Here is a 128,849-nt window from a genome sequence, read left to right as displayed (position 1 = left end):
CCCATGTGATGGTGATTCGGGAATGCGGTGTTCTCATGAATATCTAATTGTACTAGCATTTAAATTCCAAGTTAAAATGGTAATAATAAAATTATTATAGTTTACAGTTAAATAAAATTACCAATTACTTATATTTATGCAATTGAATGACACTTTTACACTTCACAACAATGCCTTAAATCCTTTTTTTCATATGGGAGGAAATACTGTTACATATGTAACCAAATGTATTTTTTGAAGTTGTGTTTAGGGTAATTGATGAGATTTTACACGCATCTTAAAGCTTGTGACTATAACCTGCAGCAGATCAGGCTGGGTTGAGGTTCAGACACATATAGACCACACAAGTAAGCACCCGTGCATGTACACGCACACACACACTACTAGAATCAGCAAGATGAGAGTCATTCATCACCCCAGATTTTAGGTCAAGCCTCTACCTGCATCACTGAAGTAGAGCAATGGAGGAGAGGTAGATGAGGGAGAGCTGTGTCGCGGGAGAATGTGTGAACAGGGGGCTCGTGGGAGTGGTGGTGGTGGTGTCAAGGACAGCAATCAGTCAGTCCCCTCTTGGTTTAGGAGTCCACCAGAGATAGATGTGTTGTTGCAGTCAGTATAGGGGAAGTGGTACTTTAACATTTTTACCACTAAGTGTTATATTTAACCACAGCGAGTGGGACATGATGGCCAGACACCATGGGCTCAAACCCAGTGAACTCTACAACAGACCCAATTTACACTAAAAACTGTTTGGTTAATGGCTAAAGCAGGCAACAGTGATTTATGAAACACAAACAAGCATAATCTCCCCAAATTATGATGTTTGTCACTTTGTGATTGAACCATAAGTCATGACAGTAGTGCAGTGTGCTAACGTTAAAGTATTATCTTATACCAGAGGGAAGGAGAAGAGGACGAGAACATAAGAAATTCACCTATCACATTTTATGATGTTGTTTGAGTGTTAGGTAAAAGAACCAGTTGATCCCGTGTAAAAAAGAAATGTATTTTTACCTCCTGGCTGAATCCGAGGCCACAAAATCACTTGAACTGGATATGACACGGGATATAAAAATCTATAAAAACAGGCACAACTGTTGCCTGGAAGTTATGAGCTCAGTACTTACCATGCTGGGTTTGAAAAGCATTACCTGGCAGAAAAGCTCTGACAAGTTTAAAAGGTGCAAAGTCGTGAACGGTTCAGACAAAGGTTTGCTCGCTGAGAATTAACTTGAAACTGTTAGGAAAATGATACTGGTGGCTACTGGGCAGCATATATGTGGACACAAATATGTGGGTTATAAACCACTATTGACCAACCAAAGTCCAACTCTACTGTAACCATATTCTAGGTGTTTGTGAGTGAATTCATTTAGCCTTGATTCTGCTGCATGAACACTTGCCTCAGCCTAACAATTACACAGCTTTAACCAAGAGCAGATGGTTTGGGTGTGACACTTTTGGTGGGACTCACCACCATGGTGGAGACCACTGCGAGATTTACGTCATTGCCACACACGTTCATAAATGTAATATCTCAGTCAAATACTGACACCCACGTACGCACAGACACATACTCCTACATGCAAACATGCATCGTGACCATGGAATATCGTGAAAGGATTTATTTGGCTCCTGTGTCTATCCTGTCTGTCATTTCCTCCCTCTAACCACAAAATCGACATCCTGACTATGATAACCCCAATCAGCTGGAGTTCATCAATTTGGGGGTTATTAATTTATAGAACGTCAACACTTAGATAAGCTTTGTATTCATTCCAAGTCTGTACATCCATAGCAAAACAGATTAAACCAGCATCCACAGAAAGGAATAAATTCATATTTCTGGTATGTCTACTAATTTTCATTATCTGGGAATAAAAAACCCCAATCTATAAACACACTACAGAAATACATATAATGTGGTGGTTAGCTTATAACTACTTACTAGCTGTGAGGTCTTGCATCGTTAGGAGCTAATGGAGGGGCCTGTCTATATTGGCTGTACCACTGGGCTCATTGGCAGGGTACCTCTATCCTATACAAACACTCATGCACAGTTGACTGCAGCTCACTTAGTTTCTTTGAAACTTACTGGAACAAGCTGATGCTATCAGTAAGTAAGGGATAACATAAATGTAACAACTTCAACACTATAAAAAAAAAATTTTTCCCTTTGTTTTGAGGTATGAGGTAAATGTGTCTGTTTCCATTTTATGTTATTCCCACTTTCACACGCATCAAAATGTTTTCATTGCAGTCCTTATGTTGGTACCTAATATCTTCTGTGCACAAGTTCACAAGTTCTTGTTTTTTGTCACTTCTCTCTGTGAGTCTCTCAGTCACACACACTGTGTCTCTGCAGGTGCCGACCCTGGCTATCTGATCCACCTTTCCTGTGCAACAGGATGGGATGAGGTCACCGCGTCACTCTGTGACTCTGTGCCAAAAGAGGAAAGAGCAGTGCTTTACTCAGACCTTCCTTTCCCATGGCCAAAACACCACTGATTCCCTTAATGGGGGACTTCTGTTATTCAAAAAGTTCACTTAGAGTATTTTTGATTTCTTTTAAAAAGGCATAAAAATCTTATAGACTTTCTCGACAAAGTCTATGACTTTGTCGAGAAAGTCTATAAGATTAAAAAAAATCATATGTTTCTTTTATTTTAAATAGATTCAGGGATTTCAACTGATTGTCTGTTTCTGCTCCTAATTTGTCTGGACATCGCATATGACTAGGAATTTAAGGGAAACTACTTTTTGATTCAATTTCACAATAAAAATACTTCGAATCTTTTTTTTTCTAATGACATACATAGCGGAGATGACAAAGTTTACTTTGACTTTGACTATATGGCTTTGTTTGGGCCAGTTTATGTATTTTAGATGTATTTTAGATATCAGTGCCTAGACATCATAAAACGTCTTGCAGCGGTTAAACAAATGTACCACTTACTCCCATCAGTTAAAGTCTGGTACCCGGTTGTTTTCAAAAATGACTCTCAATTCCTCTTACAGATGAATGAAAGTTCTATGACAAGGCTCAAAATAAATCAGATTGGAATCAGCGCTACAGATAACGCTGAGAAGTAGTGAATCATTGAGAAACGGCCAGTCTTTTCTTCATTTTGGGCTTTGTATTTGTCGAAAATTGGAAAAGAAATACAGACTAATGCTAGTGTTATCCTTTAAAATTTTTAATTAGCTTCCAAGCAAAATGTAGCCAGACTTTTAAAATCCTGGACATTACAAAATTTTACAGAATAAGTGCCCTTTCTTTTAACTCCAGCAAGACTTTCACTAATACTGTCTTTCTTCTGTTTTCCAAAGTACACCGTCTAAAGTTGTCTTTGTCCACATCTGTGCCTCTAGGGTATTCTTAGAGAGATTTTTATAGCTTACTTTGCTTTGAGGCCATTCTCCAAACCATGCAACCACACACCAGGCCGGTGGATTTCACTCTTCTTTCAAAACTTCTACATTGTCCATTTGTGCTGATCCCACTTAAAAGGAAGTAAAAGTTGAATTGAATATAAATTTAGTGGAGATGCTTTGTTTTTGAAGTTTTGCCATTTTGCTGGGTGTTGGCATCACACTTCCTGTTGGTTATGTGTGGTTTCCACTTGCCTTTTTTTTTAGGTTCAGTGATTTTTACTGGTGCATTGTTTAGGTGAGTTTTCCGCATGGACATGTGCAGCTTCAGGACTATTTTTAGGGAAAGACTGCGACGATAAATAGAATGATAAATGACAGAGCAGGAAAAGGGCATTGTTACTAGGAGATGTGAGAGATGGAGCTCCGCAGAACCAAATCACATATAATGTCTTCCATCCAAAAGGAAATGATGTCTGAAATGAAATGTTTTGACTTGAGATATCACCGTGGCAGCTACTTACCCCTGAAATATCTCCTATATTTAATTCAGTGCTTTCCAAAATCCCTCACTAAATCCTCTTTTCATTTAGTGAAGATTTCCGCTAATTCTAAGCTTCATATTTTAGCCCTTATCTCGAACTACGTCACCACCATAACATGCTTACAGTTGAAGAAATGTTAAAAACTTTATCATCTGTGTCTGAACTGTTATAAGTCTGGAGACTCGATTTCACAGCCTGGCCTTTTTCCACTTGGCAGGCCTCACCTCAACAAGACCTCCCAGCATTAACTAAACATTAACTTACACATTCACACATGATGATTGCATTTTTTTTATTGGTATTTTTTTTTATTCCTGACATAAAGAGTCCAAACAGGAAAGTGGCAGTTTAACTTTTGAACAGCTACAATGCCCCTGACACTTTGCATATCTTTACATGGAGGCTGATATCAGAGCAGTTCCTCTGACGAGCTTCCAGATTTTGTTTAGCGAATAAAATGAATTGGGTGCAATCTATCTGAGGCTGTTGCATGCTGTTGGGAAGATCACCAGAATCACTTCTCTTATATCTCTCGAGGACTTCTCCCTTTTCCCTTATTATCTCCTGCTCCAGCCATTATCTCAATCGACCTTCTTTGCACGACTTGGACATCACATCAACACAATACCTGCACGCTGCATCCTCCTCTCCTTCGAACTTGCCTCCCCCTCCTCATTAATTTATCTCTGCATGACACCTCCCTTCCTCCTTCTTCCTCCCACTATCAGAATGTTTTATTATCACAAAACAAATGCACCAAGCAGGCTGATACAGTAAAAGTACAACAGCCTCAATTTAAGACCTAAAATTGTTTAGGTTTTGAGGAAACTATTTAGCCTTTGGCTGACAGACATGCTATAAAACCTTGCCGACCATAAAGCATGGACTTAACAGTTTTATCATTGTTATGCTGATGAACATTAAACTTTTGCGTACAATAGCCGCAGTTGATTGGCTCCACCGTGCCGTGTGGTCATAGGAAACTGTTTAGTTGGAGTAACTCAAGACACGTTCCATAGAAATAAAACGAGCAGAAGTTCTACTAAAAATGTTTAATGTGTGCATTTAGTAGAGACTGAGATACTGCTGCTGGAACAGTTGCTTCCACTGTCGCATGAAGGTTTGTTACACTTAGTGAATTGCTTCTGAAAAGCTCCTTCTACCACACAATGTGCTTCTAATACAAGCTCCTAGCAAACAGGAAGTAGCCAAAGCTGAGAACTTCCTGTATAAGCCCATTTAGGGTCCAGCTTCTGCACTATGGGCACAGGAGGTTCCTGAATGTGTCTTAAGTGTGTGTGTGTGTTGTATGTGTGTGTGTGCGTGTTTTTGCCATTCAGTATTCCATCTCCTCTGCTTCCTCCCCCCCCCCCCACTTCAGCCTGCTGATGCACGGCATCGTGGGAAAGAGTGAGTCGCACCTCCACACACCAAGCTGGCTCAGTCACCACACACATAAAACAGCAGAGACGGGGGCAGATTTAGTGGGTGTTGTGAGCCAGATGTGATGCCATGTTGCACAACTGTAGTGACATTTTGCTGTGAATGTGCCACCATGAGTCTATATATAGTGTTAATGACAGACAAGTCTGCGTGCTGGAGACTGAAAAAAAGATAGAAAGAAAAAAAAGAGATGAAAAAAAGGCGCTACGTTACCCGAAACCTTACATTGTTACATTCTTTGCAGGCGGGAGGAGAATGTTCTGGATCAAATTTATACCCCCCAGAAGAATAATGCTACACAGACACACACCATCCCCTCGCTTTGTTTCATCATCTATAGTTTTCCAAAATGAAATTTGCAGCTTCATGCGACAGCAGTGACTGCTTTGTTTATGTGTGTACGTGTCTTGCGCACGTGTTATGGGATTTCTGAACCTTGGCCTAGCCTGTGAGGTGTGTGCTGGACACTTCAGAGGAAGAGGAAGATGACAAGGTCAAGTGCGCCGGGGGAGATAAGTTGTCACGCAAGTCGGCCTTCTGGATCAGCTGCTTCCTGTTTACTGTGTTGTTCTACGAGGCTTTGGCCTTTGACTCCACCGGAACAGAAGCCCATTCTGCGACGGATAGCCGTACTGGTCAGTGCACTGTCACGCCTCGTCACATGACCGCTCTGACCTGACGTTTACTCACATTTAGATGGTGCAAGTTTATTAGACATCTTTGGAAGCTAATGAGCAAAGATTATTGCATTTAATTAGGATTTTTGGATTATTTTCTCACCCAAAAATAATCACTTTAATTGTTTGTTGTTTATTTGTTTGTTTGATCGGTTGCTTTGTTTAAGCTGTGTACGTTTACCCCGAGATAACAGAGTTGATAGATTATATTCACAGCTTTGCCTGTCTTCTTGGAATCATAAACCAGAAACCTAAGGCTACTTTGTGTCTGGAAGTTGATCAAGAAGAAGTCCAAAATCAGCTCTGTAACTCTCACAGCTGTCTGCGAATGGAGCCAGGGCAAGAGCTGGAGATTTCTTTTACGTCTTTCCTTGAGTGTGATTTATACGTCCAGTCCCGTCTTCTCCTCCTGTTCTAGCTTTGTTTGATTGTTTGTTTCTTTGGAAGCATTTAGATGTCTTTTCCAAAAAAAAATAGCCCTCCACAAAAGGACAATAATCAAGATAAGGTAATGCCGGTTTCCCAACTAGTGCCACACACAGTACAGGCCACAATATGTTTACATTATGGACTGCTGTCTGAGCTTTTAGAGGGATTAGGTCCAGGAGATGGAATGGCTCCAACAGAGTTCACATTTGTTCATAAAGATACTGGGGCTAGTCTGGCAAAATGACAGAACTACACAGAGGCTTGGAGAAAGATGGAAAGCAGTACTGAAGGTATGTAGAGGCGGTACCCACACGTGGGGAACAAACTAGAGTAGCTTAGGTTCTGCACAAGAGTAAAAATGTAAGGAAGCTGAACGGTGTAGTTCAAAAGCTTATTTTATATCTTCTGGGCTGCTGTCATAGAAAGGACACTGTTAACAGAATATGAGGATGATCGCGTGAGGATGTTGAAGAAACGGGAGTGAAAAAATTCAGTTCAAATAACAAGCTGAGACTGATTTACTTGTAGTTCTTGAATCCCTCACAGCACCGCAGAACTTCTCTATTAGATCTACTCGGGAACATTCGAGGCATGTCAGCCCGCACAGAGGGTTTTATTCATATCATCGAGTCCATCTCTACCAGTGTGGAGCCTCTCAACATGTGATCCAGATCTGCATCTCTCAAAGTCTTCTTAAAAAAAGTGGTTTGTGAAAGGCGGTCTAGAGAAAAAGAGACAAATAATTTTTAAAACAAATTTAGACGGTGCAGAGTAAATATGGTAAACAAAGTTAAGTCTAGACTGCACACTGATAAGAGCTGGAGACAGGCACAAGGGTTCCTGATGATGTGGTAGTTTCTTATGACTGCATCGTTTCTTCCTAAAAGTACATTGCTAACGAAATGTAATTTTAAAGTAAGTGGTCTTGTCTCCTTAATTTTTTCTTTTATTTAGCAGATTATTTACAGATAATCAAAGAAAGTTTTGTAATAAAAACTCAACAAGTACATTTAAAAGCAGGCTCACTTTTGAACATATCATAGTTTAAAGATTAGCTTTGTGATATCATGCCAATTAATATGACAATTAGCACTGAGCTCATGTTGTGTTTTGCCCTGTGAGCCAGTCCTTGTGTTCTCTTCTCCAATGGCAGCTGGACAGTCTGTGAGACCCAAATATTTACAGTGCCTTGTCTGTCATCTAAACACCCTTTCTACATGACACATTTATTCAATTATGCTTTATTTCACAGAGACAAAAACGAGTCCTGGCCAAGTTGTGAGCATTTTTCCACCAACAACTGTATAGTCCCAATGGTTTTGATTCAAAACAGGCCGAGAGAACTTCTGGACCCACGTATGACATTTGTTAAATCCTCCCTGTAAACCATTTTGACTGGTGAGGAAATCATAAACACTACTTTTGCACGATTCGAGGGCCAGGTACGGCGCTTGGAGCCCGCAATATGGTGAGGTGTTTTTTGGAAGCAGGCCTGTGGATTTTACAAAGAGCACTGTATGAGCTACCAGTGATTACCTACCACAAGGGAGGTATTCTCCAATTTACAGCCGTATTTCTCTGTTATTGGACTTTTTCTTTTTTCTTTTTTTTTACCACGCATATATTTTAAAAGTTCAGCCCACAAGTACTGAGCATTCCTCCCTGCAGCATAAAAATGTCAAAATTCACCAAAATATTTATTTACAACCTCGGAATAGGTCCTCCGATCATTGCAACAGCTATTGGCTTTTACACCTCTTTTAAATACAGACAATTAAAATCACTGGCCAAAAGCTCCAACATTGGAAAATGTTTCTTTCAGCCCCGGTGCCCTTTGATTATACATGTGCTGTAGGAAAACTATAGTGACTTTAGGTTCATCTCTTTGCATATATCATCTGTTTACATCACAACAATGAGTGTGACTGTGTAGAATTACAGGAAGGTTCTGCCTAGTGTTGCACATTGACTATTCAGATCAATAGGATGAAGTTGCTAGCTATGTTGGATGTTTGAAGCAGTTTTCTATTTTTTGTTAATCCTTCCAAGCTCTCGAGAATTGATTTCCCCCCTTTTGTGTCTTCCCATGTGATTTCTATAAGGCTTATTTCACAAAACAACTACCACATTCTGTTTGTTTTTCAGTTCTTTGGAAGAAATCCAGCTGTTTCTCAAGCCCTTCCACGAAACATAATGACCCAGTCTTCATTTACCCGTTTTCTGTATTGCAATAATGGTGCCTATCAGGCAGACAGTGAGGTTCCAGGGACCTTTTAGTACAAGGTTGACATCATAATGATTTCATTTTTGCCTGCTCTCTGGTTTTCAAAATCAGTCAAAGAGTTCTGTAAACCTGGATGCTCAGGGGTGCTGACATTTCATATACGACCCAATCTCAGCTGGAAAACTTCTCTTTTTGTCTCCCTTTCACTCATTCCCCTCCTTTCTTAACCTAATTGCTGCTTTTCTTTTTGAGTTTGCCTCAAAGGCAAGATTTAATACTTTCTTCTGAAATATCCGTGTGCCTGTGCAGAGGCTGGCTGTTTTATGTTGGTGGAGTGTGTCGGGTGCTGGGTGCAGGGATTTTGGGGATATTGAGGTTGCGGTAAGGGGTGGTGGGGGTGGACGGTACTGTTTTATTCCTAAATTTTCCATGCATTAGACTTATTGTTTTACTGCTTCAAGTATCGTTACACTCACACTCTATACACATGCACGTGCCATGGAAGCAGGTCTTAGCACAGGGACCAAATGGCCACTGTGTTTCCCATCACTTTGTGCACACAGATAGCCGTAAATTGAAAAGCAAGGTGGTGTGTGTGTCGGTGTGTGTATGTGTGCAGCCACAACCAGAAAATCTGCTACTCTGCTTAAGATGCCCACGGGCTGTCCACATCACAGTGACCACAGATTTTTGAGCTTTGTAATCATGATACACAGGACTATTTTAGTGCAATCTGACTATGGATTAGACAGCAATTTGCCAGGGATGGTAAATGTTTCCATGGAGAGGGTAGTAGTTGCTTGTAAGGAATAATAAACAGAGATTCAGATTGGACTTGACGATCTGAGAGCAGCAGCAGCTGGCGGAGGGCCTTTATTCCAAGGCATAAAAAGGAGAGCGAGAGGGTTTTACATGGGACACAACATTAGAAAACAGAGCAAAGAAAAAATATTTCAGTATTATACTAAATCATCCCCATTTGTGCATGTCTAACTTGTGACTTCTTCCTTATAAACTATTAATCAGTTGGGCGTAATGACAAGCCGACATAGCCATAAATGTTTATACTCTGTCAAGCTTACACATATGTGCCCAAGGTCCACAAACTTGTCACAAGTCTTCTCAAAGCTGTATTCATTACAGAGTTTGTGGTTGTAGCTGTCAGGAAAGTCAACTTGACCCAGCAATTATCCCCTTTAATGAATAAAAACCCCAAAACTCTGTCAGAATCCCTCCAGTCTTAAACACTCAATCCTGTTGCTGAGAGACCAGCATGCGACTCAGCCACACATGCAAACACAACAGCTATAGATGGCATCAGAATATCATGAAAATAAACTATATATCCCGGTTAGACAAAAAAGAAGCATTTTGAACTAGAAGCATGGTTTCTTTGGACATTGCAGTATGTCCTCACAGTTGTTTCCTATTGACTAAAAAGACTCCTCTCTCACAAATCACATCAACATGTTTCAACGGGAACAATTGAAGAAGACGCACATCTTTTTCTATTTTTAAGTAGAATTCTTTGTAAAGTGGTGATGAAATTTTGTGCTATTTCGCTCTCAAATTTATATAAAGGCATGTCAGAGCTCATTTTCAAGACAAAGCATCCAGAGCACTTGTAGAAAATGTGTGAAAAGCACGTATGCAGATGGTATGTAAATCGTGCCAAAGAGGACAAATCTGCACTGGCTCTATCAGTGATAGTGGTGTAAATCACTAAAGTTATAACATCACTGTGCAATAATTCATGTCAGCAGCAGCAGTGCTGAAAAAGCCAATACGTTACGTTTCTCTCATGAGGTCATTCAGAGAGTTTGTTTTTGTTACTCATCAGTGTCCCAAAAAACACGCACACACACAAAGAAACAGTTTTATCAAATGAAATGCAAGAGTTCATTCCTCCTTTATTAAGTGTTGGAAACTAAAGTGGAACACTGACACTTACTAAACCCCAAATCCCCCCATCCATCTTTTTGTAGTTCACTTAAACTGGTCATGAAGCAACGATGCTGTACAAAAGTCTTGAGTCGCTCTTCATGTATTATGCTTGCAAGGAGCCAGGCTTTCTGGTAATTTTTTAAAAGTGGTCTTGAGAAATAGTTCTCCGGGCTTTCTGAAGGTCTTTCAAAGTTTTTCTTTGGACATTGTCTGTTTTTTCACTTTTTTTAGTCCAGTCAGAGGAAGGTTTTCTTGTTTGTTTAGCCATTTAACACTGACCTATGAATCATTCAAGCACAAAAAGGCATCTCTCTCACAGGATCAATCAGTATCTCCAAATAACAACTTGTCAACGAAACTGTATTTTTGCACCAACAAGGTGAATCCTAAAGGGCTATTAGCTAAAATTTTGGCACACGTTGGAATGGTGTGCAGTTTAACCTTGAAAAAAATTTGAGGAAACCGGATAAGTGGAGGACAAAAGAATAATAATGGATTGCATTTATATAGCGCTTTTCTAGGCACCCAAAGTGCTTTACAATTCCACTATTCATTCACTGTCACACACTGGTGCAGGCAAACCACAGTTGTAGTCACAGCTGCCCTGGGGCAGACTGACAGAAGCGAGGCTGCCATATCGTGCCATCGGCTCCTCTGGCCAACACCAGTAGGCGATAGGGTAAAGTGTCGTGCCCAAGGACACAACGACCAGGACAGAGAGAGCTGGGGGATCGAACCGGAAACCTTCTGGTTACAGATGAGCTGATTAACCGCACACATCCCAAACATATGGAATGCATGGAATAAAAGCATACATGGATAGACAAACACAAAATCTATCATGGTTTGGCCTCCCCAGCGCCCGGACCTCAATTTTATTTAAGTAGCCAGGGATCATTTTTAGAAGAAAGCTTCAAATACCAAATATTGTCTTTCAAGCTCGTTAGAATAATACAAACTATGTTCACACATGAAAAAAAAAAGGTTGCACCATGTCCCATTTTCCTAGAAAAATACAAAAAATACATGAGGCGTGGCTCAAGACTTTTGCACGTCATTGTACATGTTAATAATTATGACCGCTGCCTTAGATGAGTGATGAGTGTTTCTTTTAGTTTTTGATCACATTTCCCAACAGCCAGCTTGGCTTCGAAACACTTCTAAAGCCTAAGCAGCGCACGCTCTCACCTGCGCTCCAAATGGTTAATTTCCTGAACATCAGAGAGAGTTGGCAACAAAGACAGGAAAGAGTCTGAAAAACTGGGGGGCTTTGATAGTTACGAGGTTATTGTGCTTTGCTAAGCACTCTTTCTGTGTGTGCGTGTATGTGAAATATGGGTGCCATGTGGGGTTGAAGGTGTAAGAGGAAGCCTAGCAGTCCTTCTCATTAGATCCACTGGCACATGCTGCTTTGATGACTGTTTGTGAACTTCACAGCGAGTTCCAGGTGTTCAGTGTGTGACCATAAAAAGACAGTGAACACAGTAGTGCTTGTTCACACCACGAGAATATCTCAATAATATTTCATTTTGCAATATTTCAATTAGTCCCACAGATTTCCTGTGAAGGTTTACCAGGCTACTATTTATTTTCACAGTTGCTATGATGATTGCATTTCAGGGAGCTGAGATTTTTATGAGAGGCTTCACATGGCTTGTGGCTCTTCTTGTTCTTTCTTTCATTCCGTCCATCTTTCAACATGCTGTATATGCCAGCATTGTTCAGTTCTGGATTACAGTAAAGGCTGGCGCCCACTGATGTGGGAGTTGTGTGACGAGATCTGGACTGGGGGAACAAGTACGATTTCTGATTGTTCTCGGTAGGAGGAAAGTAAACAGTGACTTTAAGGGATTTTATCAGAAATGTACACTAAGACCCGGAGTAATTCCTGTGTTCTTTGCATGTGCTGCTGTCGTGTGAATGTTAATATACAGCAGTTTTAGTTTTGCACAGTTCCCCTTCTCTGCTGTGTAGCTATCGGTTAGTGTGAGAGAGCCTAATTTGAAGCCGATTCCCTAGAGTAAACATGAGCCACCCAGGGACACTGTGATCAGTCCCAGGCTACAGCAAAGATTTGGGGGTTGCTTCAGTGATCCTTATTTGCAGGTGGTTTTCATTTAAGTGACAGTATCATCTTTAGATTCTTGTCCTTAAGTTCTCTTCACATGGCCCCACCCTCTTTTTCCATGTGCCTTAACTCTTGTGTCCCAACTTGACCTCACCAAACTTCTGTTTTTCTTTTTTGTTTTGTTTTGTTTTGTTTGTTTGTTTTATCCATTTTTGCGAGTCTCTTCCTAAGTCTCTGGCACGGCAGTAAAAGAAGACAGCACTCTTTAGAAGGCAGTCGTGAGTCATCCCAAATAAAAACACATTCAAAAGCTTTATCACCTAATTGATGCCAAATGTAGCATTTTTACACAAGATTATTTTTTTAAATGCTTTTTATAATTACAGCAATTAGAAATAAAGCATAATTACTTTAGTCTTGCTGCTGAGACACTGGCAGTATCAGGCCACTGAATGTGAATTTTCTTGCTAATCCTCAGCCTATCCTGGGAGTGCAAATTTTCAGAACTAATCTAAATAAATAAATAAAATAAAAACTGTGAGCAACTAAAAAGCTTTGCTCCCAGTTTTTTTCCTAGCAAGCTCCTTTACCTTTATTATTTCCTTCTTTTGATTCAAAGGGATGTTAAAAGGCACCAACTCTGTCCAGGTGCAATAAATGCATAGAGATTACAATTTGTATAGTAAATAAAACGAATATGATCATCTCTAACATCAGTGTATGGAAGAGAATGATTATAGCAGGAAGGCAGTTTGTGAAGTCAGCCACATAAAACTTTGTTATTGGTTCAAGGACCTCTTATCTAATGCAGAGCTTCACTTTTAAACCAGATAACAAGGAGATTTTAGCGTAATTAGCTTTTGGGTTTTCAGTGGTTTTTACATCTGCACGGATTAGACACTTTTGGTGAAAACAGCTGAGAGAACACTGAGCAAATCTACCAAGTGATGGGCGTGGGTCTTTTTCAACTGTGTGTCCCAGAGTCAAACTTTCCTTTAAAATGTAATGTGTAAGGCATTTTAATTTGCAGCTTTTCTGATGCCACTGATTACCAACACATCAGGATCACAGTAGTGTTTAGCTGCCCCAGATGTCTCTGCCCTCTTTAAACACCACCATCATCGTTTGAATGATATCAGCAGGATATTATATACCAACACTGATGATCTCAACAAACCTCAGTGCACTTCATATGTAGCCTACGTGTGTGTGTGTGTGGCAGTGGACAGAGCTGTGTGCGCCTGCTATCCATTACACTGCATCAGAGAAAGTGTTAGCTTTTTAAAGCGCTCTAAGCACAGGCTGTAATTTGCAAAATCTGTGTTTAGGATGTGTGCTTGAAGCTGGCTCTGTGCATGTGCTGGTAGACTGTTTGGCACACTGGGTTTTTTCCCCCTCTTAAAATACAGAGGGCCATAGCAGACCTCATCAAAGCTGGTCTACTGTTTAAAACTCTTGCTGCCTGCTAAAGTATTTCAAAGGTCACATACAACTTTTGGTTAAAGCACAAATTTAACAGTATGGATCTTCCCATTTAACTTTAGGCAAATAAACATATTTTCAACATGTTAAGAAAGAAAGTTGAGCAGTTATGCTAAAGATGTCTAACGCCGATTAATAAGAGTTCAGCCCCAATGAGAGAGGTCACTCGAGCCCAGTCACTAAGTGGAAGGAAATATTTCTGTTGACATTTTGTCCATAAATCAGACAGAACAATAGCATAGAGGACCCTCGGTAGATCTGGCTTGGAGACCAGAAGGTACTTGGCTCCAAATATTTCATGGGTTTTTCTTTGCAAAGATTAGGAGTGCTGATTTTAGGAAACCGTAACCATTGTGGAGAAGAGGGAATGGAAAAACCAGTAGCATAAAACACTTTTCTTTTCTATTGCAAAACTGAACTTCCCTTCCCTTATAAAGGTTTTGGCACGACAAAGAGATCAAGTGATTAAAACGGGCTGGTCAGTGTGTTTCACATGGCATTTAATAGCATTTTTTCTCCCTTCAGAAATTCCTCCTCTCTTAAATTTACGCTTTGCTGAAATGTCAGCATTCATTTTACTGCAATTCTCCACTGCAAACTAAAACTAAACAATAGACATGAGGAAGCCAGTCTTGTAAAGAGATAATCAATAAGGTCAAATGATGGTTAACCACCCCTCTCTGCCTCATTTACTAAACATCACAGTCAGCACCACGCAAGCTGTATCACAAATACTGCATCTGGTACTGGTAAGATGATTGAGCCCACAGCCAGATAATATGGGTCGCACAAGTTCACATTTCAAAATGGCACCACGTGTAAAGTCTAAAGCTGACAAGCCGCCAGCTTTTTGTCGAGCAAAATATTTCATGGCGAATGGAGGAAAACAAACAGTTGTTTCTTCTTTTTACCTTTTTTTTATTAACAAATACATATGCTACTACTGGACATTTCTTATGCATGTAATGTATTGTTTTAGGACTTCTTAGGTATAGTTTTTGATTAGTGTCTCTTAACTTAATCCAGTGTCGTAGTTTCCATTTTATCAACAAGATTGGTTGAAAAGAAAATTATCAAATTGTCTTTGCTTATGCTCCCTAGCATGGCAGTTACCATAAAACCGCAACTTGACAGAGGCTGCACATTTCCAGTGGCGTGGAAGTGGTAAGGCAAAGAAACACACCGTCTTCAAATGCAACATTAAAGGTTACAAGAGTAAGTGAGGCAGACTGTGAAAACGATGGAGTGTAAATGTGTTTGCATGCAAGCTTTTATATATCCATCTTGGTTCTCTTGTGCGTGAGGCTGTGTGTGTGTTTATGGTCTGTGAGTATACTTGGAACTTTTGTCTGGCCATGCTTGAAGACTGACACAAATTGGTATTTAACCGGTGCTTTCCTCTTAGTGAAATGTTGGCTGCATCTGTTTAGCTTGGCACAAGGCAAACTTAATGATATTTATACATGAAGCTGAAGCACTAGAACAGCTAGCATTAAGAGGCAACCGCATGAATACATGCACTTATTGGCCACTTCATTAGGTACACCTTTCGAGCACCAGGTTGAATCCCCTCTTGTCTTTACTTCTTCATGGCATAGATTTAACAAGGTGCTGGAAACATTTCTCAGAGATTCTGGTCCATATTTACATGATAGCATCACACAGCTGTTGCAGATTTGTCAGCTGCACATCCATGATGCAGATGGCTTGTTATCCTGCTGAAAACAGTCATCAGAAGACACGATGATCCCAAAAGGATTGACATGGTCAGCAACTATACGCATCTTAGCTGTGGTGTATAAATGATCCTCAACTGATACAGAGGGCCTCGAAGTTTGCCAATAGTATATCCTCTACACCATTACAGCAGCCTGAATCACTGATACAGAGTCGAATGGATCCACGTTTGTCGCAGCAGATGTTCAGACTCATAGGAAAATCAAACCTTTTCTCAATCTTTGGAAAAAGTCCGGTCCAATTTTGGTGGGTAAATGATAGCCTCAGCTTCCTGCTCTTAGCTGACCCAGCGTGGTTCTTCTGCTGCTGTAGCCCATCTGCTTTAAGGTTGCACACTTTATGCATTCAGAATCATTTTTACAAGTTATTTTAGCTTTGACTATGAAAAATAAGATTTGGGGAGGGCAAGCAGCAAGTCTTAAAAATATGGTTAATCAGAAAGTAAGAAGCCTAAAAAGATCTATTTTCATATGGTTTTTTTGTTTATTTTTTTTAAACAGTAATAAATCAAAATTCTCATAATCTCCATAAGAACTGTTGAGGAAGGGGAACTGAATATTTACTTCAATTTTTCCAGTTTTACTGTTGCCAAAGAAAAATGTTTAATGCACTCAAATGATTAGAACAATGGTCCCCTAGGTCATCCTGCCTTTAAATGCACGTTTCACATGAAAATGTAAATATCAGTTTATCAACTCTAAATTTCTCGCATGATCTTTTGACATTACTGAAACGAGCCCATCTCATTAGACTACGAACAGTCACAGTGGTGATAGTGTAAAGGGTGGTGTAAGGCTAGCTTATGATTACATTTCAGCAAGCAAAATAACTTTGAGGCAAATTTTGATTAGACAACTTGAAGAGCTTTATTTAAGGTGAGGTGAGGTCACTCCCTTGTTTGGGCAAGTAAAACAATAAAAATAATTTGAAATAATTTGAAATTTGAGAGTCTTGGCTTTCGATTTTGAGTAAAGTGAAAAAATATTAGAAAAATATATACAGTATCGTATAATTCATTCTCAGTTTACCAGCTGCAGTCTTATATTTGACCTGTGGTCTACACAGCATCGGACAAAATCCTTTGTCTTGTCATTTTAGTCCTACTAATGATGTACAAATACAGATGTGCAAGATGGTTTAAATGGCTGCAGCCAATAAAGTTATCATGCACATGTTTGGTTGTCTGCGTGTGCATAGGCGGATGTGTTTTCTGTATTGTAAATGCATATGTTCATGTTCATATGTGTTTGTGTGTGTGTGAGATGCTGACATCAGTCACATGGCTGACATGTGAGCACAGATGTTAGCAGTGTTCCAGTAGACTCAAATAATTCTGGAATAACAGCTGGCAGAAGAAACCTCTGAAACCAAGATAAAGGCAAAACGGCCTCTGGGGCATTATCTGTGTCCTGAGACTTTCCATGCTAGTTGGAAGAGTATCTGCATCTGCAAATACTTCAGCTACATGGCCTCACACACACACTCCAGGAGGTTTATGTCATCATTCTCTACTGGTGATGACACTCAGAACAAAGAAAGCCTCAAGGACATCTCAGAGGTTTCACTCCGGCTGTGAGAAATCTCTCATTGTTGGAGAGGAAGAGAGGACAAAGGGAGGACACCATCGGGGTTGCATGGACAATAAATTTGTAATTATATCCTGCTTTTCCCTTCATCTAAACTCCAACACACTGTCATCTACTACTGTACCGAAGGTGACTGAGACTTCCTCTGACTTATGTTTGGGTTCACAACAGAGGCCTAATAGACAAAATAAAAGCCATCTCAAATAACTGCCTTCATTAAAACTGTCCAGATGGATCATTTGACTCTGCTGTTAAACATCGAGGGATTTGCTAAGTCAAACAGATGAAAACAAAACAGTAATATTTTAAGGGTCAGTGACAAGGTTGATCCAACAATGTTGGTTTTATGGTTTTATGGTGAATACACCACTTACAGAAACTCTCTTAGCATGCTTTTTATGAATTGGATTTCCATGTATAAAAGGACACTGTCAACAGTGAATTTATTTGTCTGCTTAGCCAAAATTTCATATTATTTGTTCTTCAGTGCCATAAAGCTCAGTCGCTGTCTAAATGCCATTAAAATAAGCCACAAGTTCCACAGAGTGGCATGTTTTCTCATTACCATTATCACAGCCATTTTAGTTTATTGTGTCTAACCCCCTCAAACACAATCCCACATTTGAAAAAACCCCACTAGAGCATGTGCTTTACTCTACCCATAATGATCGTTCACACAGATAGTTCTATAAATAGTAATAAAGACACAGTATTAAGTCAAATAAACTCAAAAGTACTTTGTCACTTCTTTGTTTACGTTTTTCTCTCGACTAAAACGACTATATAAAGAGGAGCTACTGAGATCCAATTTTGCAGGAGCACAGCAAAGTTCTTTACAATGTTTGTTATTGCTCAATGAACACTGAGCATAGTGGAGCACTGAAGCCTCGGATAGGGATGAAAGCAGCTACCCAGCAATTGATTGACAATCTACCAACCACCTGAGGTTACAGTCACACTGGGGAAAACAGTGGCTGGAGGCGCTGCTCCAGCGAAAGTATTGCAACACTGAGCAATCAAAATGTGATCGCCTTGCCTTTGAAATGGTCGTGGTTGCAGCCAACTGCCATCTTGCTACAACTTTAGTGGGCTAAGACAGCAGTAAAATAGCAATCATAGTCGGTGTGCAATCAGTTTTCAATTGGACAGAGTCCATTTGGAAATGACCTAAAATCTGTTTGCGATCACAACTGTGGTAAATCTCAAATCTACTACCGTCTACATCAGACCTGAAGTGCTGTCCCGGAGCCAGGGGCGGACTCCCTCCCTCCAACGCTCAAATTAAGTTCAGTTCAGTTCTGGTCTCTTTCAGTAAAATACCAGTATTATTGTGGAGCAGGAATATGTGGGGCTCAGCTCTGCTCAGTGCTCACTCTGTGTTTTTTAAAGAGTTACAGGATAGAGCCAAAGTTTTGGCACTGTGCTCACAGCTTTGAGCCATCGAGCCGTGCCAATTGCACACTCATTCTGATCACATCTCCCTCTCTCGTTCCAATTACACGAACACTTCTAGTGGCAACTTTCACACACATATTTGGTGCAAAACGAGTCATGCTTTTCGGTGCGAGTTTAGTGCAATTTATAGGAAACCGCCTGCCACAAACCTCTGTAAATTGGGTTTGTGTTTTTCATTATTTTAAGAGCAGGCGCTCATCGGTGCAGACAGACTCCGACTGATTACAACATGTTGGCAATTTGTCTGCAATTACAAATGAGATTGTGATTAATTGCAAACCTCAACCATTCTGTTTGAGAGTGATTGCGGCCTGTCCGAGTCAGACCAGGTGACCTGAACAGTTGTCTTGCAATGGACCCCAGCAAGCCAAAAATAAATTATTTCCTTAATTGAATCTGATTTAATAATCAGTGCGGTCAATTGCCAACCATTGGTTTCTCCTGGTTGCATGGAGGTGCCAGTCTATTTTTACTCTAGTGTGATTGAGGCATAAGCTACCACTGCTCTGCTTATTGTATGGATTAGATTTGATTTAAAGCAATTTTTTGCTTTTTATCTAATTTTTCTAAACCACAGTCACCTGAAATTTAAAACAAAAGAAATGAGCAGTCAACAAGTTCGCTATCAATGAAAATATATCGACATTTACCCTAATAAAATGAAAAAATCTGTTTCAAAGAACTAGATAAGGCACCCCAGTCATACAATTCATGTTTAAAATGGTTGCTTTATTGCTGTAGAAGAAATAAAGTTTGGCATCTAACCTCTAAGGTCATCGGTTTATCAAAAACGATTGAAACGTGAGAATGATGTAAAAAGATCCACCAGGGTCTATAGGTGGAATTCAGGGTTGTGGAGGTCAGGCATCGATGTAGGAAAGCAGTGGGAAATATGTTGGCTGAAATACCACCTTATGTTTGGTACACAAGGTGGTCGGGTTGGCTGCCTAAACTAGCTGTCGAGCAATCCAGCATAAAGATAGCTGACTAGATTTTTAGTCAAAATATAAGATTATTAAACTTTCAGAATCAGTATACTTTATTAATCCCTAGGGAAATTATGTGGCTTACACTTGCTCCAGTACAGTAACATTAACAAAAACAGACTATTTAACAATACAATATGTTAAGATATAAGGAATAGCACAATATATACAAATCACCAAATAATAAATATATACAGGATTGACAGATGTAATTATAAATAAATATCAAGAAACTTGACAGCACCATTACCGAGTAAGAAAAGAGTGTGTGCAAAAAGGATGTAACTATTGCAGTCTTTACGGTGTATTAGATGGATGAGTTGTACAGGGAGATGGCCACAGGCAGGAATGATTTCCTGTGTGGTTCAGTGGTGCTTTTTGGTAATCTCAGTCTCTCACTGAACGTGCTCCTGTGGCTAGTCAGTATGTCATGGAGTGGGTGGGAGGTATTATCCAACACTATCTTTATCTTGGAAAACATTTGCCTCTCCGACACCACCTTAGGAGAGTCCAGCTCCATACCCACAACATTACTGGCCTTGGATCAGTTCATTAAGTCTGTTGGCATCAGCAACCCTCGACCTGCTGCCCCAGCATGCAACAGCATAAGGATAGTACTTTATTTTTATTGTCTGTGTACTCCAAGGTATTTATAGTCCTCCACAATGTAAGAGCTTTGTTAGCTCTTCAGTTTTTTCAAGCATGTTTTTTTGAATACAGTTAGTTTTAAAAAAGCATTTAGATTTTTAATAAATATTTAGCTTCAATAACTGGTTTTGGTATTTTGAATGAAATTGGTCAGGTATAGAAAACTATGACTTGTACATTTGGTTTTATTTGTTTCTGTTCTGAGACCAAACGCACAGGCCAACTAAAATACTGCAAAGACAGAACAAAGTAGCATTATGTATCAACTGATTCTGAACTTTCCACACTGAGGCCATAACACTGATAGTCCTGTGGAAACTGTAATGCAAAGTTAAAATGAGAAACACTCTGTTAATAGACCAGCAAAAAGCCAATGAGGCCAAATGGAGGCTGTAAAAATGAATCTGCTGCAAAGAACAGGAGCAGAAGCTGGCTGAGAGAAAATCTGATAAATACAGATGTGACTGTGTGCTCTCACATCACTCCACACATAGCATGCCGGTTAACTGTTTTGCCTGTGTGGCTAAACCAGAGACTGTATATACAGCTAAACAGAGGGTTTACAGGCTGTGGTTTCTGTAATGTTAGAGTGAAACTGAAGAGCTTCTGTTTTGACCAGAGATACCTCTCAGTTTGTGTGCTAATGTCTTTGTGCCTTTAAGAGCACAGTCTAACCAACTGCAGTGAATGTGAGCACACTTAAGACCCATGTGCACATTAATAAACCCAAAGAGATAATAAAATCTTCACAAGGAAAACTGAGACCAGACAAAGGTCTGTATTCACTAAATGTGATTTTTTTTTTTTTTCTTCTCATGGCTAGGATAATTATAAGAATTTATGGGAATTTCAGGAGGGTCTGCAATGCTGATGGTAATCCCTTCAAAATATATTAAGTGTGTGCCCAGTCTATCACTGGTAGCTTTCTTCTTCTTCCTCCATCTTTCCATTTATCAGGTCCTGAGATCTCCCCCACCTTGGGTAGCAGGCTGATTAGTCTGATGCACTGAAGCAGAACCGGGCAGAGTATTGATTGTCACAGTGACCTTTCCTTTGCCACTCTTCTAGAGATGTGGGGGGTTGCATTCTTTAAGACTACATGGCTAAAGACAGGAACCTTGCTCTGCACAAATGACATTCATGGCTTCCAAGACACTGGATAGTAATCACTGTGCTCTCAGCAGGATGACACAGCCAATCAACGGTCTTCAGTCTGGTCCTCCTGCACAGGGCCTCAGCTGGAGCTTTAAAAGTGTGGCTGCAATAAGTTTATTGGGATAATTGTGAAAATTGGAATTTTCTTCGTCTTACATTTTATATCCATCAACACCATGATGTTATTTTAATTTTACTCCAGCAATAAATATTAAAACCTGACGGGAAACCCCTAAACTGCAGGTTTTTAAAGTGATACTTTGAAAAAGACACATAAGAATGAACATTTACAGAAATATTTATGCTAATCATTATCTTCAACGATTAAATATGACCCTATTTGATCATTGAGCCTATTTTTATATCATAGCACCTCAATACGAAACAAGTAGCTTGCATTTGAATTTTGTGTGAAAGGGATATGAAACATACATACAAGATATCCACCGTAAATTGGACCTTAAACAAGTCTAGAGTCAAAGATAGAAGCTAGGAAAGGCAAAGGGAAGATGAGGGGTCTGTGGTTAAGGCATGTGTCAGTAATAGTGGTTAAAGATCTATTTTTGAAACCTCTTTAAAAAAAAAACAACAACAACAACTTAATTCTCTTATGTGAAGTAGTGCAGAGCAAATAAGAATGATGAGAAGGGAGGGAGGGGAATACAGGAAATAGTCATTATTGGCAGCTAAGACAGAAGACATCTGTGGAAGCAGTGGCAACCACATGAAGCCGTGGGATCCAGATGTGACAGAAAAAGGTAGGCAAATGTGATTATCTCAGCAATACGAGATGAATCAGAGAACAAACAACCATGCAATACTAAAAATGGGGGGAGCCGAAAATCCAGAACTTGATGTGGATATCGGTTTACCTTCAAGGGACTAGAAGCCTCACAGAAAAAGGAGTAATTACTGCAGAGGCACAGAACTCAAACAAACATCCATCTAAACACACACACAGATAACATGTGTTGAGCATTGAATGGCCACAGCAATGAGGGGGGAAAAAAATCACCACCACACATCATCCACAGCTCGTGGCAGGAGGAAACCAACACAGTTGAGTGACCTTTGTAGAGAGAAAAGGGGTTGGAAGAAAACAAAGGATAAACGTCATACCAGCTGAGGGTTTAGATAACAATAGTGAAAAAGATGTGCTGGTATAACTTCTGCTGTCACCTTCATCAAAGGAATAAACAGAGACTGCAAATATTGAGCTATCAACATGCTTTGTCTCCCTCCCCTCACCCCCAGGCGGTCGGAGCAGATGTCTGCCCCTCCCTGAGCCCAGTACTGCCAGGAGTTTCTTTCTGTTAGAAGGGAGTTTTTCCATCCCACTGTCGCCAAGTGCTTGCTCATTGGGCAGGGGTGTCTAACATAAGGCCCCAGGTTCCAGAATCGGCCTGGCAAAGACACCAATCTATCCCACTGGACAGCTTTGGAAAAAATGAATTGTCTTCATAAGTTTTATAGCTTTTCCTAATGATAAAGATCTCCACCATGTCCATTTATACGACATCAAAGTGTTTAACCAACATACAAGAAAATTTCTGTTTTTGTCTATTACAGAATTTAATAATTAATTTTACACATTTATTTCTTACAATTTCAGTCTAAAAAGTTGTCCTGATAGCCTTCTCTTATTATAGAAATTGTACTTTTCTTATTTTAGGACATCTCAGGGATTCAATGTGTAGTTATTCTTCTTTACACTGACTTTTCAGTGTAATTTCCAGTGCTATACTGAGCATATGCAGTGGATCATGGTGTGAACAAATCATTCTCAGATCATCAAATTGATCTCGACTGAGAAGCCAGGCTGTCCCGCCACCTCTTCGTTTAAATCACGCAAACCACCTCAAATGGGTTTTCATATTATTGTCAATTATCTCCTCCGGGGGAGCAGAAGGTTGAGATAAAGAGAGGTCTGCTTGCAACTTTCTGGATCAACATCTGAGATTAGGCTCTTGATCTGATGTGATGTGGTGCGCTGCACATGAGCGTAACTGCTGACTAAGCTACTTTAGAAACCAGAAACCAAAGACCCCAATTCCCTGCCTCCAATCTCAACCAGACTCTGTCAAACTTCCCTTTAATCGTCAGCGACCCCATGCATGCCAGACAGGCTCGAGCCACTACCACGACTGTCTCCCTTTGAGCCGCTTACCCCTGGGAATTCTGCACAAACCAGTGTTACGCCTCACCACACCTCCATCTCTAATTTAACCAGAAACCTCATGTTTGGTGCCAAGAAAGCCCTGCCTCAGAAGATTCCCTTTGTAACCTCCGGCTCCGACCTAATTCATACGCAGTGTCAACATTACCGTACAATCAAGCTGCAGTCACGGACCTCAAGTCTTGAGGATGGAAATCAAATAACTGCGCATTAAGGTCAGACGTCATTTGGGTTTCCACGGATCAAGCCAATTTAAACCGACGTACCCTGTAGACCAATAGCGAAGATAATGAAAAAAAGAAGGGAAAAGTATATTGAGCACACTTTAACTGTCATGTTTTATGTCTGCAATTTTAAAAAGCAACAAGATTGTGTTTCTCTTAAGTGCAAGGTAGTCCTCTATATTAAAGGCAGAAATAGCCTGGTCACCACACTGAACATGAACCTCGGTTGTAACATTTCCTGCTCTCATGTGTAAGTCCCATCTCTCAGCACAGCTGCAATCAAAACACCCCAACAGCACAAAGGTCCAGTTTAAACTTTACCTAAACCATCTATGTGAAGCATCATGTGTAGGTCTAATCAGATTTACATGGAAAACTCTGATAATTGAATTGAGATTCAAGTGTAAGAGAAACTGTTTCATATACATGTCCACTGAGTAAAGTCTTTCTGTACAGAAGACAAAGAGGGATAGAAATACTGCGTAATGTTTGTTATTATCATCACACTTATTAGAATATTCTCCACATCACTTTGGGAGCATTGATTGCATTAAATGTATCCCAAGACATGATGTGGCTCTTAACAGGTTATCAGATCATTCAATTAAACCTTGGCTGGACTAACAAGGTAATGAAGTCCACAGTAATACATTCAGCATATATACCGTAAATGAAAAGTTTAAACGTATGAGAAGTTCAAAAGAGTTGTTTTTCTTCATTTTTGAAGACAAAGCATGGAAAAAGAAAAAAAGAAAACAAAGGAACCACACAGTAGTACTGAGATTAATACTCCAAGTTTCAAGCCTGGACCAAGAGCGGCATCTAGTGGTCGATATACAAAAGACATGACACCACTTAACCATTCTTCTGTTGTGGCCCAGAATATTTTGCCAAATGAGTGAGGTGTTTCAGTGACTTCTGTGTGATGAGAAGGGGCTGGTTTGATAGTGATGTTTACTGGACTTCTGCTACTTCCTGGGCTCTGGATACCCCTGACAAGAGCAAGGATTGCACTTTAAATGCACACCCAAAATCATTACCACAAAGATTATTAAGCTTTTGTCCAAAAATTGCACATGCAGGTAAATTAGATCAGATTAGTTTCAATGGGAGGCTGTTGAATATACTAGAGATTTTAGGAAGGCCAAGAACATGTTACTCTTTTATTCAAGTCTGTTAAAATGCTATTAATGGCTTTCCTTCCTTATAGTTATTCCTTAGAATATTAACACTAAAGAAGAACCATGAACTTTTTAAAAATATTATTTTATTTAAGAGAAAATAAGGATTTCCTCAAAAATCCCTTCTGGCTTATCAGCTGAACTTGCTCCACTTGTTTCCAGGTGTTTTCATGTATACTGTAAATTCTGCTGACAGCTTTGATAAACATAATACATCAACAATGCGCATCTGGTGGATTACATAAATGATTGAGGAGTTCTAGATAAACACACAAACTTGATAGTCAAGATTTTTTTATTTAACATGTATCAAAACAGTACTAACATTAAATCTGATGAATTTTATGCATTTTTGTGAGTGTGTCTCGGTCTTCACCTAGTTCAAATATATTTTATGGTGCACATTAATATTAAATATTAACACAAGTTCATTGTAACTTAAGTTAACTCAACGGCAATCTACATTAGCAACACATGAAGCCAGAAAACAACAACGACGACTCCAAGAAAAATCTTAGACCAAGAGTCTCAGTTAAGGAGGACTCGTCTGACTAGGACCTTCAAGAGGGTTCTCCTCCTCTAAGACCAAAGGATTTGTCATTTGGGCTTCTTGGGTAACATCTACTTTCATCAGAACCACCACCCTGAAATGAGAACAAACAGGTGTTAAGCAGAAAAAGGATATGGTACTATATTAGCAGTTCCATCCAACTGTGCATCCATTTTTCCATATCATCATGCTTTCTTAATACATATGTTCATTAGCCTTCTGACAGGCACATGCCCAACATAGCTCCAAGAAACTACCAAAGTACGGCCATTTTTCCAATGTTACAGTAAGACATACATACGAAAAAGAACATGTATCAAATCTATCATCTGGTATATACACAGTGCTGTACACAGTTCACAGAGAACTACAGCAGATGTTTGATTTGGCAGATTTTTTTTGTGGCAGTTGCTCTGGTTGACACCTTTTATATAAAGCAGTTTGTCTTTTTCTTAAAAGACGCAATAAAAGCGTGTGTTTTTCATTTGATTTTTTTTTAAGTTATATTAAATAACAAAGCAATTGGTTAAACAAAGCTCAAGATGTATATTAACGTGCAAAAGAGGAACTTGACCGGTGAGAAAAAGTTGGATTAGTAAGAGGAACTGAGTCCTCTAATTTCCAAGTGCCCAGTCAAGCAGAAATGCTTTTCTAGTCATGTCAGACAGCTTAAAACATGTCTGCCAAGTCGCTCTTAACAAGGAAACTGCCCCTTTTTTGGTTTACTGAATAAATACGCCGTGGTTAAAATTCAGCAAACACCTTCAGGTACTTTACCTCAATGACATACTTCTATTGACAAATAATAATGTCACATGAAAGCAGCCTTGAATGTACCACAGAGTTTTGAGGATGCTACATGTATGTAAAATGCTAAAACATACAGTGACACAGACATACTGTTTAAAGTTTACGGTGATTACAGCCTGTTTTTAGATGTCAATCATATACATTTCACCTCTGTAATATTGATATTTAAAATTGAGCTATTTCTTATATTTTGAACTTTGAAATATATTGTATTATTTAATTAGTTCACTCCGTTACTGTTATTGTCTTATAATAATAAATCATTTTGTCACAACTCATGTACATCATCTCTGGTTTTTAGTCAAACTTGCAAAGGCAGTGGTATGATCCTTTGAAACTTTGTTACACTTAAGGCATAATTATTAGCTTACCCAATAACAGACAAAGGGATCACACAGAGTCCTGCAGACAACAGGAACACAAAGCCAGGGCACCATGACACCGTAGCAGCATAAATACTGTTAAAGACTCCAGTCGATACATTGTTGCTTAAAATCTCCAGAAAGTACATAAAGGCAAACAGGGCTCCTGTAAAATAAATAACAATCATTACAGTAACAACACCACCACCATGTTCAGAAGGTGAAAGGGTTACACAAACCCTAAAGATTAAGAGTTTAATTCTGTCAAATCCAACAGAAACTTAAAGTGCTTTGTTTTTAAGTGCACCCATAAGCTTCTGGAATGTGCCATCCTTCAATGGACTGACTCCACAAACACTCTCAGACATGGTTTTGTGGTTCTTGTAAAGCACTAAACTCACTCACCCTGCTCAGACTTGGAGATGATCTCTGACATCATGGAGCGCAGAACAGGGAAAGGCATTTTAGATAGAAGCATTGATGCAATTGCTGGAGGGGAAAATGCATAACAGACAATTACTTTTATATTATGCAAAATACTTCAGCATTATAATATAACTACATTGAAATCTGGGCCAATGAACATTTTAGATTTGTTTAATGTTAATTTCCTGTTAATTGATAAAGATGCACATCTCTTAGACGGCATTAGATACAAGAGGATTATGCAAAACTAAATTGGACAAAAACCCATTGGTTACTTCCAGTTAGTAATGCAGATTATTTATAGTGTTTGATTGAGTCTATAAATCTATACTGTAGGCAAAGACAATTCAGACCTTTGCAGCTATGATGCGTCTGCAGTTGTAATCACATCTACCTCACTCATTGTGCAAATAGAACAATATTCTACTGGTGTTGGCATTAATGCAGTGTTCCTCTTTTTGTAGCTCTGACAAAATGTGTATTGACTTGAGAGCTAATAGATTTTGAACAGTTTTACTGAAAACTAAGATGGCAGAGTCTTCTAACTAGCCTCCGAGTCCAGCATGATCAGCTTACTTGTACTCATCATGGCAGAGCAGCACAAACACATCTTGCTCAATATGGCAGGGTTTTATGGATATAAATTACTTAAGCAATTTGCAGAGTTCCAGTATTCTGATTGCCTAGTTAAGAGTGCTAAAATGTAAAGCCGCTCCCCCTCACCTATAAACATAAATAAAGTGGTCTTAGCAAACGCTGTCATCACCATGCTTGTCGCCAGAGACAGGATCCCCAACAGGACAATGAGCAGCTGGGGCACACCACAGCATGTAAATAAGGACACTCCCACAAAGCTAGTCAGGAAAACGGAGGTGAACAGTGCTGAGCCGTAGCCAATCAAAATCTCAGTCCAGCACAGGGGCTTATTGAGCTCATACAGCGTTATCATAGAGACCCCACCAATATATGCAAAGGAAAAGCTGATAAAGATGACAATGAGGAGGGCCAAAGCAATTTTACAACTACGACTAGCCCCTGCAAGCATCTGGTAGACCCCACAGACCATCTGTTTTATGGCTGAGCGCTGAGGTGACAAATCCATAATAATGACATCGGTTGGCGGCGTCATAGTCTCCTCAAGGACAAAGACTGCATAGATTAGGCTCAAACACAGTATCAACGCAGATGTCAGGAAAGGCCAGTTAAATCCTGCAGTTTTCAGGAAGTAGCCTGTTGATATTGAAGCCCCGCCAGCCAACACGCCAATCATCATGTCTACTCCAGCCATGCGCAGAGTCTTCTGGCGACGGGTGTCACACAGGTCTGCTATGTAGGCAAAACAGCCACCCAGAAATGTGCCCAAGCCGCCACACAAAGCGCTGAGGATTGAGGAGCCAATGAGAAGGTAAATGTTGAGCTCAAAATAGGATACAGTCAGGTAGGCCAAGGTATTGATCAACATGCCAATCACAGGCATGATGATTGTGATTTTGCGCCCTGCTCGGTCGCTGTAGGTCACCAGCAAGAGAATGACCACCAAAGATGGGATTGTGCAGAGGACATCTGTGTAAAGGGAGAAGAGAGATGCCTGCTTCTGTACGCCCTAGAAATGCAGAGAGACACAAAACAGACTTAATTTTAACTGCAAAAGCAAACTCACCAAAATACAGCTTGGTAACTGTTTTTGGACACAGACATTTGACGTTTTGCCTCTGTATAACCCCAGAGTGGATTTTAAAAATAAAAACAAAGATTGGTAAGTAAAGTCCAACTTTTAAGATTCAAATCATCTTAGAACTTAATCAATTTAATAACAATACCACATTCAACTGTTTTGAAATTACAGCCATTTTTATATACTGCCCCATTAACAGAGGGTCAAAAGTAATAACACAACTGACTGAAAAGCAGCTTCACAGCCAGTATTCCCTGGGATGTTCCCTGCAGTTGATTCCAAGCGTTTCAAAGCCATGCAGATGGATAATGACCCAAAGCATACTGCAAAAGCAACCCAAGAGTTTCTTAATACCAAGAAATACTGTCTTGAGATATTCTTCAGTCACCTGATCCCTGAGGTCAGAGACCCAAAAACAAGCAACAATTGAAGGTGGCTGCAGTAAGGGGCTAGAAGAGCATCCCAAAGTGAGAAGAAACTGTATTTGGCGCTCTGTGCTCTACAGTTCTGTCATTCATCATATTATTCTCAGTGAAGTATTAGGAATAATCCTTATATTTAAAATTGTTATTGTTCAGTTATTTCAAAGTCTCTGAAATGGAGGATTCTGTATAGAAATGGTTGTAATTCCTAAATCGTTCATGCAAAAAAAAAACAAAAAAAAACCAAAAAAAAAACATTAAATTAAAGCCAAAAGCAACTTCAATCAGTTGAAGAAACTTTCACATGCACTTGTAAATTTCTAAGTAATGCTAGATCTTATCTGAAATTAGCATTAAATATGAATTTTCCTGCTACAGTATCAATGACAGTATTCAGTGCAACAGTTTTAAGAAAAGTATAATGCAAATGCAGCTAATGCTGATTTGTGTTTTACGCCACTTAACTGATAGCTGTAACTGTGCATGCCCTTATTTTATAGTAGGTCCTTCCATTTTTGGTACCCATGAATCCTACCTTGGAGCCAGAGATTAATGACAAACCTCATAACTGCTTGAGCTGTTGCTTGTTGTACATCTGGATATGTCAGAGATGGGATAGGTGGTGTTTGTCATCTGCACCCAGAGTCTCCGGTAAACATATTGCTGCATAAGTGGAGCATTGAGAAAATAGGAAAAAGCGCACAGGGCCACCACAGGCTCCAGAAGCAAGAGACGCTTCATTCTGAGGAGGGCTGGAAAATGTCCTGAACAAGAAACAAGGACAATGATTAGATTTGAACTCAAGTGACAACTAAAACTTGATCACTCCACATGCCTGAAGAAGGCATGGCCATTCTTGTACTATAGTTTAAGAAAAGAAAGCAATCTAAAACAGGTGAAACCAGTTGGTCAGTGATTTTATAGTGTTGCAACTGTACAAGACATAGGTTTTAAAAAAGAAAAAAAAAAAAAAAAAAAAAAAACCCACAACAGTTACTCTACTCCACTAAAAACTATAGTTCTGATTCAATGTATAAGAAACTGTCTGCATGGGCAATATTTGTTTGATTATTTATTCAAGAAAACTGCATTACATTACTGATCAATTGTATACTGTATCAAACATTCTGTGGTATTCTACTCCAACTGGGGTACTTTAGTGTATATAGCCAGCATTCAGGTTTGTGTGATATTTGGAGATTATATCAAAAAGACTGTCACAGACTCACTGGTATAATATCTAACCAGAGAGCCTGGAGTAATATACCAACATGGTATAAAAATACTGATTAAATATAGAAATCTTTAAATTATTGCTCTGTAAAAATGGTACTTATCAGCAGTCATATGTTGTGCTTATCTTGCCACACATACATATATACACACACACACACACACTTTTTAAATGGCACAGTCTGAGTGTAAAAACAGTTCTTGACTTTTTTCAGTACAAAACAAAACAGAAATAAAACAGTCAAATACATTTTTCCCCTAATCATAGAATGCTGTTTTGACTCAGCTTTTCCCCTCAACTTGTGACAAGGCATACACCACACACACACCATGCACCAGTGCCATATCAGGGAAACTGAAGAAGCTGAAACAGCACCACAAGAAAGTAAAAGTTCACAACAAAAGGTTGTGAACTTACCTAATGCTGGCTTCCTGTAAGCAGCGTGAATGCAAACAGAAAGCAGCCTTAACATGGTGTTCTTGGAGGAGTACCCCAGTGTGCAGTTGCCACCAGCTAATCCCCAGAACTGACTGGTTTGATGTTAAACAACCAGACTTTAGAGATTAAGAGGACTGGAATGTGCAAAAATTCAATCGCATGTATAACACAACCTCAAACTAGTCCTTCATGAAATACAAGCGGGATATAAAACTAAACAAGGGCAAACATTAACAATTTGTACTATGTATTATCTGCAATATTAAAAGCAATGAAAGATATTACTGAGGAAAAGATAGACAATTTTTTCCTTCTGTAAAACAAGACAGATTTATACGAGTTTTTTTCCCTCCCAGTAGGAGTTTGCATTTTCACTTAAAGAAAGCCAGTTTTCCAACATGACATCTGGGCTAGTGATCATCCCAAAAATGACACTAATAGTTTGAGAAAGAGGAAGGAAGCTCTAAATCGCTTCATTCGTTGATTTCACAGGTGTTCAATCAAGCAGAGGGAAGCACAAAATAAGTAAATAAAGTAGATCCAGAATGCAGGTTTAAGAACCTGAGTCAAACTTCAATCCAACATGAGAAACTCATTTTCCAGAAAATCTGAGTTTCTTCAGTCTGCCCTGAGTATGTTTAGTTTGTGCTCAGAGTGTGCATGAGTAATGAAACAAAGTAGTCATCAGTGGAGCTCCAATACGAGGATTCACCATGGCAACAAGAAAATAAAGGGTAGAGCTTCTACTGCAATCCAGTCTACAGAGAAATAATAATACATACCAGTGGATCATGACATTTATCTCAAAAAGACCAGGAGGGGAGGGGAGAGTGATTTTAATTAGTGAGATCCACTTGATTTTTAAATCTAATCATTCCATTATAACCTGAAGGGATAAAACTCACACAGTAAGTGCAGATGAGGCAGTTTAATTATGGACAAATTTGTTTCGGGTGCTTTGCAGTTGAGGTTCAGTCTTCACATGTTTGGACATTTATAGTGAGAGTGGGGGAGCAGCTAGATGAGAGCCTGCAGAGGTGGAGCTATGCTCTGGAGAGAAGAGGAATTAATGTCTCTCAAACCAAGTCAGAATGTGCGTGAACGAATGAGAAGGAGACCAGTTTAACAGTAAATATGAAAACACTAGAGGTAGTGGAGGACGACATACAGAGAGCACTTTGAAAGAAAACGCATGAATGAGGAAACGAAACAGCATTTGAGGCAGCTGCTTCATATCAGTTCGTCAAGTATGTGACACATTGACTAAATTTCATGAACTGAGAGAACTCTCAGGAGCGGCAATAGTGAGCAGGTAGGCACCAGCCTGGGAGCGCATTTGGGTGTATAGTCTGCTGCCCCGATAAGAGACTCCGTTTAAGATGGCCCCTCTCTGGAGTACAACGCTCATTTCCCCTCATCTCAGTATGAACATACTCAGACTTGTACGCTAAACAGGCTTTTTGGACGAGGTCAAGGATCAATAAAGTCAATAGAAGTTGTTCCGTTTGCTCGGACTGAAGAAAAGAATAAAGGTCAAACTAATATTGTTAACACCATCAATAAAAGGTCGGGAGTACTAGCCTTGGATATATTTTCCAATATGACTAAAAAACTTAAACACTCATTCACACGCTATTGTCACGTGGTTGTTGTCATGGGGACATCATAGCAGCTGACGTCAGTGTACTTGCAGATATTTAGCTGTGAGCGGAGTGATTTGTCTGGCTTACTTTATCTAAAGACCGTCAAGCCAAGTGCTGCAAAATTCAGGTTACTTTTGGTATACTTAATAGATTCTGCTTTTGAATTAGAGCTTTTGACCTTACCCTGAGGTCAACGATATGAATTAAACATGGAGTAACTAAAGCACGCGGAAACTCACCTTGTCTAATTTCTAGTAAATATGGCACAGAAGCACAGAGAATGGTGGTAAATCCGTGGCGTTAGGTATCATGAGGTTTAATATGTGATAAATCTATGGTGAAGTACCACACCGATTGACTAAAACACGACCAGAATTTTATCAAGTACGGCCTTACCTTTTTTAGGACGTTGGAAAATGGACACTGCCAGTGGGCCTCCTGGCTGACAGTAAAAGTAAAAGTGAACCAGGCAGGTTGATTGGCCAGCCAGAGTTTCTGGAAATTAAAGTCCCAACTCAGTTCACCTGTGAGGCCGGCTGGCCTCACAGGTGTCTGAAGCTCTCTGACAAGTTTTTTTTTTTTTTTCCATGTACTAATTTCACATAGAAAACACCTAACATCAGGTGACCTAAATGGGACTATGTTAGAAAACAGTACACTTGCAATAGTGGTGTACATATTGGCTATCATATAATTTACAGACATTCAGTAAGCAGGAAAAAGTGATGGACTGCCAAAGCAATTAGTAATGTTTCTATGGTTTTTAAGTGTCTAATATCTTGATTTAGATTGGTAAATAGACTGTAGTCAATACGAATTATGGAGGAGCTATAAAATACAGAAATGGCCTGTTTTACAAGTACTCTGTGTTATTTTACCTACATTATAATTAGTCCGGTCCTTTTTGGCCAATATATACAATATATTTTTTAAAACTGTGATGTTATATATTACAGATCTCTCTTGAAAAAGACATTTTTAATGTCAATGACACTTTTTACCTGGATAAATAAAGGATGTGTAAAAGTAACCTTCCCCCCCAAAAAAAGTGACAGGAATGTTGAATGAATGAAATGATTTTTTCTGCAGAATCACATTGTGCTGGGATTTAGCTAGAAAATTAGAAACAATTTTTTATGTTTGTTACCAAGGTCACTGGGTATAGAAAACAGTATTGCATTTAAAAATGTTCTTAGCATTTCATCTCCATCAGAAAAAAATCCTACATATTTATTAAACGTCACCTTGTTTGATACAGTTTTAAGAAGATAAATGATGTCGTGCTGATATTTAGTTGTGAATTTTCGGTCTGTATTAAAATACAGAAGCTTGGCCCACAGTGGTAAACATTTTTTATTTTTATTAGACTGTTGTGAATATTGTGTTGACACAATAATTAAGACTATTACACCCAAAATGTTGTAACTTAGCTACAACAAAACCTGAACAGAGGTTGAATCTTACAAACTTCAGGTATGTAGTGGCATAATTGTGCTGGTGCTTTCTTCTTCTGTTTTTCTCAAAAACCAAAGTGTGAAAGAAAATCCCACAACACTTTCCTTTATTTAGTTTGTTGATATTCTCCAGATAATTGGAAAGGTTTTAATTGATAGTATGGAAAACTGAGCTTTTCAACCTGGTCGTACCCCGAGGCAAGCAGAGACCTAATAAGTGACCAATTCAGTCCACAAGGTCTTCGGTTTGGTCATAATACAGAGTGGTGGGTTGTTTCCAGAAAGAACTTTAGTCCTCATACTTTGAAATGATTACCATAACTCTTAGTCCCCTTTACCATTTGTGGCTTGGTCTTTTACCTTTTCCCTGAGCAAAAATGTGATGTCAAGGTCAAATTTTATTTGCTACATAAAAAAAAAAAATAAATAAAAAAAAAAAAAAAAGAAAGAAAGAAATAATATACATTTAAAATGTATCCATTCAAAATGTTTTTGAAAATGTCATTGTCATGGTCAGACTTCTACCTTCAGACCTTCGAGATTTCTACCAATTTTAACTAGAGTTGGTAAACCTGAGAGGTAGAGAAATCTGTTTACCCATAACTCCAATAAGCACAGCAACAAAGGAAGAAAATGTAACCTATATTAACACCACATAAAATAAAATAAATCACACACACACACACACACACACACACACACACACACACACACACACACAAAAAAAGCAACCAAACACTAACAGCAAGGTGCTGTTAGTGTTTAGTAGTCCTGGCGTCTCAGGTAAGAAGAGGGCTGTGGTCACTCTGATCTTGGACAGGATTCTCCTCCTCTGAATTGAAATGCTTTGGCCTTTGGACCTCTGTGGCAACATCCACTCCTATCACGCTCACCATGCTGAAATGAGGCGGAGAAAAGGGGGATGATATAAGAGCAAAATAATAAAGGGAGATACATGTCTGCTAAAGCTCAACATAAACTGGCCAACTGTTTCTGTGTCCGTTTCTTCCATTACATCTCTAGTAGCCCTTCTTAAGATTACATCCACACACTTTCTACAACTACCAACATGGTGGATATGTATATTTAAGGGGGGAAAAAAAAATCCCATTTTGTATCATCTGCTACATACAAGACTCATCAGCTTCTTTTTAGCAAATAAGGACAACAACAGCCAAACCACATCAGTTTCATTTGAGTGCTGACGTGGCTTGAAAATGCTACCACTCTATGCACTCAAAAGGAAAAATATAGTCTCTTGCTGAATTCAATTAGTTGTTCTGTTGATAGACAAAACTGCTAAACCAGTGCTTTTGTTATTCTATGACTAGCCGCTAAGTAATAGGAAGGAAATGTGACAACAGCTTTACTCACTGAAGGAGTTTTTCACTACACCCAGTGCAATAAAGTTCAACAGAAAAAAAATTCAACTAAACTTCAGTTGAATTAAAAGCAAAGCCAAGGCTGTAACAGCCCAAAAATCAAATCGAAGGGATACTATGCATGTCATGAGTTATAAGGGAGGACTTCTTTTGTAAAAGGAGTTGGATAACGAATGAAGAACTAATTCTTCCTGCTTAAGCAGAACCACTTCCCTTTTCTAAATAACTGATAAACAGTGACTTGGCAGCTTGTAACTTGCAACTCCATCCACACAGTGCAGAGTTGTGAAGTCTGATCTCACTTGAAATCTGATCACAGATCACCAAAAAAAAAAACAAAAAAAAAAACCCTCACATGCCTTCAGTCAAACTGAACATTAACATAATCCAGGACAAACAACATACAGGACAGTGAGTTTTGGTGGTAGATAATGGCTTCTGTGAGCAATGCACTAAAAATACACGGTAACATGAACAAAAGTAGCAAGACCTGAGGTGAATAACCTTAAACTATGTCATGTGACTGATATTTATGACATAGTAAAATGAATGGAAACTAATGTCTGGGAGGTACAGCAGGAAATTAGTTTGGAAATGTATTACTCTACACATCAATTATAACTGCCAGTGCAGTGCCCGTTCAGAGAGCGTAACCCTGGTTACTTTTATAGCTACAATTCTACAGCTAATTGCATCACAGCCATTAAGTGAGTTTCTGTTTCAAAAAGAAAACAGTTATGAAAGGCACAATGACTAAGGTTATACCTTTATAGCTGGAGACCTTTATTCCCTCCCGACTAAAATTACAGTTGGGTAATTTTAGTTGCAATGGATAAACTTAGGAGTCTGAGGCGTGTTGTACTGTCAATGATTGTCATCACAAAGCCCAAACAACATGCCTGTGTGTGCAGCCCTTCTCCTCTAGGTTAAACACTGGTGACTGAACAACTTTGAACTAAAATGACAACTGCTTATCTGCAATGTCTCAAACTAGACATTGCACTAATTTTCTTCACCATCGGCACAATGTGCAATTCCCTTGTATTCTTATTCTTATTTATCCCTTTGTATACTCTGTATTTATATATGTCTCTGTAATTCTATCTGTGTATATATGGTATATTTCTGCTCACATTCTGTAACTTCTGTCAGTGCTGCGCTATTAGAAACCGAATTTCCTGGAGGAACCCACTCGAGCGATTAATAAAGTTTTATCTGTCTATCTATCTATCTATCTATCTATAACTACAGTTTGAAGTGGATCAGATGAATGGGCTTGAGTAAGGCTAACTGGCTGAAAAGTAGGACAGTTTTCCCAAATTATTAGTAAGATTGCAATTTGCAGTAAAAGATGCAAAAATGCTGGCCTGGCTATTTTAAAGTTGTGGGAAATCCATTGGCCTACTTATTGACTTACCCCAAGGCAGTCAAAGGAATCACACAGAGTCCTGCAGATAACAGAAAGACGAAGGCTGGGCACCACGCCACCGTAGCAGCATAAACACTATAGAACACTACAGATGATACATTATTGGACAAACTTTCCATAAAGGAAAGACAGGCAAACAGGGCTCCTGCAATAGAGAGGAAAAAAAAATAAATCAGACAAACAGAAAAAAATAAATAAATCTGCAGGTCATAGGTTTACTAAGAACTTCTGGTGTATAGTTTTAAGATAACCCTCTGCTAAATTCAACAGAAACTTGGAGAGCCAAAGCTGCTGGAACAGGCAATCCTTCAATGGACTCTGGCTCTACAAACACACTCAGACATGGTTCTGTGGTTCATGTAAAGCTCTGAAAAGTCACTCACCCTGCTCAGACTTTGGGACAATCTTTGACATCATGGAGCGCAGTACAGGGAAAGGCATGATAGACAGTAGCATTGGTATCCTCACTGTGGCAAATGAAAAACAGAAGATCAGCATTATATAATGCATCACACTGTAGTTTTAATGTAACTGCATAAAACTATACACAAGGAAATTAATATTTGCAAAATTGTTTAGTTATTTATGAAAAAAGTATGTTGCATCTATAAATGTAACAGATGTGTGTTTTCAATTACGTAGATTGTTGTAATAAGATAATTAAAGTAAGCAAATGAGTGATAACATAATTACACCCTTTCTAAGTTTACAATGCACTAAAAAAATTAGGAGTCTCTAGTAGTAGTTGTGCATCTTATAAAGCCACCATAAAAAGTCCTATTCTGTCAATTAGTAATCCAAGTCACTAGCATGCAATGTATTTTGGGGGTGCCATTTCTCTGTTCATAATGCCTTATGTGCTTTTTCTGCAAAAAAAAAAAAAAAAAAAAAAAAAGCACATAAGGCATTTCTACTTCCTGCAGCTAAAATTGTCCTTATTCTTTTTAATATGACACATTCTGTGTTTTTACACCCGACCATTTAATATCGTGCCCACAATGAACACTGAAACAGGCTTTGGTTGATGCATTTTTCCTCTTTTCATACTGCATATTAAGACAAATTCTACAATAGATCGATGCAAAACACTAAAGACTAAATTTGTGTCAGAAACTATATATAAGCTATTTCCTAATTCAGGGTGTTAAAAACAGATACAACTAAACTATGGACTTAGTTCATGGCACACCATGTTTTAAACAAACATGGGTTAAAAAGTAAATCTCTTCATTTTATGTACGAGTCAAAACTACTGTACATTCCAATAGTTGCATTTTCCCCCTCACCTATAAACATCAACAAGGTTGTTTTAGCAAATGCTGCGGTGAGCATGCCTGATACAACAGACAGGATCCCCAACAGGACAATGAGCAGCTGGGGCACACCACAGTATGTAAACAGGGACACTCCTGCAAAGCTGGTCAGGAACACAGTGGTGCTCAGTGCTGAGCCGTAGCCAATCAAAATCTCAGTCCAGCACAGCGGCTCACTGAGCTCGTACAGTGTTATCACGGAGAGCCCTCCTACATACGCAAAGGAAACGCAAGTGAAGATAATAATGAGAAGGGCCAGAACAGTTTTCCACCTGCAGCTGGCCCCTGCAAGCATCTGGCAGACCCCACGGAGCATCTGTTTCATGCCTAAATACCAAGGAGATCCATCTAAAGTAACGGCACCAGTTGGAGCCTTCTTCACAGTCTCTTCAAGGACAAAGATGGCATAGAGCAGGATCAAAACGAGCATCAATGAAGAGGTTAAGAAAGGCCAGTTGAATCCCACAGTTCTCAGAAAGTAGCCTGACGATAATGCAGCCAGTCCAGACAACAGGCCAATCATCATTTCCAATCCAGCCATGCGATATGTCTTCTGACGATCATCCTCGCACAAGTCTGCTATGTAGGCAAAACAGCCACCCAGAAATGTGCCCATACCACCACACAGAGCACTAAGAATTGAGGAGCCAAAGAGCAAGTAAATGCTGAGTTCAAAGTAGGACACAGTCAGCAAAGACAATGTGTAGATCAATGTGCCAATCATAGGCATGATGATGGCTATCTTGCGTCCTCCTTGATCGCTGTAGGTCACCAGTATGAGAGTGACCACCAAAGATGGGACTGTGGATAGGATGTTTGTGTAAACGGAGAAGAGAGAGGTCTGCCTCTGTACCTCCTGCAAAAGCAAAAAAAGAGAGAGAGAGAGAAAAAAAAATGTGGTTAATTGTAAAGCCCTTTAAATTCTGTCAGCTTGCATTTATGAGGAATGCTAGATGTCCTCAACAGCAACTCTTGAACCTGAATTTATTGTTAACAGGAGTGCTGGAAGCAGTGCAGGGGTGCACAAATAGAGGATGTTGAAGGAGAAGAATTTTTTTTGGAGCCAGATCAAAATATCTTGATCATACCTTAAACAGTGGAAGAATTTTTTTTTTAAATTAAAAACTAATTATTTTCAGACATTTCATGAGAACTTTTAATGTTCAGGACTAAAAGGGGAGGTGGGAAAAAAAGCTTTTTATAATACAACAGGTGCTGTTGTGGCCATTTACAGATAACACAAGTTTTGTCCTGTTGTGGTTTTCACTTCTCTTTTATGTGTAATTCTCATTCTATACATGCATGTTAAAGTAAAATGACATTGTTCCTCATAGAACAATGTCTTGATGCATGCTTAATCATCCTCCCACTGAAGGGACTACATCCAGATGAACAGAATCAACCTTTTGGGGCTCATAGAACAATACTCTTTTACATCCTTGTTACAAAATTGTTTGTTTATTGCAAACATCCTACAAATAAAAAGATTGTACCATCATATCTGTATTCTGTAAGATTATCACTTTTTAGCTTTAGTGTAGCTACCACAGTATGTGGGTATCTGTATGAGCACAGACCTGTAGTCATAAGAAATTCTTTGCACGTCACCTTATTGCGTAGAAGCTAAAAAAATCTTTGTAACCCAAACTGTGAAAGAGAGGAAGTTAAAAGTTTATGGGAAAAATGTATGAATAAAAACGTTGAAAATACACATGGAACTAGTAATGCTATTACAAATTCTAAGTAGGCAACTTGTTATACCGTACATGTAGGGCTGTTCGATATAACGATATATATCGGATGACGATATAAAAACGTCTATCGTTTGTTTCGTGGTGTCGCAAAATAAACTGTTTATGGCAATATTTTTTCATTATTTTGATGGTCACTGTAGTGGCTATATTAATTTCTTAAAGTTCTCTCTTTCTCTTACATTTAATATAACCACACTACAGACAGACAAGCGTTTGTTTTTATGCGTTGTCGTTAGCAACAACGACGGTAAAACCACCGCGTGTCCGCTTGTTCCACATACACCTTTCACAATAAAGCTCAAGATCCTGTTGAGACTTTTCAAAATAAATTGAATTACGTGAAATGCAGAGTGTTTACGGGTAAGAAGCAAAAAACAGCCGTCAGGTGCTAAAAAATAAACCTTAGACTCAAACGTTAGAACAGGCTTTTCCCCGCAGCACGCCGTGTAATAAATACTCACACAGAAAACGGCGCCCGTTACAACTTATGTCTAAAAATGTATCGTTTCATGCATCGGTTAAAACACTCGACTCCAGCTACATGACGCGCAGCTGGAAACACTTCACGCAAGTCGAGCTGCCCGATATTCACAGAATTTACAGAAAATGTTACATTTTTGTTATTTATATCGTTATCGGACGATAGATGTCTTAATATCGGGATATGAGATTTTGGTCATATCGCACAGCCCTATGTACATGTACTAGTTATTATTACTAGAGTACTGTGCGAAAGTTTTAAGCAGTTAAAATGTCTCACACAAGATCATCTGAGGCATCTGATTAGTGTATAAGTCATGCAAATTAACATAAACATACGGAGTCATTAGGAACTACCTTCATATTGATAAAAACATGCAAATAATCAGTCATATCCATAACATGTCAGTCTGGAATTAATATGTAAGAAACTCACATAGAAGATCCAGACAGTTTTTTTAGATGATTGAAACAACATGCCACCCAACACCATGAAAAGCCGTTGACCTAAAAGAATCTGTGTCTTGGTTTAAAGGTGAATGTTTGCACCAAATATTGATTTTTTTCATGGCATTCATTCTTAAACAATCCTTGCTATATTCAAAATGTTTTTAGTTTTCAGTGTGGTGGGGAAAAAAGAAAGAAAATAAGATACTCCAAATTTCAGGAATGGATAACACGCCTTTAGTGATTAAAGACTAACCTCATTATAGTGAGACTGGTTGCTGCTGTTGCTGTTTGCCACACATCTGGAAGTGTTGTCAGAGCTCAGGTAAGTGGTGTTTGTCACCTGCAGCCAGATTCTCCTGTATGCATACTGTTGCACAAGCGGATAGTAGAGGAAAGTGGCAAAAGCATACAGGGCCACCACCGGCTCCACAAGGAAAAGCCTCTTCATGTTTAAGGGCTAAAAAGTATCCCGTGAGAAGATATGAAAGACAGTTGATAGTTAGATTTAAGCCTGAACACAGGTCACAAAATTAACAATACACTGCACTGTCAGATATTTAAAACAATCAAATACAGCATAATACACAGCTATTGTTGTGGTAAAAATTCAAATGAGAATATCAAACCCCAACTTCTAAGCACATTTTATTTTGCTGAAACTTTTGGATCTTTAACAGTCGTGAAAACAAGTAAACAGGCACCTCCAAAAACAACCAACCAAACAGAAAAAGAAACAAACAAACAAAGCAGAGTCTGGTAACAGAGAGTCGATTTAAATAATAAGAAAGGATCTGCATGGAAGCAAACATACTTTATTTGTTTGGTTGTTTTAGAGACATTGAACTACAAAGTCGATAAACAACATTTCCTGACAGGCTGAAACATTACATGAAATAGTAGACAATCTAACGACATTCCTGCTTGACAAGCTGGAGGAGATCCCACCGGAAGATAGCAGATGAGCATTGACCTTCTCTAGCATGTTGTGAAAAACAAGACAGTGCTACCTCTGTTTGACGCCTACCTGTTTAAAAAATCGTCAGGGTCACATACATCACAATTACTTATCCCCCGGCCAATGTTGTTTATATGATGAAGGTCGGAGCGCTTGTTTTATACAGAAATGTCAGAGGTTATGAAACGCCGACGTCCCACCTCTAGGCACACACGATTGGACGGCAGTGTTCTCTGTTGGACTCATTGGATTAAAGCAGCTGTCAATCATGGGTGGAATTGCTCAAAACATTTCATGGGTTCTTTTTTTAAGTCGGGTAGTTCATAACTGCATATTTACACGAATTTAAAATATTACACGCTTGCAAAACGTTTAATTTACATACTCCAATGCCTTTCTTGTACTAAGGCATGCGCTTTACGTTTCCTTGGCTATTACGGTAACGTGAGGTAGGCGGACGTTTGCGTCGGAATGTACCATTTTGCCAACACACCGGGAAGGATTTTGTTGTGACAGCGGAGTTACAACCCGGCGGGGGAGACGGTAAGACCAGATAAATTGTGTTATTTCTACATAATTTATTTAAAAACCGGTCGGTAGTAAGAATTGCAGAAATGTAAATTATGTTTGCGTGCAAATGTTTTACATGGGCGACTTTATTAAATGTATATAATAGTAACAGTTTGTCACCCCGGACGTGCAGATAAGTGCCACCATCAAAATATTGTAGGCTAGCGAATCATAGCTATCCCTGTGATTCATCCAGCTAACTTGGCTAGCGTTACCAGTTAGCTTTGCAGAGGTTAAAGGCAGCTACTACTACTACTTTCGTTTTATACTGTCATCTGTCGTTTTACTTGTCGGTCTAGGATTGCACAAAACCTAGCATTTGAGCTACCTCGCTGGTGAACGATATCGTTTGTTCTGCCGTTGAATTACGGAGTCGTGACTATCCAATGGATGGTATTTAAGCCCCCCCGGCCTAACTGTCAAGTACCGTTATCAGTCGCAGTGCTCCTGATACCCGCAATCTTGAGTTACCTGCAGTACTCTTTTTTTTTTTTTATATTAGTTGATTATAGGCGTGGGCCTGAGCTGCATCTGCACTTGATCTCACGTTAAGCTTCGGATTTCGCAATGCAAGTTTACCCCCTTTCCGGATTAGGGAATTTAATTATTGCCTAATTATGAGTTTAAATAGAAATTTGGAAAAATAAATAAATAAAAGAAACCCCGAAATCGTTAAATTCACAATAAGAGTGTTGCAAAATTATGGAAAAGTTTATGTCTTTACCTTTGGTTTAGTCTGTTAGCTATACAAACTGTAATAACTTTGATCTTGAGCCAGACATCTTTTAAAAAAAAAAAAGTGATCAGATTTGAGGTCACCTTTCTGATGCTTTCATCGTCATTAAATTGCAGGTGTTTTATGTGAGAATATTTCTTTTCTGATCTATTGTCATTCTTTTTTTAATTTCTCTTGTTTTCCAGGTAATAACATAGGGGTTTTTTCCAGCTTGGATCAATTATGGCCTTCAGCAAGGGATATCGTATTTACCACAAGCTGGACCCACCACCTTACAGTGTCATAGTGGAAACTAGGGCCAGGGAGGAATGCCTCATGTTTGAATCAGCAGCTGTTGCTGTTCTGTGTAAGGCATCTTGTTTGATTATACTATGATAAGATATGATTTACATTCTTTTTAAGCCATTGCACCAAATAAGGAAGCTGTAAAAGCAATGCAACTAAAAGATGAGTATCCCCTATTGTGTAGTGGTGGTTGTGATATATTGCTATGATTTTCAAAGGAAGGTGGTGCAATATTTTCCTTAAATTTTGTTGCCATTGTTTGTCTTCTAGCGGCAGCAGAGAAGGATGCTATTAAAAACACATATACCAAGATAGTAGATGCCTATGGAATTCTGGGTGTTCTTCGCCTAAACCTTGGTAAGACGCGAGAATGTGTTTTGCTTGTTGCTCCTAGATGGGTCCATTCCTGATTGACTGTGAACTTGCTCTGATTTTTGTCACCATTGCTGCTTTCTTCTAAGCTGCTTTCTCATGTCCTCCATGTGCCCTTCAAGGCTCTTGTTACCACAACAATAAAAAAAGCACTGTAAGCGATTAAAGCTGTGATTTGAGTGGCTTGCGATTTTAACCATTTTTTTGTCCAGAATTTAATTTTGTAATGTTTCTGTATTTCCTTTCTTAACACTCCAGCACTGCTTCTTCTCCTTCTTTTCTTTATAGTGGATGTAAAATACTTTTTTTCTGTCATATATATAATGTTACAGTTGCGGATGCTCATATTAAAATTGTGTTTTAAACAGTGAGGTCAGATTATCAAGTTCTAAACATTTGATATCCAGGAATTTTTTTTCTACTCTTGCATCTTCATGATGTCAGAAAGAGAGAATATCCTTCATATTGTGATATCAGGCACACAACTATGGCTGTGAGCATAGCAGCCCCACCCACCTGCTGTTCAGTCTGTTTGTTTGCAAGCCCATCAAATGATAGTTGGCTTAAAGGGAATTTGTCCTTTTAAAGGAGAGTAGCTGAAATGGCTTGCTTCAGAGAGTGAATGAACTGAGGAGCTTCACCCACACCCAGTATAAGATAAAGAATTATTTTGAACTTGGAAAGATATCCTAGTAGTGTCAAAGAATTAAAAAAAAAAAAAAAACTATATGAAAACTGGAAATAAGTGTGCACTAGATATGGTAATTTTTTTTTTTTTCATATTCACATTTTTTTCACAGGTGACTCCATGCTCCACAGTCTTGTGGTTGTGACAGGCTGCAGCTCCGTGGGCAAGGTGCAGGATTCAGAAGTATTCAGGGTCACGCAGACAGACTTTATATCACTGAAGAATGATCCAGGAGATGAGGAACGAATTGCTGAGGTGCGAAAGGTCCTAAACTCAGGACATTTCTACTTTGCCTGGTCTTCCACTGGAGTCAGCATGGACTTGAGTCTTAATGCACATCGCAGAATCATAGAAGACACTACAGATAACCGCTTCTTTTGGTAGGAACTTAAAAGCATTGCTGTTCCAATATTATAGATATGCTATAATTTATGGTTTTTCTCATTTTGTGTTATGGGGAACTTTTGTGATTTGCAAAACTGTTCTCTGCGTTTACGGTTACACCTGACTTTGTGAATCACTAGGAATCAATCTCTGCATCTGCACCTAAAACATTACGGTGTAAACTGTGACGACTGGCTGCTGAGGCTGATGTGTGGGGGTGTGGAGATCAGGACCATCTATGCAGGGCACAAACAAGCCAAGGCATGCATCTTCTCACGTTTAAGCTCAGAGCGTGCCGGCACGCGATTCAATGTCCGAGGAACAAATGATGATGGACAAGTGGCCAACTTTGTGGAAACTGAGCAGGTGAAATCTGTTAAAGTTTTTGGAACCTTATACTTGCCATAAAAAATGACACAGTAAAAAGCTGAGGATCAAACATGTGTTGACAGGTTGTGCTCATGGCCTATAACAACACATAGTCTGTTTTATGATTTCTGCTTTACATTACGTTTGCTTCCTGAAAATTCAGCTACAAACCACACGCGAGTATACACCTATGCAGATGGATGTTTTATACAATGTGTATTTTTTGTTTAGTTTTTTTCCCATCTTACTTATTTTAGGATTTAATTTCTTTTCATAAAATGTTACATTATACACTAAACCAAATTTGTAATCTTGTTTTGAACAGGTTATTTTCCTGGATGACAAAGTCTCATCCTTCATACAGATCCGTGGGTCCATTCCTCTTTTCTGGGAACAGCCGGGAATCCAGGTAATGAAAGCTAAATGTATCCCATACAACTGTTGATTGTGGTTTTCCTATATTAAGCCACACAGTTTAAAAAAAAAAATGAAAGTAGGCCTGATCTTTTGGGGCGGGGGGTTTGTTTTTTAAAAAGCTGGTCATTATTATCATTGATGCTGTAGTTATAGATGAGGCTCAGTTTGGCTTGCTGGAACAGTGTGTGTGAATTAAAGAACTGATGAAACTGGCACTGGTCATTTGCAGAACAAGCCAAAAAAAAGTTTTACTGTTTAAAAATGGCAGATGTGTCTGTCTAAGACAGTGTGAAGGGAATGGAGTGCATATATTTATCACACACTTTTTAACACATTTTGTTGCTGTGTTCAGAAAAAGTCCATTAAGGGTGTTTTGTTGCAACTGAATGAGAATCGGCACCCTAATAGACTGGCTGAGAACCTCCACCTGGTATAACTTTTTTGTTTGTGTTGTGTTTTTTTGGCTTTGCTGGTGCTGGTGCTTTCAGACTGCAGATAGGTGTTCCCCTGTGCAATGACAAAGGATATCTGTGAAAATCGGGGAATCCCTTGATGGAATTTTCTTCCTATACTCAGTATCTGTACAGAGTAAAAATATTTTTGATATTTTGATCAGGAAGTGGAATCACATATTTAATTTGCATCACAAAGAGCACAAGTGGGATTTTCTTCCCTTTATCCTGACATTGCACAGTCTGGAATATTAGATCAGATGTGGGGGAGGTTAATGACAGTGATAGTGTTTGGTAAAGGGCATTCTTCTGTTTTCCTCAGCTCCCAGACATCTTTGGTCAGGTGAGAGAACCTGATCTGAAAACATTCCCGAAGCACTTCCCTTCATTGTGTCCGCTGATATTCACCAGGCAACTGGATGAGTATTTAATTTGATAATATGGACAGAGCTTTTCAATTTTGCAGGAGCTCTTAAAAAAAGCTAAGACCAAATCAATCACCTATTCAGTCCACAAAGTCATTGGTTTGGTCAAAACACTGGGTATTGGGCTTGGGGTTGTTTTCAGACAAAACCACCTCCTGCTTTAAAGCACTGCCTTAGATCTTCATCCCCACCAGTTGTGGCTTTTAAGCTCTCCTCCTCATACTCTCTAATATCTCCTGAGCAGGTTTTGTACATTTGGTTTATCAATGGTAAAATGTACTGATTTTTTTTTTTTTCTCAGTTAGTGCACATTAGACATAGATATTAATTAGTCTACAAATAATATTTGTAGTGTAGTATTAAGGCTGTAAATCATTAAAGTGATTGGTTGATCCCTCTTAGTTGATTCTAAATAATTTTGAAAATGTTTATTTAATAAGTTACTGCTTTATAGATTAGTAGACGAAATGTGAAAAAACTCTTCCTGTAGTCGGTGACAAAGCTTATTTAGTTAACGTTGCATAGAACAGTAGATGCTTTTGAATTCAGAGCAAGTAAGAAAACTGATTTGACTGCAGTTATTCTGCAGGTCTGAGTTGTACAGCTGTAACCTGAATAGTTTCAGATGCCATCTCAGGAAGTTATAAAATATGCAAAGCATAGACCTGCTCAACAGTAGAGAAAGAGAGGAGTGACAAATGACAACAGCATGGAGCAAAAATGTTAGCCCTTCCACACATGCCCAGGCTCAGCCACATTGGCGCATAGAAGCAAACAAAGCAGATTAATTCTAAGCTCAAAACACACTGCAGAATAAAGGGAAATATAAGATTCTTAGGGAAGTAAAAACCTTCCACAACACAATGAAAGTCAGTACTCGGTAATAGACCTCAGTATTATCTCCAGAGAAACTACAGTTTTTTTAGACACAGAAAGCATCCTGAGTCACTAGCTGAAATATGAGGGAGTGTTGCTGTATTTTTTCTTGTTTTAACAAGCTGTCACAGACAGTAAGAGAAATATTTGAACACAGAGAGAATCAACTTTTGTTTATACAGGAAGTAAAACTCTGCTGACTAAGAGTCTCTTTTGCAAGAGTGTCCTGGGCCCAGATAGCCAACCTTAAGATGCCATGTTATTTGATGGTGGGAGAAACCACAGAAAACCAACATAAGCAGAGAAAACATGTTAACTCAACACAGCAAGGGCCCTTCCTGGGTTTAAACCCAGGACTACTTGCTATGCTAACCACTGAGCCACCATGCACAAATGAGAAGAGAAGATGTAAACTCAGAGTGAGGCAGAAATGGGTAGGGATAACAAAGGAACAAGTAGAGACATGCTCTGCAGAGTCAAGAGACTTGCGTAGTACAGTCACAATGCCAATGTCTTGCAAAGCCTATCCAGGTCTACTCGTGTGGTCATGTTTGCCTATGAGACTGATGATTTGCTTAGTATCAGCATACTTTCAAAATGAGAATTAATATGAGAAAAAGAGGCTAAATGTGGGAAAATGCTGATCAATTACAATGTATCATTTATCTGCTGCTCAGTGTCTTTGTTGGAACAAATCTCCCCGTTTTGCACCTATGTTGCTCTTTTCCTAAGCAATTCTCTTTTTGGGCCCTATTAAGAGCTCGTTTCCTCATTTCAGATGTCTACACTTTCTTTCCGAAATCCATTTGTCATCATAGGGTTTTCTGGTCATCTGCAATGTGTGTGTGTTTAGAAAACAGACTTTTTTGTTATCTTTCACCAAAGAAGGACACTGTGACTTGTGTCTCTCCAGGTTGGTTCTCATCGTGTCAAACTCTCAAGGGGATTTGAGGCAAATGCGCCGGCATTTGAAAGGTAATTAAATTGTTTTGTGTGCACAGCTCTTTTTGTGTGTAGCAGTTTCCTGCAGCTTTATCTGGCCTACCACAGATAGTCACTCCTCTGAACCACAGAGGAAATGCTATATTATTCCTGTATATCTCATGTACTCGTCACAGTAGAGAAAAACTATTAAGGTCTGTGAAGAAGACATTAATTGCAGTGTGTCCTCAGAGGTTGGTTTATTAGTAGCCCTTATTTAGCCATCGGCCTTGATAACCTGTGGTTTACATTAATCACAGGCAGTTCATTCAATTTGGAAGTCATTATTTCAATTAATGAGTGTGTGTGTGCCTGTTCTTGACAGCTATCTTTATTTGTGCCTCATTAAATACAAACATGTTTGGTTAAATTTAAATATCAAAAAAGTGAAAAATTAAACTGCTCTCAATGTCTTAATGTCCGTCTGCTAAAAATAAATGTTTCTTTACATACGCAAATGTTTTAATAATCATTAAATAAGTTAAGATTTTTCCCAGTAAGAACAATTTGACTTTAGTCTTTATAAAATGAAACTTTTTTTTTCTTTTTTCTAGAATTTCACTGTGAACTGGCTTGTTACAGCTGTAGGGTTAACAACAGAACAGAGCTGCAAGTTCCTTTGCTTTAAGCTCAATGCATTGTTGCTGAAGCATACACTCAGGTCATCAAGAACAAAAATGATGACCCGAATCTGTGGGTTACACCTTGATAGTATGAACTCCATTCTTATCAGCCCACAGCAGCTACCCAACCAGTCTCAGAGTAGCCATGTCATTCACTGTGCATTCCAGCAGATATGTCTTACAGAGTTCTGTCAGCACTTCTTTGATTTCCAGATCTTTTGGATTCTACTCATTTTTTGTGGAGCATTTTAATGGAGTTATGAATATGAATGTATATTAGACTTTAAATCATTAGTACTGTGTAACACATTATTTGTTTTTTCCCTCTAAGTAGTTGTCAGGGCTACTAATCTTTCTAATATCTATTCAGCTAAGGGATGATGAGTCATCCTTTGTGATATCTGGTTAGTTTTTGTTTGCAGCCAAGAATGTCATTGTAAAAGCAAAGCTTTTACACATGTATTCTTTTCCATTAATATGACTGCAGTCAAAGCTTTTACATATCACTTTTAATTCAGCACATATCTTAACAGTGGTGTTAACAGACAGGCTATAGTAAGATTATAACCCCCTTGTAAGAAATAACCAGAAGAGAATTCCAGGCAGGCTTTAAGGTCCTGTGCAGGCTTTTGGTTGACATGGATAGAAATGTCCTTTTTCTGGATTCTACCCGCATTCATTTGTAGAGGAAATCTCATAAGAGGGGCAAGGTAGATTAAAAGGTAGGAACAGGCTTTACAAGTGACAATGGAACAAGAGAGTGCAGCTCAGAACAGCTTTGAACATTTGCTTGAGAACATTTGAGCCACATGTGGATATATAAATCTTAAGCTGTGAGGAACATTAAGATAAGAGGCCTACAGACAATATTAAGTGTCTTAGAAAGTATTAGGCCACCAGATGCTGCCAGAACAGCACCTCAGCAGTTCTCCATAACTCTCAAATATCACTGGAGGGATTGAACACCATTCTTATAAAAGAATCCCTCTTTTGGTGTTTAGTGGTAATAAAGAGCACTGTCTTTGTCTCCTATAGGTGTTCAGTAGGATTCAGATCTGCAAAGCTATAACAAGTTACTCACATCAGTTTTCAGTCACAGCCTCAATTTTTCACTGTGTAAAACAGATTGCGGTGGATTGAGCAGCTAAAAAGTTGGCTTTTCTTCACGTTAGTTTGTTGATCAGGTGCTTTGATGAAGGACTCCCACGAGCTTTTTCTCAATAAAGGCTTTAATAGTGTTTACAGGAACAGTGCTGCTGTTTTGGACACTAGGAACACGTTTTCTTTCACAATCTCAGTAACGAGTCTGCCACTTTGCACTTCACAGTGTGCAAAGAGGCTCATCATTGCTGCTGCTGTTGTGTTATCAGTGTTGTTGTTAAGAACTGAGGGCTGCGTGAGTTTAATGTTGTCAGACTATTTATTCATACGCTGCTTCTAAATAAGTTTTTATTACAGGTCCCATTTAAGTTGCAAATGTGGGTGAAGTGCTCGCGTTTGCATCGTTTAACACAACAGTACGCTACAGAGTTGTGTGTTAAGGTTGCTACAGTGACAGAGGACTTTTGATGCAAACTAGGGTGTTGGTGATTAATCATAGATGAGTCATTTGTATTTGTCTGTCCTAATTATTGTTACTTATTAATTATTGTTGTTAAGTATGAATTTAAAAAAAAAAAAAAAAAAATTTAAGCGAAATTTGTAAAGGATAAGATAAATCTGCTTAATGTCATTTTTATAAAGTGCTTACTATGTCAGATTGTGTGTTTTGCAGACACTTTACTGCACTGAGGCGATTGTATGGTAAGCAGGTGATAATCAACCTGCTTGGAAGTAAAGAAGGGGAACACATGCTCAGCAAAGCGTTTCAGGTGAGAGGTCAATACATTGTCTGTTAACAGTGACGTGCTGTAGGATATTTATCTGAGGACGACATTCCAAAATACACTAGCAGTAAGCTATGTATGTTCAAACAGATTCTCTCTGTTGTGTCCACGTAAGCCCACGCCATAAGGGCAGGGAAAAAAATTTCAAGTGGGTGGGTACTGCTGCTCAAGAAAGACTACCTCAGTTTCTTACTGTATTTTCTGGTGAATGAGTCAGTAAAGAGCATTATTCATTTGTTTCTATTTTACATATTTGCGCACCATAGCATCCTCTATTTTTACCCTTTATCATAAGATCTCGAACCCTGTCTTTTTCTGTGGTCTTGTAGTTGCCCTCAAACCACACAGGAAGTTTACCTAATGAAGTATAAAACCCCGTATAGTTGCAAATGCAAAAGATGTTACATGTTTAGCAGCAGCTAGAAATGTTGACACTTAAGGTGTCATATGTTAGGGTTAATTGCCATAAATGCTGTTGATGTCATCAATGCGACCGGGATGTTCACACATTACTACGACATGCTTCAAGAATTCAGGTCAATGATTTGCAATGCAAATTAATTTGCCCTTCAGTTAAGGCAACACACCTTACATGCAAAATAGTTTTGCAATAGATTTGATTTTGAGGAAGTAAGTCTACCTGTCTCACCATTTTAGAGTCACCTGAAAGCATCGGAACATGCTTCAGCAGTGAAAATGGTGAACTTTGACTACCATCAGAATGTGAAAGGTGGAAAGGCAGACAAACTTCACAGTGTCCTCAAGCCCCAGCTCAACAAATTCGTAGAAGAGTGTGGTTTCTTCTACTATTCTGGAGAAACTGGGATATTAAGGTGAGAAATTGGTGCTTGCATGCCTGCGTACCCGACCTCTTACCCCATGAGAGATCTGTAATCTATAACATTGAAGTGGAAGAGGATGGATTTTTTTAAAAAATATTTCTTGTTACTGTTAAAACACAGAATCACTTTTATTTATGCAAAAAATCAAACCCAAAACATTCCCTTGTACCTTTTAATTTTTTTTGGTTTTTTTAGTTGGATCTGATTATTATTTGAGTTGAAGCTTCTGTTCATGATATGTTCACAAGTCATGCAGCAATTTTAGCACTATGTAAACTAATAAGTTAAATGCCTTTAATGATACCCTGTGTAGACAGTTGTTTTATTATGCCATTGTCACCAGTGAAAGTTTTAAGTGTACATGATGGGGGGAAAAAAAGCTGCAATAACTCTTTATTGTGTGGTTTTAGGACTCAGGGAGGGACTATGAGGACCAACTGCCTGGATTGTTTGGATAGAACCAACAGTGTCCAAGCTTTTTTTGCTCTCGAGGTAAGAGTACTGCTGAGCTTGTCTGCTCCTGTAGTCTTTAAAGAGGATTTTAGTTTGACCCCTGTCACCCTCCTTTCCTCAGATGCTGCCTAAGCAGTTGGAACAAATGGGTTTGACAGAGAAACCACAGCTGGTGGCCAGGTTTCAAGAGGTTTTTAGGACCATGTGGTCCGCTAATGGTGACTCCGTCAGTAAGATCTATGCAGGCACCGGGGCCCTGGATGGCAAGGCCAAGGTACAGACTTTTACTGCAGTAAAAATTCACACGATACGCAGGTTAGCAGTAATTCACAATTGAAGCACTTCAAATAATTTTTCAATTTCCCTGCCAGCAGCCAGATTATGGCCTACCTGATAAAGCGCAGCATATTCCAGCAAACTTTAATTGTTGCTTCTGGATATATGATTATTATTATTGTTATTATTATTATTATTATTATTATTATTACTACTACTACTACTACTACTACTACTACATAGGTCACAACTTTTAATATTTAAAGCGTGTGACCTTTTAAATATTAAAAACTACATTTGATATGTCTGAACTGCAGTCATGTTACTGGATAGAGATGCACCGAACCAAAGATGGGTTTATTCTAGTATATAAACAAAGGGGGAAGCATAAAAAGCTGTAATTAAAAATAGGAACGATCCTATCCTATTTGACATGAATTTTAAAATGTTAGTTTTAACTTGGATATTAAAGCATAAATTACAGTTTATAATACAAGTATGGACTTAGTAAGTAATATAAATAATGGGCATGTAGTACCTGCAGTGACAGTTCTGCATGGACAGCTGATCTTCTGTGTGTAGAACTGTGTGCTTCTGTTTCTTAACTCTTGTGTGCTGTCTCTTTCGGCTGTCCTCTGGACCTCTCTACCTGTGTGGTAAGTTAACAAGATAGTTGATGTTTTGTTTTGAGCCGTCGTGGTGAATTGATTTCCATGTCTGGGTTAAATGAGGATGGTGATGATGATTGAGGGTTAGTTCAGACCTCTGTTTATTTCTTTGTTGTATTGCCATTGAGGGTTCCCTGTCCTAGAAAAACCTGCTGTGGACACTCCATGGAGATCTCATCACTGATTTACATAAATATGAAAAGAAAAAAATTAATGATCATCGGGCACTGTCTGATATCTTCTTGGAACCTGAAGGAATCAGTCTAGATTATCAGTGTCTGTAAATCAAACGGTCTTGCGCATCAATCAGTGACATTTTAAAGTTCTTCTGTCACAATCTGTATTCATTTGATCTCTCTGAAGTGGTCCTCTTTTGTTCTCTCCGTTGCTGGATCGGAAAGTACAGACTCTTCACACCAAATGAGAGCATTGTTAAAAATTAAGGTGGCTTTATGTAATTGTTTTTTGCACTGTGTGTGAATACCTGTCGTTATTGTAGGCGGGGAAGCTGAAAGATGGAGCTCGTTCTGTGACTCGGACCATCCAGAACAACTTCTTTGACAGTTCAAAGCAGGAGGCTATAGACATCCTGAGGCTAGGCTCCACACTCAACAGTGATTTGGCAGACAAAGCTCGGGCTTTGCTCACCACTTCCAGTCTTTATGGTAAATGCTGGGGGGGGGTTCATTGGATTAGTGGATGTATCTTGCCTAAAATTTTGGGGTGAATAGTTACATTTTAATGTTCATAATATAATTTTATTTCTCTGCCATCAAGAGAAAATTCTTTGCTTAGATACGTTTTCTGTATGCTCCTGTATGTTATAGCCCTGTTAGCCAAAAGCTACTGTGTCACTAAAGTGGGAAGCTTAATATTAACGTTCTTCCGGCCTGACTGACTGCTTTGCCGGTATTAACTGTTACAGCGCTGGTTAACCCACACTTCTTTCCCTTCTCTCCCTCTCTGCTTTCGCACACAATTGTAGTCACTGAGCCTGTCTTACAATCAGGTATAGTAACTGGCAGACTGCTACCAGTGGATGGATCTTTTCCTACCCTGTCATAACCTTGTCCTATAATTTGTTTTACTTTTTATTTTTCATTTGTTTGAAAACCAGTGTTGGTAGTGGTTTAATTGACTATCTGTTGCATATCATCAGGCTTCTTAAACTGTAATTTTTAAAAAAGATGTTTTTAATTTTGCATTGAAATGTAACACGCCTTTAAGTGGAATTTTACAGACAGCAGTGAACCATTACCAAGGTTGATTATGTGAGCCTTTTGTTGTATTTCAGCACAAGCTCTGATTTGCATCCTTTTCTCCCATGCCCCATGTTTTATGACATTGTTGTGGTCTTCATTCATAGTATATGAATACCACCTTTCCATTGGTTTTGTTGCTTTTGGTTAGCGTTTCCCATTCTAGTTTTGTTACCCTGAGTGCAGCCGTCCATATATACATAAACTTACTAAACTAACTGTAGAATAACATTTTAATTCAAATCCTTTCCCTTCTGCAGCATCTCCAAGAGTATTGTTGGGAATGTGTCAGAACTACCATAAATACACAAGGCCCAAGCAGATTCGTGTTTGCATCGGTACCTGGAATGTCAATGGGGGTAAACAGTTTCGAAGCATTGCTTTCCGCAACCAGACACTCAACGACTGGCTGCTGGATGCTCCAAAGAATGCAGGACATCCTGAGTTCCAGGGTATGTCAGTGTTTTGGACTTTTTGTATATATAATCTACAGATATATATTTATATATCTTTAGATTTATTAGGTGCATTTATTGGGTAAGAGAAATATTTGGGTGGGGGTTTTTTTTTTTCTGACAGTTTGCACATTTTTCCCTTAGATGGGAAGAATTCTCATGTCTATACTAAATATGAAAAGTTACTGCTTATATAAGTTCACGAAACTGAGATAGCAATTGGAATGGCAAAATAAGTTTGATGTCACATCTAAATCTGATCATTTAACATTTAGAGAGTACAATAAATTGTAATTAATGCTTCTAGAAAAGGTGGATTGTTATGAATACATTTTCATGCACCTTTTCTGGTACTTAATGCTTATTGGTATAAATGTTAAGATGCTGATATTTTCTGACTAACTTGTACAGTTATATACTTGCTTGCTGTCCTTTATCAGAACCCTGTAGGTACAGTATAGTTAATCACTTTTGCTGTTCCTACAGTAATTATGCAATACTATGCCAACATACTTTTTATTAGTTAAAATTGAAGTAATGCACGTGTAGTTAAAAGACATTTATTGAAATCTAGAAACTACCTCCATATTCTTATGATGGAATATATCAAGGTATTAGAATGTTTACACGTATGGATCATTAATTAGATTTTTGTCCTTTTTACAGACAGCAGAACAAACCCCATAGATATCTTTGCCATCGGTTTTGAGGAAATGGTTGAACTGAATGCGGGAAACATTGTCAGTGCCAGGTATGTGTGCAAGATCATGATCTAAGATTAAAGACCTTTGTCTCGTAGTTATTACAACAACACTAGAGCTTTTTTTTTTTTTTTTCCTTTAAAAAACTGAAGATAAGAAATATAAGCTTCAACGATACACTGATTGCTTTAAAAGTGAAAAATAAATAAAGTAGAAAAAAAAAGTTGTTTCCAGCAATGGCTGCGGATTTACAGTTTTGAGTTTGCTAAAACTTGCTCAGGTCATTAGACAATGCCAGAACTATGACATGAACTGCTTTGAGGGTTTTCTAACAGTTAGACAGTTAACATGATAATTTGGTTAACTTTATCATCTGCACTGTAATGCCTCATTTTGTTCCTGTCTCAGTACTACCAACCAGAAGCTGTGGGCTGCTGAGCTCCAAAAAAATATCTCACGGGACCACAAGTATGTGCTGCTTGCCTCAGAGCAGCTGGTGGGAGTGTGTCTTTTTGTTTTCATCCGCCCACAGCATGCACCATTTATCAGGTATAAGCTGCACAGAAACCACATTAGTAGTTATATAATTAGGGGTGTATGGTAGTAGATGTAATCTGATATTCGTTGTGTTCCAGGGATGTAGCTGTTGATACTGTAAAAACTGGAATGGGTGGCGCCACAGGTAATAAAGGAGGTGTGGCAATCCGCCTGTTGTTCCATACCACCAGCATCTGCTTCGTCTGCTCCCACTTTGCTGCCGGCCAATCACAGGTCAAAGAGAGGAATGATGACTACAATGAGATCACACGCAGACTCAGCTTCCCCATGGTAATAACCATAACATTATTAAGTCAAGAAAACACCCTGTTGTCTAAGTTAAATGCTTAATAACATAAATCTTACCCTTCAGGGCCGTCTGCTGTATTCACATGATTATGTGTTCTGGTGTGGAGACTTTAACTATCGTATAAGTCTGCCTAATGAGGAAGTAAAAGATCTCATCAAGCAGCAGAACTGGGATGCCTTGACAGCAGGGGACCAGTTGTTGGACCAGAAGAATGCCGGTTTGGTAAAGCCTACAGCACACATGCATAATTATGCAGATGTTATACTTTACGCATCCACGTTTGAGTGTCTGCTAATTTGTGGGACTGAGCCTAGACATCTGCTACATCGTGAAAACAATGTGATGATACCAGCAGAGCAGTATTTTTCACTGTTTCAATATATATTGCAATATGTCAGATTTACATAAATAATTTATGTTGTGCTTTTCATGATATCACACTTTTGGTACTCAAAAGTTTGTGTAAAAAAAAAAAAAAAGTGAGTGTTCTGTGTTGTAATGTTAATTATATAAAATGACAGTATAGTATGGTCTCTTACTTCATGTAAATGTGCTTTGGATTACAAGTATGATCCTGTGATGAAGATATTCATCTAAAAATGTCTTCCACAGGTCTTTCGAGGTTTTATTGAGGGAAAATTAGATTTTGCCCCCACCTATAAGTATGACCTCTTCTCAGAAGACTATGACACCAGTGAGAAGTGCCGCACGCCCGCCTGGACTGACCGTATACTTTGGAAGAGGAGAAAGTGGAACTTTGACAAAACAGGTTAGATGCAAAGTCAGTGTGTATAACCTATCTAAACCAAATTATTTTTCCCTTTTATTACAGATCTCTAATGCAACACAGGGAAAATAGAAATAGGAGCTCAGAGGATATGCTTGCATTGATATATATTTGTGTTTGTGTGTTTTTTTTTACAGCCGAAGAGATGAATATAGTAGGAGCAGCTTCTTCATCTAGAGATGGTGATGATGATGTAGAACAAACTTGGAGCCCTGGCACTTTAAAGTACTACGGAAGGGCTGAGCTGAAGACCTCAGACCACAGGTAACTCACAGCATGCATAGAAGTGTGACGGTTTAGATTAAACTTTGTAAAGTTAAACTATCTCATCACATAGATTAGAAACGGCAGTGGTTAAAATGTGGCATTTTTTTGTAAATCAAATGCCGCTATCATTGGAGTGACCTGCGTTCCCTTGTATCTATCTGTAGGCCTGTGGTGGCAGTGATAGATGTGGACATCCTAGAAGTGGACCCAGAGGCTCGGCATCAGGTCTACAAGGATGTCATTGCCCGGCAGGGGCCTCCAGATGGCACCATTCTGGTGTCACTCTGCTCCTCCGGGCCTGACGACTACTTTGATGATGCACTCATAGACGAGCTGCTGGAAAAGTTTGCTAATTTTGGAGAAGTTATCCTCATTAGGTGAGCCTGACATCCTAATACAAAGAGGCAGGCATATCACCTTCAGATGGTTAGTGTGTATTGACAGTGGCCTTGTTTGGGCAGGTTCGTTGAGGAGAAGATGTGGGTGACTTTCTTGGAAGGGTACTCTGCTCTAGCTGCTCTGTCTCTCAGTGCTTCCACTGTAAGTCTTCACGAGTATAAAATTATTCCAAAGCTAAAAGACAAAACATTTAAAATCTCTATCACTATTAAACTCTCATATAAATGTCTATCAACCCTTTTTTGTCGGTGGCGTATGTGGTAACTACTCTCTTTATTCTGCCTTGTCTGTATCACCTGGTTTACATTTAAGGTCCTTGGCAAGGTGATCGATATCCGTCTGAAGAGTCCAGGCTGGATCAAGAGTCTGGAGGAAGAGATGAGTGTGGAGAGGATCTGTGGAAGCATTCCCACATCTGCCAGCTCCACCCTGCTTGCTGAAGATACAGACGTGGGTGATGATGATTACGACATGGAAGGTGAAGAATGGCTGCCAAGCAATCCCAGTCCTTATCCTGAAAAATGTGCACTATAAATGATTGCTGTAGGGCACTGTTTCCAGTTATTAATTCATGCCCTCTTGTGTCCCGTACCAGGTGATGTGGACGAGGAGGTTGAGGAGATCCTTCCTCAGCACCTGCAGCCTGGAGCAGGGACTGGCCCTGGATCTTCCCCTCTCCCTTCTCCCAGAAGTAGCCCCTGTCCCTCCCCTACCCATGGAGAACCTGCTGCACCCAGCAGACCTAGCCGTGGAGCACAGCCCTCCCGACCATCACAAGGTAAATACGGCACTTAGTAAAGAAGTGCTTTCATGGCGGTCTGTGTCTGCTGGAATGTAAACTGTAATTTTGTTGTTTGTAATGTGTGGGAGCAGATTGAAGTCCATTGTAACTGAGGAAGGAATATCAGGGAATGTTATACGTGACGATGTAATTTATGTTTAGTGTTGGCAGATGATGTGTATATTACAGTAAACTACTTGTTTTCTTTTTGAGAGATGTTTAAGTGACATTTTTAACATAATCTTTTCTTAAGTCCAAACTAAACAGGTGCTTTGTTAGATCAAGAAATTGTATAAAAACCATTGGGGAAAATGTGCATGTTTTCACAATGTCTGTAAACTAGGCAGGAATACATTTTCTCGACCCATTTGGAAATGGGGAAAATTGTCACTTAATCTACTTACTTTTTTTAAATAAATAAATTTACCTCTTACATATATATCTTTTCCTCACAGGGCCTCCTGTTGACTTCCAGCCTGGTGCCCCCACAGCTCAAGGCCTGGAGCCCAAACGTCCACCTCCTCCTCGCCCCAACGCCCCCCCTGCCAGACCAGCACCTCCACAACGCCCACCACCACCTTCAGGTAGAGTAAATTCTGGAGTCTTATGCATACATTTCATTGAAGCCTGATTTTTAAGAACAAATAAGCAGGCAACCTTAGAGAAAATAGATGTCACTTTTAAGTGGAAGTTTGTAGATTAGATTTTTCTGGCTGGTATTGCATTGTGGAGTTTAACATTTTCACTTTCTCCCACGCTTTGCCTTATTTCTGAAGGAGGCATGAGCCCTCTGCCAGTTAGAAGGCACTCTGGAGGTAAAGTGATTGCTGTGCAGTTAAATGCTTAGGTTGCTTAAGCATTCCATGCAGTAGGCACTGTTTTATATGCCAGCTACACATCGATAAGCAGCTAAAAATTAACATTAATTAGAAGTTTGGATATTTTTTTTTAATTATTCTGCCTGGTTTTGTGACATATAGGCAGATAATAACATTTTCACCTTTTTTCCATGCTTTGCCTGATATCTGAAGGAGGCATGAGCCCTCTGCCAGATAGAAGGAGCTCTGGAGGTAAAGTGATTGCTATGTAGTTAAATGCTTACATTACGGAAGCGTTTGCTTTTAGCAAGTGCTGTTTTCCATTAGAGCTATGCAGAGAAAATTTGTTAAATAAATCTTTAATTTGAATTTGGATTTGTAGTTTAATATTTTTCCCTGGTATTGTATGGCATGTAGGCTGATGCTAACATTTTCACTTTCCCGCATGCTTTGCCTTATTTCTAAAGGAGGCATGAGCCCTGAGCCAATTAGAAGGCACTCTGGAGGTAAAGTGATTGCTGTGCAGTTGATGTGTGTAAGCACTGGATGTAGCAGATGCTGTTTTTCATTTGAATTGCACGCAGACAGGAGCAATGAATCGGTGCTGATTTGGGAACATTTAGTCTTTGTGTGTGCGTGTGCGTGTGTGTGTGTGTGTGTGCGTGTGTGTGTGCTGTAAAACAAGAATATGCTATGAGATTTCAGATTAATGTAAATATTGAATATTGTCATCATTTTGCTTCTAGAGTTTAATTACGAACAAGCTTTGTAGGAATAACATATTACAAAAAGCTTATTAATAATTACTGGCCATACATGCTCAGCTGTCATAGAGTTGCTCTTGAGCAAATAACACCAGACGTTGTGCTGGATATATAACTTAACATTATATAGTCTGAATTTTTTTTTAAATTTTGCTAACTGAGAGCTGCTCAGGCTTAAAGGCATTTCTTTTGAAATTGGCTTATAGTTAAGTTTAATTTACACACAATATTTTTCTCCCAAATTTGTTTTTTTGCTGAAACACTAATGCAACACATACCTGAACCTTAATGAATACACACACATCTGGATGGACTGTGGATTTAGCTGGAGCTTTTCAGCTGGGGTGTCATGAAAACTTGAAATGAGATATTTGGATCGGTTTGGTTTACAGGGAGCAGCTACAAAATTAACTGTGTTTATGAAGTTTGTCAGTTGAAATGTGCTGAAGACCACTTAGGTCAAGTTTAAATGTGCATCCTCCCAGTACTCACCATAGTGTGTGTGTGTGTGTGTGTGTGTGTGTGTGTTTTATTTGTTTGTTTTTTGTAGTTGATACAAATCAGGGATGTCAAGCTCATTTGACATTGCAGTCCACATACAGCCTATTTAGATCTGATATGGGTCAGACCGGTGAAACCAGTGATTTATGTCAGCATAAAGAAGTTTTATTTTCAACATTTTGTCTCAGTTTTGCTACGTTATAATGAAATGCTGGTGTGGTAAGTGAAAGAAATCTGTCCGTATGAATCTTTGGGCTTAAATTCTAAAAAGTAAATGTGTAACATTACTAATTATAATTTATTATGTTGATGTGTTGTGAATGGCCATGGTGGAGGTCTTCATCAGTAAGAAAAGCAGTGAAACTTTTTAAAACGCGGTTAAAAGATAAAAATGTATGACGTCCTTCACAGCTTGGAGTCTTGGCAGGCCAGTTATGGCCCCAAGACCTTATGTTTGATACCCCTGATATGAATTCTTATATAGTCATTAGTGTCTCCCCCTCTGTACTCCCTCTGTGAGTCCTGCAGTATTCTTAGTGTTTTAGACATTGGTTACTCTTTCTTGTATTTATTCGATTTCGGAGTAGTATGTAATATACATATATATACATAGTAGACATTGTCATGATGTTTCAACAACACCAAAACTTAGTAATTTTGGTTTTAATAAATTGGTTATCATGTGTCCTTCTGTACTTTATTTTCAAAACATCGTTTTCCCTCTTTGACTTTAAGACTGTGTCCAGTTTCCCAAACCACGGCTTGGTAGGAGGGCCAGTCAAGGTAACCAGAGAGGAGTTGTTTTTAGATCCCTGTATTTTTGCGCCCGGTCATCAATGTGAATTAGACTTTTTTATGACATTGATGATTTACAGATGTTTTACTCTGAGTCTTCTTTTTAATCTTGTGTGTGCGTGTTTGAGAAAGAGAGATGTGTTGCAGGTTAGGTTATATTTCTTCCTTCCCATTTAATATTCACTGGCAGTACACGACATCCACCAGAGGTCATTGGGTTCTAGAAATATATTTTACAACTGTATAAAAAGTTGGACAATGAAAATAAATCAGGGGTCATGAGTTCCATACTTTGTTAAAAACCATTTGCACATACTGATGAAAAGGATACCTGACAAGTGTGTCTTTTGTCATTACGGACTAAACAAGTAGTTGTCGGATTGTTGTCGTCAAAACTGGGGAGATGATGTGAGTTGAAGGGAAATCTCTTGGTCTTTGAGGTGGTCTTTAATTCAGTTTGGCTAATCCCTTTTGATTAGTTGGAGGTGGCAGGTGGGTGTTCACAGCATCACATGCTTCACTGCACTGCTGCATTATTGCCAGCATATGCTTTTGCTACTGCTTTTTATACCGTACTATCCTTGGGGGCACGTATATCCCATCAGTACTATTCCAGTTTGTGTATAACAAAATGTGGTTTGGTTTCCTTTGTGCTGCAAAGGACAAAAAAGCCCTGCTCTTCCTCGGCCAGATGCTGCAGGTGAGTGCCTGATAGCATGCAAAGCTTCACTGAGCATCCATATACTATTAAAGACAAGGGAGCTTATCTTTGTGTTGTGTTTTACTTGGGTATGTGTTAATACCCTGATACAAAATACGCCTGTCCTTGGCTGGAGGATGGTGACTCTGGTTAGCTAAATCTCTCTGTTACATTAAGGGTGCGTGTGGTTGGCAGGGGTGACTGTATAGTTAACGGAGTTAGTTAGACAGAGACAGACATCCAAGTGGCGTGAGAAAATGTTTGCAGGCTCTGAGAGGAGCTCAAGAAGAGAATAGTGAAAGATGAGGAGTATGCTTTCTCTGTGGTAAGCAGTTGGCTCACAGAACAAGGCCTGCCTCTCTCCCAGACCTCCTGCAGCTCAGGAATGACTGAGTCATCATTAATTATGAAGTCAGCCACAGGGAATTTGGTCTGTCATAGGTTCAGGTCAGTTTGCAGTCTGTTCGAATGATATTTAGTGCCGTTTTAAAATTTTCTTTAGCTTGAACTTATTAATCTTAAAAGTCCCTGTTCTGTGAATCTCAACCTACAGGGCACACCCTGCATGGTCAGTATTGTTTGGAACAAATTATCTTACACTTTGTTTGTCTCTCAGGTCGAGGGCAGACAGCAGCAGGAGCACCTGGACCAGGTGCTTCCAGACCAGTGAGTTTAATACTTAAGATTTATCATCATTCTTTCTTTTTTTCTTCTTTTTTAAATTTTGCCCACCTCTTAATTTCTATTCACTTTTCTTTCTTCACCCTCCAGAATATCCCTCCTCGAGCTGGGGTAATCAGTGTGACACCTCAGTCTCGCCCACCACCTCCATCTCACCCTGGAGCACCAAGACCCATTCCAGAGGTGCATCCCGGGGCCCCTCGCCCTATTTCAGATACCCACCCTGGAGCCCCACGACCTGTGCCCAGTGCCCAGACCAAACCAGCTGACCTGCCTCTGGGTAAAGAAATACGTTTTCATAGAGGTTAATGAATTATATTATCGATAGTGGGGCATTGCTGAGATATTCCAATGTGAAAAATGTTGCCAAAATTGTTCTTCAAACTAAAACGGCTTCTGGTGTGTTTAATAAATTACCATTTTGATTAAAGAACAAGATGAATTGGTGAAATCCAGCTACCACTGTTTGTTTCTGTAAGGATCAAAAGTCTTAGAGGGGCAGGTTCCTATTGCGAGCCAGTCAGGACATGTTAGGCTCAAAGGAAGGACAGCTAAAAGAGACGGGAGCTAAAACAGCCCATCTCAGACAGAGGCTACATTTAGAGGTGTTCAAATGGCCAGTTAATTTAATTATACACAGAAAAAAATAAACCTAGAAATTTGATTAACAAGTCTTTTGTTGTCACACAGCAACTTTAAGCCTTAACCGTTTTCTGTTTCCTCACTCTTGCCTCACTTCTTCAGGTCCTCAACCCTCAGGAGCACCTCCTGCAGCTCCACCTGCAGTGAAGCCCCAGGTTTCATCACCCATGCAGCCTCCCATGCAGCCTCAGCCAGCTGCCCCTCCAGCTCAGTCTCAGCTTCCACCTCCAATGCAGCCCACACTTCCAGCTCCTCTGCAGCCACAGCCAGCGCCAGCCCCTAAAGCAGCAGGTCCATCTGCTGCACCTGCTGCTGCCGCCCCCGCCGGGCCTCAGCCGAGTTTAGCCTCTCCTAAACCCCCACCACGTTCCCGCTCCTCTCATGCTCTGCCGCCTGACGCTGCCAAGTCTGAGACTGCCCCAGCTGCACAGGTAGTTGCCAACTTTCTTTTCATTTAATTATTGGAAGTAGTGAACACACACTTACACAATTATTTAATTAGTACAGTGAGATTATTTTTCCAGATTGCAGTTTGGGTTCGCTTTGACAGATTTTGTACTCCGGTTAATTAAATAAGATGTTGTACACCTACTTATGAAACTGATGTGGGTTAAAGACTACAAAAATAGAAAAAGATCTTTTTCTGCTTCCTTTTCTGTCAGATGAGCTGAGTGTTCTTTGTCTTTCTTTCTGCTTTGCTCTTTCTGATACATTTGTCTCTTTTTCACAAGCTGGAGAAGCCCTCAGGGTGAAAGGTACTTGATATTAAACCACCTTTTTGTCTCATCCTCCATAGCACAGTCCTGATGTTAAAACCTTTCATACATTAAACCCAGTAACTTCCCTTTTTCTTATTTTGTAATCGATTTTATCTTTAATGCCAAACCTGAATGTTTTGCTCTCCTATAAGGCCTTGCATATTTTTTGTGTTTGTGTGTTAGGCTCATAAAGCGGAGCGTCATTTGTTTTTACTTCTTTTGTCCGTCAACATATCAAACCATAAAAGATTTGAGAAGGATGGGAAAATAAGAAAAACAGATGAAAATGTGATGCTTGCTGTTATCCATTTCCTGTCACTTGTCCTTTCATATGGGTTCACTGTGCTGCAGATGTTGAGTGAGCTCATATCCAATGACATCAGAATTTATTTTGACATTTCCTTTGATTTGTTTTATTTTAACCATTTTTTGTAGATCCTAGTGGTGTGTGTGTGTGTGTGTGTGCGTGCGTGCGTGCGTGCGTGTGTGTGTGTGTGTGTGTGCGTGCGTGCGTGCGTGCGTGCGTGCGTGCGTGCGTGCGTGCGTGTGTGTGTGTGTGTGTGTGTGCGTGCGCGTGCGTGCGTCACACCATTTATGGGTGGGGAAACAAGTTGGAGGGGAAAAAAAGCTTTGGCAATGTTGTGTTATGAATGTCATTCAAGTCAAGTTTGTTTACAAGGAATAACCAAGGGGTCCCTTCAACATTTGTTTCAAAATATATGGTTCATTTGATAGTTAAGTACTCCAGTCATATTAGTGCGTGGTTCATATCTTCACAGTGCATTTGTTGTTGAAGCATTTTCTTTGTTTTGTCCTTTCTTAGACAAACGGACTGAATGGGATTCAAGGAGAAGCACAATGGAAGCCCGACCCCTTTGACACACTTACATCTGATTTCTTGTCCTCCTCATCCTCTTGGCACACCACCCAGTCACTGACCAGAGGATCCTCCCGGCGTACGCCAACTGTCTTTTCCTCCACCACTCTCCCATCATCCTTCTCCCACCAGTCCTCCACTCTAGCAGATTTGCAAGCCTTTGATTCATCCTCCTCTTCTTCACTCTCCACCCCGTCACCATTTGCCTCGACGCTGCTCCCTCCTCCTCCGGTCCCGTCTCGCAGTCGCTCTCACGAGACGCTACGCGCCTCCCCCAACCCTTTCTCAGCTGACTCACTTCCTGCCCGACCCAGCAGCACCAACCCCTTCACTGGCCCACTGGTGCAGCAGCAGCAGCGGCGCCCGCTCACACCTGACTTCACTTTTCAGCTTTCGCCTCCAACAGCAAACCTTCAGAGAACTGTGTCTCTTACTCCACCACTGATACCCACCCCAGCTCAAACAGGAGCTCCTGCAGCTGTACCCACCACCCAACTCCAAAAGACCATGTCTCTGTTTGGACCATCATCCAGTCTTAATCCTGCCCCTGCTTCTTTACTCCCTCTTGCCCTTAACCCATCTCCTCCTCCCACTTTACCCATGGTGGCACCCTCATCTCTTCCACCTGCCGTTGCGCCTCGACACCAGCCACCTGGCCCAGTAGCAAAGCAAGCTAAGCAATGGGTCACTTTCGATGATGATTTTCAACCTCCAAGCAAAACTTCACAAAACCCAGTCTTTCCTTCCAGTTCCCTCGTGCCCCAAACTCAGATGCAGCCTTCCAGCTCTGTGTTTAATTTAGAACCAGAGTGGTTATCTTCCATGCCTGCAGCAATCCCGACCCTCTCTCCTCCCATCCCAAATAGAACTGCAACCAGTAACCCAAAGCTCCCAGAGGGACCCACTGACAACGGCTTATTCCCCAGGGATTCAATGGAAAGATAGAATCACAGTTCATATGTAAAGGGCATATCCAGATATGTATAGTTCTATGATAAATGTGTATATGTGTGTATGTACAAAAGAGACAGTATTTAAGAAGTATAGACCAATTCCCTTCTGAATTACAGGAAAGGCTTTGTACCTCGAGCAGTACGATGAGAAGAGTATGAGCCCAAAAGTGTGTTGTTGACTTTACGTTCCTGGATATTAACACTTATTTTACTAAGAATCATTCTGATCGTTATTTTTTATTCATGGCAGCAAACATGTGCCTGTGTCTACAGTATGTTAATCAAAGTATATCTATACGCACAAATCATTTGTGTATTCACTTGTGCAATATCAAAATATTCCTTGGCCGTGCACCACGCTGCACTTGCCTGCAAAGTTTTACCTAAATCTGTGTAACTTTTAAAATTGCACACCACGGTTCATATCATTCATTTTGAATGAGCTCCTCGCCGGAGTTGATGCTAATCTACTTTTCACAGTATCGTCACAGAAGGTTATGCACTGCAGGTTTACATTTGCCGCGATGTTTGCTGCTGTCCGCAGCAGTTTTCTTTGATTTGCAAATATAGTTAATTGTAAGTTTTATTTCTGTTCTTTTGTATGTGAGATAAAAATTATAGCATTACATGGTATGCTTGCTTTTATCATGAATGTACTTTATTTTGCACTGGAGGTTGTCATCACCTCCTTGCTAAAGCCACAGTGTGGAAAAAGACAGCACAGGTCAGTTAATGTGACTGCTCACCCAGGGAGCCATGCTCTTTAATATCATCTCATCCAGCTGATAGAAATGCATTTTGTTTTCTCTCTGTTCATTCAGGTTTCTTACGCTTAGCTGAACATATTCTGTAGCCCTCTATCAAAACCTATACATAGAAGTTATGTATAAATGTGTGTTTCCAGTATGGAAAATAATTGCTAAGTAAGTGTGTGTGGGGTGTGTGTGTGTGTGGGTGGGTGGGTGGGTGGGGTGGGTGTTGACCAGTGTCAGTGGTTTGCATAGAGTAACTGAAATGCACTGCGTGTGCGCTCCTGGCTGTTGAGCCTGAAGACTGAGTGAGCATAAGAGGGCTTTTTTTTTTTGTTATTTTGATCCTTCTTGATTCATCCAAAGCATCACACTAAACTATTAAAGAATGTGGTGTGTGTGTGTGTGTGTGTGTGTGTGTGTGTGTGTGTGTGTGTGTGTGTGTGTGTGTGTGTGTGTGTGTGTGTGTGTGTGTGTGTGTGTGTGTGTGTGTTACAGTACAAAGATGATGTGATCTGTGTTCATGGCAGCAAGCACATGCCATGCATCAACAAGAGGGCACTTTTTTTTTTCCACTTTAGTCTTTGTTTAAAATGCTTCTTATTTCTAATAGAACTTATTCCGAATAATCGTAATGTTACTGTGGTGAGAAGTGATGTGTTTGAAGTGCATAATCGTCTTTTATCGTGTTTGACAGTGTTTGTATTTGGATGTGAGTGCGTGTACAGAGTGGAATACCGGAGCTTTTCCCTTTTGAGTATAAGCGGTGTATTTCCTTACAGGCTCTGCACTAACAGCTACTGTATTCACTTTTTCCTGGCTGCAGCTGTGTATGTATTCCCTCAGCCTGCCAGAGGCTACACACAGGCTGTTACGCAGCAATGTTGACAATACAAGACAGGACTGTTTCGTGGGGGGGGGGGGGGGGGGGGTTCTCATGCCACTCTCCATCTAAATAAGAATGCCTCTGTACAATTGAGTACTCTGAGTACCATCTTGACTGACTTCATTAGACTGAACTACACACTCTGCTCAGACCCAGATGCGTCAGCAGAACACATTTCCAGTGTGGCCCACATTCCAGGCAGAAGTTTGATTTGAGTGTTGGGTGTCAAAATCTCAGCTTTTTCTGATCCACATGTGATATCTATCCCTTAGTTGTTTGAGGGTGTTTTATGACTGAGCCTCACTGATATCGTAACCATTCTTCAGGTGTGTGTGTGTGTGTGTGTGTGTGTGTGTGTGTGTTGTCAGAGGTGATGTGTCAGTATTTTGTCCTGTACTACCTACTTCACTTTTTCACTGCTGTTAGTCAGCGTTAACGTTGACGGTGATGATAAGCAATAGATTTGCAGAAGGATGAGCAACAGGTACCATGCCTCGACACATGCCATTTCCCCCAGCCTTCAGGAATTATGTTATTTGAAAAGCATTACAGTGGTTCGTGAAAGATGAACATCAGATTTAAGAACGCGCCACCTAACTAATGCTTCTGCTTTCTGTTCAAACACTTGTAAAATACGCAAAGATAATCTTCATTCACTGCAATGAAGGCAGTAGCTCTCTATGTAAGCAAGTGTATCGGCTGCCTCTGCTTACATGTAAGTGTCATCTCTAAAATGCATCTGTGTTATTCAAAGTGTGCAGTAGATCCTGTATCTGCATTAACAGTAGGTAACTAGCCAGCGCTTTGTGTCATGTCACAGTTCGAGATGACATTTTATAGGAAATAAAATGCTCCTTTTGTGAGGTTGGTGTCCCTTTTTATGGCTATAATCCATAGTAACTAAGAGTCTGTGTTGTGGAACATATTCTGTATGTATTAAAGTGAAAACTTGGAGCTGTAATTCACATTAATATCCAATGTTCCATAATTTATGTGCACAGCAGACAGCACATTTATGTATGAAGCAGTTTATGTTGTATGTATGCAAAAAATAAATAAATGTATGTTGACATGAGTACTTGTTGGTTTTTGACTGCATAAAAATGCCCCTCATTCCTGGATAGTCTCTTGAAATTTTAGAAACATACAGTACATTGTTATTCCATAATATTTATTTTAAATTGAGGACTTTTAAAATATCCTAATTATTTCCTTAAGATGCCATCATGAGTAACGAGGAAATTAAAGGATTTTAACGTGACGAGCATAGCAAACAAGGTGAGCGCTTCTAGCCGGTTTCTCTTTGCACAGTGGAAATGGAGCACAGTGTTGCCGCTGTGCTCCATTAGGGGGCAGTGTCACAGCTTTTATAGCACGAAGTGTCCTCCAAATTACAGTCGAAGAAAGCAGCCGGGCTAACCAATCGTAATTGTGAAGTAATGCCACCGGTTGTAAACAGTGTGAGCTGTTTAGTGTGAGCGCAGGTTAAATTGGAGGGACCGAACACAGTGCTTCACGTTTTACTGCATAGGTACGTGTCACCGCTGTAGGTCACTGTGAGAAAATAACAACAGACAGTATGAGCTGGTCACTTTGAGCAGCCATAACAGTTAGCTTCCATAGAGCTAATGTTAGCTACGTGTGTTCTGGAAGCATCCGCGACAGGCACGGCTGTCGCTATGGTTACGCACTGTTGTCCTACTGAGGGAAAGTGGTTGGTTGGTGTTCAAGTTTCATTCAGGCCCAAACTTTCTTCTCTTTCAAACCTATCTTTCAGGAAGGTGGGGTAAGCAGGTGTTGCTTAGCGAAATGGTGCAACTTCACGTGAAGCGTGGAGACGAAAGCCTTTTTCTTTTTAACACCACCGTGGACACCCCTCTGGAAACTCTGATCCAGCAAATTACTGCCATTTACAACGGAAGGCTCAAAGTGGAGAGACAATGTTCAGGTGAAAACACACCCTCGGTGCTGCCACGACTTAAACCTGCACCTCACTACTGTTGAAACTTTACATCAGTGCTGGTGCACTCTATTTTGACCAGTTTCGTGTCTCTGAGTTCCCCAAATAGCATAATTCAATCCTGTAAGTGGACCTCTGACAAAGATCTGCTTGTTCCTCTGTGTGCCCTCAGAGATTCCCGAGCTTGCAGACCATGGCATCTCACTGCCACCCAACATGCAGGGGCTGACAGAGGAGCAGATTGAGGAGCTAAACCTGAGGGATGAATGGGGAGAAAAGTGCATCCCCAGTGGAGGCTCTGTGTTTAGAAAGGATGAGATTGGGAGGAGGAATGGACAAGGTGAGACTGTAACATCCGTTTGGGTTTGCATGATTTAATATAGCTCTGTAGTTAAAGCCTGGTTTCCTGACTTTGTGCAATTATATGAAATGATATCTGATAGCACATAACAGCTGTAGATAATACTACTCAAATTTCCTTTATAAAGATGACAATTTTGCAAGCAATCCTTTTTATTTGCAAGAATGCATGTTTAAACCATCCCTTTGCCTTCTACTAGCGCCTAATGATAAAATGAAAGAGGTGCTGATGAGAACGGTGGAGGCTGCAACAGCGCTCATCTCCAAAGTGAGTTATTTGCTTTAACGGTTGATCGTTACTTTTTGCTTTGTTCAAAAAGGGCGTCACAAACAAATTACGTCATTCTCTTTATCATGCAGAAACAAGTTCAAGCCAATGTTTGTGTCACTGTGGAAATGATAAAGGAAGCACTGGATCAGCTAAGGGGGGCGGTCATGATCGTGTACCCCATGGGGCTGCCTCCTCACGACCCAATCAGGATGGAATTAGAGGACAAGGAAGACCTTTCAGGAACACAGGTGAAACAGCTGAAATGGAGGCTGATGGCCACATAAAATTAGCAGAAGCATTTAACTTAACTGCTATAGGAATTTTTATCTTCCATTTATGGTATGATCATTGGAGGTGTTATTTTAAAAAGGTGTCTTATTTTTAAATTAATTTGAAGCTCATGAAATTGCCTTCGCCTTCTCTCAACTGTTTCTGCTACTTTTCTCTTCATCTCAGGCGTATCTGCAGGTGATCACAGAGGACGAATGCCAGCTGTGGTGGGCTGCCAAAGAGATGCAGAGGGGCAAAAAACTGCAGGACTACATTGGCAGAAATGAAAAGACAAAGCTAGTGGTTAAAATCCAAAAGGTGAGAGCCATTTCAATCTAAAGTATGTTTGAGGCCTGTGACCTTCATCATATCTGACATATTATGTTTTTGAGAGTTTGTTTGTTTTTTTAAACCCTTTTGCTATTCACTTTAGAAAGGACAGGGGGCGCCAGCGAGAGAACCTGTGATCACCAATGAGCAGCAGAAACAGATGATGATGCACTACTACAGAAGGCAGGAAGAGCTCAAGGTGAGGAAATGTGTCACATGTTATAAACATTTGGCTTTGAACAAACATCCTAATCTTTTCTTTGTCACATTTTTAGAAACTGGAGGAGGCAGACGATGATAGCTACCTGGACTCAGAGTGGTCAGACAGGCAGGCCCTCAAAAGACAGTTTCAGGGTCTCACTAATATCAAATGGGGGCCGAGATGAAGACCAGCAACACTCTACAAACCCACCTCGGAGCCACTTCTGTCATCTGGAGTTCAATAGCTCTGTATTCAGCTGGACAAGTTGCCTTTTCAAAATCTTAAAATGAGCTTCCTCTTGGTCTCATGTGACATCATCCAGATAGTACTAATGATTCAGCCTGTGTGCTCTTATATCTTGGAGTTTCTCCTACTCTGTAACCGTCCTGAAGTTCAGATCCTGACATAATGTGAAACTGAGGCTGGTGTTTGATTTATTTAAATATAAATTTGCTCCCAGTGTTCCTTTATCATTTTCACCATGTTGTTTTTTATTGAGTCTGTACGAAAAAAATAAAGTTTATTCCGTGTTTTATATTTTGATCACGTGAACACAAAAAATTATCAATATCAGTAGTTTTACATCCCCGGGAGTGCAGGGACAAGGATGCTACACCTTTCCTCTCTTTGTCTTCTCAGTAATGAGACAAACAAACGCCTGTGAAAGTTGCTCGCAGTCAGGAAGTTTCCACACAGTTCAGGTCATCCCAGCAGGACTGAGAAAGGTGTAGAGTTCAGACTGAGTTGTCATCCCCTTGAACCGTTGATGGAGACGAAGCAGTTATCCAGAGAGTTCTATCAAGTTTCACAAAATGCCTCCAAAAAGTCTGAAATTCTCTTAAAGTTTTTTCTTTTTTGATTGGTCAAAGCTTTACTCTAGAAGAATATATAAACCTCATCACCAAAGGTGCTGTCACTTGCTGTGTATTAAGTCCACAGTGGATGATCCAATCAAAGAATATCTAATAGGAGGCGATAAGGAAATATCTGTCATAAAGTTATCACTAGTCTCAGAGAATACCTTAGACTTAAACATTTGTTATTTTTCCTTGGAATGTTATCCCCCTCCTCCTGATTCTTGTTTTTGTAATACATCAAATGGTCTTTACATGCATTTGTATTTCTTAGTTTAGTGATCTCTTTAGATTACAGGATCTGTTCCCTGACATGTTCTTCGGTTTATATCACAAACACAGCCGCTATGAGACTGCTTGATCAGGAATTAGTGCAGTAATGCACCCTCTGGCCGCTTAATTAGCTACACCTGTTCAAGAGATGCAAATATCTAATCAGTCACTCACATGACAGCAAGTAATGAATAGCCAGACTTCTTCCAGCTGATAGGAAACAGTAACTCAAATAAGCATCTTTGAAGCAGAGGACCACACTGCTGCTCCTGTCAGCTACGAGCACGAAACTGAGGTTACAATTCACACAGGGTCACCGAAATTGGACTGTAAAGATTGTAAAATCACAGTCAGCTGTGACGTTTGGATTGAAGGTGAGAATTTGGTGTAAACATCTTTAAAGTATAAATCCATCATGCATTGTATTAACAGTGATGGTGTAATGATGTGAGGAATATTTCCTTGGCACGGCTGGTGCAAATATTGTAGCTGACCATGTCCGTCCCTGTATGACCACAGTGTACCCATCTTCCCATGGCTGCTTAACGAGTCGTGCCACAAAGCTCAAGTCATCTCACACTGGATCTTGAACTTGACAGTGAGTTTACAACACTCAAATGACCTCCCTAGTCACGGGATATTAGTCCAATAGATGTCGTGGAACGAAGATTCCACATGGATATGCAGCTGACAAATCTGTAGTGACTGTGTGATGTTATCGTGTCAATATGAACCAAATATGGATCAAAATGTCAGCATCTGTGCTGAAGAATTAATGAAGTTTTAAATGCAAAAAGGGGACCAACCTGGTACTAGCCTGTGAACCTGTAAAGTCGTTTGTTTGCTGGGGTTTTTTACAATAAATAATGTTTCAGCCTGAAATGTTAAGGCTATATTTAGTAGTGAGTCTGTATAAGTACAAAAGACATAGAAAAAAAAAAGCAAATACACAAATCTTTTTTGCAGCATAAAACTTTGTTGATCATGGAAACTTTTGAAAACTTTTTCTTCGCATATTGTACGCAAAAATGGCAAAACACAACAAACTGCAATGTTAAAAAAGGAGCTTCTTGCGGTGGTGATCGGTATACCTGCTGGAAAAAAAACACCAGATGCTGAGTAGCATCCACAGGTCATGAGTTATTTAACACGAGCTGCCATTCAGATAGGCGTTCATCCAGATCTCCTGCATGATCATCTCTCTGCGCTCAATCCTCTCCGCCCGCTCGGCCGCTTCGCTCACATAAGTCACTTCCTCCCAACCGTATATCGCCTTCCTTTCCGTGGCTGAGAGCAAAGATCTTCCCGTTCCCTCGTGATCATCTTCTTCTTCATCTGTGTCATCCTCATCCTCGTCATCTTCCTGATATTTAACAGTAGGGCTTCCCGGCTTGGGTGCAAGTCTGTGATCTCTGACCCAGCGTGCCCTGCAGGTCACTCGAACAGATACAGCCAGCAGGGTGAGCAGGAGACCAACGCACACGCTGGAGGTAAACAGCAGAGCTGCCATTTCAGGATGCTCTGTGTAGGAAACAAAGAGGGGGAGTTGCGATAAAGCATGGATTGGGAGTTAGTTCATGAGCGCATGTGTGTCAATACCTTTGATGTAAGCATATGTCAGAAGAGAGTTGCTCATCATCGCTCCTGAGTTGTCAGGCCTTCTTGAGCCTTTAGGAAAGGGCTCCTCCAGATCTGCAGGAGAAGATTGGGAAGATTACAAGTACGATGTGAAGAAGTCACAATAAAATCTTGGAACTGCGCGGACGGCATGACGCTGTTGTACCTTTTTCTGTGCCCACGCTAGGAGATGAGGTGAGGCTTACTATGTTGGGGTCTGCCACCCTTAGTAAACTCTGCGGTACTATTGGGAAAAGGACAGAAGAAGTCTTTGTATAGCTGTGAACAAAATGACTCAGTGGCTCAGTACACGGTTTTAAACAAGCTACTTCTCACATCCAAACTGAGCCAACAATGGAGTTACACATTCAGATCGAAAATACTTTCCCTACTATTGTATTAATAATAAGCGCCCTTCAAGGCTAACACACATTGTTTTGCTCTATATGGAGCCAACACATCCAGTCAGAAGAATTCTTTCAACACCAGGCTCCAAATTACGATGCATGAATGTGACCTCGATGGCATCTGTGCCAATCACAGGAAGTTTATCAGGATGTCAACTCCAACTCACAAATCAGTTGCTCACAGTCCAATCTTCCCCTGCTACTGCGCTCTTGGGTGTGATGGGATAAGAACAGCTGATGGCTGGGATCAGCTGATAAGAATCCAGAGTAGGAAGTTAGAAATGTTCACCGATGGAGCTACCGCGTAATGAACGAGGCCAAAACAAAAACCTTCCTTTGTGTACGTGCTCCTACTTTAAAACAGCTATGTTCAATTCATCACAGGGATTGCAATTAAGGTGAATGAGGAAACAGAGAGGGTCCTACCACAAGAATAGATCACACTGAGGTACTTCCTGGTTCCTGGAAAGCATGGGTCCCTAAAGGTCTGGTTGCTGACGGGAACAGCACACTTCTGTTTGCTGTAGCAGGACTTGGAGACCAAGTGTACGGCCTCGTGGTTCAGACACTCTGCAGGGAAAGAGTCAATTGCAAAAAGAGTTACTGAATAAGAAACATTGATTAACTGTAGTTAATCCATCCATTGGCTTCCGCTTATCCATATCAGGGTCGTGGGAGGGGCTTGAGCCTATCTCAGCTATTGTAGGGCAAGAGGCGGGGTGCACCCTGGACAGGTCGCCAATGTGACACAGGACTAACATAGTTGTGGTTAAATTTGAATAAAATCAAAAGCATCCAGAGACCTAACTGTATCCTGTCATTGTACAATGTGAAATCAGTCAAGTACAGTTTGAATGTCACACCAAGAAATGTTCCCAGAACGAAATGATAACAATGGCTGGGACGCACTCAAATGAATAAATGTATTATTCCATTATTCATGTTATTATCTGCACCTGCTTTTTCATGCTATGGGAAATGTCAAGACAAATGTGAACAGATATTTGTTTATGATAACATCAGAACATTTTCTTCTGCTTAACCAGGTCTGTGAACAGCAGCAATTAAATAAGTATCCCTCCACAAACTGCCACCTTATCACGGTCTCACACACAGAAGTTTCACAAGATTATACAATGAATTATTTAATTATATTGAGAAGCAACATGTCGCCCTTTTTAAACTTTCACAGCGCTGTACTCAAACTGCTTCCTCTTTAACTTATTCGTGCATCTTGAGACCTTTCATTGCTGGAATCGTCTGCTAGAAACTCACCAAACGGGGGTGGTCTTGTCAGGTGTGAGGGGCAGGTGTCGGTGTGACCCAGCCTTCGCCCGTAGACAGCTGCATAGATGTTCAGCACCCTGGGGGGCTTACAGCGCAGGACCATGGTTTCTCCTTCACACACCACATGTCTTTTGTGTTCAGCTGAGTGAGGGGGAAAAAAGGAGTAAAGACGACTTGGAGGAGGGTCTGATGGTGGTAGGAAACTGACGGCTGGAATTGGGTGTGGGGAGGATTTTTATGTGTGGCCGTGTAGCTATTCGCTTAAGAATGTGTGAGGAAACTTGTGCTGAAACAAAATTTGACCCGATGAACTCACTAGGTTTACACTTGTAGTCCACATGGAGGTATTTGGTAGTGCCGGGGCAGGGGTCCTTCCCAAATAGCAGGTGACTGACAGGCATCTGGCAGTCTCTGTGGCTCTGACACTCCGACAAAAGCTTCTGCACAATAAACATGGACGACAGTCAGCAAACACCATCCACAGTGAAGGAAGGACAACCAAATCAGATGCAAAGAGCCAAGCTTATGCACCGACTGGTTGACATGACGATTTTGAGACTGCGTGAAAGTGACGAGCAGCCACTAAGTAACAGCTGACCCAGTGAGAGTGAAAACAGCTCTTTACCCCACATATAAAATGCACCTGTAGGGCTGTGAAAGCTGAGCAGCTGTGATTGTGTGCCCTGAGTGGAGGGTGTGGAGCTACTCCGCAAAGCTGCATCTCGCTGCTCCCGTAGAAGGCAGACTGGATGGAGATGGTGGAGTGGCGTGGACAGTGGAGCCGCAGAGGTTGCCCATCACACGCGTGGGCAGAGTGGCTGGTAATGATCCTGGACAGGTAGTCTGTTAGACAGAAGACATGTATGCATGCACAGAAGGGAGACTTTGCTAATTTTACACATTACATTCAGAATGTCACCTAATCGTACTGAATTAAAAAAAACAAAACTGCAGTAATTTATTAGCTACATAAATAAAACACTTTTTTTCTTGGATCTACTGCATCAGTAGCTGCGGAGCAGGTTGCGTGGCCTCTTTGGCGCTCTTGCAGGTGTCTCAGGTTGCTTTAAAAAAAAAAAAAAATCACTGTGGTCTTGCCTCACTCACTGTCTTTTTTTTTTCCAAAGTGGCATATTCGGCGTACCGGCATTCAACAAACATAATCGCCCTGTGCTGTACGGTTATACATTACATTACTTACTGATTCCAAGGTGTTTAGCTGAAGATGTGCACAGTGTATCCAAAGATAAATACATTTATAAATCCAACACTGGGGAGATGGTTCAGATAAAACACTAGAGTATGAGAAGAAATGCTGCGCAATCATTTTGTCAGCTTTACCAATACAGCAAGAAGACACAAAATAGAGAATTAAGATGTGTTACATTATACCATTCAGGCTTTCTTGCTGTATCATGAACACTAGCAATGAGAAAGAGTACAGCCACATTATCTATAACACCATACATAAAAATGGCAAACAGAAGGTTAACCCCCCCCACCCCACCCCAGCCACCCAACCCCACTGGCAGCTGTTATTACACACCATATAACAGTGGGGCTCATACCCAACCTGCTGTAACAGAAATACTTCGTGTTCTCATTGTCTGCACGACCACCACCACCACCCCGTAATCCCCCACCCACATCACCAACATCTTACCTGAGAAGTCAGCCAGTCCACTCATGCTTCTGGTCCACAGGAGTAAAGTCAGACAGAGGAGGCTGTGGCTCCAGTCCAGTCCGCGACAACGGGTCCAGCTCATGACTCGCATCCCCCGTCTCACTGATCATATTAAAAGCTGTGACGCTTAAAAAAACCCACCGTAGGACTTCCCAGACTTCACAAGAGCCCACGCCAGATGGTGAAGGCGCTCAAAGAGGCCGCGATACCGAGCTTCATCTCTGTGTCGCCTGAGCTGAGATCAAATCACTTCTTCATCCGTCTTCACCTGCAGCACAGGAGAGAGAGAAAAACAGCGGCCGTTTGGGGTTGAGTAAGATCAGCCGCTGTGTGCAGCAGCAGCAGCAGCAGCAATGGACCACAGAGGAGGTTGGGAATAGCAGCTGCGCAACAAGTTGTTCAAAACTGACAGACGAGGTGACGGATCCGAGCGACGCGTGGAGTGGCGAGTCTCCCACGGCGACTTCCCAAACGCTCAAGCCCGCAGATCCGTGAATGGATCCATGTGGAAACTGAAGGCGACCCACAGTAACAGCTGAGCGGGAATCATAATGTGGGCGTGGCGCATAAAACTATTTTAAAGGGAAGAGGGGCGACACGCTCTCTGGTAATGACGCACTGGCTCCCTCCCCCTCCGCGAGGCACATGTTTACTTTTTGGAACTTGCTGTTTTATTCTGCCCGTTTCCTTCGCCTTTCTCTACAACTCCTAAGCTTTATTTTATTTTTCCACATCATAGCTTTATACCAGTGTATTATATTTGGCGGAATATTTCGGCTTTCTTCGCATATTAATCTCACATCTTCACAAAAGTAATAGAAATACTATCATAGGACATTGTGCAAAGGTTTAATCAGTAGAAAACCTCTTAGAATTAGAAGTGCCAAATTTTGAGGTTTTAAGTGACATTTTGATTCAGTTTCTTTTCATAATCTGACACCCTAACCATGGCGCCTTTCAGTGAAGCTGGGGGCCTACTGGGTAAACTGCTCCCCAGCCCACATCTATGACCCACTCCATGGTAACCAGTCAGTCTCCGTGTCAGACTGCACAGCAGACGTACAACAGTCAAACTGACAGAGACAGTTGGGGTCTCCACGCTCAGCTCCACATAAGTGGGAGAGAGGCAAGGGTGGGTTTGGATCACAAGAGGGGTATTTTGCATATAAACTGGACAAGTTTGTTGCATTCTCCGTATTTTGGCTCCGGGTGCTCAGGCAGTGGCCCCAAAACCACTTTTACGTGCCGTTATCCTTCCAAAGCCTGTGGAAGTCTGCTGTCTATCACAAAAGGTTTCCTGCACTTTGTTTTTAAGACGTAACATAGCCATCTAGGCCAGTCAGTAAAATAACAGTGGCACATGGGTAAACAAGAAATTCGTGTAATGAGGAAGTGGAAAGGCTTCTGAAATGTGTTGATGATGCAGTCTTTTTTAAAAGTATAGAAATAATGCTTTTTATTATAATTTCTTTTGTTCAAGACAACTATGTCAACATTCACCACAGGAGACCTATCAGTAATAACACAGACTATAAATCAGGGGTGTCAAACATAGACCTGGGGCCCAGAATTGGCTGAAAAAAGCTCACATCTGACCCCACTGGGCAGCTTTGGAAAATTTAAAGGAAATCTTTGGATTTTTAACTGTATATTTACAAGTTTTACAGCTTCTTCTACAGATAAAGACCTCCACCATGGCCATTTATACTACACCAAAGTAAATAAGCAATAGAAAAATAATGAAATAATGTAAAGTTTCACTTTTCTGGGCAGTGAAATACCACAACCTTTCCTGTTATTTTCACACATTTACTTCTTACAATTTAGTTGTGTTGGCAGATTTGAGAAGCTTCTCTGGTCCAGCCCACTAAAGATCAAGGTGGGCTGTATGTAGCTCATGATGCAAGAGGAGTTTGACATTCCTGCTATAAGTATTTGGGAGACAAACATCTTTTACGTGGTTACCAAATCCTGTTTTTTTAATATGTTGCCATCACAACAAAACTATTCATTTAATGCCATCTACCGTCTCTGTATTTGGGCAGAAAGATCAGACTCTCACGACATGTTGTTAGTACTTCTTCGGAGGGGAAACAACCCCTCAATTAGACTGCAGTGAACAGAAAATAAAGACAACGCTCTTGATTAGTGTTAATGATGTCTGTAACAAACAGGAAGAGGTGGAGGAACAGAAAACAGATGAAGCCAAATGTTTTTGTTCACCCCCCTAGTTCTTTCTTTACTGCAGAGAGGTCACAGTGCCGGTGAAATACTCTAATAGGTAACTGTGAAATAAAGAGAAATGTAAAGAATAATATTGACAAGACTTTAAAGCTGGAAGTTTTGAAAAAAGTGCCTCTAAGCAGCTCTTACTTTTAGAGCACAAGGAGACTTTTGTCTCTGCACAGATCTGTTGGGTTGCATAAAAAGAAGCCAGAAGGTGGGTGTCAAAGCAAAGAAATTTAAGTGACTTTTATTATTTAACAAACACAGTAAATAATACAGTAACATTAGACAAATCTTCATTTAAAATCCACATTCATCTCAAGCTGGGAATCAAGTGCAGCCTGAAAACAAACAAAGAAATAGGATCAAATTCAATAAATCAGCCACCACATCTCATCCATTATTGAGTCAGTTTTTAGGATGCTTACCAGCTCTCTTTTTGCCTCTTCTATTTTCACTTGAGCCAGAGACGGGCTCTGTTTAGAGGAGGAAAAACAAAATTCAGAAACCCAAATTCAGGAAGTTTGTTTCCACACATCTGAACACGGTTCAACCCTTTCCTTCAGGTTGGTTTTAATAAAGTCATTTGTGCGCAAAAAACATTATCCAAAAGGATAAAAACAGATTAAGGGGTTTGGTCGTGGAGTCTTTAAAAGTCAGTAACAGAGTGAAAACAAACATACCGGGCTCAGGTCCATGTAAGGCTCCAGTTTCTTCTTTAAGGGGATTATTTCTTTTTTCAGCTCCGTGACTTCCTGTAGAGAGAAAAATAAGATGACACTTTCAGACCCTCTAAGCAGACGGTATTACATTTTCATTTCCATGGCAATGAATGGGGGCGCATGTGGAAAAGCTGAAATACCTCTGACAGCTGCACAAGAGCCTGGTGGGTGATAGACTTGTCCATGTTCCTGGATACAAGCTGAGCCTGCAGGACAGAAAGAGCAGAATAAAACCAGTGATCTTTAGAATATCTGCTCCCTCCTGACTTTAACAGGAACTCTTGGACCTGTTCTGCAGGAACATCTCTGTTCTCTAAACTAGAGGCAGTAACGTGATGCACACATTATATCTGGGAGATCAAACACTGATGCATAACAAAAAAGCTGGAAAACTGGTCATCCCAATGAGGAAAACAGTGCATTTTTCTACACCTTTTGTTATATTTTTTGAAACCTTTATCTCTTTTTTGTGGTAGTGTCGTCAACACTTCATACCATCCCTCAAACTCTTTTTGTTTTTTAATATTTTATCTTCTGCATCTTTTCTCCTTTACTATGACCATTCTTAGAGTTTTATATACATAAAATTGATCTTTTTGGCTTCTGATGATGGATATTTTTACTGTAACTGGAGGGTAACTGTACCTCTAAAGCTGCAGAGCAAAATCTTATTTGTACATTTTGTAATAGTTTCTCATCCAAAGCAAACCTCCCATTAAATTAGTCAACACAAAGAAACACAGAGCACTTTTAAATATCTTGATGAGTTCTGCAAAAATGTTACAGGCATTATTATCACTAGCTTATTTCTTTTTCAAACTGCCTCAGATATCACTGCAATATACACATTATTCAGTCTGCCTACTGGAGTACTGGTAATGCAAGTATAAGTAGCCAATCACAACTCAGAGCATCAAGATCATCTGCTGAAGTTCAAACTGAGCATCAGAATGAGCAAGAAATGGGATTAAAGTGACTTTGAACCTGGTTGATGGTTGGAGGTGCAGACAGGAGTACTGTATTATTGTAGCTTCTGGCTGAAAACGCCTCATTGATGCCAGACGGGAAGGACCAGACTGCATTGAGCTGACAGGAAGTAACTCAAATAACCACCCGTTACAACCAAGGTATGCAGAAGAACCTCTCTGAATATAATACAACTAAGCTTGCAGCAGATGAGCTACAGCAGAAGAAGACTACACTGGGTGCCACTCCTGTCAGCTAAGATCAGGAAACTGAGGCAACAATTTGCCTGGGCTAAGAAAAAATTGGATTTCTAAAAAAAAGATATGAAAAAAAGCCTGGTCTCATGAGAAAAAAGGGGTCCAACCCTGCACTAACAAGGTATACCTAATGAAACACAAACAACATACCTCGCACCGCTCCCGTCTGTTACTGAGCTCGTTCGCCTTTGCTGTCACAAAATCCATTTTGAGCAGCTTCTCCTCAGCTTTAGCGCTCTCCACTGCCTGAGCTTTGACAGTTTTGTTGATATCCCTGAAAATTAAGATTGCCAGTATTACAAAATATGCTACATATCATCCATATAAGAACAGGTCAGTGTCATCCGCTGTGTACCTACTCTTGTAAACTTCCCCGGAGCACCAGAGTTGCCCCGAGTCTTTTTCTGAGGGCCCGGAGCTCTCTCTCGAGTCTTCTATTTGACTTCTCCGCTTCCAGAAGTTCACTAGTGAGGTTGTTTACAGCTGGCATAAAGCTGCACACAAGATGACGAGACACTTTATCTCACCCTGTTTTTTTAAACTGGCCAACTTCATTGAATTAGGGACTCAGAAAAAAAACATACCTGCCCAGTGAAGTGTCTCTCACTCCAATCACCATAGCATTGTCTACTAAAGCAGATAAGCAGTCAGCAACTGGCTTTGACAAACTGGCAGAGGACAGGCCAACACTTTGTAGAAGAACATCCTGGAGATGAGCACCTGAGTGGAGAAAACACTGAAAACTTTAAGGTGGAAGTTAATGTCTCACATAAATAGCACAGAGAAAAGTAAATCATTATAAATAAAGGCTTATTAATATCATTTGTAACAACTTGGATTTTGTTTAATATTTTTGGCCGATATGCATCAGAGGATGAGCACCACAGTGCAAAAGTAAGACAGATGAGGCATCAGGCAAACATACAAAGAGAAAACTAAGATGAACAGTTAAATGGTTTTAATGTAGAAATCATTGTATACTGTTTATTACTTCACTATCAGTATCTGTTCACTAGTTTAAGACTAGACAAATGTGTTTCTGTATACCAAGTATAATGTGAACACACTTTATAATACACCACACGTTACAGTGTAAAGGTTGCAGGCACTTTGAATTTTTAATTTCTCATCCATCACATAATAGCTATGTGCAAAAGTCAGTCCTGAAAGAGTTGGAGTAACCATGGTGAACGTTTCGCTGCCTGCAACATCATCTGTGAGGAAAACGGGACGCTGGTGGGAGGACCTGCCAGTTCTGGTGTTCTCAGGCGAATGTCGGTTAATCTGCATGGTGTTCGGTTGTGAGCACAGGTCCCACTAAAGGACCTTAATGCCACCGTCATAGTTTCTGTGTTTAGGTTTGGTAACAAAACATGCACATGATTAGCCCACTGGAGGTAATTTTGCAGGGCTCTGGTAGCACTCCTTTTGTTCCTCCTCACACAAAGGGGCCGATACTGATCTCACTGCTCGGTCGATGCCCTTCAACCCTGTCCAGCTCTCCTTGTGTCACCACTGTTTTGAGACCACGATGGAAGATACAGCAAACCGTAGTGATGTACCATCCTGGAGAAGTCGCACTCTCTCTGCTGCCTGTCAATGACCTGCATCTACCCTATCAGCAGTTTCTGCCTCCTGCTTGGACAGACTGATATCCCTGAACTTTAACTGTCCTTCTATTACACTGTGACCTGCTAAATGCCTTTAAAATGAGTGCAAGTGCACTTGGATGCTGTCTTAAACCCACAGCTAATTTATACCCCCCCCCCAGATTAAATGAACTTTGTATAACTGCCTGTAAATTACTCACCCTCAGCCTGGTACTCTGCTGCTTTCTGTTTGAGGTCCTCTATAAGGAGGGCTGTGTCACTGCAGCGGGCTTCGCTGGACTGGGCGAGCTGGTACAGGATGTCCACTGTCCGTGTGTTGACTTCAAACTGTGGCACAACCTGCTCACCAAACACGGCGCAGAGCCAGCTGTTCACCTGAGGATGCCACAACAAGCAGGAACATATAAACACGGGGCAGCAAAAGCAGTCAGCGGGATATGCTCCCGAAACAGAAAAATACCTTCTTAATCTTCTCACACATGACTACTGAAAGGTCGTCACAAACCAAAACAAACGTCTTCTCGAAAACTGCAAATGTTTTCGCGCCCCCGAAATCATCCCAAAAACTTCCTGGTTACCGGCCAATGAGAACACAGGGCAAAACCACGTCAAGTAACAAACGAGAGACATATGTTTTTCTATATTTTCTAAGATATTTCATAATACAAAATTAAATAAAAGATAAACAGGCGTAATCAATCACAGTTGGTAAGTTAAATAAAAATATATATTAAAAAAAAAAAAACTTTTTCCAAAACACTCTTTCCGGTTCACGTTTCCTGTGGGGAAACAAAGATGAAGAAAAACTTAAAATAGATCGCCTCCATTTCCGTTCAGTTCGACGGAACTAAAGAGACTTGTAGACTTGGATTGTTAGAGCTAACCAAAGCTAAACTCAAAGCTACAACTCTTAAAATAAAACTAAAAATTACAATTTCAACAAAATAACAAAACAACATGAACCTACCTAAATAAAAATGTGGAGGGAATGTCTTAAATTTTTAACTTTTCCAATTTGGTCACATTTTTTACAAGTGATATTGGCTCTTTTGTTGTATTATTGTTCTGAATCAGTCTGGATTCAATCTCACACTCTGACATTTTCTTCTTCTTTCAACTCCTTACTTTAGGGGTCATTACAACAGACCATCTGCTTCCATCTCACCCTATCCCTAGCATCCTCTTCTGTCACAACAACCTTCTGCATGTCTTCCTTCACTACATCGCTGAATATTCTCTTTGGTCTTCCTCTTTCCCTTCTCCCTGGTAGTTTCATATTCATCATCCTTTCCCCACTGTGTCCACCATTCCTCCTATGTCCAAATCATCTCAGCTGTGCTTCTCTAACTTTGTCTCCAAAATGTTCAACCTGAACTATCCCTATGAAGACTTTAGTATCTTCAGTTTAGCCACCTCTGGTCTTTTTGGGAGTGCCACTGCCTCCAAACCAAATATCATGGCACATCTCACTAGAATCTTCCAAAGCTTCTCTTTCATGCTCGCTGCTATCCTTCTGTCTTCTGTCTTTACATTCATATCCACCATGCTTGCACTGTGTTCTTCACATCTCATGTGTATTGTTTGTTGCTTTGGATGACTGACCCTAGGTATTTATTCCCATTCACCTTCACCATCTCTACTCATCTCTGTGTGCATTGAGACAACAGGTTTTGTGATTTGGTGCTGTATAAATAAAACAGAATTTAATTACTCTTTGGAGTTTCACTACTTTTAGTAACATTTTACCTGACCTGCTGTTTTTATTGTTGGTGTCAGATTAATTATAACACAGTGAATGATGAATGTTGGTTAGAGGTGGCCCCTGTGATTTGTTTTTATTTTTCATTTATTTATTTGCCCAGAGACCCAACAGAATCGCCACTGATATACACTTTGTTCTCACCGGGCTGAGTGCCACAAGCTAATAAATAAATACGTTAACGGACACCAACAAACAACAACAAGCTAACAAATATTCAAATTTAAAATTATTATTTAAAAAAAATGCATCCGAGTGGAAGGACGAAAGCGGAAGTGCGTGCAGGTTAACGTTTCGTATCGTCAGATACCTCTCGGATGGTTACTTCACCGTCTACAACCCGCCGAAGTTCAAAATAGCTTGTTTGAAAAAGCGAGTAGAAATGGCGACGAGGAAACAGTTGGAAAAATATTATAGTAAAAGTGTAAATAACTCCACGTTTGACGCGTCCAGCATAGACTCCACCACGGTCGGGGAAAAGCTTTTCCGCCCCACCGAGAACGAGGAGGAGAACGGCGATGACGGACCTGTGGTCTTCATCTGCGCGAAATGCAAGCTGCCTGTCGGCGATTCATTGTCCTGGGATGGAAGTGAAGATGATCTAAACCAAATCAGACTGAAGCGTAAGTCTGGGATTGTTTGCCCTTTTAGCCCAGAGCCGACCCAAGTTGTTATGGGGCCTTAAGAAGCAGAATTTGATTTGGGGCCCCCTTGTAGGCTCAACGCCTACCACCCACTCCAGCACCAGCAATATTAACTATATGTTATCAATGCTTGATTGTTTGTGCACTGTACCCATTGTACAAAGTTAACTATTTAAACTGCTTCTGGAATTTGCAAAAGGGCAAAACAATCATAAAGAATTGAACATAAATGTAAATATTATTTTCTTATGTGAACTTCAAATGTAAAAAATGAAAAAAGTTAATAGATTAAATAAGTATATGAGTAAAAACACCCTCTACTTAAAGTCGGTGTTAATATATTTGTAACTTTGTGCCTCAACTATTGAAAGTGCCCTTCTGACATATGCATTTTACCTTTCATATTTATTACTTTAAAAGGAGATACGTGTTAAAATGAATGAAAAGACTGATGGCTGGTGTGTTTACATGCAGTTTTAGAGGATGTGAATTTACAGATTTTTGAGCTGTGTTCAGCTGACCTATTTTTTATCCTTAGGGGTCACTGACAATGTCATGATTGGAAAGGAGAACCGACTGTACGAAGCAAGTAAACAGTCTCTCTGGTAAGATGATGCCCAGCAGTAAAATATGTATTCCAGTCTTTTACTACCACCTAGTTTTACTACTACTTAATACTAGTGTAGCACAAAACGTACAATGCTCACAAGTGGATGAAAGCACCAGAACTTGAACATAGAAGTCTTTTATGATTTCTTATTTAATCAAGCCCATTAGCCATTTGAAAACTCAAGATGGTCTCTAATTTCAGTAAAGACTTGGATTTCCCTTTTTTGATTGATGCTAGTGTCAAATTCTACACATCCAACCATGTGGGAGATGACTTTAGAAGTCTGAAATTACTCATAAAAACTTCCTGAGAGGATTGTGGAATCAGGTTGAACAGATAGTGTTTTTGTTTCAGTCACATCACCTGGATGGACCTCTCACACTCCTCACTCAGTTCTGTGGCCCTTGAAAAGCTTGATGCATAGGTAGCAGGGGATCATCTTCTTGCACTGCTGAGGTGTTCTTGAAGCAAAGGTTGTTTTGATGGCGGCTTTCAGCTGGTCTGTGTTATGGGGTGTTTGTCATCTTCCTGTTGACAATACCCCACCGATTCTCTCTCTGATTCAAGTCAGGGGAGTTAGCTGACCCATCGAGCACAGCAATAACATCAGGTGATCAGCAGATGGAAGAATGTGCTGTAGATGCTTCAGTTGTCTCTAGCCAAGGAAAGGCTTGATATGTGGAGTACAACAGTTGCCGGTCCTTCGCCGAGGATGTCTGTGTGTGGTGAGAGGAACCTCAGAGCACTGTGAAGATCTCCCAAGTTCTTGAATCAACCTTTCTTGACAATCAAGTCTGCAATGATCCTTCCTGCTAGTTCACTTTTTCCTACCACACTTTTCCTCTTCATGCAAACTTTCCATTAATATTCAGTACTCTGTGAACAGCCTTTTCAGCTATGAAAAGTGTTGATAGTTGTCAGATAACTGCAGTGGAATCTGAGATAGATCTACCTCTGAAGCGTTGCAGTTTTAGTACAGTTAGAGCACTAATACCACATGTGCATGCCTGATTCCACAGCGTCCATCGGGGCAGGAGCAGGGTAAGCCATTCTTTTGGCATTTTTTATATATATGTATGTGTGTCCTTGTTGGAGTAAATCTGTTTCTCTGTTTGAATGTTGTGTTTTTTCCTCCTTTAATTTCTCTACAGTTTGGTTGTGGATCTCATCTGTCGGGGCTGCCATTCTGTGCTTGGCATGGTGTACACATCCACCCCTAAGAACCTGGACCACAAGAGGTTTACCTTCTGTTTCAGTGTCGCTGACATCGACAGGTGCGTTTTTGGGACAGACTTTAGTTTAAACAACAACAAAACATGGTTCATGAATTTACTACTTTTCTGATGACTCCAGCAGGTTAATGCATCACATTGCAAAGTTCAAATCATCTCAATCAAGTTGGTTTGTTGAACCTGACAATGAGCTCAGTGCACTATAGAGAAGCTATATCAGAGAAAATTTGGGATGTGGAGGAACGGAAAATTAACATTATTGATGTGCCAACAATTCTGCAGCAACTGTGTGATGCCATCATGTAAATATGGACCAAAATCTCTGAGGAGTGTTTTCAGCACCTTTTTGAATCTACGGCAAATCTTGTGGCTCTTTTTGAACCTTGAAGGCAAAAAGGTCGTCTAACCCAGTGTACCCAGCAGTGTACCCCCACTTGAAACATGGATCTTTAGTATATACTCACGATGAAATAGAAAAGGAAGAAGTAAAATCTCCCGTGCAACTTTTCACAAAGATTTAAAGAATAAAATCTTTTGGTGATTTATTAAAGTAGATTAATAACTGAGAAACAAAGCTTTGACATTTTACATATCAAATTTTTATTAATATTTTAGTTATTTTGCAAAAAGCTGTACTGTCTCTGGTCATGATATTGTATTTGATACCATTAATCGTAAAGTGTTCGTGGTGTGAATCCTCCTTTTACAACTTTATTGACAATGGAAATCTTTTTCAGCTACGTGCTCGGCTCTGGAGGCCAGATGTTGGCAGCAGAGGGCCCCAAAGAGCAGCCAGTAACACTGGAGTACAGAGGCATTGTTGAACAACAGCTGACAGAGGTAAATTACTACTGCTGCTTCTCTTTGTCTGCTTTCCCTGATGATGTCTTACTTTGGGAAAAACAAAATGTTTCATGTAATGAGCAGATTTTCTGCTCTAAAGCTCACTGTAAACTGATTATATCTCCAAACACAGGTTGACATTAGTCCTTAAAATTGTATTGTTGCTTTGCAAAAAGTATTAATGTTAAAAAATCAAAATCTGGTCAGCAGATCTAAACTCTATGCAAGGTTTTAGCAGAACGTGTTTTTCTTTATTGACCTGTCTCTGTCATAGTACTTTCTCATTAGCAACAAGCAGCGCTTTCGTTGATGCCCAATACATAGGTTGTACTAACGGTGACATCAGCTTACTTCTGGGAAACCCTTTGTGCTGTAACGGGCAGGCAGACACTAATATCAGACATTACCTCATCTATCCGTCTCGTCTTCTGCAAGCACTATACCATTTTCTCTGAAATAATAGCAGTGATATTAATATGTTTAGGGTTCAGTGTTGACATCCAAATCTCCTGTTTGCAGTTATCCAATATCTCAATTTTAATTTCCTTACCCTAATTTAGTGTCATCTTATAATTCTCATTATCACTGCTCAGGAATTCTAGTCAGATTTTTCACGGGAATAGTGGAATGACTCCCAAAGTTGAAGTCTAAATCACCCTTTGTTTAAAATATCCCACAAAACCACTAATTGGCCAGTAGGGGGCGATAGCGCGCAGGAGCGCTTCCACAGCCCTTCCACACTCTCTTGCACCGGGGACAATAGATGTGATACGGACCATGCTGAGGAATCTTCGCTGGAGAAAAACATGTTTTGGTCATGGAGTGTTTTTGTCACGGTAGCTTGGTGTGTGTGCGCGGTGCTCTGCTTTCACTTTGCACCAACCTGTGAGTTTTCATCACAGACTATGTGAACCATTGCCTTTTGAGATGTTATCTGTGCAGCAGTATATTAGGAACAGGTTATGCTGATTATGGGACAAGAAAAACAAAGCACAGGCAGCATATGTGTTTTTAAATATCTAGAAAAACTCGTAGGTGTGTCTAAAGTTCGTTAAATGCTTTGTTACATTTTTTTGTCCGTGACCTGAGTATTTTCCACGTATAATTGCCTTCCCTCTTCCTTTTCCATTTTTGTGATCCACCAAAAGATATACGTGAAAAACCCCCCCAGTTCATCTGATTAAATTAAACCAGTGTCACTGCTGTGAGAATATTACTACACTGTGTGTGACGCAGACAAAGGGATACCCCAGGAAAGTGGATAATGAAGTCAAGATATTTACCTCATACTGGCTTTGGTTAATATTTGGGTTGGATTTACTTCTTAAATCCATCTTGCTTTGAGTGTTTAGTGCTTGTCTATATAGATTACAGATTAATCAGACTATAACTACACAACAGTTATATTAATTTCTGGTTATAGGCAGGTTGTCTTGTTAGCTATTGGTGCATTGTAACAAGATTGTAAAGGTTTTTTGATCAGATCAGATATTAACATCGCCGCTTTCTATTATTACCTGTTTGCAGACAAAACCCTACATCAAGATGATACACTTCAAAAACCCAGTTTCAACTTTAAGGCTTCAATTTTAAGCGATATCTAGCTGGGTGTTTTTTTTTAAATCCAAGGCTCATGTAGGTATAAAGTTAAACGTTTTATTGCTTAGTAAAATGTTTTGATAGTAACAGGTCTGAACTTTCATCAGTTGTTAATGTTTTTGAGTTTGAAAAGTGTCATTTTAGTCTGTTAACTGAATTTTGGTTTATGTTTATGACATTTATTGCTAACCAAGTTAAAGTACAGGTCAAGTTTTACTGTTTTCTGGCATTTTATATAAGGATTGCCTGATTATTTGGGGAAATAAATGACAGAACGGTAACTCAGATTTTCTAGATACATGTGCCGTTATCGATTCTGCTCATAGAGCCTAGCCTTTATCGAGTCCTAAATAGTTTTCTGCGTCAAGCATCCCATAGCTTTCCAACAAACAAAAACCACAAATAAACAAAGAAACAGAAAGGGTAGGAAAAAACGGCTGGCAGGTAACTCAGGTGTGCAAAAGCTCCATGCTTAACGAGTTTGACATCATTGTCTTCCGCTCAGTTAGAAAAACAGAAAAACACGTCCCTGTGTTTGCAGCGGAGTGAATAATTTGGCGTCTGTTTCTGTTTTACCAGTTCTCGTACACTGACTATGAGATTAAAAAAAACCAAACAAAAAATTGTTGCGTGCGCCCATTTTGTTAAATGAAAGGAAGGTGTGATAGGAGGATAGTTTTTATTCTCTTTGCAAAATGTAAAACAACAAACAAAAATCGTGCAGCGGTTTTGGTAAACACAGGTGGCATTCGTGCTCTCTCTCCAAACCCTTTTGCTCATGGTCTTTGTTCTCAGCTATCTGATGATGCTCGTGGCTCCTGATGCCATGCTTAATGTATTCTGTCTGTCTGCCTCCCTGTCCCTCCGTCTGTCTGTCTGTGACTTGCAGACACTTGTTTGGGTTTTTAATCTTCTACCCTCAGTGACCTGTCTCCCCCACCCCTCCCACTCTCTCACTGCCCCTCGCACCCGTCTGCCCCTGACCACTTCCTCTCTGGGTTACCTCATTCTTCTTCACTGTCTCCCTGTACCAATTATCTTTACTCCTCCTCCCCACTTTCTTCCTCACTGCTGCTTCCCACTGCTCCCTTCATTTCCCACCTGTCCTGTTTCCCCCTTTGTTTCTTCCCCGCTCTGAATCCCTCCCTCCTCTCTCTATCCTCTACCTGCCCAAAACGCAACACAATTTCTAAACCATCCTTTTCTCTCTTTCCATGAACCCCCCCCCCAATCTTTTCTAGATGAAAATGCTGGTCATGTCCATGGCACACAGGCTAGAGGAGATCGAAATTGGCCTTCAGGAGGGATGCGATGACGCCTGACAGCGATGTTTAATATCCACACCCCTCAGCTGTACCTTTACATTAACGCTTTTATCTGTGACATATTCCTCGAGTTAGATGAGTCGTCCTGATCGCAACACCTAAAAACACACACACACACACACACACACACACAAAGCTTCCACTCTGCTTTGTCCTGATTACCAGTGGTGAAACAAAGCCTCCCTGCACTTGTAATCAATCACGTTGCCAGCTCTCGCGGCTCATGGCACAGTCTTCCCTGTAGGTCGTAGTGCAGAATGAATGCGCGCTACGAGCAGAATGTTTATTTGTTCGGGATCTCATCAAACAGGCTGCTCACTCAGCACAATGCTGTATTGATCTGGCCACTCGACTCAAGGCCACACACACTTTTTCTTTGTTCTCTCCCTCAAGTGTGGAGCCTTGAAATCAGGCTCGGATACATGCTTTTAAACGTCCAGTCGTCGCAGGAACTGAAGAGTATTTGCATTATTCTGTTCCAATGATGACTGAATTTTCCAGAATGGGTGGAAATTACCATCTGTTTCTCTGTGCGTTTACTCATTGTTGGATTGTTCGTTTTGTTCTCAAAGTTACATGTTTTTCTCATCTGCGTAATAAAGCATTGAAGTTTCAAACATGTTCCGGCATTGTCAGTTTCACATTGCAGTTTAAACCAAGCGAGACAACTTTAAACTGCCAGGATAATCTTTTTAAATGTTTCTTTTGCACTTAAATTGTTTGGGGATCAGTGGCTTATCCTGCTTTGTCTTTAATTAGACGTATTTCTTGGATTTAAGAGTTAAACAACCAGTTTAAGACCTTCAAAACTGGGAAGGTTGCTTAAGTCGGGGTCAGTGGGTTGATTAAATGTTAGAGCATTAAAAAGTGTTTGTTTGTTAGCTGACCTCTAATGTGCCTAGCAACACTTTCTACCAAAAAGCAGCTCCATGCCGTACCGCTTGCCCTCCCTCACCCACGAGGTTTCATCAGCCTCACACAACAACAACAGTGAGAAACGGCCAACCAGCACGCTGTATCCAAGGGCAGGTTGCGATGGCAACTGAGAGCACGTGCTACGCTGACTGCCTGTTGCCATCTCGTCATCGTGTTCACCGCCGGAGGAACAACCAGCCAGCTCGCTGGCCAGCATGCCTGTCAACAGACGTTAGCCCCCCCCCCAACTCGTGTTCAACCACACACCACACACAAGGGAAGAGTCGTGAATGAGCTCACCCCTCCAACCCCCCAACCTTAATCTCTGTGTGATGTTTTTCTCTCTCTCTCTCGTAACTCCACCCTTGGTTCTCTTTCTCCCTCCCCCTCCCTCTAATTCTCCCTACCCTCGACTGTTGTTGTTGGTAGTTGGGGAGGGGTGGGGGCAAAGTCAAAACAACAACAAACAGACCGCATGGTTTTTGTTGTTTCTGGTAGCGGTGGTCGCCGCAGAAGTGTTGTCTTTATCCAGCTCTCGCTTAAGGATGAGTTGCCTGTTCGCATCCTGCGGATGGATGATGCAAGCCAGCCGACCAGTCCAGATGTGCGCTGTTGCACCCTGTTACACAGGGTGGGTAGCAGGCTCGTTTTGGAATACATTTCCCAGTTTGCTTTGTTTTTTCCCCATAGAATGAAATGAAGCTTAAAGGCTGTTACCTCTGTTTAAAGTCTGCATCTCAGGGAACGGCTCAGTGGATCGCCTCTGAACTCATCTGGCCGTTTTTATATATAGACTTGGTGTTGGTGGATGTGTTGCACTACTGAGTGCAATTATTGCACCGATTTCACCCCGTTCACGTCTTACGTCTGAACCAATTGTTACCACCCAAACCAGGACCAACATAGAAACACACGTCTGTCAGTACCTCTTATTCTACAAGCACTCGGGGACAAAGGATGAATAATGCAGAGGTAGCGTCTGAGTGAAAGTCGCCTCCCCTCTCTCCCCTGTTTTCACCTTCCCTAAGCAATAAGGAAGCAATGTTGCCATGGAGGCAATGAAGCCTCAGCACGGCAGCAGCCAATTGAAGCCTTTTCTGTGTGAAACAGAGGACCAATGGCTGCTCAGACTGATGCTGTTATTGCCACGGACTCTGCGAGCTGATTGGCTGTGCTCTGCTCTTTGATTGAATTTCTGATCTTGTTTTTGGAGAGGAAAAAATATCTCAGGGAGTGCCACCTGTGCCAACTTTGAAAATATGTTTGGGTTTTTTTCGATGGATAGAAAAGGATTATCTTGTGAGAAGGCAAATGTTTCTGTTTAATTGGTTTTGAGAGCATTAAATGATGCTTCTTGTAATTTGGTTCTGATAATACTTGAGGGATGAGGGTGAGAGTGGCAATGAGATGGTTGCGTGTCAGATGTTTTGTGAAGGAAAACATTGAAAACATTATTTCTGTACTATTTTTTTCAACCTGCGCAATAGATGACTTTATTTAATCCTCGTTTCTGCCTTTTCCTATCATGGTATTTGGTTTTCCTCCGACAAAGGGACCACACCCCACCAGTTGCTCACAGCTGGTTTTGGACCATTTCCTGGTTTAACCCTTCATTTTACACAAAACTGTGCATGTTCACTGTGCCTCCTAACACTGAGTGCTTTAAAAATATTGTTTAATAAATAATAATAATGATGATGTAATAAACAGATAATTATTAAAATCCCTGGTTGATCTGGTGACATAAACAAGCTCTGACCAGGAATACTACGCATGAAGGATATTACTGCACACAGACAGATAATATCATGAAATATAGTTCAGTGTTGCTGCGGTAATTGTGTAATTTACCATTAACTGATAAAGTCAAGGACCCAAAAAGGTGCCGCTTTTGACTAAACACGTATTGTTTCCAGAAAGTGAGGTGAGAGATTGTGGTGGTGAAGGACATATAATAAATAAATTATCTACTTAACAAATGTATAAATATCCCACTGGACTTTTGCCGTGGCTGATTGCCCTTACTTTTCCAGCGTGGTTGACTGACCAACAGTATGCTTGAACAGAATCTTTTTTTTTTTTACATTTAAGTCATGGAGACAGTCTGGTGCCATCTTTGTCTTTGTTTCCCACAGATTTGTTGGAAGGTCGGTTAATAAACGTCTTCATCCGGGAGGTTCCCAAATGTAGGATGATCTTAAGTCTTTGTTCAACTTCACCCAGTTTAGATTAACTAATAAAACGTCTCTGCCCTCTCAAGGTTGATGACCTTCCTCTGTGTCTGTGATGGAACTATATAACCGATCAGTCGGTGACTCGTCTGACGGAATAACCCCAATCCCCTCTGAGTGCTCAAACAAAGCCTCCTACTTCATTAGAAACATCTGCTTGTTTATTTCCCCCTAAGTCTTTGTGTACAACCGTGGCTGCCAGGTAGTCTGGCTGCCTCTCACTCTCTCCTCCTCCTCCTCTGCTGGTGTGAGCGCTGCTGAGGGAGGCTGTACTGGTCTGTGTGGCTGGACCTGGATGTTCAGGTTGTCTGTGTGCAAACATCCCTGGTGTGTGTAGCAGGTTAATCGTCTGTTTTTCTCAGACACAAAGCCTCGTCCCTTTGCCAGTGACACCCTGGTGAGAGTGTGTGCGTGTGTCTATCTGTATATGTGACGAGCAGGGGGCTGAAAAAGGGATTAGTGTCATCAGGACCTAAGCCTCAACAGACTGACAAAACTAAATTCCTGCTGGACAGTAAGTGGTCAGTTTGGGCACACATTAAAAGGATGCCAGCCATCTGACTAATCAGAATTATTATTTTTTTCTTTTTTTTTCCAAAGAGAATTATTAATCATGCACAATTTTGAATATTGACAGCAAAGTCACAATTGTTCAACTTCTGTTCTAAATCTGGCAGGATAAGGTTTTATTAAATTCAATTTCTGTATCTGCTGTGTAACCAGACAACAAGAAGAAGTGTTACAATGTCTTTATATTTATAAATGTAATGATATGTAACAAGCTGCAATGTTAGCATTCCTCTAAAGTGATAAAAATATCCACTTATGCTCCATTCATATGTTGGTGGAGTGTTTATCACAAGCTTATTATTGCTACTTGATCCTTTTATACGCAGATTGATTTGAATAATAATCCGTTTTTCCAATAATGCTTCCTGAGACTACATAGATTAATGGCGCTATAGTCAGATTCTTACAAAACGCAGTCTGAAGCTTTAACTCACCAAATACTTTTATTGAAACTCTGCTATTCTTTGCATAAATTGTTCACCTTGAAAATGTGAGAGGTTAAAAATCATTTTCCTCAAAGTTACATAGGGATTCACAGTCTGGTCCTTCAATATTTGGATGATACTGGGTTTTGTTTTGTTTTTTGCCTCTGTTCACCACAATAATGGACATGTTGCAATAACAGTTTAGGAATTACAGCCATTTTCGCAGACTGAACAGTAATTTGAGAAACAACTCTGGTCGGTCTGAAAATGATGGACACCAAATGCTGAGTTTCTTGCCAGTTGCTGTTTGTTTCTGGGTCTTCCTGCCCTGAGTTTTGTCTTCAGTAGATAAAGAAAGGTCTAATCAGGTCACATCACTGGCTCAGCTCAGTCAGCTTAGAAACAGTTGATATGGTGTGGAAAATACAAAAAACCAAAACAAGAAGCACTCCAAGAGGACGGGGTTTACTTTTAAGGGAATAGTATTGTACTTTAAATACATTTATTTTGTTTTCTTCTTGTTAAACATTAAGTTTGCAGTGCAGTAAAAACAAGTGGAAAGTGAAAGATTTTGTTATTTGTCCTCTTAAAATTGATTTTAATATACTTATAATAATAATTTTGAACATATTTATTTATTGGTTTTAATTCATCTAGAATTCTTTTTGTCTTGACAAGATTTTCTTACAAGATTTTGAGGTAAACTTGAAAGAAAGGCAGATGTGAAATGTTAAAGTGAGGTCAGAGGTCAAATGTGACATATTTGGAGGGAAACTATAAATATTTGATATTTAGAATCTTCATATACCAGTATAAAAGTTGCCAATACAAATAAAGGCAGTAGAAATTTTAAGTTCAATTTTAAAGATAAGACATTGTATGAAAGTTTGAGTCTAGTTTTATCTTGATGAAGAGATCAAAGGTAGCAAGTTCAATATTTCGTTCATTGGTATCAGATGTGGGGTTGAAATGTTCCCATAACTTATTTGAGCTGTGTGCATTCTTTCAAAAAGGTCTTATGGAGTGATGAATTCAAATGTAAGATTTTAGGGTTAAATTTTCATCAACATGTAGTTCACTAGTGAGGTACAACAGTGAGTGTCTACAGCTACCTGTGAAACAGTGTGGAGGCTCTGTCATGGTTTAGGGCAGCATTTCAAGAAGAATAAAGATCGTCATTTTGAATTTTAAGCTTGTTAAAATTTTACAAACTCCGTTTTCACCTTACATGCTGCATTTCCATGTGTGTTCACACATTTCAATAAGTCACAGCTCCTTTTTCCTATTTTCCTTACAAAATATAAAGAAGAAAGTGTTGTCTAAAGACGTTTGCACAGTATGTTATGTCAGTGCGCCCCAGGGCAGCTGTGGCTACAATGTAGCTTGCCATCACCTGTGTGTGAATGGGTGAATGACTGAATGTAGTGTACAGCGCTTTGGGGTTCTTAGGGACTAAGTAAAGCGCTATACAAATACAGGCTGTTTACCATTTAAAATGGGTGTCACAATTCAGATTACTATGATACAAGTGGTAGGTGGCAGGCTATGAGGTGGTGCATGCACCCAGGCACTGGGGATGTGGGAAATGGTGGTATTTATGTCACTGGTGCAGTAATGGTAGAAGTAGTCAGGTGAGAAAAATGACTTTGATAAACAGTATCCAATATCTATTTGAGAGAAGCTATGTTATTTGTTTTAATGCCTTTTGTCTTGCAAATGTATTCAGAGTGGTGCCGTTGAAATACTGAAAGGTTTCTATCCATCTTTCCAGTTCAGCAGGATTGTTTTCTTAGCGACTGTTAGAGCTGTTAGTGTAATGTGAGTTGCTCACTTTTCAGAACTTGAATCAACAGATGTAAGATCTCCAAGCAGAAAAACAGATGAGAAAGCTGCAAATGAGCTGGTCTGGATGAGTTAATGTTGACTAACTGTTTCTACTCCACTTAATGATTATTTTTTTACAGCAGCTATTAGGGCTTCTTGGTGCATAGCATATTGTATATTAAACAAAAAGGATTGTCGTGGTTAGACCTTTATATTCAATCGCAGGTATGAATGTCACTCCTAAATTTGAGCTTTTTTCATGATTTTTTTTTGAACAGTTCTTTTTCCAGGGTGGAATGATTGTCAAATTAAAATGCATTCAGCTCTATATATTAAAAGATGTAAGTAAAAGTATGTATATATTTTAGCCTTTATACACTTGACCCTTTGTGGATTGGAGTGTGAAAAAAAACTATTTTAAATAAATCATTAAAAGTCACATAATAACCATCCCCCATAATGAGTGTTAGAACATCTGTTTGTGCGTCTTTTTAGAGGTCTCCTATCGACTACTAATTTTATCTTTCTACTGTTAACGATGGTAATGCTAAATTTATTAAAGCATCACTTGATCGACCAGGTTACATGTACCTCTGTGACAGTGTTTTACACTCTGCTACATGCTGTGAAGAGGGTTTATCTATGCCAATAATTCCATGCTATTCCAGGTAGTTACAATGTAGTTAAATTGCCCTAGGTGTGTTTTCTTTTCTTCATCCCACTGAAAGCGTCCTTTACTTCCTAAATTCCTATGAACAGTTAACGAAAAAAAATTGCCCTCCAGAGCTTTTACTTTGTAGAATTTTTAATGAAATAACAAGGCCACACCTGGCCACCAAACCACTGCTGAGTCATTTGTCTAATTACTTTGGAGCCTCAGGAAATGCAGATACTATGTTAAGAAAAATTGCTCTAATTCATAAATATATTAAATGTTAATATAATTTAAGCCCCTTGAACTAAAGCTACAGGTCTACACTTCAGTTATATCTTAATTGGTTTCAGTCCTTTAAGGTGGATTTGAAGTGAAGCAAATTGCATTGCCCTTCAAATCTTTATGGTTTTGACTGTATTTCTGGTGATTCATATTGACACCAGAAAAAAGCAAATGCTTGTGTTCGTGCATTCGGTTACAGCCACTGTTTATTTTGCCGTAAATGTGATTCATCGATTTTGCTGAAATAAGAGGTAGAAACTGTTACAACATGTCCTTCACCACCACAATCTCTCACGTCACTTTCTGGAAACAATACGTGTTTAGTCAAAAGCGGCACCTTTTTGGGTCCTTGACTTTATCAGTTACTGGTAAATTACACAATTACCGCAGCAACACTGAACTATATTTCATGATATTATCTGTCTGTGTGCAGTAATATCCTTCATGCGTAGTATTCCTGGTCAGAGCTTGTTTATGTCACCGGATCAACCAGGGATTTTGACTAACCGTTGGCCTGTCGTCGATAAACAAAAGGCTCTGGCTTTAACATATTTGAGGGCTCCTCTTGCCCCTCTGCTTTTATCAGCTTAGCCACGCTGATTTAATCAGACAGCCCTGTTTGTGGTGTCCTGTGCATGTGCTTGTTTGTCTCAAAGCTCTGGTGATCCCCCTTCTGTGTCTCGACAGGGCAGCGTCACCCAGAGAGGTTTAGGGAGGCACAGCTGAGTAGATTAGTGTCTATAACGTATGTGTTCGTGAGAAGGAAGGGCTTGTAGTGTATGTGTGAGTGTGTGTGTGTGTGTGTGCATGTAGCCAAACCAAGGATCATTCAGCTGTTGCATGGGAGTGTCATGCTTTTTTTTTAACCTCTCATAGGTGTTTCGTGGGAAATGCATATGGTATGTGAGACAAGTGGCACATTCAGTAACATAAATCCTTTCACACATCGTCATCAAGTCTTCCAGGAGATGAGAGCTTTAAGGATGAAGTATAGATGTCAGACTTTAGGTAAAGTGTACATAAATTAGCAAGAATATTGGATTCTGTTGAGTACCATATTATTACTTAATGATCATAATTAAAAGTTTGCATATTTTCAATAAGTCTCAGATGAGCCATGTGAACATGTGACGTGCAAGAATGAAGACAGACAGCATGCAGGTGCGTTTAAAGAACTAGACAGACACATAAAGGATTCCGTATAAATATTTAAAATACTTTATACAGCATAGAAATCTCTTAACACTCAAACAAAACCATCCTTTACAAAATCTTAAAAAAAGACACCCCCCACCCAAGTCCGTATCAATCTCAGTATCAACCAGAAAAAAGGTACAAAGACATAATTTCAAATGCTGACAACACAAGTTTGACTCATGCAACTTTTCATTTGGACATGAAGAGATTCTACAGTATTTTAACAGTGAGAAGCCTCGTGTGCCCGTGGAAGCCTTTTTTTTTTTTGTTCGTTTTTTCCCCCTTTGTTTTGTACAGGCAACTAATTTGTGACAGTGTCGACTCAGATAAACGTCTTAAACTTCTGTTCATACAGCAACAGGAACACAGGAGCTGCACTGTTATTTACAGGAACATTTTTCACATGTCTCAGAGCTCTTGGCAAATACTCATCATTGCAGTTAACACTTAAGACTATTGCACAAACTACAGCGTTAAGACAAAAGGAAGTGAATTATTTCCGCAGATGATCCTAGTAGCAGTTCTTTCCACTTTCATACACTCAACCTGTGGTGAGGTTGATCTGTTTCATAAGGCTTTTGATGCTCTATTCTTTTTTCTTTTATTTATTTTTATTACAAACTGACTAGGAACAGGCATATCCTGCTGTGAGAAAGTCAAGACTTTTATAGATTCCCTGTGGGTCTTAGAGGTGAAGCAACACTTGTGGATAAAAAAGTTCAGTGCTGAGTGAAGGTTTATGAGGACGTTTATATAAAAGTGAGAATATGCTTCTGCTCTTGCAACCTACGGCTATTTTAGTGTGTTGATTCTAATGGCAACACTTACACACTGCTACACTGCTACACTGTGACACGATCCACACAAGCATGTCACAGCCGACTGCTGTTCCACATTTAATGCATGAATAAATGCAGTGAGGTAAAAGATGTTAAACACCGTTCTAAGTATACGTTTTGGTTTTCAAGAATAGTGCAGTGAGCTTCTTCATCCGGTCAGCATAGGACATAGTGCCGGCTGACTGGATGTCAGTGGCTATTATACAGAGTTTTCACAGAGACAAAACATTTATACATGTAAAATCAGGGTTAGGGTAAAAGTTGGGGTCTGTTAGCTGGTGTGAATCAGTTTGCGGCTCAATTAGTAACCAGTTACACCAATGTTACATAAGAGAGTATCTCTAAGTTGGTCTATAATACATCGTTCAGTGTGTACTCGTGTGTGTGTGTGTGCTTGTGTGTGTACAATTGTTATTGGCAAGGCTCATATTACACAATGTCCCATGTCCATTACGTATTTAGGACACAGAGAGATTTAGTCATTGCTCATGGATCCGTTCAGATCTTATCTCCTCAGTGTCACTTCCCACATTACATAATAAGTGTGGTAACAAGAGGTAATACATTTTATATTCTCACCACCTTTTTTTTTTTTTTTTTTTTTTTTAAATAAGTCTGTCATGAAAAGTGGCTCAGTCGCAATAAAGGGACAGTTCACAGTTCAAAAGGCCGCTCTGGAAGACCTCTCCCAACATAAAAATGTTGAAAGGGGCATCGAGTTCAGTCCAACTTTTTTTTTTTTTTTTTTTTTTTTAAATCATCTTATAACTCAGCAGAGGGTCTTTAGTGCACCTGAAGCACAGAGGAGAGTCTGCATGGGGTAGGGAGGAGGGGACACGACTTCCTCAACGACTTGTTCTGGCCGAAATGTAAATGGCTGCAGCTGGACCTTCTTCTTTAGGATCTGTCCGATTCCCATCGAGGGGAATTTGCTGCGATGCGTTGGGCTCTCGGGATCGCTGCTACCGCTGCTGGAAGGAGGACTAAAAGCTGAGGTAGGATTGAGGGGACTGAAAGCAGACTTTGGAGGGCTAAAAGCTGAGCTCCCTGGGGGACTTCCTATAGTGCTGGGAGGGCTACCACTAGTGTCAGAAGAACCACACCAATCTGTCGAGGTGCTCTTCTTGGGCTGTGGATTGACAATGAGGACGGGTGGACTGGGGATTGTGGCTTTTTTCAAGTAAGAGGAGTCAGGCTGGAAGGCGGAGACGTGGCGGGGAGGGGACAGGGTCCCGTTAGTCAGCTTGTACCAGGGCGAAGATGGGGTGTCTTCGATTTGTTCGGCTTTGGCGAGCGAGCCGAAGGAATGCATGCCAATCGGCGACGGCGCAGGAGGAGCGGGAATGTTGTGTTCTGGGCTCGTGTTGACTTGTGGAAGGGTGGCCAGGCGCCTCCGTTGCTGTGGCGTGTTGGGGAATAGAGGGTGGATCTCTAGGTACTCCATGGAGGAAGAAGCAACTGTGCCCGGAGGTGCCAGAGGTGAATTACGATGCCCACCAGTTATGGCACGCAGTAAACCTGAGGATGAAATTAGAAGCACTTTAGCTTTTGTGAAACATTGTTTTTACTGTAATATTTAATGAAAATTAAAATAAATTCATTAAAAAAGTGGGAACCCCATTTTTTCTTAAACCTCTGCCTGAGTAGCCATTGTCTGTATGCCATTAACAAGATTCTGACAGACACAATGATCTGACAGCAGATGTAAAGCCAAAGGTACAGAAGACAAATCTGTAATTTCTCAATACCACTTAAAGGTAAGTGAGAAGGGAGTTTAGGTGTGTGCTAAACTCTCTCTTGCAAGCTTGAGTCAGTTCAGTTATTTCTATATCATGAACTTACTTCTGCACTATGCTCTCTTAAGTAATTTCTGATTAAGATTTTAGTGTTTGTATTTGCCCCACGAGTGACTGGCAAGTTGTCCTGGATGTTTCCTCTCAGATGGATGAGTGGGTGGTTAGATGGATGAACGAACAGACAAACAGTGGATGGATGGATGGTGGGATGGATGGATGGATGACTGGGTAACTACGTGTGTGTGAAACAGGTCGCTGTACAAGAACATGCATGCTCAGTCAACCTACCCTGTATGAATGAAAGTAAATAAAATAGATACAATAAATAAAGTGAACATTAAAAAAACTGCTTCCTAATTGTTGTTTTCATTATTTTTGCACTCAACTGTGCAAATCCTCACCTGTTCTGTGCTTCTTCTCCTTGCTGGGCCCCTTGCTGACAGCCAGGTAGACGGGCGTCTGTTTCGGGGGTATGGTCAGCTTATCGACGTGCTTCCTCCACTGGGTCTGGAAGTATTCGTTTTTCTGCTTTTCGCCTCTCTTTTTCTCTTGGAACTGCATCTCCTTAACACACACACACAAGCAACATTTGTTGTTGATGACTAAATGCTTTGCGTCATCCCGTCACAACACTTTATTGGTGTGAAAAACACTCCTGGTCCTTTTGAAATATTACTATGACAAACTCCTTGGAAAAAGGATGTGCAAGTGAGTAAAATATTTTTTTCTCACTAAACTCACTTTACTCACTGACGTCAAACAGGAAAGTATATGAATATACATACCCTGTATTCTTTGGAGAGTCTCTTCATTTTCTTGTTGAGGAGGAAGTAGACAGCCAAAGTGTGGCAGGCGCGATTGGTGAGGACGGCGCTCAGAACTTCACTGTGCTTGTAGCCCATCTTCTCCGTCATATGCAGCAACACTGTGTGGTTGATTTCTTCAATGTGGATCCTTAATGAAAAAAAAAAAGAATATTTAACGATGCTTGACAAATTAAGCTTTTAAATGCAAACTACAACAAACACAAACTCAGAGCAATTTAAATCTGTGTACATCTACCTGTTGAGGTATGGTGCCCCTGTGTTCTTATTGGCCAGCTGAAGCCAGGAGTCAGCCATCACCTGGTGGATATTGGGACGCTTGTTGGGGTCTGGCTCAAGAAGCTTCTTCAGAAGACAGATGGCAGCTGAGAAACGAGAAAAATCAAAATGTGTATATGTGTATTGTTATTCTTTCTGCACGCTCATCAACACGTAAAACAGGAGCAGCTTTCTCGGTGCTGAAACATGTTACGACAAGTTTTAGAATCATGTTGTGTTATCATTGTGTTTATTCCCAGGCGACAAACTCGGCTCTCTTCCTCCACATCCTTAAGATTCAAGATTCTTTTGAATTACCAACGCTGTAAAGTGAAACTGCTTATGCAACAACAAAATAGATGAAACTGATAAAGTTACCATTATTAAGTAAATTGTTTCGTAACGAACCCAGTTGCGAAGTCGTTATAGTATGATAGGTGCTTATAAAAGTGAGTTATGCCATGAAGGAGTGACTGCAGAACGAGTCAGAGATTGTGAAATGAATTTGACACCGTCATACCTATGCACACCCTTTCCACAACACACGCAAGCTTCTGAGGAACTACCTTTGAATTTATCTGTGTAATTATATCTAAATATATATGTAGGACATTTACACTATATTTAGTGACTCTAAGGCAAAGTCAAGCATATGAACAATTTTAGTTTCCTAAAGTCTACAAAAACATTGACCAAACCACTCAGGAAGTGAATCATTTGTTTTAAGAAACAAAACAAACAAAAGAAAAACTGTAGAAAAAAAATCTGAATCTGTACCAGTGTCTTCACTGGAAGAGCCACCTAATCCCTGATAAAGAGGCACAAAAGGTTATCATGTTTTCGCCTCTGATGGAAAGGTTACTAGTGAAATCACCGAGAATTTCTTGCTGTCGCGTGCAATGATGTGCACGAATGTACATCCCTCCGCCCGTCACCTGTTTTTCTGCTTTTTTGCTTTTCGGTTTTTAACTGCATTTAAGCAGGATATATGAAAACAGAACTTCTTTTTGAAGGGTTTAAAATAAGACGTCATAAAGAATCTTAAATATGTCAAAGCCACTAAGCCTCAAGTTATTTATCTTTTTGCTTCTAGCTTTAAGTAAGCAGCTTTTAAAATAATTTTTCGAAATTCTGAAGGCCAACCAGTCAGATTTCCTTCACCCTCCACTTTTACGTTTTATCTGCACACAGCAGGTTTGTGCCGTCGTGTTTTCATTCCTTACCTGTTGACAGCGTGGGAGGTAGCGGGTTCATCTCCTTGTCCACCATCTTCTGGTGCAGGGCCCGAAGACTGAACGGCTCCACGGTGAACGGGAGTGTCCCAGTCAACATTGCGTACATGTTAACACCACTGGAAGACCCAAATACACACTTCAGCTCTCTGTGCACTCATTAAATTAAACTGATGTTTATTATCAAATGTCTTAAAACAACTTTAAACTCACATGGACCAGACATCCACTTTTGGTCCATACTTTTTCCTAGAGAGTAGCTCAGGGGCGGCGTAAGCTGGACTTCCACACTGGGTGCTGAAGGGATCAGAGTATCCCAAGATGCCAGCACAGTTACTTAGGCCAAAATCTGAGGGAAAGGAGTGGTGGGGAGAGTGGGTTTATTATTTCAACTTGCCCATTAAAGAAAGACAGGGGTGTTAGCACTTAGGTGAGAGCTTAGGGAACATTACTCTTTTCCATGTGGATTCTTTTATGTCTAAATAAATGTACAGAATTTCTGTATAACGTTTTGTGCACATAAAAAAACACTGAGAGCATCGGGGCTTACCTATAAGCTTTATGTTGTCCTGTTCATCCAGTAGGAGGTTTTCTATTTTGAGGTCCCTGTAAAACAAAGGTCCATGTTTATATTAGATAACCTTATATTAGATGATTAGATAACCTTTAGTATCACACAATCTACCCCCCGCTTCTTGAACCGTGACATAACCCCTCCTAATGTGGGTCATGCTGCTTAATTTTCATAGTCTATTGTGTATCTTCAGATCCCTCCTCAGTAGCAGAAATCCTGTTATTCCACAGAGGCCATCTCACTGTGATAGAAATTCAGTTCCCAGGCTCTAAATAACAAAGACTATTCCTCACAAGAGCCTTGGGAAACATATGCAGAAACAGTGCATGTTTTTTCCATAAATCTTAAACATTTTATCAAAATCTATGTGAGAAAACCCTAGAATTAACAATACTGTGATTGCATTGCTGTAATGTTTTTGCTCTTCACACCTAAATGGAAAACATTAAATTATTACAATGTAGTTATTGTGAAGACAGATCTGCTTTCATGGATTAATAGTAATGTGCATAAGAAAGACTTAACCCACACTTTGGGAAAGAGGATCATGTCTGACCCAGAAGTCTTAAAGTTAACTTTGACTCACATCGAATGGCACAGTAATTATATGCTTATATACTAATGTTTTTGGGGTTTGTTTTTGTTACCTGTGAACCACACCAGCCCTGTGCAGGTGCTCCACAGCCAGCACCAACTGCCGGATGTACTTCTGCGTCTCTCTCTCATCCAGGCGTTTCTTGTCGTAGATGTGGTTCATGAGGTTCCCACCGGGACAAAGCTCCATCACCAGGTAGTAGCTGTTCTCTGTCTCCAAGATGTCCAGCAGCTGAGTGATGTTGGGGTGGCGGATCATCTGCTGGATGTGACCTTCTCTCCGCAGGTTCTTGGTAACATATGAGTCCTTCTTGGCCTTCCTCTTGTCGATCACCTTCACCGCCACCTGAAAAAGAAAATGCAGGAGGAGAGAGGAGGGTGAGGTTATATTTATATTTTACAAAGCACTAAGTTAACAGCGATTGTTGGCCTTGGAAACTGTGCAGCATGCAATATTGTGAATAATATCCATGGATAAGGGAGCACAGTGCTGATTTCAGAGCGCCTAGGCGTAACAGGTGAAGAGCTGCTCAGAGTATGTAACTCAAAACTGACCTCTCCCTCACAGCTGTTACTAGTGGGGGAGCCACAAGGCCCTGCAGCTGAGGGGGAAGTGTGTGTGTGTGTGGACATGGAGGGGTTAATGAACCATCATAAACTGGGATATGTTACCCTATATGCTGAGAAGGCACCAAGGCCAAATGGACAGTTAACATTCCCCCATTTGTCTAGGTTTAGTTGCAGCCAAACACACAAGAAACTGAGACAAATACAGATGGAAAGCCACAGAATCTCCTCACGAACGCCCCAGAACATGTCCTTTAACTCAATGACTCTCCTTCAGTTTTATTGATAATTACATTCAATAACATACCCATCTACTCTATTTCATCCATGTCTCCTTGTATCCCGTCTAGACTGAGTTCAAGAGCATGGCTACCACGCACAACAAATCATCTCAAGGAGAGCCCACAGACATGGAAAGGCATGACAAGTGAACCTAATCACCATATCCATTAATGAAATGGTGAGGGCCAAAGTGGTAGTGTGTGCATATGTGTGTGTGTGTGTTTTTTCTTTCTTCTGACCTTCAGCTTGTCTTTCATTTTTACTTTCATCCTTTCAGGACTGGTAATTGATTCAGTGCTGAAAACCTTTTTACAACTGCTAATTAAACCTGCCTGTATGTGCATGCATGTGTGTGTGTGCAGTGTTCTGTCACGATAATAGATGGCCTGTGTTTACACAATGTAGCATGGATAAGGAGTGCAGGGTATGTATGGGGTGGGGTGGGCACTGTATTTACAGTTGGCTACTCTATATGAGGAGAGGGTGGGATATAGAGGGGGAGGGGTGTGCACTCTTGCCTGGGGGCTATTGAGGGATTCGGTTGTTTATCATCAGGCGCCCCTCAGACAGAAAGGGGGTGGTGTGTGTGTGTGTGTTGTGTGTGTGTGTGTGTGTGTGTGTGTGGGGGGGGGGGGGGGGGGGGGGGGGGTATGGAGGGGAAAGTGGGTTACAGACATTAAAAAAAACACACATATGACCTCCTGAGCTGCCTGCCCATGACAGCCCCATCTCTCGCCTCTTCTCACCCCCATACCCCTTTTCTGCTTTTTAAATTCCATGCATTTACTTTGACTTTCTAGTAATGTAAAACAAACATAAAAGTGGGGGTGTGGGGATCTGGGAATCCTCATGTATTTCCTTTTCACCCCCATGTACTTGAATAAACTCACTACCCTCCTGTACCCTGCAAGCGCCTGTTGGACGCCTGTATTCAAATGAGTGAGGGAGAGTGTTTGGATGTGCGATTGCCAGCGTTTGCATCATCCTCAACAAAGACAGTGTGAGTGGGTGGGTGAGAGGAACGTTTGCTTTACAGCAAGGGAGGAGCTGGGTGTGATCCGAAATATTTTTAATATGCAAATTTGGGAATTTTCAGTGACACACGCGCAAATTATAGCCTGTGCATTACCTATAGAAATGGTATGCATTTAATGCAGGAGCGAACAGTAAAAAAGAAAGAAAGAAAAAAAAGGAGACGTACTTGTTTTTCTAGTATGCAAATTTTTTGGCTCCTTCTCAAAAAAGCCTGAAGAGACAAAGGCAACCAGTGGCCAATGGTAGCCCGTATCAAACCCCCCCTGCGATGGCGGAATCATAATGAGGTTGAAGCCCATTTATCAACGACAAGATGTCATATTCAAGTAGCAGCTCTGCTCTCTTATAGGCCCGGCAGTTTTCTTCTCTGGTCCTGTCACACTCTAGCGCGCCCACCGCGGGGATACGGTGAGATCACCAGCAGCAGCAAACAAAGCATAGGTTCAGAAACGCAGGGCGATCGACGCGTTATCCGCAGGGTTGGAGAAGAGACAAACACCCATAGATAACTGTGTCTCTCTCACGCACAATTAGCAAATATTGTCACTAGAGGAGCTCCTGCTGTGCACAACCTATACTCGGCATTCAGCAGCTGCTGGTGTGACGCCGCATGCGCTAATTAACAAAGGCGCAGCGCAATCAGAGCTGATCACTTTCTCTGAGGAGAGAACCACTAATTAGGAAGTCCTGGATTGGCGCATTGCATCGCAATATAAACAACTTTTCCCACTGTTCACATGCAGCCGAAAGGAATGAGTTGCCAAGCACGCATGGCATCTGATTCTGTCCATTGAAATGTAATTTAAAACCACTACAGACGCAATAAATGGTGAGGCACAGTCAAAATTAAAACTCAGCAAATTAAAAAGAAAATTCATTAAAATGACAAAAAGGCAATGAACTATAAGAGTCAAGCCAACTGTTAATTCCAGAAGACATGTCATGACATCACAAAATAGATTAAAAAATAAAAAATAAAATATATGACATATATATATACACACATATACATACACATATATGTATGTGTGTGTATATATATATATATATATATATATATATATATATATATATATATATATATATATATATATATATATATATATATATATGTGTGTATGTATGTATGTATGTATGTATGTATGTATGTATGTATGTATGTATGTATGTATATACATACATATATACATACACACATATATATATACACATATATATATACATACATATATATATACACATATACACACATATATATATATACATATACACATATATATATACATATACACATATATATATATACATACACACATATACACATGTATATATATATATATATATATATATATATATATATATATATATATGTATATATATATATATATATATATATATACATACATATATATATACAGTATATATACAGTCTGTTGCGGTCCGCTTACCTTTTCTCCTGTTAACGCATGGAGACCTTCTCTAACTTTGGCGAACGATCCTTCTCCCAGCTTCCTCCCGATCATGTAGTTCCCGACCCGTTTGGTGTGGTAAAAGTTCTTGAGGATGTCCGTTACAGGACTGCATAGGGAGGCCGGGAGGATACTCTCATTCCCGGCACTGTTTGGAATTTTACCCTCGTATAACCCGTGCCCGTTGTCCACTACCATGTCGCTGTCTGCAACAGGCATCACAGCTCCCTTGTCAAGTGTCCCCTTTTAACAAGGGAGGATAATACGCAGTCCGAATTACACCCACTTTCAATGCAGGTATTAAATGCTTAACGTCCGGTAAAGTATCTTAACTCCGTTATCTGCGTAATAACAAATTACGAGTACCGGAGCTTGCGCCACCTGTTCGCCCAAAGCACCAAGTGAGCTCACTCAGCAGTTTCCGAGACCACTGTGAAGTTAATGAATGAGTTTAGATTAAAAAAAAAACCGGTAGAAAAACGGGGGGAACAGACTCAGTGACTTAAGTTAGTAACCTGACTGCCACGATCTATTTTAACGCTTAGGTGGGTTTAAAAAAAAAAGCATAACAACAAGCATCGGCTCTAATGAAGGTGAGCTCTGCCTCTCTTCTCCAAACACGCTCGTCTCCTGATTAGTCTGAGAACAAGCAGCGTGTTTTGCAGTTTGAAGCGACTTTCCCGGTCCTCCGTGTGGGCGTTGCTTAGTGCGAGAGGGTAAGAAAAAAATGCACATGTTGTTGGTAGCCGGGGTAATTTTCAACCCAATCAGCGAAGGTGGGCGGAGCACGGGTACAGCTCCACCCGGTACCACCGCCTCGCCGTTTTGCTGCATGAGCTTGGTGGTGCGCTCGGATTGTAGGTGTGAACAAGAATACACGTGTAGTCAGGAGAGGGAGACAGCAACAGAATAACTATACATATTTATATATTTGTTTTAGTCCTCTTTTATTTCTGAGTGATTAATTTAGGCACAATTGTGCGTAAAGTAGCCTTCTAAACCAACACACCTATGCCTGTGCGCCAAGAGGATTCTCTTTAGTTAGCTGCAGTGGCACATATACAATGACACATATGCCACTGGCAATAAATCATCCAGTTTAAACAATGTCTCTGACCAGCTAGCATATATTCGAGGATTTTTTTCTCTCCTCTCTTGTGGTTGAACCCGGAGTTCTGCCAAAAATAGAAAGTTGTACTCCAGTAAACCAGAGTCAGACAAAGAACAATTTTCCTCCTCGGTGGCTGAGGTGTAGTCTCTGGCCTAATTAACGCTGGTGTTCATCACTCAAAGGAGGACACCTGCAGGGAGGGGCGAGATTTTCCTACTCCGTTTGTCTTCGGCTCAGGTTTGCCTGACCTAATGTATGTTTTCCTACTCGGTAAACTTGCAAGCCCTGAAAAAAAAAAAAAAATATATATATATATATAAAAAAAAAAAACACCGGAAATTTATGTAATCAAAATTGTTAAATAGTCCCTTTCAGTTTATGTTAAAAAAAAATCCTGTCAGCATGAAGCATATGTTTTGCGTTTGTGTGAGAAGGTGTCAGTTCAGCTTCTTATACGGGTTTAGTTTGGGTTACTTCTCTGTTTCTGTTGTGTTTTGTTTTCCTCATTTCACTCGCATAGAAGGAGTGAGAGGAGTATATCTAGATATGCATATACAGTGCCAACTGGACCATGCTTTCTAGACACTAAACCAGACATTGGGGCAAAGAACTGATAGCACGAGTGCACCATCTATTGGAAGATTTCTATACTACAAGCTCAAGCACTAAATCCTATACATTAAAAGTAATAAGACCGCAGAATTTTAATGAGATCATCAGGTCAGTTTTTTTTGTCTGCACAAGTAGTGACAGGTATTAAATACAAACGTTCTGTGGGTCATTTTTGTTACTCTGCACAAAACAGATTTGTTCTGAAATAACACACTGAGACTTGGAAGTACTTCTAGGGTTAGGGTGGTCATCAGTGGTCAGATTTTAAGTCTGATGTCTTACATTACTTGTTTAAATGTCATGCTTTATTTTAGAATGTTTCACAAAGCGAACAGATGAAAGTTAACAAAATATTTAATAGTTTAATTATTTTAATATGATTCATTGCAGCTAATTTTGTTAAATAAGTGTGGTTTGGACTCTGGGGGTGGGGGGTTGATATTGCTCTCTGCTGAAACACCTCTGGTGTTTTCTCAGTGATATGATATCACAGATGCTTCATGGAACTATTTTATTTACTGATTTGTGGTGTGATCATTACTAGTCTGTCTGTCATTAATGGAATCCAAACCCTCAGTGATCAGACAGTGATCTGAGTTATTTGAAACGAACAAATGTTATCTGATTAATGACACAAAGTCACACATAAAGCAGGCTGGTAAAAGTAAATGAATTTTTTTTGACAGCAGTAAGCAATCTGACTTTTCTTTTTGCTGCTTATAAGATTTCCACAACTGTAGAGAGGATTTGGACTGTTCCGCCCCACAAAGCCTTTCAGATTATTAAATTTCCTTAATGTTTTGATTGTACATGCATCAAGCTACAGCATTTTAGGTGAGTGGAAGTTCAGCACTCTGACTTGGCCATTAGAAACATATTTTTTTCCTCTTTTTCAGCCATTCTGTTGTTGATTTGCACTTGGGGTCATTGTCTTGATTCGTTAGCCTCTTTTAAACATCAGGATGGTTGCAGTAGCTGAAGCCATGTCGTCTCATATCTGCACACTGTGTTTACATTAGTGATGACAATAAAGTTTACTTTGACTTCAGACTGATGCGTTGTTTCTTCAGTGACTGCCGAGTGTCCAGGTCCTTAGGTAGTTAAGCAAACAATGGTGCCACCACCACTGTGCTCAAAGCTTGCCTAAAGTTTTGTAAGTGTTTTTGTTTTGATTTTTTTGGCTTGAAACATTATGTTGTGAACAAGGACTTCATAGAAATGTAACATTTTGCGGAATCTCTGTCACATTCCTTCTATTCTTCAGTCATGTTGACTGAAACATGGTTCAAACAAATCTGTTTTTCTTGAAAAAGGCATTTTATTTAGTAACTGGATTTTGTAGTTAATGCTTTTATGCACAGGGAAGGACATCGCCACAAAACCACACTTTCAGGCACATCTCATTAAATGGAACATCATCAGTGGATCATCAGTGGACAGATTTTGGAGATATAACCCATTCTTCAAGCCTCCACTGTGAGTAATGACTGTGTTTAAAAAAGACACAAAAAGTACACCTTCCTGGTTAATTTCTTAAAAAGAAACTAATTTCGCACAGAAATAATTTAATTAGTACTTCATTCAGCACTTCTACTCTAAAAATGTCTAGAAAAGAGACATATTTCTAAAAATCTAGTGCCCTTGTTAATACTGTATCAAAATCTACTAAGACTGAATTTATATTTAAAGCACATGATGAATAAATGCACCATTAAAAACCTGTGTATTTATGTGGTAACATTTTACACATGCTTGTCTTATTGAAGGAATAGTATTGTAAATGAAGCTGCAGTTTGTCAAAGCTGTTAATGTTAAATGTGTTATATTAAAGGCCAAATTGTTTAAATATATTTTGTCTGGTTTTCTTATCGTACTAAGACAACAATGAAGACAAATCAGATGCAACATTATTTCACATGTAAGAAATAATCCTGCAGGTTTGAATCCAGTCTGGGGTTGAAATTGTATGTTCTCCTCTGACTTCCTCCAATATAGATTTAGATATAGATACAAACCCAAACTGGATTTGTGTTCGGAATTGAACCAGTAACCTTTCACATGTATAAACCAGAACACTATGGAACCGCCTGAGATGGTTACTTGTTGAGTCTAAAATGACCATGGATGTAAATGGTTGTCTCACTCCATTAACCCTGCGACAGACTGGTGACCTCTGTGGGTGCACCCTCCCTCTTGCCCTATGACAGCTTGGATAGGCTCCAGCCCTCCTGTGACCCCAAATTGGATTAGTGGGAGACAACGGGTGGGTGGAATAAATAAACCATTTAACTGAGGTATAGATAAAATACAAAATTGCTTAAACAATATAAATAAATATTTATTTAAGTACAACTAATATGAGTTAAAGTATATTTTTACTCAAATAATTTAGTTAAAATGTGGAATTTAATAAATTTGCAATAACTAAAAAGCATTAAGCTCAATTGACTAGAAAAATAAAAATGCATCTGATTTAGATGATTTTCTTGTGTACATACATACATAGTGTATATATATATATATGTATGTATATATATATACACACTAATATTAAAGTACAATTTTAGTATATCATTGTAGAATAAGACATTTAAGGAGTAATCAGTGCAAAAAATCTTTTATTGCAAAAGTATGACAGCAAAGCAGACCTGCCATTTTTGATTTGATTCTATAGTCTGCTTGGAGTGCAGTAAAGATGACAGTGGTCAAACCCAGGAGTTGCCAATTCATTTTCGCAAGGGGCCACGAGAGCACCAATGTAGTTATAAACAGATTTTAAAAAAGAACTAATGTTGACCAGAACTAAGTCCAGCTTATTGATTGGGCCCTCCACAACAATCCCAGTTTCTCATAAGGCCACTTGGGAAAATCCATTGTTTGTGTCGATAGCTTGTCTCCTTCAAAGGGCACTATGTACCCTGTCCACGCAACATGCTGCCTCCTAGTGGACAAAACTTAGAACAACAACATTGAATCCCATCATGCTTTGCCGTACCCGCCGACCCGAACACCTCCAATGCGAAGCTAACAGGCGTTAGCTACCGGGAGCGGACATGTTGTACCGACCCTTTCTTTAATAAACATCGCTGTAAGCGGGGAACCGGGAATTTAAGGGAAGGCTCGGAGCGTCTGGCAATCATGGATGCCGTCAACGCCTTTAACCACGAGGTAAGTGGCCTTCGCTGAGTGTCTGAACTCCCCTAGAGTGGTGCTGCTGATCATGGAGCTGCTGCTGTTGCACTGGAGTTAGCCTAGCTGGTCGAAGCAGTGGGCCTGCTCGGTGAGTTAACTGGACATCTTATTCGGCTTAAGTGTTGCGCTTGTTTGGCACCCCTGAAGTAAACGAATGCCACTGAAAGGAATAGTTGGATTTTCGGCCACCCACTAAGCTTACATAGTAATATCCAGTCAGTAGCGTTTCCAGTGACTGCCGCTTTGCTAGCTTGTGGGAGTAAGTTGTGGTTACCAACACAATGCAAATGAGAACGCGCAACCACAGGTAGAAAGATCAATACAGCAATGGCTTGTTACCACACTGTACACAAACAGACTGAATGTTCATTACAGCCTCGTTAATGTTAAAACCAGTGATCGGTAAGAAGATGCTAGGCCAAGTTACTACAAGGCCTGACTAAAGGCGGTTGATGTTGTTAGGAGTCCAGTCAAAACACTAGTCAAGCCATGTTTTGGTGTTTCTGCCTGCACCCGCGGATTTGACTCACCACAGAGACTGAGGGGCAGAAAGACATTTCTTGTCGCATCTTAACACGCTTGTTCAGATCATGTTTCTTGTACCATATTTGAGCTCTCGTGGTTGTGAACAGCCCACGATGCTTCTTGAGCGATATCGTCCAGTTTCAATTGCAGTTTGTCTCACACCCAAGCAGAGAAAGTAGTGGCTGACAATGAATGCACATCACTATTTGATACATATAGATACGCACACACGTGTGACTCATATTCGAATACAATCTTAACCTTGTTGTCAAAGGTGTATAGATGTCTAAATTACATTTTCTCCAGATCCTCTCCATCATGTCTATTTTATTCTGAATAAACATTTCGCATGCTAAAAAGCACACACTGTCACAAAGCTGTATGTTGTAGCTAATGTGAGTTGCATGTTGCAAACCATTCAAAAAGGCCAACTGCACCTCGGCAGAGTTGAGGAACAGCCGAAATTCTGTTTTGATGTGAATTATAGTGGGAAATACAATACTGCATTATTCTTTGAAGTGTTTTTATTTATGAAAACAAAATAGAAATATGCCTGATTTTTGCCCATTCATTTTCATCATAGTGGTCCTGGTGTTTTGTAAATTCACCGTACCCATTTATTTATGCGGTTTCCTTTTTCAGTATGACTAAATAAACTTAAGTTACCCTGAGCCATGCTGTAACATCGATCAACAGTTACAGCAGATGGGTTAAAAAAGATCCTCATTAATCTTTATGAGCCTGTATAAACTGGGATATTCATTGCTTGGATACCACCTGGTCTGCATCTATCATTTAATGCAATTATAACGTGAATGCAGTAAAGACCCAAATGTGGCTGTTTGATATGAGATGAGGAGTAGTGATGAAATAGAAGTGATCAGCACCACCTTGGACACTCCTCCAGCGTCGTGACTCTCCATCTCACAGAATGATTATCTTCTCTGTCTAGTTATTCTCATTGATGGACTCCAAACCCCCAATATCTCGGGCAAAGATGATCTCCATCACCAAATCTGCCATCAAAGCAATGAAAGTAAGAATACGACATTAGGATGATTCTTGTATATTTATTTAATTTGTTATGTTTGGGGTCTATAATATAACGGCATGCTCATTTGCTCCTCTCTTCCTCAGCTTTACAAACATGTGGTCCAGATTGTGGAAAAGTTTATAAAAAAGGTGAGCCGAGTCTGTTTTCATTAAAGTTTACAGACTGTGTCTCTTCACTAAATACCAATGAACTCTGCTGTTTTCTTCCTCTTTTCCCTCCAGTGTAAGCCTGAGTATAAGGTAGCAGGCTTATATGTGGTGGATTCCATTGTTAGGCAGTCCAGACACCAGTTTGGACCTGACAAGGATGTGTTTGGACCAAGGTTCACCAAAAACATTACAGGAACTTTTGAGAACCTCTGCCTTTGCCCCGTGGAAGACAGGGTAAGAGAAGAGCCCTGGTGACAATTTAATTGCACTGCAAATTAGCCTGAGTATTTGCCGCGTCTCAGTGTTTCCCACAGATTTACGTTCTCCTTGTGGTGGGTGGGGCAGGCATATGGACGCGTGTGTGCAGGAGCAAAAAACTGGTAGCATATGCACACTTTCCCAAACAAATTATTCAGTATACACTACTCCTGTGCAGTAGTCCCAGTGAGCTTGGCATTGCAGCACATCAACCAGTTCTACCCCTGCTGCAGGTTCTGGTTTAAGGACTCCTGTCCCCAGCTAGAGATATAGGAGCTGGAGTTTGCCCAGGAGGCAAGTGAATGATGATGGTGTGAGTCTATCGTCAATCCCAGGGTTGATGGTTTGACCCACAGCTCCTTTACTTCATATGTCGAAGCATCCTTGGGCAAGATACCGAACCCCAAATTGCCTGTAACATATCCATCAGACTGTGATTGTGTGTGATAGATAGAAAGCATTTAAAGCACTGCATGATTGTGGCTTCTAGTAGAGAGCCACTCTGAGTACTTAAAGTGGAAAAGGGCTGTATATCTTCCTGTCCATGATGACTACAACTACCACAGTTGTGACTTAGAAAGCCCTTTTTTTTTCTTCAATCTATAACTGATCTTGAGATGTGATTGTTCTCTTGGCAGGATAAAAGACTAAAGGTGTGTTGTGGGGGTTGTTAGTATATTTGGATTACCTGCCTGCCCAAGTTAAATAAGATAAGATAAAACTTTATTAATCCCTCGGGTGGGTTCCTCTGGGAAATTCGGTTCCAAAAAAGCACAGCACCGACAGAAGTTACAGAGTTACAGAATATTAACTCTGTAAAATCTGTTCATAGGTAGTGCTCCATTGTAATGATAAATGTCCTCTGCTAAATATTTTCATTTATAGAGTAAAATTGTGCGGGTGTTGAACCTGTGGCAGAAGAATGGGGTGTTCAAGATTGAAGTTATTCAGCCCCTCTTGGACATGGCAGCTGGCTCTGGCAGTGGTGCTGCACCCAACACAGGCGCAGATGAGCCAGGTAATTTTTGAGGTTGTGCATTTCTTTATTAATATAATATTAATATGTTGATGTATGATGTTGGCATTTGAAAACAAACGTTCTCTCTTCTGGCAGGTTCTCCTCCACCTCCAGCCAAAGAGCCAGTTACAGTGGTAACGGCAAACTCCACCATGATACCTGCTGCTCAGCTGCACAACTCTGATGCCTTTGCTGCCGTGGCACAGCTCTTCCAGTCCTCACAGGGTCAGCAGGTATGTTCATACTAATGCGGACTGGCATTAGATTGTTGCCTTATTCGCTTTCTTGTATTTTTGTTACTTCTTAAGCCTCTTTCACATCTTTATTACTGACTCTTCTTTCACTCTGTTTTGGGCATCTAGCTCCAACAGATGCTGCAGAACTTTCAGCAGCAGCCAGTGAAGCCAGAGACCAACACCCAGCCTCCACCGCAGATTATTCAACCACAGGTCCCAAATGTTTCTGCTGGACTGGGCATGGTCGCGGCACAACCTCCTCTTCCCTCCCAGCCCGCCCAACTAACCCAGCCTGCCCAGCAGAAGACAGCCTTTGACAAGGTGACAATGCATTCTTGTATTTGCATGATGTTCTTTATTTTATTTTATTTTATTTACCCTCAGGCAAGAAGGTAAAGATGCCCACTTAAAACCTTTTCAAATTTATATCATAGGTGCATCTGCTAGAAGGCTGAAGGGTATCACATGGTATAGCACAGTAAAGGAAAAGTAAGGCTGTAGAAGCATTGCCACATGAAGAAAACATCATTATTTGTGTGTTTCTCTCGCAGAAATTGCTGGACCGTTTTGATTATGATGATGAACCAGAAGTTGGAGAAGAAACAAAGAAGGATGAAATCTCCTCTCAGCCCCCCTTGTAAGCTTCTTAATTTATTTTATATGCTGCAGTCTGTGATACCAGAAAGCAGAAAGCTTTGATGAAAATGTATTTTTTAACAAAATAAAAGCTGTGGAGCTGATAGTGTATTTTTATCATCGCAGTATGCAGCAGCCTCCAGCCTTTCCACAGCACATGGATCACTTTAAACCACAGATTAATATACCACAGGACATCTCACAGCAGGTAAAAAGAACAAGACTTTTAAATGAAAAAGCTTCTTCTTTATTGACAAATCTTAACATCTCATTTTGTAGCTTGTTTTAACAATAGGATTACATAATATTACGGCATATTATATATGCACATACAACTGTTTACAGTATATGCTCTCTATCTGAACTAAAACGGAGAACTGAGTTTGTTACTGAGAAACTGATTTGAGGGATCCTGTTATATGTTTTTCTTCCCCTCAGGTTCCTCTTCCTCCTAATGGGCAGCTCCAGGTCCACGGTTTACCGCCAGGACAGACCTTTCCTGCTGCAATACCTCCTATGGGCCACATGCTGTCAGGGATGTCCCTCTCTGGTTCTTCTGGGCCTCCAGGCTTCCCTGGGGTTTACCATCACCAGAATTCAGCCCAGCAACAACAGGTAGGCAAACAGTAGCATAAAGATGTCACAATAAATTGTAGTTGGGCATAAAATTGTAGCAAATTGAGAAAAATGTCAGAAAATTTAATTCTGATGTTTAGAAATAGTTTTGTTTTTTGGTCTTCTGTAACTTTGACTTGCACAGAGATGTAGTTCTGTCGCTGTAACAGATTTTACTCATAATGTGTCTTTTCTATACTGTGTCAGGATTTGCCAATGGATGTGGACCATTCATCCATGAGAGATGGCAGACATGGCCGAAGATCACACTCAGGCTCCAGGTAAACGTCTAAAACAGGATGCAATTTTTCAAACTAGGTTTCCTTGTTCACACTGTTATCTTATTTCCTGTTTATTTTGCCATATGTAGATAATCTTCTTAGTATACACTTTTTAAATATAATGCTTTGAGTTGAAATGTCTTCTCCCCCCGCTCCCCAGATCTCCAAAGCGAAGGAGATCACGGTCCAATTCTCGTACACGTCGATCCAGGCACAGGCGATCCCGCTCACGCTCCAGGGATCGGCGTCATCACTCACCTCGCTCACGCTCGCAGGAGCGCAGGGAGAGAGAGAAGGAGAGAGAGAGACGGCAGAAAGGTCTTCCACCAATTAAGAGCGAGACAGTCAGCAGTAAGTCATCATCTGTTTATTATACATTATCTGTTAAGTGCGCACAGTGTTTTGTTGTGTCGTAAGACTTTCAGTTACATTCTTTAGTTCCTAACTTTTTGCTCTCTTCTCCTGTTTAGTTTGCAGCACTACTCTCTGGGTAGGCCAGCTGGACAAGAGAACACAGCAGCAAGATGTCGCCTGTTTACTCGAGGAGTTTGGGCAGATAGAGTCCATCAATGTAAGTTCTCTCACAGAGATTAGCTTTCAGTTCATCCTGCAACCGACACTTTGTTGACTAAATCTTTCAGTCAGCTTGTAGTAAATTTGACTTTATATACTTTCTTGATTTTTGTAGAACTTGTGACACAGACAGCTCAAAGCCTCAACTTTATTTGTATTTGATACAGTTTGTGTTTATAAGTGTGATGAAAATGGAGTAAATGCTGACATCAAATTTGCACCAAAGGCTCTACATGTTTAAAAAAAAAAAACAAAACACTAATTACAGGCTTAATAAAGTGGATGATTATGACTTCCTTGTTTTTGTTTTTGTTTTTAAACACTCGTTTTTTTGTTGTCTTCTCTCTTTAAGATGATCCCTCCACGTGGCTGTGCTTATATTGTTATGATACATAGGCAAGATGCCTTCAGGGCTCTACAGAAGCTCAGCAGGGGAACATTCAAAGTTAACCAGAAAGCCATTAAGGTGAATGAGCAACACTGATTGTTGCTTTGTCATGTATTAGTTTTGTTAGGAAAGGGCAAAACTAATAAGTTGCTTTTACTTATCAGATCGCTTGGGCTTTGAACAAGGGCATAAAGGCTGACTATAAGCAGTACTGGGATGTGGAGCTGGGTGTCACCTACATACCTTGGTCTAAAGTCAGAGAGGACCAGTTAGAGGAGCTTAAAGAAGGAGGAATGCTCGATGTGGACACTTTATCACCAGGTAAAAAAAAAAAGGGGAAAAAAAATGAAGACACTTTATTTTGAATTATTTAGTTTAATTCATTTTTGTTATTTAATTAAAAGATCAAATTACTTTTAGTGTTCTTATGTTTTATTCTGTCTTCTGTGTACCTCATGTTGCTTTTACCAGTTTTATTACATTTGCTCTGCCTTATTATTGGCTTGTCAACTGTAAAGCACTATAAGCTGAACCAATCCCCATGAAAGTTATTATACACATACAGTACGATTTTGTAGGGGTTAAGGAATCATGCTGTTCCTCAGAGATATTGTTTTCATTTTTTAAAAAAATGCTGTCTTTTCTAGAGTGGAGTGGCACGAGGAAGGCTCTCGACCACCCAGAGGAACTCACTCACAACGGCCGTTCAGAGCAACAGCAGCCTGAGGAGACACAAGCTGTACCTGTACCTGCCCCAAGTGCTCCTCCTACACAGGTTAAAAAAAAAAAAGGCCATATAAGCTGTTACCAGTATCGTCATATCTTAGACTCTGAGAGGTGTTGCTTATTGCTAATTTAAAAGAAGCAGATTCTGAATCTTGATGGAGTCAGCTGTGTTTGACTGCTATTGTTGTGGGTATGTAAATGCTGAATGGACTATGTTGATGAGAAAATTGGAGACGGTGTTGGAAAAATAACATAAAAGGTAATCAGTATACACACACATGGTTTTATTTCAGTCTGGTCCTTGTACCATAATGTTTTTCCAGAAATGCGTTTTTGTTAAGCCCCTTAGCACTGACCTATGAATAAGTGCTACATGGCTAATTAAGTTGTATCTTTACACACTTTATTACTAGCAGCCTGTTGCAGAAACATAAAATAGTATTTTTGTACAAAATGGGTGATTCCCAAAGAGCTGCTAGCTGCATGCTGTGTGATGTGTCCATGAAACATTTGAGGATATTAGACAAGTGGAGAACAGAGGGAGTGGCAGGCCTGAATAGAGAATAGAGAAAGTCAAGTCCTAAAGAAAAGGGGGAAAAAAAATTGCTACTGTTTTTGACCAATGCCAAATTTTATACAAGAACTGGACTGAATGGCAACAGGTCTTACGGATTGATGAAAAGAAAAAAATATTTTCAAACATGTATGTACAGAGGAGGGCAGGAGAGGGGTACCAGCAGTGTGTCTACAGCCATCTGTCAAACCTCGTAGAGGCTTTGCCATAATTCAGGGCTGCATTTTGGCCAGAGGTGTTAGAGAGCTTGTCCTAATAGACTGAATTATCAACATGCAAAAGTACTGTCAGATTTTTGTCCACCATCTGGAAAGTGTCTGATTGGCAGCAGTTCCATTTTTCAGGATTGCAATGATCCCAAATGCACTGTCAGTGCAGTAAAGGCATACCTGGATAGAAACACAACATGAAACACTGTCTCACACTTCTCTCATTTAAAATCAACTGTAACTTCTAAATGTTCTCAGGTCCCTCCAATGCAGCAGCCAATGGTTGGTGTGGGTTCTCTTCAACCTCCTGTCTTTCCTGGGCCTATAGGCATGCCTCCACCTTCCTTCCCTCCAGGTGTCCCGCCGCCTCCTTTCATCAGACCTGGCTTCAACCCCATGCAAATGCCTCCAGGTAACAATTTCTATTATTTAATCATACTTTTGTTTGCGGTCTTTTTTTATACAGTGTCTGCTCTCAGGTTTGGGTTTTTGTTTTCTTCTTTTATATACCCCTCAGCCGTAAAAGGCTGATAGGGTATTGTTGTTGGACACTCAAGTTTGTGAATGCGATAACTGGAAAACAAGGCGATTTTCAAATTACTACTTAAAATCTGGGACAAGTTTGAATCTCAGTGACCTTGACAAAAATCTTGTGAATGTGATAACTTGAGAATAAAGCGACATAAGTGTTTGAAATTGATACCATCAACTAGGAGGCTGAGGGGCAGCACTGGACGCTGCCAGTAATAGAAATAAGAAAAGGACAAGAGTCAGTTTTATACTTGTGATTCATTTTATTTAATAATGATGGCAGCTGGGGACTGAGGTATGTAATGATGACAGTTAACCCATTTATTGAGTCATTAAAAAGCTCTTAATCATTTTGCTTTCATGAGTGAATTGTGACTGAAAGCAAATCATGCAGGACTTCATTTTTTTGTGTTCCCATCATGTTGTCAGAAGGAGATCAAAAAGTTTGAAATGATAAAAATTTAAAGGGTAAAACAGAACAAAATCCATGTTTCTTGTATTTTAATATTTATGGGGGATAGTGGATGTTGACTAGTGCTCTTTTCACATTTACGTTTATCAGAAATACATTTATTCATTTGCTAACTTGCGTGCATGTTATGAATGAGATTTTGGCAGTTTCATTTTGCTGTTTTACTTCAACAAACTGCACAAGTGCACCTTTTCAGAGTTTACCCATCCAGCTTAGTCCAAGTCATTTTTAATTGAATCAAACAGGACCCTAACTCCTTTTATTACTCTTCTTCAGGTTTTCCTCTCCCTGGTGCTATGCCTCTTGGTCCCCCTCCTCCTTCTAAAACTGGAGTTGAGGACCCCCCTCTAGACCCAGCAGGTCTGGGAAACCGGAAAAATGACGAGGCCCTCGAGGCTCCCAACATCTTTAATAATCAGATGGGATCTATGGGTCAGTCTGCCTTTCTTACCTATCACCTATCAAAGTGATGTTTCCTTTCTCCTCTATCCATTCTAAAGAGACTTATGTTTGACCATTAAAGCGTTATTTTCTTGCTAAATAAACATAGAAAAATGCTAGAAGTCACTTAGTTGTTTTGCAATATAGTACCAAAGATTTTGTAGTTAGTGTTTGTTTAAATATATTGTTTATTTGTAATCATAAGTACATTGTAGTTATATTAATGCTATACTTTGGTTTTCGTCTTTAGTTAACCAGGTAGGCTTGGCTCCAGGTGGACCTCTGGGTGCTCCTCCAGGCGGACATCTAGGCGTTCCTCCAGGTGGACCTCCAGGTGCTCCTTCGGGTGGACCTCCAGGTGCTCCTCTGGTGGGGCCCCCAGGCGGCCATCCCGGCAGCATTCCACCCCCCTCAGGTGGTCTTCTAGGGGCACGGCCTGGTTTGATTCCTCTCCAGCGTCCTCCTGTTCCCCCACCAACACATATGCAGCGTTTCCCACCACCCCATGGCTCAAGGCCACCTCACCCCGGCATGCCCCCCATGCCCCCACAGATGATGCCCAGGGGGCCACACCCTCAAATGATGCAGCACCATGAGCCACCTCCACCTAAAGGAGCCTTTGGGATGCCCCCTCCACACAATTTAAGGGCTCCTTTCCCTCATGGGCATGGCCCCCCTCCTCAGGGTCCACCTCCTTTTACCCGACCAGGCGGTCCTCGGAGTCTAGAGGGGCCAGAAGAAATGGATAGCAGACCATTCAGGGGAGACAGGTCTGGTTTCAGGGACAGAGAGCTAGAGAGGGACAGAGACTGGGATCGAGATAGGGAAAGAGACAGGGAAAGAGGTTTTGGAGGTGGCAGGCGTCCATTTGGCGATGGAGGGAGAGGAGCAGGTGGTGATAAAATGGATGGTAGGGACAGGCTTGGAGGATGGCAGGAAGATGGAGGCGATCACCGGGGTGGAGGATGGGAGAGAGACAGAGACCGAGATCGTGACAGGGATCGCGACCGGGATCGCGACCGGGATCGGGACAGAGACAGGCGGGACTGGAGGGAGAGGCGAAGCAGCCTCGATAGCGACAGGGAACGTGCCAGGGGCGATGATGGAGATAGAGAGCGAGCGAGGGGGGAGGGAACAGAAAGAGGAAGTCGTGAGAGAGGCAGAGGAGCCGATGCAAAAGGAGACAGGCCAAGGCGGTCAGAACGGCGTGAGAGGGCCACACGCTGGGACAAAGATGACCGTTTAGCCGAACTGGAAAACATGGACAGATTTCAGACCCCTAACAGTACAGAGCAACCTTGCGTGACCCCTGAGGTTACCAAGGAAACCAGTAAGGAGCCAGGTGTGGAAGCTTCTGAAAAGAAGCCAGAATCAGAACTTATAGCTCCGCCTCCAGAGGGAACTGCTTCTACAGGAGAAGCGGCACCCTCTGAGCCGGCTCAAAGTGAACCCACAGAAGCAAACGAGGAGGCTGCATCATAGACTGCTGTGAACCATTGATGGATAGGAACGTGTCTCTGCCATGATAGTCAGTCTGTTCTTGGCAGACTGATTCAAGCTAATCACAGTTTGTTCGTCACTGACTGACAGTTTCTGGGCAGTAAGTCGAAAAGATCTCCCACAAATGTTGTTAAGCTTATGAAAATTGATGTCGTCAGGCTTCACGTGTCAAAATTAGGCCTGTGTTTCAAAACAAGTGAAAATCACTTTGGATAAATGGCCGTAGTTTTTCTCCTTCCTGCAGGTTATAAGAACGGACAGTGTTTGCATGCTCATGTAGCGCTACCTATTTGTTTTTGCTGTAGTTGGTTTGCCAACAAAGGAAACGACTGATTTCTATGACACATTTCTTTTACTTCACGCCCCTAATTTACTGGAAAAAAGGATGTTTTCAAAGATGTAAATGGTATTGTTTTAGATTGTTTTTAAATTTGCCAAATTGTCATCATGTCAAACACTGAATAACTTTTCAAGCAACTCCATTATACCTAGGCTTTTTTGTTTGTTTGTTTGTTTTTTAATTATCTTGTTGCTTTTTTTGTGCTCTAAATTCTCATTGCATTTTCACATCCAGGAAGGCACAGGTTTGAAAGGAGTTGTTGTGGCCTTAAAATCAAATTTAGTTACTTGCAGGGCTTGCAATTTAAAAATAAGGAAAAGGAAACAAAAGAAGACAAATGGAAAATACAAACTCCTTGATGTTTGGGTAATATACACTTTGAGTTAGACGTTGGAGTAATAACACAGCCCTTCTTTGAGTTATGTCCCCACTTTCTGCCTGTTGAATCACATCAGTAAGAATAAAAACAGAGCTTTAGTGCAATAACTGATGATTTTGTGAAATATACCGTATCCGTAAAAAGTCACAGCATAACAGTTTTTTTTATATTACTTTTAAAGACATGCTAGTACAGGATCTCTTTAAAAAAACAAACATAAAACGTGTTATTATCGAACTGTATCGTCACATCGCTGATCCCAGTGTGTTAGCTCTCAAAATCTTTTATTGTGTTTGGATTTGATTATATGATACAAACCTGTATAACTGGTCATAACCAAGAACCTAAACTATAACAGAGGCAGTATAAATCTATAATAAAATCTGTAAAGTAGATTAAGCTTGATATTGACATGAGGTCAATAAAAGCCCGAGGTTGGCTTTGTTTTGGTAGTCAGAGTGATCTGAACATTCAGAAATTGTCTTGCTTAAATAAAAGTCCTTTGCAAGAAAATCAACGTGTCACCTTGAATAACAGATCATCAAAAGTAGAAACAAAGAAGACGCTACTGGTAAAGTTAAGAATTAATACTGCCTGCCAAATTTTGAAAACAATGTTTGCACCATAAAGTTGTGCAAGTAAAATGCCACTGAAAACGTTATTCTCCCCCCCGGTCTAAGACATTCGTACCTAATGTGCGTGTGTGTGTGCATTTTGTTTTTTATTTCCTCAGCTAAAGAAAGACTTCCTCAGATTCAGCAGATAAAAATCTTATTATTTTATTGTTAACTATTCAGAATGTGCAAATATTCAGGCCCAAGCTTAGGTGGATATTGAGCATTTTGATTAACCCTGTGAGGATCAGAAATAACTCATAACTCCTAACACTATGTTTTGCTGGAAAATAACCTAACAAATTTCAGGGGGAGGAAAAATGTAAATAGCTTTAGATTCTTGTGAGCTAGAATGTTTAGGGTTTTTGTTTGTTTTTGTTTTTTTTGTCCCCTAATTGCTGAGACATGGGAGAACAATTTTCGTAAGCCAAATTCTAGACACACAAGAGTCCTGTTGTGTTTTGGAAGCATTTCCCATCTTTTTCGTCCATCCATCACAGTCATAAATTAGTTTTGACTACATGGAAATACAGAATGAATCCTGTGGCTATTTGCTTTTATGCTCTTTGATAAAACACAGCTTACTAACTTGGTCTCCGTATCACTGTAGACATACTGTATCTGATATCGTTAAAATCTCAAGCCCAGATTCAGCAAGCATAATACTTGTTCCCGAACAATTTCACACAAACAGAGACAAAGAGGGTATATCTAACGCGATGAGATGAAGAACATTGCTTGGGACACTGCTGTAAATATGCTTGTATCACTGACGATTTTGAAAGACTCGCAGTAATTTCTGTTAATAATCTGTGATTTCTTTATCTGAGAGAAACGCGTCGACTTGGAAGGAACAACAGAGGCCCTTTGCTTTAACGTTTTTAACTCCTAGTGGTTTGAAAATTGACAGATGTTTCTATGATTTGTTAAAAAAAAAAAAGCAGAAGACATGGACATAAAATCTTCAATATTTCAACCATAGGATATTGTTTTTAATAAACTATTTTTGTACCAAATTATTTTTGTGTTCAAATTTTTTTTCTTATGTAGTATGATGTATGATGTTCACTTATGATCCTGCCACAGTACTTGAGGCAGGTTGAGGTGTGTACTTTGAGCCATTGTGGCACCTCGAATCTTTTCATTTTCAGCCATTCTGTTGTAGATTTGTTGCTGTGATTGGGACCATTGTTTTCCTGCATGACTCAATTTTGTTCAAGGTTTAGCTGTAACATAGATGGCCTCACATTTGACTGTGGTACACGGAGGAGTACCACCTCATGGTCTGCTTGGTGCCCGCAGTGATAAGGTGCCCAGATCATCACTCTTCCATCACAGTGCTTGACAGTTAGTGTAGTGCATGTGCTGATATGCTGGCTTTGGTTTTGTTTGGAAATGGCCCTATACGCATTCTCAGATTGATGGGCAGCAACAGATGCTCCTCTAAGATCATTGCTGATATCTTTCTACAAATTTCCAAAATTTCTGCTTTTGTAGCTGTGTTCACACTAATCAATTTAATTTGATTAGCAGTTTGATTATGATTTTTTTACTCTCCTATGGCAACAGTAAACATACTCATGAAGTGTTATTTTATTGTGGTGGAAGCAAAACAGCAAAAGTAAGAGGGAGTCCTTGACTATGTTTATGTTAAGCTTAGTTTGGATCTTCTTTTGCTGCTGGTTCGGTCAATATTGTTCGGAGAGAGATAAAACTAACAGCTTTAGAATCAGCGCAAAAACGGCCCAAAGCGCGGACCTGCCGAAACATCAGAATCAGCGAGCTGTCGGCTTTCAGCCCCGACCGTGTCCGTGCCGTCGGGTGAGAAAGGCGACATCTCACTGATTCTGATCCGCGGTCTGCGCTTTGTGTTTACGTCAAGCCTATTCAAATGGCGGCCCGCGGGCCAAATGCGGCCCAGAAGCAACCTGCGAGTGGCCCTGCCTGTGGTCCTGGCAGAAACACAGAGAAAACGCAAAAAATTAATTCATTAATTTAAAAAAAAAAAATTAAAAATTCCTACAGCGTAGTGTGGACTGTGAATGCAACACTCCTAGTAGCCTAGCAATATTTAACCCACAATGCACCGTGACGTAAACATATTAAACAATCATGGTAATATGTGATGCAACAACAGCATGTCTTTCTCACTCCAAAAGCGCAAAATTGACAATGAAAACTGTCGGTTTAACCCTGCCTGGACTGACAAATACTTATTCATTTTACCGAGTTTAATAATCTTCCAACCGGAGTTGTACTACCATGGTGAGGGTCCTGTACAGCCCAAGAGAGAGCTGCAGCATCTTCCCTTCGTGTTTGCTTCTTGGCGAAGAAGAAAAGGCCTTTCACAGATTCTGAAGCAGCCATGGTTTACGTCATGGCTATTCAACTACGAAGTTAGTTGGGCCAGATTTTCAAACCGAGGAATTTATCTGGGCCAGATATTTTTTTTGAAGCCAGTAAGCAGCAGATCATGATCAATTTCAAACCCACACAACTGTATTGAAAAACAAGTAATTTTTTTTATTCCTTTTCCCCTGTAAATCTGGTGACCTCTCACAAATGCACACCAAAAGGTCCATTTAAAAAAAGGGAGCTATAACTAAACTATTTTTTGCACATTTGAAATAATAATAACAAAAAAACATTTTGATAATTCCCTTTCAAATTAAAATAAATATTTCGCTGACCACTCGCTTTTCCTGCCATGGATGGAGCCCCATCCGTCACAAGTATACAGACACGCTTCATATCCAGACCATTTTCCTCAAAAAGAGCTTAAATCTTCTCAAACATTATTTCGCCAGCTGTGTGTCCCTCTAACGGTAGTAAGCGAGCAATTTCCCATCCAAAAAACGGACATATACGCACAACTGTGCATTATCGGTTCTGTCTGTGATCTCCTGCTATAGACATTACATCAGTTTTCTTCAGGTCATCTAACAGCATTTCAAACTCGTCTGACGCCAGAACTTCAACTCTACGAATATTTGAACTGTCCTACAGGGGTACGTTTTTAATAGCAGATGTCACACTTACTTTAATTTTTTCATCACTTTTCACCGCATCCACCACGGCCAGCATGCAGTATTTCACTGCTTCAGAATCTGTGAAAGGCCTTTTCTTCTTCGCCAAGAAGCAAACACGAAGGGAAGATGCTGCAGCTCTCTCTTGGGCTGTACAGGACCCTCACCATGGTAGTACAACTCCGGTTGTAAGATTAATAAACTCGGTAAAATGAATAAGTATTTGTCAGTCCAGGCAGGGTTAAACCGACAGTTTTCATTGTCAATTTTGCGCTTTTGGAGTGAGAAAGACATGCTGTTGTTGCATCATATATTACCATGATTGTTTAATATGTTTACATCACGGTGCATTGTGGGTTAAATATTGCTAGGCTACTAGGAGTGTTGCATTCACAGTCTACACTACGCTGTAGGAATTTTTAATTTTTTTTTTAAATTAATGAATTAATTTTTTGCGTTTTCTCTGTGTTTCTGCCAGGA

The 128,849-nt window shown here is 40.2% G+C and overlaps 9 protein-coding genes across 21 annotated transcripts; 4 read left to right on the top strand and 5 right to left on the bottom strand.

Annotated features, from left to right (window-relative positions):
• Nucleotides 1–25,609: 25,609 nt before the first annotated feature.
• LOC146379151 (lysosomal proton-coupled steroid conjugate and bile acid symporter SLC46A3-like) lies at nucleotides 25,610–34,112 on the bottom strand. 3 transcript variants are annotated; one of them, XM_084942485.1, is made up of 6 exons: nucleotides 31,229–34,112; nucleotides 30,139–30,341; nucleotides 28,204–29,083; nucleotides 27,460–27,543; nucleotides 27,064–27,220; nucleotides 25,610–25,976 (listed from the first exon to the last, which is right to left on the bottom strand). In XM_084942485.1, the coding sequence occupies exons 1-6, from the start codon at nucleotides 31,281–31,283 to the stop codon at nucleotides 25,865–25,867; spliced, it is 1,491 nt and encodes a 496-aa protein (XP_084798611.1). In that variant the 5' UTR covers nucleotides 31,284–34,112; the 3' UTR covers nucleotides 25,610–25,864. The 3 variants fall into 3 exon arrangements, with proteins under 3 accessions (XP_084798611.1, XP_084798613.1, XP_084798612.1); XM_084942487.1 differs by having other exon boundaries at nucleotides 33,132–34,112; XM_084942486.1 differs by having other exon boundaries at nucleotides 33,289–34,112.
• Nucleotides 34,113–34,227: 115 nt separating this feature from the next.
• LOC146379150 (lysosomal proton-coupled steroid conjugate and bile acid symporter SLC46A3) lies at nucleotides 34,228–42,311 on the bottom strand. The gene is made up of 6 exons (XM_084942488.1): nucleotides 42,179–42,311; nucleotides 41,408–41,611; nucleotides 38,444–39,326; nucleotides 37,541–37,624; nucleotides 37,146–37,302; nucleotides 34,228–35,243 (listed from the first exon to the last, which is right to left on the bottom strand). The coding sequence occupies exons 2-6, from the start codon at nucleotides 41,600–41,602 to the stop codon at nucleotides 35,126–35,128; spliced, it is 1,437 nt and encodes a 478-aa protein (XP_084798614.1). The 5' UTR covers nucleotides 41,603–41,611; nucleotides 42,179–42,311; the 3' UTR covers nucleotides 34,228–35,125.
• Nucleotides 42,312–42,537: 226 nt separating this feature from the next.
• synj1 (synaptojanin 1) lies at nucleotides 42,538–69,107 on the top strand. Of its 9 annotated transcripts, XM_084942483.1 has the most exons (34): nucleotides 42,538–42,652; nucleotides 43,601–43,761; nucleotides 43,971–44,057; nucleotides 44,873–45,140; nucleotides 45,285–45,510; nucleotides 45,839–45,922; nucleotides 48,597–48,658; nucleotides 51,062–51,158; nucleotides 51,831–52,006; nucleotides 52,426–52,507; nucleotides 52,590–52,742; nucleotides 53,912–54,077; nucleotides 54,398–54,421; nucleotides 54,932–55,123; nucleotides 55,793–55,877; nucleotides 56,236–56,376; nucleotides 56,463–56,655; nucleotides 56,738–56,896; nucleotides 57,287–57,443; nucleotides 57,599–57,725; nucleotides 57,893–58,105; nucleotides 58,190–58,268; nucleotides 58,440–58,605; nucleotides 58,723–58,905; nucleotides 59,364–59,492; nucleotides 59,685–59,723; nucleotides 59,940–59,978; nucleotides 60,194–60,232; nucleotides 62,448–62,486; nucleotides 63,103–63,152; nucleotides 63,258–63,447; nucleotides 63,912–64,240; nucleotides 64,541–64,564; nucleotides 65,391–65,479. In XM_084942483.1, the coding sequence occupies exons 2-33, from the start codon at nucleotides 43,638–43,640 to the stop codon at nucleotides 64,559–64,561; spliced, it is 4,119 nt and encodes a 1,372-aa protein (XP_084798609.1). In that variant the 5' UTR covers nucleotides 42,538–42,652; nucleotides 43,601–43,637; the 3' UTR covers nucleotides 64,562–64,564; nucleotides 65,391–65,479. The 9 variants fall into 9 exon arrangements, with proteins under 9 accessions (XP_084798609.1, XP_084798602.1, XP_084798601.1 ...); XM_084942476.1 differs by lacking the exon at nucleotides 64,541–64,564 and having other exon boundaries at nucleotides 42,539–42,652; nucleotides 53,921–54,077; nucleotides 65,391–69,107; XM_084942475.1 differs by lacking the exon at nucleotides 64,541–64,564 and having other exon boundaries at nucleotides 42,539–42,652; nucleotides 65,391–69,107.
• Nucleotides 69,108–69,421: 314 nt separating this feature from the next.
• On the top strand, nucleotides 69,422–71,968 carry cfap298 (cilia and flagella associated protein 298). Its single transcript, XM_084942472.1, has 8 exons — nucleotides 69,422–69,563; nucleotides 69,810–69,980; nucleotides 70,165–70,332; nucleotides 70,553–70,620; nucleotides 70,713–70,871; nucleotides 71,080–71,211; nucleotides 71,327–71,422; nucleotides 71,499–71,968. The coding sequence occupies exons 2-8, from the start codon at nucleotides 69,842–69,844 to the stop codon at nucleotides 71,607–71,609; spliced, it is 873 nt and encodes a 290-aa protein (XP_084798598.1). The 5' UTR covers nucleotides 69,422–69,563; nucleotides 69,810–69,841; the 3' UTR covers nucleotides 71,610–71,968.
• A 1,463-nt stretch (nucleotides 71,969–73,431) lies between these two features.
• Nucleotides 73,432–78,163, bottom strand: eva1c (eva-1 homolog C (C. elegans)). 3 transcript variants are annotated; one of them, XM_084942470.1, is made up of 10 exons: nucleotides 77,958–78,163; nucleotides 77,527–77,815; nucleotides 76,507–76,706; nucleotides 76,180–76,303; nucleotides 75,852–76,004; nucleotides 75,003–75,146; nucleotides 74,744–74,827; nucleotides 74,336–74,413; nucleotides 74,152–74,244; nucleotides 73,432–74,073 (listed from the first exon to the last, which is right to left on the bottom strand). In XM_084942470.1, exons 2-10 carry the CDS (start codon nucleotides 77,636–77,638, stop codon nucleotides 73,697–73,699), a joined length of 1,365 nt encoding a protein of 454 aa, XP_084798596.1. In that variant the 5' UTR covers nucleotides 77,639–77,815; nucleotides 77,958–78,163; the 3' UTR covers nucleotides 73,432–73,696. The 3 variants fall into 3 exon arrangements, with proteins under 3 accessions (XP_084798596.1, XP_084798595.1, XP_084798597.1); XM_084942469.1 differs by having other exon boundaries at nucleotides 77,527–78,163; XM_084942471.1 differs by lacking the exon at nucleotides 74,744–74,827 and having other exon boundaries at nucleotides 77,527–78,157.
• Nucleotides 78,164–79,994: 1,831 nt separating this feature from the next.
• Nucleotides 79,995–83,900, bottom strand: haus1 (HAUS augmin-like complex, subunit 1). Its single transcript, XM_084942473.1, has 9 exons — nucleotides 83,789–83,900; nucleotides 83,529–83,703; nucleotides 82,303–82,438; nucleotides 82,078–82,212; nucleotides 81,869–81,992; nucleotides 80,636–80,701; nucleotides 80,457–80,528; nucleotides 80,202–80,249; nucleotides 79,995–80,114 (listed from the first exon to the last, which is right to left on the bottom strand). The coding sequence occupies exons 1-9, from the start codon at nucleotides 83,807–83,809 to the stop codon at nucleotides 80,070–80,072; spliced, it is 822 nt and encodes a 273-aa protein (XP_084798599.1). The 5' UTR covers nucleotides 83,810–83,900; the 3' UTR covers nucleotides 79,995–80,069.
• Nucleotides 83,901–85,396: 1,496 nt separating this feature from the next.
• mis18a (MIS18 kinetochore protein A) lies at nucleotides 85,397–91,957 on the top strand. The gene is made up of 5 exons (XM_084942468.1): nucleotides 85,397–85,710; nucleotides 86,270–86,336; nucleotides 87,493–87,615; nucleotides 88,311–88,413; nucleotides 91,257–91,957. Exons 1-5 carry the CDS (start codon nucleotides 85,470–85,472, stop codon nucleotides 91,335–91,337), a joined length of 615 nt encoding a protein of 204 aa, XP_084798594.1. The 5' UTR covers nucleotides 85,397–85,469; the 3' UTR covers nucleotides 91,338–91,957.
• A 7,480-nt stretch (nucleotides 91,958–99,437) lies between these two features.
• On the bottom strand, nucleotides 99,438–109,633 carry hunk (hormonally up-regulated Neu-associated kinase). The gene is made up of 9 exons (XM_084942467.1): nucleotides 108,889–109,633; nucleotides 105,610–105,902; nucleotides 104,939–104,994; nucleotides 104,602–104,737; nucleotides 104,380–104,507; nucleotides 103,137–103,263; nucleotides 102,860–103,028; nucleotides 102,476–102,638; nucleotides 99,438–101,796 (listed from the first exon to the last, which is right to left on the bottom strand). Exons 1-9 carry the CDS (start codon nucleotides 109,126–109,128, stop codon nucleotides 101,048–101,050), a joined length of 2,061 nt encoding a protein of 686 aa, XP_084798593.1. The 5' UTR covers nucleotides 109,129–109,633; the 3' UTR covers nucleotides 99,438–101,047.
• Nucleotides 109,634–113,601: 3,968 nt separating this feature from the next.
• scaf4a (SR-related CTD-associated factor 4a) lies at nucleotides 113,602–126,362 on the top strand. The gene is made up of 19 exons (XM_084942465.1): nucleotides 113,602–113,800; nucleotides 115,302–115,385; nucleotides 115,487–115,531; nucleotides 115,625–115,786; nucleotides 116,696–116,828; nucleotides 116,925–117,061; nucleotides 117,191–117,385; nucleotides 117,616–117,701; nucleotides 117,827–117,908; nucleotides 118,139–118,315; nucleotides 118,523–118,596; nucleotides 118,757–118,947; nucleotides 119,067–119,167; nucleotides 119,522–119,635; nucleotides 119,722–119,878; nucleotides 120,205–120,332; nucleotides 121,325–121,478; nucleotides 122,346–122,501; nucleotides 122,761–126,362. Exons 1-19 carry the CDS (start codon nucleotides 113,771–113,773, stop codon nucleotides 123,990–123,992), a joined length of 3,438 nt encoding a protein of 1,145 aa, XP_084798591.1. The 5' UTR covers nucleotides 113,602–113,770; the 3' UTR covers nucleotides 123,993–126,362.
• Nucleotides 126,363–128,849: the final 2,487 nt, after the last annotated feature.

Source organism: Perissodus microlepis, chromosome 10 (genome assembly GCF_051167445.1).
Source record: "Perissodus microlepis isolate ML-2025 ecotype Zambia chromosome 10, ASM5116744v1, whole genome shotgun sequence".
Lineage (NCBI taxonomy): Eukaryota > Metazoa > Chordata > Actinopteri > Cichliformes > Cichlidae > Perissodus > Perissodus microlepis.
The sequence above is the reverse complement of the archived record's forward strand: the minus strand, read 5'-3'. Positions and strand labels throughout refer to the sequence as shown.

Excerpts from the sequence above, each read along its gene's own strand:
- eva1c (XM_084942469.1), bottom strand. The coding sequence starts at position 77,638 with ATGCGAGTCATGAGCTGGACCCGTTGTCGCGGACTGGACTGGAGCCAC. Across the intron at positions 75,147-75,851 it reads GACAAGACCACCCCCGTTTG|AGTGTCTGAACCACGAGGCC; the intron begins GTGAGTTTCTAG and ends CTTTCCCTGCAG. Across the intron at positions 74,414-74,743 it reads GGACTGTGAGCAACTGATTT|TACCGCAGAGTTTACTAAGG; the intron begins GTGAGTTGGAGT and ends TTTTCCCAATAG.
- synj1 (XM_084942475.1), top strand. The coding sequence starts at position 43,638 with ATGGCCTTCAGCAAGGGATATCGTATTTACCACAAGCTGGACCCACCA. Across the intron at positions 54,078-54,397 it reads CACCACTTCCAGTCTTTATG|TCACTGAGCCTGTCTTACAA; the intron begins GTAAATGCTGGG and ends ACACAATTGTAG. Across the intron at positions 58,269-58,439 it reads TGTCTCTCAGTGCTTCCACT|GTCCTTGGCAAGGTGATCGA; the intron begins GTAAGTCTTCAC and ends TTTACATTTAAG.
- LOC146379150 (XM_084942488.1), bottom strand. The coding sequence starts at position 41,602 with ATGAAGAGGCTTTTCCTTGTGGAGCCGGTGGTGGCCCTGTATGCTTTT. Across the intron at positions 39,327-41,407 it reads ACCAGTCTCACTATAATGAG|GAGGTACAGAGGCAGACCTC; the intron begins GTTAGTCTTTAA and ends TTGCTTTTGCAG. Across the intron at positions 37,303-37,540 it reads TGTCCCAAAGTCTGAGCAGG|GAGCCCTGTTTGCCTGTCTT; the intron begins GTGAGTGACTTT and ends TCTCTATTGCAG.
- hunk (XM_084942467.1), bottom strand. The coding sequence starts at position 109,128 with ATGCCTGTTGCAGACAGCGACATGGTAGTGGACAACGGGCACGGGTTA. Across the intron at positions 104,995-105,609 it reads AGGGCTGGTGTGGTTCACAG|GGACCTCAAAATAGAAAACC; the intron begins GTAACAAAAACA and ends TTTGTTTTACAG. Across the intron at positions 103,029-103,136 it reads GGGGCACCATACCTCAACAG|GATCCACATTGAAGAAATCA; the intron begins GTAGATGTACAC and ends TTTTTCATTAAG.
- mis18a (XM_084942468.1), top strand. The coding sequence starts at position 85,470 with ATGGCGACGAGGAAACAGTTGGAAAAATATTATAGTAAAAGTGTAAAT. Across the intron at positions 86,337-87,492 it reads GCAAGTAAACAGTCTCTCTG|TTTGGTTGTGGATCTCATCT; the intron begins GTAAGATGATGC and ends ATTTCTCTACAG. Across the intron at positions 87,616-88,310 it reads AGTGTCGCTGACATCGACAG|CTACGTGCTCGGCTCTGGAG; the intron begins GTGCGTTTTTGG and ends AATCTTTTTCAG.
- scaf4a (XM_084942465.1), top strand. The coding sequence starts at position 113,771 with ATGGATGCCGTCAACGCCTTTAACCACGAG. Across the intron at positions 119,636-119,721 it reads TTAACCAGAAAGCCATTAAG|ATCGCTTGGGCTTTGAACAA; the intron begins GTGAATGAGCAA and ends TTTACTTATCAG. Across the intron at positions 122,502-122,760 it reads TAATCAGATGGGATCTATGG|TTAACCAGGTAGGCTTGGCT; the intron begins GTCAGTCTGCCT and ends TTTCGTCTTTAG.
- haus1 (XM_084942473.1), bottom strand. The coding sequence starts at position 83,809 with ATGTGTGAGAAGATTAAGAAG. Across the intron at positions 83,704-83,788 it reads TGTGTGAGAAGATTAAGAAG|GTGAACAGCTGGCTCTGCGC; the intron begins GTATTTTTCTGT and ends TGGCATCCTCAG. Across the intron at positions 80,250-80,456 it reads CTTACATGGACCTGAGCCCG|AGCCCGTCTCTGGCTCAAGT; the intron begins GTATGTTTGTTT and ends TCCTCTAAACAG.
- LOC146379151 (XM_084942485.1), bottom strand. The coding sequence starts at position 31,283 with ATGTTAAGGCTGCTTTCTGTTTGCATTCACGCTGCTTACAGGAAGCCA. Across the intron at positions 30,342-31,228 it reads TTACAGGAAGCCAGCATTAG|GACATTTTCCAGCCCTCCTC; the intron begins GTAAGTTCACAA and ends TTTCTTGTTCAG. Across the intron at positions 27,544-28,203 it reads CACTTTATTTATGTTTATAG|CAATTGCATCAATGCTTCTA; the intron begins GTGAGGGGGAGC and ends TTTCCCCTCCAG.
- cfap298 (XM_084942472.1), top strand. The coding sequence starts at position 69,842 with ATGGTGCAACTTCACGTGAAGCGTGGAGACGAAAGCCTTTTTCTTTTT. Across the intron at positions 70,621-70,712 it reads CAACAGCGCTCATCTCCAAA|AAACAAGTTCAAGCCAATGT; the intron begins GTGAGTTATTTG and ends TTTATCATGCAG. Across the intron at positions 71,423-71,498 it reads GAAGGCAGGAAGAGCTCAAG|AAACTGGAGGAGGCAGACGA; the intron begins GTGAGGAAATGT and ends TCACATTTTTAG.